Source organism: Pecten maximus, chromosome 1 (genome assembly GCF_902652985.1).
Source record: "Pecten maximus chromosome 1, xPecMax1.1, whole genome shotgun sequence".
Taxonomy (NCBI): Eukaryota; Metazoa; Mollusca; class Bivalvia; order Pectinida; family Pectinidae; genus Pecten; species Pecten maximus.
Genome location: NC_047015.1, coordinates 20,996,999 through 21,141,177, shown reverse-complemented (window position 1 = coordinate 21,141,177; position 144,179 = coordinate 20,996,999). Strand labels below are relative to the sequence as shown.

At 39.6% G+C, this 144,179-nt stretch overlaps 1 protein-coding gene across 4 annotated transcripts; it reads left to right on the top strand.

Moving 5' to 3' along the window:
* The first annotated feature begins 40,755 nt into the window (after positions 1-40,755).
* LOC117327488 (netrin-1-like) lies at positions 40,756-103,737 on the top strand. 4 transcript variants are annotated; one of them, XR_004532653.1, is made up of 8 exons: positions 40,757-42,410; positions 81,333-81,521; positions 86,229-86,378; positions 87,065-87,103; positions 92,096-92,131; positions 100,545-100,613; positions 101,005-102,454; positions 102,509-103,737. XR_004532653.1 is itself a non-coding variant. In XM_033884510.1 (7 exons), the coding sequence occupies exons 1-7, from the start codon at positions 41,339-41,341 to the stop codon at positions 101,355-101,357; spliced, it is 1,908 nt and encodes a 635-aa protein (XP_033740401.1). In that variant the 5' UTR covers positions 40,756-41,338; the 3' UTR covers positions 101,358-103,737. The 4 variants fall into 4 exon arrangements, 3 of the variants coding, with proteins under 3 accessions (XP_033740401.1, XP_033740391.1, XP_033740412.1); XM_033884510.1 differs by lacking the exon at positions 81,333-81,521 and adding an exon at positions 81,570-81,758 and having other exon boundaries at positions 40,756-42,410; positions 101,005-103,737; XM_033884500.1 differs by having other exon boundaries at positions 101,005-103,737.
* Positions 103,738-144,179: the final 40,442 nt, after the last annotated feature.

Genomic DNA, 144,179 nt, shown 5'->3' with positions numbered 1-144,179 from the left:
CACAATGAAGGGATATGTAGGGGACAGTGAGGTAACACAATAAAGGGATATGTAGGGGACAGAGAGGTAACACAATGAAGGGATATGTAGGGGACAGAGAGGTAACACAATAAAGGGATACGTAGGGGACAGAGAGGTAACACAATAAAGGGATATGTAGGGAACAGAAAGGTTACACAATAAAGGGATATGTAGGGGACAGAGAGGTTACACAATAAAGGGATATGTAGGGGACAGTGAGGTAACACAATGAGGGGATATGTAGGGGACAGAGAGGTAACACAATAAAGGGATATGTAGGGGACAGAGAGGTAACACAATCAAAGGACAGTAGGGGACAGAGAGGTTACACAATAAAGGGATATGTAGGGGACAGAGAGGTAACACAATGAAGGGATATGTAGGGGACAGAGAGGTTACACAATAAAGGGATATGTAAGGGACAGTGAGGTAACACAATAAAGGGGATATGTAGGGGACAGTGAGGTAACACAATGAAGGGATATGTAGGGGACAGTGAGGTAACACAATGAAGGGATATGTAGGGGACAGTGAGGTAACACAATGAAGGGATATGTAGGGGACAGAGAGGTAACACAATAAAGGGATATGTAGGGGACAGAGAGGTAACACAATGAAGGGATACGTAGGGGACAGAGAGGTAACACAATGTAGGGATATGTAGGGGACAGTGAGGTAAGACAATAAAGGGATATGTAGGGGACAGAGAGGTAACACAATGAAGGGATATGTAGGGGACAGTGAGGTAACACAATAAAGGGATATGTAGGGGACAGAGAGGTAACACAATGAAGGGATATGTAGGGGACAGAGAGGTAACACAATAAAGGGATACGTAGGGGACAGAGAGGTAACACAATAAAGGGATATGTAGGGAACAGAAAGGTTACACAATAAAGGGATATGTAGGGGACAGAGAGGTTACACAATAAAGGGATATGTAGGGGACAGTGAGGTAACACAATGAGGGGATATGTAGGGGACAGAGAGGTAACACAATAAAGGGATATGTAGGGGACAGAGAGGTAACACAATCAAAGGACAGTAGGGGACAGAGAGGTTACACAATAAAGGGATATGTAGGGGACAGAGAGGTTACACAATAAAGGGATATGTAGGGGACAGTGAGGTAACACAATGAGGGGGTATGTAGGGGACAGAGAGGTAACACAGTGAAGGGATATGTAGGGGACAGAGAAGTAACACAATAAAGAAATATGTAGGGGACAGAGAGGTAACACAATCAAAGGACAGTAGGGGACAGAGAGGTTACACAATAAAGGGATATGTAGAGGACAGAGAGGTAACACAATAAAGGGATATGTAGGGGTCAGAGAGGTTACACAATGAAGGGACAGTAGGGGACAGAGAGGTAACACAATGAAGGGATATGTAGGGGACAGTGAGGTAACACAATAAAGGGATATGTAGGGGACAGAGAGGTTACACAATAAAGGGATATGTAGGGGACAGAGAGGTTACACAATATAGGGATATGTAGGGGACAGAGAGGTTACACAATATAGGGATATGTAGGGGACAGAGAGGTTACACAATAAAGGGATATGTAGGGGACAGAGAGGTAACACAATGAAGGGATATGTAGGGGACAGAGAGGTAGCACAATAAAGGGATATGTAGGGGACAGTGAGGTAACACAATAAAGGGATATGTAGGGGACAGTGAGGTTACACAATAAAGGGATATGTAGGGGACAGAGAGGTAACACAATAAAGGGATATGTAGGGGACAGAGAGGTAACACAATAAAGGGATATGTAGGGGACAGAGAGGTAACACAATAAAGGGATATGTAGGGGACAGACATGTAACACAATAAAGGGATATGTAGGGGACAGAAAGGTAACACAATGAAGGGATATGTAGGGGACAGAGAGGTAACACAATAAAGGGATATGTAGGGGACAGAGAGGTTACACAATAAAGGGATATGTAGGGGACAGTGAGGTAACACAATGAAGGGATATGTAGGGGACAGAGAGGTAACACAATAAAGGGATATGTAGGGGACAGAGAGGTAACACAATGAAGGGATACGTAGGGGACAGAGAGGTAACACAATGTAGGGATATGTAGGGGACAGTGAGGTAACACAATAAAGGGATATGTAGGGGACAGAGAATTAACACAATAAAGGGATATGTAGGGGACAGTGAGGTAACACAATGAAGGGATATGTAGGGGACAGAGAGGTAACACAATGAAGGGATATGTAGGGGACAGAGAGGTAACACAATGAAGGGATATGTAGGGGACAGTGAGGTAACACAATGAAGGGATATGTAGGGGACAGAGAGGTTACACAATAAATGGATATGTAGGGGACAGTGAGGTAACACAATGAAGGGATATGTAGGGGACAGTGAGGTAACACAATGAAGGGATATGTAGGGGACAGAGAGGTAACACAATAAAGGGATATGTAGGGGACAGAGAGGTAACACAATGAAGGGATATGTAGGGGACAGAGAGGTAACACAATAAAGGGATATGTAGGGGACAGAGAGGTAACACAATGAAGGGATACGTAGGGGACAGAGAGGTAACACAATGTAGGGATATGTAGGGGACAGTGAGGTAAGACAATAAAGGGATATGTAGGGGACAGAGAGGTAACACAATGAAGGGATATGTAGGGGACAGTGAGGTAACACAATAAAGGGATATGTAGGGGACAGAGAGGTAACACAATGAAGGGATATGTAGGGGACAGAGAGGTAACACAATAAAGGGATACGTAGGGGACAGAGAGGTAACACAATAAAGGGATATGTAGGGAACAGAAAGGTTACACAATAAAGGGATATGTAGGGGGACAGAGAGGTTACACAATAAAGGGATATGTAGGGGACAGTGAGGTAACACAATGAGGGGATATGTAGGGGACAGAGAGGTAACACAATAAAGGGATATGTAGGGGACAGAGAGGTAACACAATCAAAGGACAGTAGGGGACAGAGAGGTTACACAATAAAGGGATATGTAGGGGACAGAGAGGTAACACAATGAAGGGATATGTAGGGGACAGAGAGGTTACACAATAAAGGGATATGTAAGGGACAGTGAGGTAACACAATAAAGGGATATGTAGGGGACAGTGAGGTAACACAATGAAGGGATATGTAGGGGACAGAGAGGTTACACAATAAATGGATATGTAGGGGACAGTGAGGTAACACAATGAAGGGATATGTAGGGGACAGTGAGGTAACACAATGAAGGGATATGTAGGGGACAGAGAGGTAACACAATAAAGGGATATGTAGGGGACAGAGAGGTAACACAATGAAGGGATACGTAGGGGACAGAGATGTAACACAATGTAGGGATATGTAGGGGACAGTGAGGTAAGACAATAAAGGGATATGTAGGGGACAGAGAGGTAACACAATGAAGGGATATGTAGGGGACAGTGAGGTAACACAATAAAGGGATATGTAGGGGACAGAGAGGTAACACAATGAAGGGATATGTAGGGGACAGAGAGGTAACACAATAAAGGGATACGTAGGGGACAGAGAGGTAACACAATAAAGGGATATGTAGGGAACAGAAAGGTTACACAATAAAGGGATATGTAGGGGACAGAGAGGTTACACAATAAAGGGATATGTAGGGGACAGTGAGGTAACACAATGAGGGGATATGTAGGGGACAGAGAGGTAACACAATAAAGGGATATGTAGGGGACAGAGAGGTAACACAATCAAAGGACAGTAGGGGACAGAGAGGTTACACAATAAAGGGATATGTAGGGGACAGAGAGGTTACACAATAAAGGGATATGTAGGGGACAGTGAGGTAACACAATGAGGGGGTATGTAGGGGACAGAGAGGTAACACAATGAAGGGATATGTAGGGGACAGAGAAGTAACACAATAAAGAAATATGTAGGGGACAGAGAGGTAACACAATCAAAAGACAGTAGGGGACAGAGAGGTTACACAATAAAGGGATATGTAGAGGACAGAGAGGTAACACAATAAAGGGATATGTAGGGGTCAGAGAGGTTACACAATGAAGGGACAGTAGGGGACAGAGAGGTAACACAATGAAGGGATATGTAGGGGACAGTGAGGTAACACAATAAAGGGATATGTAGGGGACAGAGAGGTAACACAATAAACGGATATGTAGGGGACAGTGAGGTTACACAATAAAGGGATATGTAGGGGACAGTGAGGTAACACAATAAAGGGATATGTAGGGGACAGAGAGGTAACACAATAAAGGGATACGTAGGGGACAGAGAGGTAACACAATAAAGGGATATGTAGGGGACAGAGAGGTAACACAATGAAGGGATATGTAGGGGACAGAGAGGTAACACAATAAAGGGATACGTAGGGGACAGAGAGGTAACACAATAAAGGGATATGTAGGGAACAGAAAGGTTACACAATAAAGGGATATGTAGGGGACAGAGAGGTTACACAATAAAGGGATATGTAGGGGACAGTGAGGTAACACAATGAGGGGATATGTAGGGGACAGAGAGGTAACACAATAAAGGGATATGTAGGGGACAGAGAGGTAACACAATCAAAGGACAGTAGGGGACAGAGAGGTTACACAATAAAGGGATATGTAGGGGACAGAGAGGTTACACAATAAAGGGATATGTAGGGGACAGTGAGGTAACACAATGAGGGGGTATGTAGGGGACAGAGAGGTAACACAATGAAGGGATATGTAGGGGACAGAGAAGTAACACAATAAAGGGATATGTAGAGGACAGAGAGGTAACACAATCAAAGGACAGTAGGGGACAGAGAGGTTACACAATAAAGGGATATGTAGAGGACAGAGAGGTAACACAATAAAGGGATATGTAGGGGTCAGAGAGGTTACACAATGAAGGGACAGTAGGGGACAGAGAGGTAACACAATGAAGGGATATGTAGGGGACAGTGAGGTAACACAATAAAGGGATATGTAGGGGACAGAGAGGTAACACAATAAACGGATATGTAGGGGACAGTGAGGTTACACAATAAAGGGATATGTAGGGGACAGTGAGGTAACACAATAAAGGGATATGTAGGGGACAGAGAGGTAACACAATAAAGGGATACGTAGGGGACAGAGAGGTAACACAATAAAGGGATATGTAGGGGACAGAGAGGTAACACAATGAAGGGATATGTAGGGGACAGAGAGGTTACACAATAAAGGGATATGTAGGGGACAGAGAGGTTACACAATGAAGGGATATGTAGGGGACAGAGAGGTAACAATAAAGGGATATGTAGTGGACAGAGAGGTAACACAATAAAGAGATATGTAGGGGACAGAGAGGTAACACAATAAAGGGACATGTAGGGGACAGAGAGGTAACACAATAAAGGGATATGTAGGGGACAGAGAGGTAACACAATAAAGGGATATGTAGGGGACAGAGTGGTAACACAATAAAGGGACATGTAGGGGACAGAGAGGTAACACAATGAAGGGACAGTAGGGGAAGAGAGGTAACACAATAAAGGGATATGTAGGGGATAGAGAGGTAACACAATGAAGGGATATGTAGGGGACAGAGAGGTAACACAATGAAGGGACAGTAGGGGACAGTGAGGTAACACAATGAAGGGATATGTAGGGGACAGAGAGGTAACACAATGAAGGGATATGTAGGGGACAGAGAGGTAAAACAATAAAGGGATATGTAGGGGACAGAGAGGTAACACAATGAAGGGATATGTAGGGGACAGAGAGGTAACACAATGAAGGGATATGTAGGGGACAGAGAGGTGACACAATGAAGGGATATGTAGGGGACAGAGAGGTAACACAATAAAGGTATATGTAGGGGACAGAGAGGTAGCACAATAAAGGGATATGTAGGGGATAGAGAGGTTACACAATGAAGGGATATGTAGGGGACAGAGAGGTAACACAATAAAGGGATATGTAGGGGACAGAGAGGTTACACAATGAAGGGATATGTAGGGGACAGTGAGGTAGCACAATAAAGGGATATGTAGGGGACAGAGAGGTTACACAATAAAGGGATATGTAGGGGACAGAGAGGTTACACAATATAGGGATATGTAGGGGACAGAGAGGTTACACAATATAGGTATATGTAGGGGACAGAGAGGTTACACAATAAAGGGATATGTAGGGGACAGAGAGGTAACACAATGAAGGGATATGTAGGGGACAGAGAGGTAGCACAATAAAGGGATATGTAGGGGATAGAGAGGTAACACAATAAAGGGATATGTAGGGGACAGTGAGGTAACACAATGAAAGGATATGTAGGGGTCAAAGAGAGGTCACAGAAAGCCATACGGAATGCTGGTTCCTTGAGAAGAGATTGGAATTGTTACTAAACTGGACTAGGTCTTCGGACTTGTCAGCTTTGTATTACTACTTTGTATCTGGTTTCATTTCTTTCATTTTACTTTGCATTTTCTATAGTTCCATGAGTTTATCGACTAGTCTATGAATTTGGTTCTTGATACATTATATCGGTTTGCATGTCGAGGGCGACATTTCTTGTACGGGGGCTGTATGTGGCACCCTATCATAAGATATATATGCGTTGTTTTTTTGTTTGTTTGTTTGTTGTTGTTTTTTTGTGTGTCGTTTATATTCGTTTTCTGTAACTGAGTAATCGCGCGTTTCCTTTCGTTTCTTTTTGATGCACCGTTGTAATAGTAGGCCCCGAATAGGTATACTATTGTTATGTTTACGTTTCGTGTATTATGGACAATGACTTACCGCTGGACCCTTGACATACGCTGTCTAATTCTTCCTTTTCCAGCCTAATCTTCATTTCCTTTCTTACTTCTTTTTTTGGATATGAACCAGGAAGACGCCATATCGACTATACCGGGGTTTTTTGGTTTGTTTTTGTTTTCAGGTTTTTTTTCTGTGAGTTAAAGTCCTCCATGTCATACACGGGGGATTTCACTTCGGCTGATTCCCTGAACGCCTATATTTTGAAATAACACCCTACTGACTATGTTTGTATAGTGATTATAGTTTGTTCTGGTGAAGTCACTTAAGTTTCCTGTGTATGCTACCTGTAAATTTCATGGTATTTCTCATCAAAATCAAAGGTCAACATTCAATGAATAAATACTGGACAAAAATACAATATATATTAGAATTAACTATGCACACGATAATTGTCAATACTTATTCAAACAATTTAATAATGATCAAATTAATAAATATCAATAATTATCAAATTAGTATTTATTAATAATTCGTTGAAATTGATATTAATTTATAATTCATTGAAATGAATATTTACTAATAATTCAATGAAATCAATATCTTAAAATATTTTTTAATAATTCTATCAATTTCATCAAACTAAAAAAAAAATATATCAAATACTTTGCTTTGTTCCTTATTACAATTTATAATCAAAAGGTTCTTTTTTCTCATTTGAACACTTCTGTGATACCAATTAATAAGACTGAAGATAATGATGTTTATAAGTAAAAAACCGCTCATTTACTGATTGAGATCAGTAAAAATGATGAGCTGTGTTAATGTAACCCAGGTTACGGATGACATGACACTTGGATATTAAAACCTAAGCTACATGTATGTATGTATCTATATAAACTTCAAAATTAGCATCAGGACTATCATTCGACTGTTTGCACTCATACTGTTTTGTTTTGTTTTTTTGTTTACTGTTATTACCAACTTTGGCTAATGCTCAGTTAGACTTTAACTTTATTAGTAATAGGTTATGAGGCAATAACTTGGTATATAATGGCGACACTGCCCACACTATTCCATCAGATATACACCATCAACATCGAGACAGACGGACTCCTCACCGTCTTCCCGGGAACCAACATCAATGGATGCTTTGCAACAATGATACTAGGAGTCTGGTTCGCCGCACAGCTGTATTGCCACTTGTACCACTACACCAAGTAGAAGACGTAAGAAGACATCCAGGATGTTGACCTACTTTTGACGTTACGCCATTCACAGACTACGTTGCTGACCAGTAGATAGAGGGAGACAACCGTTTAGAACCCCTACGACAACGACCAAGGATGACCAATCACTTAGAAGCCTGGCACTGGAAACTCAAAAAGATTGTACATCATACACATCCCACCCACAGGCGCTTGCATAGAAAATGTTATTTTCATTTTTTTTTTTTTTTTGACAGTGGTATGTGTAATCTGTTAAGCTGCTTAACAGATTACACATACCACTGTCATATCAAAAAAATTGAAAGACATATTTTCTATGCAAGCGCCTGTGATCCCACCATCTTCACCATTATACGGACATTCTAGGACATACAGGCTACTGGTGAGATAAGTAGACTTCAACATCGCGCTACTCGCCTTGTCCTTCAGAAACAGAGGCTGGAGAACCAAACTATTGATAAAATATCCTACACCGACGTAGCCTCCGAATTTATTCACTTATGTTGATTGTGTGTACTGATGTAACATATTGACAGTGCTTTATCGTGTAGGTATCAAAGACGTTGTCAACAATATGCGATTTTCGTAAACATCTCCTCTTGACAAGGAAAATTTGTCATTGGTACAATGAGTTTTGCATTTATATCTTAACGTGTAACATTATATTATATAAACATAATGTAGGATTCTAATAGTGTTATTCCAATCAAAATATGTGATATTATATTAACATGTAATATTCTATGATTAGAATAGTGATATTCCAAACTGTGTAACTTTAAATTAGCATACATGTACATGTCTATTGCTCTATATATAATTAAGATTCTAATGGTGTTATTCCTATCAATATGTGTAAAACATTAACGTATATAATTGTAGTTCTCAATTTATAATAAAGATTCTGATAGTGTTCTTTTCAAATTATGAAAACATATATTAACTTGCAGAATTCTAATGGTCTTACTTTTCGTATAACTTATTCATATCAATGTGATTAATACTATACTATAGAATTGTTAAAATTTATATGCTAGCGTCTTGGTTTTCTTTAGTTGTCAAATGATTTCTACAGGTAAAACACAGGTAAAATATCTTGGGTAAATACAAAACATGTATGAAACAGTCTATAATGTCCCTCCCTTTGATATCTCTGCCTATTGTTCTAAATATGCAGGCGTTCTGGGAACACAATGGTTCAAAGAATAAAGCCGATCTGGAATGGCTTCACCTAGTTGTTTATTTGTGACGAATCGACGAAAGTGTTCACGACTTACGGGGTTAATTAGAAACTGTTGTTGACTTCCGGGGTAAATTATAGAAAGTGTTCACGACTTACGGGGTAAATAATAGAAAGTGTTCACGACTTACGGGGTAAATAATAGAAAATGTTCACGACTTACGGGGTAAATAATAGAAAGTGTTCATGACTTACGGGGTAAATAATAGAAAGTGTTCACGACTTACGGGATAAATTATAGAAAGTGTTCACGACTTACGGGGTAAATAATAGAAAGTGTTCACGACTTACGGGGTAAATTATAGAAAGTGTTCATGACTTACGGGGTAAATTATAGAAAGTGTTCACGACTTACGGGGTAAATAATAGAAAGTGTTCACGACTTCGGGGTAAATTATAGAAAGTGTTCATGACTTACGGGGTAAATAATAGAAAGTGTTCACGACTTACGGGGTAAATAATAGAAAGTGTTGTTGACTTCCGGGGTAAATTATAGAAAGTGTTGTTGACTTACGGGGTAAATAATAGAAAGTGTTCACGACTTACGGGGTAAATAATAGAGAGTGTTGTTGACTTCCGGGGTAAATAGTAGAAAGTGTTGTTGACTTCCCGGGTAAATTATTTAAAGTGTTAAAGACTTACGGGGTTAATTGGAAGGTGCTGTTGACTTACGGGATAAATTATAGAAAGTGTTAACGACTTACGGGGTTAATGATAGAAAGTGTTGTTGACTTACGGGATAAATAATAGAAAGCGTCAACGACTTAAGGGATAAACAATAGAAAGTGTTCACGACTTACGGGGTTAATAATAGAAAGTGTTGTTGACTTCCGGGATAAATAATAGAAAGTGTTAACTGCTTACGGAGTAAATTATAAAAAGTGTTAACGACTTACGGAATAAATTATAGAAAGTGTTAACGACTTACGGGGTAAATAATAGAAACTGTTGTCGTCTTAAGGAGGAAAATTTGAGGTAATGCTTTTTAATTGTATATGAAAGTTGTCTCTCAAATTCAACATGAACTACTTTGCCGTTTATTTATTTATTTTTCTGAAGATCAACTTAGTTCATTACCCACTTGATATCAATAAAATCAAGATCGGGGACTTAATTTTAGAAACGGACAACTACATGTACATTATAATCTTGGGCCATTGTAGTTTAGCAGCTCTTTTGACGTAAAGCGAGACAACTCTTCCAAGTCTCTGTGGGTTACAGAGCAGACAAGCGAGACAACTCCTCCAAGTCTCGGTGGGTTACATATATATGTGCCCCATAGCCGACAAGCGAGATAACTCCTCCAAGTCTCGGTGGGTTACATATGCGAGATAACTCCTCCATATCTACTGGAGCACAGATTTCAAAGCCAGGCCACATTTCCGTGACAAGCCATCAGTGCAATTCTTGTTTCTTAATTGAAAACAACTCTCCAGATCCTGTACTCTTTGGTGTCTAGAAAATTCCCTCCATAGCTATCACGTTTTAATCACATGTAATTTGCTGATTGTGTAAGGATTATTTGTTGTTGGGTTTTTTTCTTCATTTTATTAATGCATGATTTACTTGATATAACTCAAAACTTCAATAGCAATGTTATTGAAATAGTTCTGACGTATTGATCACGGCTGGCCATCTTACATGTAATTCCCTTTCCTCTTCACTACTTCCGGACTATCAGAATGAAGATAGGGGCGTTCTGCCAATCCTTTGATGCTCGATATTTCACAAACAAGCATATTGGAAAACACGCACACGAAATAAAATAATTCATTATAAATAAAGAGATCACTACCTCGTGGTTACGATGCAAAAAATAATATTTCTTTTGGGGCTGGGAAAATGAGATATATTAAAAGCATAAAGTTCGTAATTAACACACTGGGAAATATTAACAGGAGACGAGTAACGTCATCGCCACACTGGGTAGTATCGTGGGGACCTGTAACGTCCTCACCACACTGGTTAGTACCGTGGGGACCAGTAACGTCCCTCACCACACTGGGTAGTACCGTGGGGACCAGTAACGTCCTCACCACACTGGGTAGTACCGTGGGGACCTGTAACGTCCTCACCACACTGGTTAGTACCGTGGGGACCAGTAACGCCCTCACCACACTGGGTAGTACCGTGGGGACCATTAACGTCCTCACCACACTGGGTAGTACCGTGGGGACCAGTAACGTCCTCACCACACTGGGTAGTACCGTGGGGACCATTAACGTCATCACCACACTGGGTAGTACCGTGGGGACCAGTAACGTCATCACCACACTGGGTAGTACCGTGGGGACCAGTAACGTCCTCACCACACTGGGTAGTACCGTGGGGACCAGTAACGTCATCACCACACTGGGTAGTACCGTGGGGACCAGTAACGTCCTCACCACACTGGGTAGTACCGTGGGGACCATTAACGTCATCACCACACTGGGTAGTACCGTGGGGACCAGTAACGTCATCACCACACTGGGTAGTACCGTGGGGACCAGTAACGCCCTCACCACACTGTGTAGTACCGTGGGGACCAGTAACGTCCTCACCACACTGGGTAGTACCGTGGGGACCAGTAACGTCATCACCACACTGGTTAGTACCGTGGGGACCATTAACGTCATCACCACACTGGGTAGTACCGTGGGGACCAGTAACGTCATCACCACACTGGGTAGTACCGTGGGGACCATTAACGTCCTCACCACACTGGGTAGTACCGTGGGGACCAGTAACGTCATCACCACACTGGGTAGTACCGTGGGGACCAGTAACGTCATCACCACACTGGGTAGTACCGTGGGGACCAGTAACGTCATCACCACACTGGGTAGTACCGTGGGGACCAGTAACGTCATCACCACACTGGGTAGTACCGTGGGGACCAGTAACGTCCTCACCACACTGGGTAGTACCGTGGGGACCATTAACGTCATCACCACACTGGGTAGTACCGTGGGGACCATTAACGTCATCACCACACTGGGTAGTACCGTGGGGACCATTAACGTCCTCACCACACTGGGTAGTACCGTGGGGACCATTAACGTCATCACCACACTGGGTAGTACCGTGGGGACCAGTAACGTCCTCACCACACTGTGTAGTACCGTGGGGACCAGTAACGTCATCACCACACTGGGTAGTACCGTGGGGACCAGTAACGTCATCACCACACTGGGTAGTACCGTGGGGACCAGTAACGTCATCACCACACTGGGTAGTACCGTGGGGACCAGTAACGTCATCACCACACTGGGTAGTACCGTGGGGACCAGTAACGTCATCACCACACTGGGTAGTACCGTGGGGACCAGTAACGTCATCACCACACTGGGTAGTACCGTGGGGACCAGTAACGTCCTCACCACACTGGGTAGTACCGTGGGGACCAGTAACGTCCTCACCACACTGTGTAGTACCGTGGGGACCAGTAACGTCCTCACCACACTGGGTAGTACCGTGGGGACCAGTAACGTCATCACCACACTGGGTAGTACCGTGGGGACCAGTAACGTCCTCACCACACTGGGTAGTACCGTGGGGACCAGTAACGTCCTCACCACACTGGGTAGTACCGTGGGGACCAGTAACGTCCTCACCACACTGGGTAGTACCGTGGGGACCAGTAACGTCATCACCACACTGGGTAGTACCGTGGGGACCAGTAACGTCCTCACCACACTGGGTAGTACCGTGGGGACCAGTAACGTCCTCACCACACTGGGTAGTACCGTGGGGACCAGTAACGTCATCACCACACTGGGTAGTACCGTGGGGACCAGTAACGTCATCACCACACTGGGTAGTACCGTGGGGACCAGTAACGTCATCACCACACTGGGTAGTACCGTGGGGACCAGTAACGTCATCACCACACTGGGTAGTACCGTGGGGACCAGTAACGTCATCACCACACTGGGTAGTACCGTGGGGACCAGTAACGTCATCACCACACTGGGTAGTACCGTGGGGACCAGTAACGTCCTCACCACACTGTGTAGTACCGTGGGGACCAGTAACGTCATCACCACACTGGGTAGTACCGTGGGGACCAGTAACGTCCTCACCACACTGGGTAGTACCGTGGGGACCAGTAACGTCATCACCACACTGGGTAGTACCGTGGGGACCAGTAACGCCCTCACCACACTGGGTAGTACCGTGGGGACCATTAACGTCATCACCACACTTGGCAGTACCTTGGGGTCAAGTTACTTCCTCACCACACTGGGTAGTACCGTGGGGACCATTAACGTCATCACCACACTGAGTAGTACCGTGGGGACCAGTAACGTCCTAACCACACTGGGTAGTACCGTGGGGACCATTAACGTCATCACCACACTGGGTAGTACCTTGGGGTCAAGTTACTTCCTCGCCACACTGGGTAGTACCGTGGGGTCAAGTTACGTCATCGCCACACTCGGTAGTACCGTGAGACCCGTTAACGTCCTAAACACACTGGATAGTACCATGAGGCCCAGGTACGTCCTCACCACACTGGGTAATACCATAAGGCCCATTACGTCCTAAACACATTGGATAGTACCATGAGGCTCTGTAATGTCCTCACCACACTGTGTAGTACCGTGGGGACCAGTAACGTCATCACCACACTGGGTAGTACCGTGGGGACCAGTAACGTCATCACCACACTGTGTAGTACCGTGGGGACCAGTAACGTCCTCACCACACTGGGTAGTACCGTGGGGACCAGTAACGTCATCACCACACTGGGTAGTACCGTGGGGACCAGTAACGTCCTCACCACACTGGGTAGTACCGTGGGGACCAGTAACGTCATCACCACACTGGGTAGTACCGTGGGGACCAGTAACGTCATCACCACACTGGGTAGTACCGTGGGGACCAGTAACGTCATCACCACACTGGGTAGTACCGTGGGGACCAGTAACGTCATCACCACACTGGGTAGTACCGTGGGGACCAGTAACGTCCTCACCACACTGGGTAGTACCGTGGGGACCTGTAACGTCCTCACCACACTGGGTAGTACCGTGGGGACCAGTAACGTCCTCACCACACTGGGTAGTACCGTGGGGACCAGTAACGTCCTCACCACACTGGGTAGTACCGTGGGGACCAGTAACGTCATCACCACACTGGGTAGTACCGTGGGGGCCATTAACGTCCTCACCACACTGGGTAGTACCGTGGGGACCATTAACGTCATAACCACACTGGGTAGTATCGTGGGGACCAGTAACGTCCTCACCACACTGGTTAGTACCGTGGGGACCAGTAACGTCCTCACCACACTGGGTAGTACCGTGGGGACCAGTAACGTCCCCACCACACTGGGTAGTACCGTGGGGACCAGTAACGTCCTCACCACACTGGGTAGTACCGTGGGATCCAGGTACGTCCTCACCACACTGGGTAGTACCTTGGGGTCAAGTTACGTCCTCGCCACACTGGGTAGTACCGTGGGGACCTGTAACGTCCTCACTACACTGGTTAGTACCGTGGGGCCCAGGTACGTCCTAACCACACTGGATAGTACCGTGGGGTCCAGTTACGTCCTCACCACACTGGGTAGTACCGTGGGATCCAGGTACGTCCTCACCACACTGTGTAGTACCGTGGGGCCCAGGTACGACCTCACCACATTGGGTAGTACCGTGGGGTCCAGTTGAGTCCTCACCACACTGGGTAGTACCGTGGGGCCCAGGTACGTCCACACCACACTGGGTAGTACCGTGGGATCCAGGTACGTCCACACCACACTGGGTAGTACCGTGGGGTCCAGGTACGTCCACACCACACTGGGTAGTACCGTGGGGTCCAGGTACGTCCACACCACACTGGGTGATACCATGCTTGTTTCAAGCATCCTTCAAACCATAATATATATTATAATGAGGCTTGACGACGGCAATGTCCTTATGTTAGTCTTTAACATCTACAAGGTAATGTTACATATATACATGAAGTGGACGCTATGACTGGTCAGTCTACATGTCCACATGTCCATTTCTGTTGTTCCACTTTATACTCTGTTGAATATGCATTTCCAATTCTCGATATACATAATTGAAAAGATCTGTGTCGACCGTCTTACAAATGTATTCAGAAAAAATCTTTTTTAAGTAACGTGTTTAATAAATTGCACGTGCGCTATTTACAAACACCAGACACACGCATGTGTGAAATACAGCAATTAGCGTTTAACTTTTGTCGGGTTCAGCAACAAAGGCAAATTCCTATGAAACACATGTTCTTTGCTTGAAAATATACAGTCCTCTAAATTGTTAGTAGAGCAATCGAGGGCGCGATGATGATGTCACGAACTTCACAGCTGTGTCGCTATCATATACAAATATTTAATAGTTTCACAAATCTTCATTTCATTTGAAATTGTTTCCCGATTTAACACCAGTGATTCATTTGTCGACGAGATACTTTAAGATGACTTTATTGTATGGAAATTCATCTGCGATGAACCATCTGTATGTCTAAGTTAACGCCCAGTCAAGTGAGGATCAGTCAGAAAACTGTATAAAATCCCTGGTATCGCTGCAACATATTGCCATCGCAAAATCTTCTGTTTAAAATTAGCGTTATATGATTTTGTGGAATGTAATCATGTATGTACACTTCGTACCTAAGTTCGAGATTAATGTTCCTACCAAGGATAGTAGAACGGCATTATTAGGGAGGCAATAGTAGGGAGGCAATAGTAGTAGGGAGGCAATAGTAGGGAGAGGGGACAATATGGTGCCAACAGTAGGGAGGGGACAATAGCGTGGCAATAGAATGGAGGAAATAGTAGAACGGCAATAGTAGGGTGGCAATAGTAGGGAGACAATAGTAGGGTGACAATATCAGGGAGACAATAGTAAGGAGGCAATAGTAGGGAGGGAATAGTAATGAGGCAATAGCAGAACGGCAATAGTAGGGAGGCAATAGTAGGGAGGCAATAGTAAGGAGGCAATAGCAATAGTAGGGAGGCAATAGTAGGGAGGCAATAGTAAGGAGGCAATAGCAGAACGGCAATAGTAGGGAGGCAATAGTAGGCTGACAATAGTAGAACGGCAATAGTAGGGAGGCAATAGTAGGGAGGCAATAGTAGGGAGGCAATAGTAAGGAGGCAATATTATGGAGGCAATAGCAGAACGGCAATAGTAGGGAGGCAATAGTAGGTTGGCAATAGTAGAACGGCAATATTATTGTGGCAATAGTAGGGAGGCAATATAGTAGGAAGGTAATAGTAAGGAGGCAATATCAGAACGGCAATAGTAGGGAGGCAATAGTAGAACAGCAAAAGTAGGGTGGCAATAGTAGGGAGGCAATATAGTAGGAAGGTAATAGTAAGGAGGCAATATCAGAACGGCAATAGTAGGGAGGCAATAGTAGGGAGGCAATATAGTAGGTTGGCAAAAGTAGAACGGCAATATTATTGTGGCAATAGTAGGGAGGCAATATAGTAGGAAGGTAATAGTAAGGAGGCAATATCAGAACGGCAATAGTAGGGAGGCAATAGTAGAACGGCAATAGTAGGGTGGCAATAGTAGGGAGGCAATAGTAAGGAGGCAACAGTAGGGTGGGAATAAAATGGTAACAATGTAGTAGGGAGACAATAGAAGAACGGCAATAGTAGGGAGGGAATAATAGGGTGGTAATAGTAGGGAGACAATAGTAAGGAGGCAATAGTAGGGCGGCAATAGTAGAACGGCAATGAATAAGGTGGAGATTTGAAAATGTTCCGAACATTGACTACCTCATCCATTTGAAGAGATGGATATACGCGTTGAAACAAAGAAAAACACGTGTTTTATTCATCTTGATCACCTTTTCGGTGGCGTGTATATAGGCTTTAGAAAACGAATATCACGGTTATATTCTGTACCCAAATGAGGACGGGTTTTATTCTGTCACACGTGGGGACAACAGCGTTACATCAGAAATACAATGAGAGTGGTGTATAAAAGTTGACCCCGCTGTTCGCGACTATCAATGAAAAATAAAATTATTGTAAAAGAGATAATAAATTTACCATAAAAATGAAGTTTCATGTCGGTGCTTTTCTAGCGAGACGAGCGTCTCGGTCTACGGGCTTCAAGAAAAGGACCGTCAATGTGACAGCCTACAACTGGACAGGTGCGATGAGGGGATTGATAGACGTACGCACATAAGTATGTATTTTACGTATTAATTGTCAGCAACGCTTTATCAATATATACAATGAGGCCTACCGCAGAGTAACTGTTATCTGATGTGACTGAGACACCTCACAGACATATGAGTGTGGAGTGATTTGTAAGTTTACAAACAAAACATATTTACAAAGTCCTATAATACCTGTGTGGCATTTCTTACAGCAATTCTTCTCCCTTCTATGAACATTATACAATGTATTAACCGAAAGTACTAGCATTGAAATAATCATGTATCAAAGAACCAAACAGCAATGTGTACACGGTGACATCCTCGACGGAATAATGACGTCACATTATCGCAGCGTATTCTTTCCGTGACGAAATAATGACGTCACATTATCGCAGCGTATACTTTCCGTGACGAAATAATGACGTCACATTATCGCAGCGTATTCTTTCTGTGACGAAATTAATGACATCACATTACAGTTACATACTGTTTAAACGAAATAATGATGATGCATTACAGTTGTACTGGTTTCTTGGCGTATTAATGATGACGTCACGTTACTGTACCGTATACATCGCTTCAGATGAAATCCGAAGAACACTTCCAGTGTGATCAATTCTATTTCTCAACGTGATATGTTTGTATACTTGTAACATAATTTATGTGTATTGTTCCTGGTGGTTGCCCTGTCACTTTGATACATGGCATTACTCCGATTTATTTAATATGGTAACTCATAATTAAAACCGAAGACGTTTGTCCTTGCAGAATAATGGGCTGCTTTCTCATAAATATTACCGTTGTTTTGTAGAGTTTGAGTTCGAATTATGATTTTGTGCACATGTGGCTTCATTCCAACCACAAATCCATTACAGGTACTTTACGAATTTCAGAGAAGACATCTTTGTTATTTCATATAACTGCATGTGTAAGGTTCAATGTATCTTTATTTTCTATTAACAAATTAAAGCCGATAATATCATTAGAACAGTGGTATGTCATATTACTTCATACATGGATATGTTACCTTCGCAACACGTGTACAGCAGACAACGTGATCAGGTCGATGTCACAGTAACTGGCATCACGCGCAATGGTATCCGTGTTGAATGTGTATCACGCTGATACGTGTGTTAGTTACACCAAACCGCAACTCCCTATTGGCTCATCCGCTTTCTTGTCACTAAATTAACCAATATTACCAAACTAAAGTTTGTGCAGTGATATTAAGTTTAACAAATACCGACGTCAATATTAATATCACACTGTCGGGTTATAACACTGCGATTCAGTATGGGATACGTGATTAATACAACCAAGCCATGCACAGGTCTAGACTGGATTAGGAGTCCATCTTGAAAATAGAAACGTTATATATATACCAAAATGGCTGCCTCCATGTGTCGGCATGGTTTGTTATCTGGCATCTTGCCAAACAAATCACGTCTAAAACGTCGTTTTCTGATTGGTCAGCTTTTCCGTAGCCATTTTCTATGGAATCAATCAGATTACTGAATTGTTTCATGAATAATTCATGAATGCGAGACTTTCTGTTTGGGATATATTGGAGCTATTTCGTGGCAAATCACGTGGGTACCGACAATGCCCGCCTCACTACTAATATCTTCTCTCCGTTAGACTGCGCTCTTTGGCATTTTCGAAGTGAAAATGAAAGGAAATTAGAAAACCGCTTGGACAGCAATCCAATCTAGCAGGAAATTAGAAAACCGCTAGGACAGCAATCCAATCTAGCAGAAGTTACGTTTGACTTTCTTTGAGAGAATTATCAAAATACGGTAACTGCATTTTAGACGGAATCAAAATATTCTAATATATTTAGATTTTGAACAGCCACTCAGTGTCCACCATATGAAACTCTTATTGCGGGAATATCATCTCGATTCAACGGAGTATTGTTTGAAATGACAATGTCGGATTGACTGAAATGTCCTAACTGGGAAATGGTTAATGTTTGCAGTCTATGTGAGCATAATTGACACCCAAAACATGATATCGATCCATGCTGCGCATGAATATATTCACCCACCGGAACTACTTGTAACTAACGTAAACAATCATATGGCTTTATGAAAAAAAGCCTAGGACTACGTTCTTTTTTATTTTAATTAAAAAGTATCAAATTTTTTTTATACAATATTGCTAAATAAATAATAAAAATTTCAATGCACTTTTTTGTTTGCCAATCTGCACGTGGCAAATGAATTTTGAAAAAAATAGGCTGTTCCATTTGTCGAACCCCATTGACGAAGTCGCTGAATATTGGCATTTTTTATGCTAGCTGACTTTTAATTTTCAAAAATAACAAAAAATATGACAAGAATGTAAATATAAGCATTAAACTGTCTTTTTTGGTGTCTATGGTCGATATAGATGTCAAAGCTCTGGCATCTATATCGACCATAGACACAAAAAAAGACAGTTTAATCCTTAAATAGAAGTTCAAAACTTGGTTATTCTTTCTATAATTTCAATATATAACGGGAAAGAGACATTATTTCTAAGCCAACCTTGATACATTCTTCATATACCAGACAAGTAATACTTTTAGTTTTCAGATTATTAATGCAATTATTGGCATTCAGCTATAAAGGAGTCTATCCTAAATAAATATAATCGTTGAAAGTTATAGTTAATGCTTGTATTTAGTAGTTTTCCAAATACTACATTTGTTTTATTTATTTATTTATGTATTTATTTATTTATTTATGTATTTATTTATTCATTCATTTATTCACTCATTCATTTATTCATTTAATTATCTCTCTATTTTGTGCTTTATATAGAATATGAATGCACGCCCAAAAACAGGAAAACAAAACATATTCTTGAGACCTATGTATTTCATCTATATACCTATATATTTCACCTGTAGATCTATGTATTTCATCTATATACCTATATATTTCACCTGTAGACCTATGTATTTCAGTTGTAGACCTATGTATTTCACCTATAGACCTATGTATTTCAGTTGCCAACCTATGTATTTAACCTGTAGACCCATGTATTTCACCCGAAGACCTATGCATTTCACCTATAGACCTATGTATTTCACCTGTAGATCTATGTATTTCACCTAAAGATCTATGTATTTCACCTGAAGATCTATGTATTTCACCTGTAGATCTATGTATTTCACCTGTAGATCTATGTATTTCACCTATAGATCTATGTATTTCACCTGTAGAACTATGTATTTCAGTTGTAGATCTATGTATTTCACCTGTAGACCTATGTATTTCACCTGTAGACCTATGTATTTCACCTGTAGATCTATGTATTTCACCTGAAGATCTATGTATTTCACCTAAAGATATATGTATTTCAACTGTAGACCTATGTATTTCACCTGTAGATCTATGTATTTCACCTGAAGATCTATGTATTTCACCTATTGATCTATGTATTTCACCTGTAGATCTATGTATTTCACCTATAGACCTATGTATTTCACCTGTAGAACTATGTATTTCAGTTGAAGATCTATGTTTTTCACCTGTAGACCTATGTATTTCACCTGTAGACCTATGTATTTCACCTGTAGATCTATGTATTTCACCTGAAGATCTATGTATTTCACCTAAAGATCTATGTATTTCACCTGTAGATCTATGTATTTCACCTGTAGACCTATGTATTTCTCAGCTGTAGACCTATGTATTTCAGTTGTAGACCTTATTCAATGTTTACCAATTTAAGATTCCCGCCGTCTGATTGTAAAATTCCGTCCCAACAGTATGACGAATGTGCATTGTTATAGTTAGTACATGTGTGCTCAGTAGTAGAACAGCAAGGATGCCCAATCAGCTACTCTCGTCAACACAAAATATAGTTCCAGACACGTTTTGCTTATTACGATGTTGATGTATAAAACTACGATATTTTGAAGATATATTCATTTCCAGCAAATGTTTACGTTATTTTTATAAGAAAAACGCCACCATATACCTAGAAATGCGAGTTTAATTCGCAGTGTTTACAGTATAGTACATGTATGTGTGTGATTTGGTCGCTGGAGACACAGGTGCTCGGTTTCAAGATATTGATCACAAGGCCTACGAGGTGGCAATACATGTAGTAAAATACAACAAGACTAAACAAATCCAGTATTTATATACAGGTACACTTTGAAACCTTTAAAAATGATTTTATAAGGTTTAACAATGTAAATGAATGTTGGATTTTAATTCTTTTCATTTATTCAAAGATGTCATATGTTACATTACTGAAATCTAAAACCAAACTTCTGAGACTGAATATGCAATGCAGTCTAATAAACGGGATGTTGGTTGCAGATTAGTGGAGGATTTGATATGTGATGTTCTTGAAATATAAGATTTCATTGTCGCACTGGCGTTTTGGGGTGTAAATTCTGATAAAAGTAGATTTGAAAATTGGCGGTATTCAACGGCCTGAAACTTGTGTCCTCCATATAGTAATAGATTAAAGTCGAATGGACGCTTTACGACAGTAATGTGTCCACGCGCTCGATATAGAATTGTGGTGATACCAGTCTGTTTTGTGTTGCCTAACAATGTTCAACTGAAGCTTCGTTTTCTGCGATCCCTAACGTGATATCAGGTATCGCATTCGAGATAAAGCGACTGGCTACGTAGGTCATGACTTCGATCATATCGGTAGTGTTCTGTCTGTTTCTTAAATGTTTGCATAATACTGGCATTTTTTTTCAAACATAAATCTACTGTTCAACTTGTGTTTAATACGTATGTAACGATGTTACACATTTCACAAAAGGAAAGTGCATCCAAATCTTATGCGGTACTATATCGCGGATGTATTAACACACAGAAAAGAGATTCTCCTCACTACACAGAAACAAACGACCCAAAATCGGTATAGGGAAAATTGATCTTACTTCACTAGTTCCATTGAGGCGGAGCGAAGTGAAAATGTAAAACGAATTAATATGTATTTCACCGTGTCACATCACAGCTATATATTTATACATTTTACCATCACTCCGCCTTAATATGATCTGTCTTATGATGGTATGGTGTGTAGGGGTCGCATTATCCTAACAAAGAACGGTCTGGCACTGTCTTATGGCAGTATATGGAGGAGCCGCATTATTCAAGCTGAGAATGGTCTGGCGTTGTCTGATGACGATATATAGGGTCAGCATAATTCAAACAATGAGCAGTCTGGCGTTGTCTGATGACGATATATAGGACCAGCATAATTAAAACAAAGAGCAGTCTGGCGTTGTCTGATGACGATATATAGGACCAGCATAATTAAAACAAAAAGCAGTCTGGCGTTGTCTTATGACGATATATAGGGCCAGCATAATTCATACTAAGAACGGTCTGGCGTTGTCTGATGACGATATATAGGACCAGCATAATTCATACAAAGAGCAGTCTGGCGTTGTCTGATGACGATATATAGGACAAGCATAATTAAAACAAAGAGCAGTCTGGCGTTGTCTGGTGACGATATATAGGGCCAGCATAATTCATACTAAGAACGGTCTGGCGTTGTCTGATGACGATATATAGGGTCAGCATAATGCATACTAAGAACGGTCTGGCGTTGTCTTATGGCGGTATATAGGGCCAGAATTGTCCAAACCAAGAACGGTCTGACGCCGTCTTGTGACAGTATGGAGAAGCCAAATTATCCAAACAAATAACAGTCTGACACTGTCAAATGATGGTATGTAAGGTCTGGCGCTGTCTGATGATGGTATATAAGGTCTGGCGCTGTCTGATGATGGTATATAAGGTCTGGCGCTGTCTGATGATGGTATATAAGGTCTGGCGCTGTCTGATGATGGTATATAAGGTCTGGCGCTGTCTGATGATGGTATATAAGGTCTGGCGCTGTCTGATGATGGTATATAAGGTCTGGCGCTGTCTGATGATGGTATGTAAGGTCTGGCGCTGTCTGATGATGGTATGTAAGGTCTGGCGCTGTCTGATGATGGTATGTAAGGTCTGGCGCTGTCTGATGATGGTATATAAGGTCTGGCGCTGTCTGATGATGGTATATAAGGTCTGGCGCTGTCTGATGATGGTATATAAGGTCTGGCGCTGTCTGATGATGGTGTGTAAGGTCTGGTGCTGTCTGATGATGGTATATAAGGTCTGACGCTGTCTGATGATGGTATATAAGGTCTGACGCTGTCTAATGATGGTATATAAGGTCTGGCGCTGTCTGATGATGGTATATAAGGTCTGGTGCTGTCTGATGATGGTATATCAGGTCTGGTGCTGTCTGATGATGGTATGTAAGGTCTGGCGCTGTCTGATGATGGTATATAAGGTCTGACGCTGTCTGATGATGGTATATAAGGTCTGGCGCTGTCTGATGCTGGTATATAATGTCTGGCGCTGTCTGATGATGGTATATAAGGTCTGACGCTGTCTGGTGATGGTATATAAGGTCTGACGCTGTCTAATGATGGTATATAAGGTCTGGCGCTGTCTGATGATGGTATATAAGGTCTGGTGCTGTCTGATGATGGTATATCAGGTCTGGTGCTGTCTGATGATGGTATGTAAGGTCTGGCGCTGTCTGATGATGGTATGTAAGGTCTGGTGCTGTCTGATGATGGTATGTAAGGTCTGGCGCTGTCTGATGATGGTATATAAGGTCTGGCGCTGTCTGATGATGGTATATAAGGTCTGGTGCTGTCTGATGATGGTATATCAGGTCTGACGCTGTCTGATGATGGTATGTAAGGTCTGGCGCTGTCTGATGATGGTATGTAAGGTCTGGCGCTGTCTGATGATGGTATATAAGGTCTGACGCTGTCTGATGATGGTATATAAGGTCTGACGCTGTCTGATGATGGTATATAAGGTCTGGTGCTGTCTGATGATGGTATGTAATGTCTGACGCTGTCTGATGATAGTATATAAGGTCTGGCGCTGTCTGATGATGGTATATAAGGTATGGCGCTGTCTGATGATGGTATATAAGGTCTGACGCTGTCTGATGATGGTATATCAGGTCTGACGCTGTCTGATGATGGTATGTAAGGTCTGGCGCTGTCTGATGATGGTATATAAGGTATGGCGCTGTCTGATGATGGTGTGTAAGGTCTGGTGCTGTCTGATGATGGTATGTAAGGTCTGGTGCTGTCTGACGATGGTATATAAGGCCTGGCGCTGTCTGACGATGGTATCTACGGTCTTGACGCTGTCTGATGATCGGTACATTAAGGTCTGGTGCTGTTGATGATGGTTATGTAAGGTGGTGCTGTTCTGGGGTATAAAGGTCTGACTCTGTATGATGATGGTATATAAGGTCTGACCGCTGTTTCTGATGATGGTATATAAGGTCTGACGATGTCTGATGATGGTTATATAAGGTCTGGCGCGTCTGATGATGGTATATCAGGTTCCTGGCTGCTGTCTGCTTATGGTAGTAAGGTCTGGTGCTGGTCTGATTTATGGTATATAAGGTCTGGCACTATCTGATGATGGTATATAAGGTCTGGTGCTGTCTGATGATGGTATATAAGGTCTGGCACTATCTGATGATGGTATATAAGGTCTGACGCTGTCTGATGATGGTATATAAGGTCTGGCGCTGTCTGATGATGATATATAAGGTCTGGTGCTGTCTGATGATGGTATATAAGGTCTGGCGCTGTCTGATGATGATATATAAGGTCTGGCACTGTCTGATGATGGTATATAAGGTCTGGCGCTGTCTGATGATGGTATATAAGGTCTGGCGCTGTCTGATGATGGTATATAAGGTCTGGCACTGGTATACAATATCTTACCCGGACGACGATAGTACTTGTTCTCAGTTTGAGAATCATGTTTTAGGCTCTCTTTAGAATATACATTTTAAATATTGTTAAATATTAAACTCGTCTCATTAACAATTTTTAAATACTGAGTAACTAGATTGTTTTAGACATTTCAAGGTTACCAGATAGGAAGTGTGCTGCTGTTTCCAGGGTTGCAATAAGTTGCCTGATATAATGTAGGCCATCAGGTTTACATAAGTCAATGGGATATTTGGACGTGAAGCGCCTATACCTCCACTGGACGGTGTGTTTTGTATGTACGTCACTCGCCGTTAATTAAAGTATAGACATTGAAAAGGAAAACACAGCTTCTCATCCGACGTATTGGCTTTCTCAGAACTCAACCGGAATACGTTCAGTTGTACATAATTATGTTTGCGCCATATGTAGAAATCCAAGGTTCCGTCTGAACCGGAGTAGAACTGCTTGGCCCGGATGTATCTGACTGATGAACAACATGAACACATTTTTTATTTCTTGTTAATGTCTGGGGATTATCTGTGCGACATTTCATTGTAATTACATAAGAAAAGGTTTATGGGGAGGTATAATTCCGAGGGGATACGACTAGAGATCCGGCGACCTGCGGCCGACCTCCGTACCGAGTTTTATATCCACCCATTTCAAGTTTTGTTCTCGGAGGAATGTAAATGCCGATCAAATGAAAAAGTCAGGTTTACTTTCAATGCAAACACCGAAAATACTATCTAATTTTATTAATCGAAAGAGGACATAAAAATGGGAAGTTTTTGATATCGTGGCGGTGGTATACATTTAGTGTCATGACAAGGGAAACCGTAGCCGCTAATTAAGGGTTTGTGATACACTGTATAAAATATGGGGTTTCTGTGAGGTTTTGTCGGGGTGAAGTCGTGGGCCAGGCTGGACCTGTCACAATATAATGTGTAATTTGCTATAGATTAGGCTCCAACTATCGTCCCTGATCTGATATCATCCGTCCACCACGGCAGATCACAACTTCACAGCAAAATGGTGACGGTTCGTTTACACTTGGACGTTCGCCAAGTGTCTTCACCACCACTGTCAGTGGGAAATTAAACCACCATTCACGATACTGTTAAACAACGAAATCTTAGCAATAATGTCACAAGGGAAAAGTTTAAATAGTAACAAAATAAAAATACTAATAAAAGCACGATTTGTTTTTTATTTATTTTATTATATTTTATGCCGGTGTATGTTTTAAATTTTTAAGTCATCGTTCCTCATATGACTGCTCGCTGACATATGTCTACCATTCGATATGTACCAGCGAATTGTAACTGATCCAACCCTTTGTTACTTGCGCAGTTTCGTGATAGAAAGTGAAATGCTAGACAATACTACTGTGCTACCCCGTGCTCTCATCAACACCAACATACCGGGTCGGCGCATTCACAGATGTCAAATCACATGCAAACGTTCATACCAGGCTAAGTTTGTACATTTCTCTTTCATGAAAACTCCTTATACGACATCCACCCTGCGGAGGAATACATCAGTTGTAAACAGGACAAAGAGGTTTAAGAGCACTTCACGACCTTCAGGGGGGAAGGGCAATAAGCGCATCTTGTATTGTTCCCACGCTTTTCATAGATTTTGAAATACTGACAAACATATTCTGCTGGTCTCGGTATGTAATACTTCTGTTAGTGCAGTCTGCACACAAAGCTGTCATTATACATCCACAATGTGTCAAATACTCGGCAGTTAGTACATCATATGAGGTACACTCTATGTCGAACATCATACCTCAGGATAATATAGGTCGTACATCGTACCTCAGGATAATATAGGTCGTACATCGTACCTCTGGATAATATAGGTCGTACATCGTACCTCAGGTCGTACATCGTACCTCAGGATAATATAGGTCGTACATCGTACCTCAGGATAATATAGGTCGTACATCGTACCTCAGGATAATATAGGTGGTACATCGTACCTCAGGATAATATAGGTCGTACATCGTACCTCAGGATAATATAGGTCGTACATCGTACCTCAGGATAATATAGGTCGTACATCGTACCCCAGGATAATATAGGTCGTACATCGTACCTCAGGATAATATAGGTCGTACATCGTACCTCAGGATAATATAGGTCGTACATCGTACCTCAGGATAATATAGGTCGTACATCGTACCTCAGGTCGTACATCGTACCTCAGGATAATATAGGTCGTACATCGTACCTCAGGATAATATAGGTGGTACATCGTACCTCAGGATAATATAGGTGGTACATCGTACCTCAGGATAATATAGGTCGTACATCGTACCTCAGGATAATATAGGTCGTACATCGTACCTCAGGATAATATAGGTCGTACATCGTACCTAGGGATAATATAGGTCGTACATCGTACCTCAGGATAATATAGTTTTAGTAAGTTGACGTCTTATTTTAGTAGACGAGCCTTGTGTTTTTGTAGATGGACATGTTATTTTAGTAGACGAGCCTTGTGTTTTAGTAAGTGGACGTCTTATTTTAGCAGACGAGCCTTGTATTTTAGTAAGTGGACGTCTTATTTTAGTAGACGAGCCTTGTATTTTAGTAAGTTGACGTCTTATTTTAGTAGGCGAGCCTTGTGTTTTAGTAAGTGGACGTCTTATTTTAGTAGGCGAGCCTTGTGTTTTAGTAAGTGGACGTCTTATTTTAGTAGGCGAGCCTTGTATTTTAGTAAGTGGACGTCTTATTTTAGTAGGCGAGCCTGCCTTGTGTTTTAGTAAGTTGACGTCTTATTTTAGCTTAAGTAAGACCACACTTGACTAGGGCTATAGACCACGGTTTTCTTTAACTAGTTATCAAAATGACTTGTCAATTAGATTTGGTGTAGGTCCTTGGTAATGTAACTAGTTTAATGCAATTGAAATCGTGTGTCTTATGATTGAAATGATATTTATTGCGGTATTAAACAGTTAAGCAAACCATTAAGAGTTCACTTCTATATTACATGTGTTTTCAATTATAAGTTCAAGGACCTTTAACGACACGAGTTGATAGCCTTGTCTCTCTCTATATATATATATTAAAATTCGATGGTGAATTTCGATAATTTGTTTTATATATTTTGTCTCATACATAAGCCCACATTGGCTGGATGTCAAAATATCTTAACTGTTTTAATCAGTTTATCATGTATATGTGATAATTTTATGAATATGCATACTGACATATGACACTTTAATAAAAATAAATCTTGAACTTTAATAGGTGAGCATCTGGCTGTAATGTAGTGGTTAGATGAGATGTGTGCTGTTGAGTATTTGATCAAATGAGTATTTTGTTGCAGATTCGTATTTTGGTAAGATGAGGTTGTTTGTTGTAGTATTAACATGAAGAGTATTTTGATGAGATGGATATTATAGTTGTGTTTAAACTATATGAGATCCCCGATGTGGAACGGTTATACCAATCTGTATGTTTATTTATCTATTTTAAAATTTCTGCAAGAGTCACATCAAATTTCATAATATCAGGTGATTGTGTTCCATTTGGTACTTAGAATATAGTCGCATCAGCGAGCATTCTGTAAGGTCGAGGTAAGGATACACAAAGTGGGGATATTGACGGACAACGTGATACCCATAAACCGTGTGGTGAGCGTCACTGAATAGGGACTACCGCGTACGGCAAGGAGGGCAAAACAGCGCAGATGGCAACCACTTATGACAATAACGACAATATCAGAATCGGTGAATGGTGTATGTGCCCCTCCCCCAGGTAACACCACACTATTGCCACCAAAATCAAGACTTCTCTTTTATCTATGCCTCGATGATGTTGTATGGTAAATTATATGGTTATGAATTCCCCTATCAACATACCCCACAACGCGCCGTGAAGGTGGACCTTGTGGAACTACTGAACCGGAAACGGGACCCCTCGTAAACGGATCCTTTACGGCATCGGTATATCATTAATTCTCAATCTTAATCGAAACGAACAAATTAAATCTCTATCATGCACCAGATATTTTAACAGGACAATCCCATCTCGTCATTTCAGAAGAAAGATAAATGTACACGATGTATACGCCACTAGCCTTTTATAGCTTTCCTCAAGAAATAAAACTTTCAAAACGACACAAAAGCTTTGTGACAAATCGGAAGGACGGAAAGATGGGCTAAAAAGTTCACTTGACCCCGAGAAACGCGACTTACTGTACAGGCCACCTTTCTGCTATAAACAGCTAAATAAAAGTGAAATATACCGTTTTTTCATGTCTTGCCATTGAAACGATTTGTATATACGTACAATAATCTAATATCTGTAAAAACACCTAGGTGAAACCGAAGTGGTGTCCTGTATGAGCATTCCTTATCTTTATTCTGCTCTTGAGGTACATGTGAACTACTTTAACATTATCTAATATACTGTGGCCTGCCGCGACCCAATTTTACTAATCTAACCTGCAGAAGTACCCCAAACACCCGTGTTCTGACTGTCAAGACCTCCGGCGCAGACAGCGGGTGGGAGGAGGAGGAGGGAGTGGGAGGGGGAGGGGGAGGAGGAAGACCGGGGGGGGGGGGGGGGGGGGGGGTATGGTCTATTTTTATCGGTAGCTATGAACAATATTATATTTTGTAAATTTTTAAATACACACTCAAAGTTTATCGTCAAAATTTAGCATTAGGATAGTTCGCTTAGATACTTAAAGTATATCTTATAGATCATTTATATCTCCTGTAAAATTTCCCAAACCCGTCCTTATTTCAGGGGATCTTTTACGACTTTTCGCCTGACCTTGAACGGTTCCAGAGCAGACACCCAGGGCTTAACCTATCAACTAGTCGACCAAAATAGCTGATATCATCCATTGCATTGTGTTTCTTAATTATTTAATCTGCTATCATCGCTTTATCATAATAATTTTGGCAGTGAAATAATTCGCAATATATTTCGATATCAATTATCACTCAATGAATCTGAATTTGTATATCAAAACAGTTGGTTTTTTTTACAAAAAAAAATAATAATGTACATTTGCAAAGATGTGAAAATATAGCAAAATAAGCGAGTCAAGGACGATGTCAATCAATGGAATGGTCGGAGAACAAATGCTTCAAGATAATGTTACGAGCCAGGATAGCGAATATGTCGTCAGGAATAAAAGTTGTTATCGTTCATGATAACCAAGGCATACAGTAGCTTTGATCTGATAATGTATACATCTCAACCTTCTCAAATGTGATATGTGAATGTTTTAATGTTAACAATGATCATGTCAGGGTATCGGGCCGACCATCACTGCGCCATTGAAACGTTCTTTTTAAGAACGCAGATGTGGCGCAGCGGTATAAGCTGCGGGTATTTCTGGCTAGGCGATTGGGTGCCGTAGATCGTGAGTTCGAGGCCCGGTCAAGGCACGAGTCAAAAAGTTGTCTTCCTCCGTCATTTGTGTTGCTAAGTTATATATGTATAATAATATTAATTAATTAATATAGTTATTTAATAGATTTAATAATAATATAAACAGTATGGAATATGGAATATGGTGCGCCAAAGCACGAGAGTCCAGTGTTTGCGTAAACAACGTAAATAATTCAAATGTTCAAATCCGGAAGTATCATAAATAGGGTCAAGTATTGTTTATGGAAATGAACAGTTGTAGGTCATGAAACATCACATTTTAGCTAAAGGTTCGTGGTAAAGCAGACAATCCACGGTCTGACATTGTCCATTTCCGTGACTAACCGCACGCGGTTTGTAACGAATTATAGGCCTGATTTTTCATACTCAAACATGTTATGGTTTAAAACACTTTTACGGCTAAGCGTTTTTTCACGACCTGGTTTTAATCACTCGGTTAAATGTTTAAAGAGTTCCTCAAACGTGCTATGATTGGCTGAGACTTGCTTGTCCCTCTGGTTACCAACAACGCCAGCTATATAAACGGGTCAAGCCAGCTGTCAAAACACATCTCATTCGAACGCCAACGTGACCAGTTGTCCGGAATGACGGACACAAAGATGGTAAACGCACGGAGTTGACAACCCAAATAACTTATCAGTGGTTCAGTGGTTCCAATATTGGTATTCGGTGGACTAAGGGAAATAAGTCGTATAGAAAAAGTTGTCGTGTTACTTTCCTTTGAACGTTGTCCAGTGGTGGCTAGGAAAACCGTCTCCGGGTGTGGACAGGTCAAATTATACATCGTAGATCAAACAATTTATTTCTTTAGATGAATATTTATCAATGTCTATTTGGCCATTAGTTATAAAGTTTTGTGTAGCTTGTTATCTTTGAATGGATTACAAACCTTAACGGTCTTAAACAAACCGGAGTCTCTGTACCTAGACCCTGATGTGATAGTATATTTTGATTGTAAATTTTGATATGCAATAAATCATCAATCATTTTATATCCTGACTTAAATTCTTTATGGAGAATTGCTAGACTGGACCCGGACCCAAAGTAAGCAACTCAAATACAAGTAACTCAAAAAGTTACAATAACTCAAAAAATTACAATAATCATGGCTTATGATTATGTTAAAAACTGTGATATAATGGAGGGTAGTTTACAGCCGTCCTCTTTTATTTTTAAAAGTGGCATGTCTTTTTAGACAGAATTCGAAGCGAGGCCGGGGGGGGGGGGGGGGGGGGGGGGGGGGGGCTGTCCCTCTTCCTGAAACGGCAAAGATTACATTTAAACGGATTTTCCGAGGTAAATTCGACTTGATGCTTCTACATAATTAAACAGAAGAAATATAATCTATCAATATATTTTGACTCCTAAGTAACCTTTTTCTATTTGCATTACTGCATTGAAGAAACTTAAACATTAGCATTTTGAATTCACTAAAGATAGCAGTCCAACTCAATAATGATATGGTAAGATGTTTTGTACATTGAGCTTATGATTGATGTTGCTTTTTACACTACTTTGTTTTTTTTTTATTAATATTGAAAATGATGTTTACATCAATAATACCGGAAGGTCATGGTCAATTATGAAACGGAAAACAACGTAAACATTGAAATCAGTGTGAAGGTATATCAGGTCCTCAATATAGCATTTGATTTTCATTTGTATATTTTGTTCAACCTTCTTATTAACATCTATTATCATTTCAGGACCTTTAGGATTGTAATAAAATCGATTTCTTCTTGGACCTCGATGCAGAATTAATACTGAAAACGATCCGGATTACAATTACAAGACAGAGATGATTTCCGTTCTTTTAAAATTCAACAATAAATCAATGCACTGCGTTCTTTAAGGAAAACTTGTTTATATGTAACAATACAAAGAAAATTATATCTACAGATACCCGTTATAATGGGCCTTGTTATATCTACATGTACCCGTTATTATACACCACACTATATCTACAGGTACCCGTTATTATACACCACACTATATCTACAGGTACCCGTTATTATACACCACATTATATCTACAGGTACCCGTTATTATACACCACACTATATCTACAGGTACCCGTTATTATACACCACACTATATCTACAGGTACCCGTTATTATACACCACATTATATCTACAGGTACCCGTTATAATACACCACACTATATCTACAGGTACCCGTTATTGTACACCACACTATATCTACAGGTACCCGTTATTATACAATACACTATATCTACAGGTACCCGTTATTATACACCACACTATAACTACAGGTACCCGTTATTATACAACACATTATCCCTACAGGTACCCGTTATAATACGGCACACTATATCAACAGGTACCCATTATAATACGGCACACTATATCTACAGGTACCCGTTATTGTACACCACACTATATATACATGTACCCGTTATTATACACCGCACTATATCTATAGGTACCCGTTATTATACACTACACTATATCTACAGGTACCCGTTATTATACACCGCACTATATCAATAGGTACCCGTTATTATACACTACATTATATCTACAGGTACCAGTTATTGTACACCACATTAAACCTACAGGTACCCGTTATTATACACCACACTATATCTATATACAGGTACCCGTTATTACACACCACTATATGTCCCCATTACTATACACAATACTCTATATACAGGTACCCGTTATTACACACCACTATATGTCCCCATTACTATACACAATACTCTATATACAGGTACCCGTTATTACACACCACTATATGTCCCCATTACTATACACAATACTCTATATACAGGTACCCGTTATTACACACCACTATATGTCCCCATTACTATACACAATACTCTATATACAGGTACCCGTTATTATACACCACACTATATCTACAGGTACCCGTTATTATACACCACACTATATCTACAGGTACCCGTTATTACACACCACATGTACCCATTACTATACACAATACTCTATATACAGGTACCCGTTATTACACACCACATGTACCCATTACTATACACAATACTCTATATACAGGTACCCGTTATTACACACCACATGTACCCATTACTATACACAATACTCTATATACAGGTACCCGTTATTACACACCACTATATGTCCCCATTACTATACACAATACTCTATATACAGCTACCCGTTAATTTTCGTCTGATATATACATCAACTTGTTACACGACAGTGAACATTTGATGATAGCAAGTTATAGGTAACCTCTACAGTATAAGGGAAGGATGTCGAAAATACTGTTTAAATTATTCATAACATATTGCATTATTAGACCTTGACCGCAAACGACGTATATTATCATTAATTTATGCGAACATATGCAGTAGTGTTGTCCACGTTTTGGCAATGGGACGAAAAGTGAAAAGCAGATTTTTTACGGACACAGGTGAAGAATCATATCATACAATGTTTATAAAATATTTGACATTAGAGGCACCAATGGTAGGCCTGGAGTCATGTTGTCATCGGGTGTAATATATACTACATCAAATACAACGATCTGATCATGGTGACGAAGTCTACCACAACAGACGGTCTGAGTCACTGAACATTGTTTCCATATTGTACATTACTGTACGACAATGCTGATATATTGTGTCACAGATATACATGTACGTTGTGCGACAGTGTTTATATATTGTATGGCAGTGATATCACACATTGTACGATAGTATTTATACATTGTGTGACAGTGATATCACACATTGTACATCAGTATTTATACATTGTGTGACAGTGATATTATACATTGTACGACAGTATTTATACATTGTATGACAGTGATATTATACATTGTACGACAGTATTTATACATTGTATGACAGTGATATCACACATTGTACGACAGTATTTATACATTGTGTGACAGTGATATCACACATTGTACATCAGTATTTATACATTGTGTGACAGTGATATTATACATTGTACGACAGTATTTATACATTGTATGACAGCGACATTATACATTGCACGACAGTATTGATACATTGTGTCAGTGATATTATACATTGTACGACAGTATTTATACATTGTATGGTAATGATATACATTGTACGACAGTATTTATACATTGTATGGCAGTGCTATTATACATTGTACGACAGTATTTATACATTGTGTGACAGTGATATTATACATTGTACGACAGTATTTATACATTATGTGACAATGTTATTATACTTTTTTTTAAGAATGTGAGTAAAAAATGTCTAATGTCAATATCAGAGTAGTGTTTTAGACTGCACCTAAACTGCATGGTCACAAAGCGTGTGTGGGCACATTTCCATAATGCTATGGTGATATGTTATGTATTTATGTTTGTAAATAGTAACTTAAGAAACAGTATTCAACAACCTGTCACCAAACACATATCGTGTTCGCAATGTTCTACATAAATAAAGATAATTACTCCCCATATATACAATATAATTGTATGTAAACACTAAACAATACCTGTTTAAGTTGATGTTTTGATCCCCAAACCGTACATATTTCATTGAGGCGGTTCATTGTTTAGTTCAAACCATGCCCGGCATCTCTGTTCCCGTCATCTGCAATTGAGTCACGTACCGAGTAGGTAGGGGACACACAACAGAACTGGTACAGTTGTAGGATCGCCCAATTTCACACGGTATATGCCAAATTGCTACGATGGAAAATGGAGGTAAAATCTGCCCTCATGTCTTGCATGTTTGACTAACAATAGGAACGATATAGTCAATAGGTATCACCTGAGGTTTACAACGCACCGTGAAGATTGTAATTGGACACATTATCATTTGGGCATTTTGATTTTAAAAAATGTTTTCACGAGTGTGGGGTTCGCTACAATTTGTTGATTAACCCTGACAAATTACTAATGAGACACCCTAGATTTTCTCATGTTGATCGGTGATTGGACGCATGCTGCTCACACACGAGGGGGGAGGGGGGGGGGGGGGGGGGGGGAGGGGGGGGGGGGAGGGGGGGGGAGGGGGGCCTTTAAAAGTTAAACATTACTAAACCAATATCATGTTTTGATATACTGAATTTGTCTGTACTGAAACTACATGTAGTTTTACAGATTCCTTTTGGTTTATACAGAGAACCACTGTCATATGTCACTTTTGTAAGGGACCCCGATTGCCAGCTACGCTCTTAATGAAAAGTTAATTGCGTGCTGTAAGTTTCTCATTCACATTTAATTTCGTTGGATAACACGTTAGTTTTTTGTTGTGTTCCCCAAAGCAGAGGACACGTCCAGGTGAACGCACTGGAGAGTACTAGATATCTATGACACAAAGTCTTGACATGACGGGTGACGAAGCGCCTGGTGACACGTCCTTCCTCTGTGGTGAGGAGACTGAGAACAAAGAGTTAAGTTCGACATACTGTGTTTGTCAACAATGAGTATGGTTCTGTTGTTTTCCTTCCTACGTAACCCGTGTTGAGGCAGTGATCCTGTCCATCCGATACGGCCCGGGCCCCAGGGCGACGAGTCACTTCACACACATAATAACGGACCAGTGTCATTAAATTTGAATTTATATGATTGCATATATATTGTTACACTCGTCTCAGTTTCAACTTACTTGATCATAGAAATGATATTGTGGAATCCCTCCATTCGTTAGTTGTAACGTTACTAGGTAGGTGTTTGTTGTCTACATGGCAGGATCCACCAGTCTGTAACGTTACTGGGTAGTTGTTGTTTGTTTCCGGTGCCCACTTCCGGAGGCAGGATCCACCAGTCTGTAACGTTACTGGGTAGTTGTTGATTGTTTCCGGTATCCACTTCCGGAGGCAGGGTCCACCAATCTGTAACGTTACTAGGTAGGTGTTGATTGTGTCCGGTACCCACTTCCGGAGGCAGGATCCACCAGTCTGTAACGTTACTAGGTAGGTGTTGTTTGTTTCCGGTACCCACTTCCGGAGGCAGGATTCACCGGTATGTAACGTAGGTAGGTGTACATTAGTATTGATGGTAAGATTGTCCTCCGCCATCTTATGCTTGTCTATGTCATGATAATTACGAAAATGTTTGTACTGTTCCCTATATGCTTGTTTTGCATTTGGATGAAATAAAACCTAAACTAAACATGTTGATCGTTTCCGGTACCCACTTATACAACAAATATGACACCAATCAACTATTACATTGTAATGTTTTCATCAAATTCCACCATCACATACATGATGATAATTAATGCTTGGTTTCAACAATATAATGGAAACCAAGTAATTCATTCGACATCCACAACGTCCAACTACACAACGGAAATGCACCTAAACTTTGTATTCCAATCCGCCAACGAAACATGGTAGAACATTCAACCGCATCACTACCAGGAAGTGTGTCAGTACGCGACATAACAAACCCTAAAAAGCTGCCAGTATGGCGATATTTCAAATGAACCAAATAAAAAATGAAAGTAAAAAATAGGCATAAGTAGTATATATACTAAATATAGAAGTGAATTCATCGCGAAGGGAACCAAACCTCCCGAACACAGCTATCATTGCACCAAACTTTGAATTTTTCTGCGCCATCTGGTCACCAACAAGGTGGTCGGGTGGCCCAATGGGAAAACTATCGCCTTTCACCTAGGCCGATCGGCCAAAATTTAAATAACTTACATGTTTATGATAACTAATTGCGGGATGTAAATATAGGGTTGAACGCCATATTTATGCAGTATACGGTAGTATGAACGCAGTTTGCAAAGAACATACTACCTTGTTGGCGTCATAAAGTATGTCTCTTGTCACTGGTTTCATGTTAATTTTACATTCTCATAACAATGTCAAAACAAAAACTTGTAGAAATTGATTTTCCTATTCAATATGTGTCTGATATAACGTCATAATTGTAGTCATGAAGACAACAATAATTCGTCGTCAATATGGGTCACGTTATCAACATATTACAGTTTAAATGTAATAATATTCTATATAAGACAGCAAAATGTGTATGAAGTATTTAATATGTACAGTCGCAGCGCGCAATATGACTTTTGGATGTAAAGCTCTAGCACGCCGTCCAATACTGAGTACGCCCTAACACCCTACCTTCACAGTGACGTTTCATCTTGACGATGTTGTATTATTGTGATATTTCTCTTATCTGGGCACGGTGCGATGGCGACATGCATCAGGCCAATACTTAACGTCATGTTGTATGTAAAATCGTGACTTGCAATGACACTAGTCAGATATATTATGCATTAAGTGTGTAATACCCGTATACGTCCCTGACAGTGGGGTACTCCAAGTTGTGTTGTAGTTGACCCAGAATCGCCGGAAAGTTATTACCCAGCACGCGTTACATGTGCTCTTTCACCCCATCAAAGCCTCGACTGGACCTGGTGGAGACACAGGCGTGTCTCCGTATAATCGTCACACCTACTGGGCGTAAACATGGACATCTCTAACCAGGGACAAAAATAACATAGTATCTGCTGTAATTAATATTCTGTATCTATCTGTCATAAACTGTTTCAATTAATTTTTTAACTTTATTTTTTCTTTTTCGTTCACTTTTGATCCATTTTTATTAACTGCATCAAGGACATATAATAAGAATATATGTCCCTGAATGCATTAACTTAAAATTTTCCATCGAAAGGTACTGCTGGATTGAGGGAAAATCCTAGTTGATGAACTCCCCTTAGATTCTGTAATGCTATGTATTTTCTCAAGATTAGGAATTTCTTTAAGTTATATACGCAAAATTGATTAAACTGAGACCAGATAGTTTTAAATAATGTATTTTGTTGTATTCACATCAATTCACACATCTCGGCTTGCCAATCTCTGACTATGTTAGTTTTATGATAATCGATGACTGTCAACGAAAATAACATTTGATCCGCATCAGCACTGATGACGCATATCCGGAAGTATTTTTCACGCCTCTATTTCAAAAGAGTTATAATCCTGTTCAGAAATTGTCTTCTAATGCTAATTAGGATAAATCGTTGTTTACACAAACCTAACCGAATTAGCTAACGATCCGTCGTGATACATCCGGGCGTTTCTAAGTCATTCTAATTATGTTTTCATTGCCTGTTACTATTACTATTGTTATATTGGCAGTTAATCTAATGGAATGTGTTTAGTATAAGTGGTCGGGTTTATGAGTACCACTGGATTATGTCCATTAATCGCCCAAGGAAAGTTGTTTTCTTCCCTCTCACATTCACTTTACTGGGCTCCTGTTTAATCTTCGGCCAGAAGTGGGCACAGGTGTGAGATCTGGATACACACCTGTCCTGGCTGAGACATGTTTGATCTAGATTACAGGTATGAATGGGTCTATATTCCGCGTCGTAATCACTGCTACTGTTCGGCGGGAATTAGCCTGCTAGCTAATTATGTCCGTGAATGGAAAAGTAAATGAATTCAACACCTATAAGTGTAACGGAATCCGACCGGTAAGTTCATTACGCAACATAAACCCCTTTGGTGATACATAGGACGGGTATAGAGGAACACCCCAGGCTTAACCTTACTAATGATCAATATATCGATTTCACATCGTTATCGACAGCTATCTGTGGAACGAGATCCGCTGGAGTGGCATTATCGATGTCGACGGCAGTTTAAACATGTATCCACTCAAGGAGGTGCTAATATTTGTTTACCTCGACAAAATTTATCACCCAAATACTTATCTTGGTGTGGAAACTATTGAAATAAACCTAACTTTATCATTACAGTCAAACACTGGTGTTCTTCGGAGAATGTGTAAAAACAATTCACCACAACGTCCGTACTCGCTTTCCGTTCCATTAACTTTGTATATTTCGTTTCTTGTAGAATATCGTTATCACTGTAAAGGACTTGCTTTGTCATCATACACCCCACATATGAATATAAATTTACAATTTTCTGAATATAAGATGAATATGTGATATACATTCCTCGTCACTAAATTGAAATTCCCTAGCGCGTCCATGTGCTGCCATGACACTTACAAAAGCCGAAACCCTGTCTTGTGTTCTCCCTGCCTGCCCCCAACTCTTTATTCTCAATACAGACCAAATTTTCCCCGTCACTGCCCCCTTTATAGGGGTACTGATGTATCTGTCAACAAAGGCTAACCTTTGTGGCCACACACTAGTCCTGCTCCCATCACCTCCCCAACTCCCCCCTTAATACAAACGACTCTTTTGAATAGGTCTACTCCTGATATTGAGATCTCTGATTAAAGATAGCCCAGATTGATAAACTTAAAAGCAACTTTGACTAGTAAAGTAGAAATTTTATTCAGCATACCGCAGTATAACAGGAACAGGAAATTAACATTTGAATTAAAATCAATTTAAGTCAATTAGATTTCGTTTAAATTTTAAAATTTACTTTGTGAACGATTTTCCTTGAAATGTTTATTTTACATATTGCATCTACTTTGTATATCTGTTTAAGTAATCCGTTTAGTTTGTAAACACCTCATAAAGAGTATTTGATTACGTAATTTGAATTAAATCTGTTCATTTCATTAAAAAATTCACTGGGATACATTTCAACATTAAATAAATGTTTAAAAAAAACTTCCATTGTGGTTGCACCAAGCATGTAATACGGATATTTCGTCACCGGTGATGTAAACCGGGTATTCTGACGAGGGAGTGGGGGAGGAGTGGGGGACGGGGGGGGGGGGGGGGGGGGGGGGCAGAAAACTTGAGGCGGAGGAAATTAGCAGACCGATGGGAGAGGGGGGGGAGAGGAGATTTAGTAGATGGGAGCGGGCGAGGTGGGGAGGGGATCATTGATACACATTACCTGTAGGGTAGGGTAAATGACCGTACATTTTTACCGATATTCGATATGGTGGTATTGATTCAGGTGTCTGACTGGTCTGTACTTCGTCACACGTGAGGGATACATATCACATTCTACAGGTGATATGGAATATTATTTTTAGAATGTACAGAAATAAACACGTTATATATTCCGGTATTTGGCCCTATGTAAACACTATGCTGTTATTGCTATTGTTGACGGGTAGTATTATGACGTAAATGTACACAGTCTGTCTCGGTACATTGTTCTATAAAGGAATAACTGTATATAATGATTTTAATTGTAACAATGGTGATACTACCGCGAGTCTGTTGAATGTGGGCTGGGCCTAGCGGGTACATCGCCTGTGAGCACAGCTTTGAGGTTGCGAACCCCTTTGATTGGCAGGGCTGGGCGGGGCCAGATAACAAGAAAGGGTTTACGTTCACAGGTCTAGAAAGCCACCAAAGCTATATGCCGTATAATCCTATTCGTGGTCTAATTGCCCTGCACAGTGCCGCTTGATAGAGTGTTTCATGACTTTCACATCCACGGTGTTGGGAATCTGACATGGAATCGTATGTAGCAGTTGAGGCCTAGACCGTTATAGGCCCTCCCAGTCATCGTAGCTACGGAATATACCACTGTCACGGAGTGCACTTATCTCCTCAAACTAACGTGCTATTTTACTAATTACAGCACTGTGAGTTATCAAACAAACTCGTGGAACCAACAGATATAGTCCTGATAAACGTGGATACTATAATTGTGGAATTCTCGGACTCGGAAACATGACTATCGCGGGATCTCCTCCGCACGTGGCGGGAGCATGAGAAGGTGGCGAGTGGTCACTAGTGTCGTATTGGGATGTAACAGGGTAATCCCTGTCCGACTGAGAGTACTGCGGACGGCCATCTCTCATCATGTGTAACTGGGGGTAGCTACAGAGATCAAATCTATGTTATCGCCAATTCTTTATAAAATTGATTTAATCAAAAGAGTTATGAATGATTGTGAATAGTAGCGTAAATATATGTACGTAGTTGCTATTGTACATGGAGCCAAGTTTGGAATGAGAACCGAAAAATCTAAACTGTCGTTAAAAATGTATAGAATAACATTACTACTGAGTTTTCTAAGTACCCATTTCATAATGGCCTCCCCTTCCTACCTGAACATGTTCCAACAACCCACCAACCCGGACCCCTGCTACGACGATCGCGGAGAACCCACCCGGTGCGTACCCGATTTCGTCAATGCAGCGTTCGCAAAGGAGGTTTACGCGTCAAGCACGTGCGGGGCACCTGCAAGTCAGTACTGTAAGTCAACTCTGGGAAAGGACAGTGGGATCATTCGGAACTGTTTTATCTGTGATGCCAACCACCCAAAGAGGCAGCATCCTGCGTCTTATCTAACTGACTTGAATAATCCAAACAATGTCACGTGCTGGATGTCCGACACGTACGTTCAGTATCCTCAAAATGTCACCCTCAAATTATCTTTAAACAAAAAATATGAGATGACGTATATAAGTTTACAGTTTTGTTCCGCCAGGCCTGCATCAATGGCCATTTATAAAAGTGTGGATTACGGAAATACGTGGGTACCATTCCAATATTATTCAAACGCATGTAAAAAGATGTATTCCAAATCTCCCCGAGCTGTCATAACTAAGGCGAACGAACAGGATGCCCTATGTACGGAAGCGTACAGTGATATCGAACCCCTGTCCGGGGCTCGTGTAGCCTTCAGCACTTTGGAGGGGCGACCCTCCGCCTACGATTTCGACAACAGTCCTATCCTACAAGACTGGGTGACGGCAACAGACATCATGGTTATTTTCAGTAAACTGAACACGTTCGGGGACGAGAGTTCGAATGACGAGGCTGCGAGGAAAAGCTACTACTACGCGCTATCGGACTTTGCGGTCGGGGGAAGGTGCAAGTGCAACGGACATGCTTCCAAATGCATCGAAAACCGAGAGGGGCGTCTGGAGTGTGACTGTAAACATAACACGGCGGGCTACGACTGCGAGAAATGTAAGGCCTTCCATTCTGACCGCCCGTGGGCCCGGGCAAACAATAAGGATGCTAACGAGTGTGTAGGTAAGTGCATAAAGAAAACGTTTTTTTCTTTGTATTTTTTTTTTTTAATTTGTAGCGCAACTATGTATTTAGGAATAACTGTCCAGAGGAGAACGAATACATATTGACAATAAATTACATAACGAGTTTTCTGCTCATGTGCTACATTAAAATTAGTGTATAAGTTACAAATATACAGAAGTAGGGCTTACTCTGATGACAGTATTTTTCATTGTATAATACAAAAAGAGAAATATGTAATATGAAATTATGTATCAATTAATTTATGTGTAATGTTTCAAAGTCTTGGCATATTGTATGTTTTTACAGAAAAAAAGAGACTGAAATTCTTGACAAATTATAAATTAGTTTGTTAATCAATTTACAATGAATTATAAGTTAGAATAAAGCACCATAGATAAGACGTGATGCAATAATTATTTCTAAAAAAAAAAAAGATAAAAATCATAATCCTTCGGAGTTCATTTTAATTCGACTGTCATTTTATGTGACAGAGGTATGACAGTTTTCGTCTGGACGTTCTCGTCCCGTGCGGTTACGAATAACGGCCCGCGCTTCAAAGTAAATCCAGCACAGAACTGATTTATATTTTAATGAATATAGATAAATTCTTTTTCTAAGTTGTAAAATTTTGAGTTGGTTTAAATAGTGTAGCCCCATCTCCCGTCGTAATCTTTACCAAGATACAGGTGCTCTGGCTACAGGAAGGACAAAAACAACGAAATAAGTGTTTGATAAATAGCATGTTGAGATTAGATTTGAACAATAGTCTTATCGACATAAGCCAAGTGTCATGAAGGCCACATGCAGAATATAGTTGTTTATAATGCCCCAGTAAAAATATACACAAAATCTTTAAAGGAAAATGTTTTTTCATACTTCCACATATTTTCAATGGACATTATCGTATTTTCGTTGGGCTGTGTCGCCCATAACACTACCATACACCAGTCTGTTTTTACTGGCTATGATATATAAATAAATGTTGATTTCAGTTCTACGATATGTAATTTATATGTTTTTACCTCCGAACTTGAGACTCGCCTGATGGTATCACCGAGCCAAGAGTTCCCATACGTCAGGATTTTACATCTACTATCATATATTTCTTTATCCAATTTACATTTATTTATTACAGTAAAAAATATACATGATAGAGGAGTCTTTAAAGATGTCCATAAAAAGCGGCGTTTTGGTTTTTAATCATATACAATAGACAATTGCTTGAGCTGTTTGCGGAATGACAAATGTTAGTGTACTGTTAGCCAATGTATTGAGAAGTAGTTGACTTGAGTGTGCACTGTAAGCCTGATAGATGTTCTACCAGTGTTACCGTCGGTCACTGATGAAGGCTTCCAATTAACGGTAAGAATTTTCGTTGCCTGACTTACAGCCATTTGAGCGTTTCGCTGACTCACAGAGCCCGATACCTGACCGTGTCTCCGATAGTTAACAATACATAGTACACTGCCATTACACCATCACGCCAATTACTCCAAAACACTAAACATGTATTGTTTTCAAAAGCTAAACATTACTATGAAAATAAAATAGATCATAATTAAAATATATATGTAATTTGTTTGAATTTTGATATTGTACATCAGAACAAATATACGTGATTAAGCATTTATTTTTAATTGTCGCAAATCCCGTCTGATAACTACGTCGTGTGATTTTGTTTACATAGCACTGTTAATGCAAATGCCGTACGATAGAAATAAACACGACTTAGATGTAGTAATCCACCATTGTTGGCTGTCTTAAAGCAGTGTCCCCTAACAGGTTTTCACACCAAATGTGTTTCCGGTAATAGTGTTAGCTCCCAGGTGTCAGCGCGTTCTGTAATCCCCGATTACGGCCTACGACATTAGGAGGTACGCCGTGTAATGACGTGCCAAGACTAAGTCCGTCACAGCATTCCGTACACCTCTAAAACACCTCCCATTCAATTGTCAGCACACGTTTTCTTCCACAGTTCAAATAAAAAACTAATTTTTTTTTAAAAAGATTTATCTCACAAAAAAAAGGTATGGACTATTTCTCGGGAAACCAACCGTTATTTACTTGTAAATGAACTTACTGACAAATTCTCACTTCTATATATACTGTTTTTATTGTATGACGATATATTGTGACGTCTTATCAGAATTAAAAATCAGAGATGACACGATTTGAACCTCGTCCTACACACTTGAGGTGCTGGCAGATAGAAACACAGATACGTAATGAATGGATGACAAGAAAGCACTTCCTTTGAAGATAATTGTATCACTATGATAGTCATATTTCAGCCACCAATAAATCTTTTAAATTTCCATTTTAATATATTAAATATAAACTGCGAATAAAATTTGAATATAATTTCCCGTGATTAGGGTTTGGTGGAAGAGTGAATTGAGCTCGACGATAGAAAGCCAGTTCTGTGACTCTTGCGATAACAATGATCACGTTTAAGTAATTTTCGTAGGCCTATGGGTGTATTTTATTTTAAGAACTTGATGCGATGATTTTCTCTAAATAAATTATAGTAATTTCATAGCATTTAGAGAATCCAGAAAGATTTGTTCCATGCTTTCTAAAATATTGTAAAGTTGCCATAATGTGAAGATGGGTTTAAAATATCGGCCAATTCCGTAATGTCAAACAGGCAAGAGAAGCTTACTGCTATCTGCTAGTGTAGGCGTCCTCAATAGTCTTCGTATATTTTGAAGAGGCTATCGACACGGAAACTGAGTATCCGTCTGTGATAACCCGGAGTAACACAACATCGCCCCATCCGTGTATCTTCACGTCTCTCCATCTTGTACTAGGGAACACTTCTTCTCGATTTATTCTCACCCTGATATCAGATACGAATGTTTGTATTTCCAGTTACAATCTGTTATTTCTTACTGAGGAACATGCTTTGATGCCAAACAAACGAAACGCTGTTTTCAATGTGAAGCTAGTTTATAATAATACTGTACAGATTTTCTCGCCACCTGTAAAAATTCTATTAGAACATAATTGCATTGAAGATTTGGACGCCTCTGTTTGATCGTGCCTTAAATTAATTGTCACAAGATGAAATATATATATTAAACCCAGCTCCTTATTGACTGATAAGGGATCAAGTGATGTGTATAGCGAGGTACTTTTTAGAATATAGTCAACGTATTAAATATTCTACATTGTATAGAATAGTCAATGTATTAAACATTGTATGACAATGTAACTATTGTAAATTATATTTACACTGTAATGAAAATTTATTCTAAATTGTATATAGTGTATTAGATATTCAACATTGTATATAATACAATGTATTAGATATTCAACATTGTATAGAATGCAATGAATTAAATATTTAACATTGTATAGAATGCAATTAATTAAATATTCAACATTGTATAGAATAAAGACAATGCATAAATATTCATTGCACTGTACCTATTATACATATTATAATGTAATGTATCAAATATTTTACTTTGTATAGAACACAATCAATGTATTGAATAGCCGACATTGCATAGTATAAATCAATGCATTGAATATAATTTGTTGTATATGATACAGCGGATCACAATGTAACAGGTAGTATGGTTATAATGATCAGTTAAAATATTACACAGTAAAGGGTAAAATATTACACAGTAAAGGGTAAAATATTACACAGTAAAGGGTAAAATATTACACAGTGAAGGGTAAAATATTACACAGTAAAGGGTAAAATATTACACAGTAAAGCGTAAAATATTACACAGTAAAGGGTAAAATATTACACAGTGAAGGGTAAAATATTACACAGTAAAGGGTAAATTGTAAGTGAAAAAATAACAGAAGTAAGGGGTCATAACGATCAATTAAAATGTCGGACGATAAAGGGTTAATTACAATGAAAATAGTGTACCCTGTATAGTTATATTTTATCCGATAAATATAAAAGTGTTTGGAGTAAAATAATAACAACCACATAACGAGTATTCAGTTATCAACTGATAAAAATGTTGTAGTGTATGCAACCTATTTATCAAAATATTAGATGATGTGCATCAACCATCTTTAAAACACTTTCTGGACAGCATTCTGGAGTTGGTATTCACAAATATTAGAATAGCGTCATGTAGGGAGTACAACTCTGTTTACCAATATCGGACATTAGATTTTGTGGAGGATACGGCTATTTGAATATATTACGATGCAACATGCTACATGAAAAACTGTTCGTAAATATTAAGATACAACATTTTGTAGGAAATGCAATGACTTTTTAAAAGTATATTACCTATCTACAAAAACAGCATGAACTCTTTTCATCCATTGGATGCTGCCTAGAGGTTTGAAAGGATTCTTTGCCGAGAATGCTGTACCATGAGATTATTACAGGGTTGGCATCACAATAATTTGTCAGTACGGGCCAATGTCAGTACCGAACATTGTGATACATTTATATAAATAACAATTTGTCAGTACGGGCCAATGTCAGTACCGAACATTGTGATACATTTACATAAATAACAATTTGTCAGTACGGGCCAATGTCAGTACCGAACATTGTGATATATACATTTATATAAATAACAATTTGTCAGTACGGGCCAATGTCAGTACCGAACATTGTGATATATACATTTATATAAATAACAATTTGTCAGTACGGGCCAATGTCAGTACCGAACATTGTGATATATACATTTATATAAATAACAATTTGTCAGTACGGGCCAATGTCAGTACCGAACATTGTGATATATACATTTATATAAATAACAATTTGTCAGTACGGGCCAATGTCAGTACCGAACATTGTGATATATAAATTTATATAAATAACAATTTGTCAGTACGGGCCAATGTCAGTACCGAACATTGTGATATATACATTTATATAAATAACAATTTGTCAGTACGGGCCAATGTCAGTACCGAACATTGTGATATATACATTACAAAACTATCCGGTCAAGACACGAAATCAAACCAATGCAGTTCACAAAAATATTCGATCCTAACACAAGATGGACAATGTTCAATCATTATGCGACTCTCCTAGCACTTTATCATACATCGAATATCAATTGATAGTTAATATGCTGTAGTTCTGTGGTTCGAAACATAAATATTATAAAAATAGTTTTGTTAAAATAAATCTTTGGATTTTTTGCTGACAACATGTCGATAAGAATGCATTGGTAATTTTAGTATTTCTGACAACGTACGATTCGTTGAGATCTATGGCGGGATCTGTTCAGTACACCAATATACACGGTCCAGTATTAAAAAAACATACAGTTTACACGAATTAAGTGGATGCAAAGGAGTGAAGATACTTCTAACTGTATCCGCTTCAACCGAATACGAGAAGACTTCTGCATTCTCCGTTTTACATTTTCTGATTTTTTTTTTGTAATCTACTACCTCGTAGTTTAAATAGGAAAAAATGCTGTTTCTCTAGTGGTAGATGCCGTTTTGATGCTTAGCACCGCATTATACACTTTATTTCAAAAGCATTTTTTCTGTAAGTGTATGAAATGTTGTTGATATAAATTCGGCAGCGTCAAACTCTGAAAGCTGACAACACATTTTGGTTTTAAGTAATGGATGACCTTGTAACACATGATACAAAGCATATTTAAAACATACTGTGTTGATATCATAAATTAAACACATGCATTATAAAAAACATAAAACAAATAAAGAAAACAACTTGAATAACTCTCTTTCAAGATCGGCGCAAATAACAGAAGAAACACAAGTATAAAATGAGAATCGAGAGGCGATACCAGATACCAACCATTACGTCACATTTAGTTACCTTCTCTTTCTATCCTGTAACACCGTAACGACAATGTAATTATAACGCCATGCTTGGTTTAAAAAACATGTGGAAAAAGGATTTTTTTAAACTTTTTTTTCCGATATCATACACTTTCAGAAACTATATCATTGTGATGAGTGTGTTTCATTGTGATAGGTGTGCTTATCAAAGAAGTTATCAAAATATCTATCATTAAACGAAATGAATTTCTTTTCTTCTGTTTTGAAAGACGAGGTAAGATTACAAAACACACTGTAAATGTAAGATGGATACTACAGATGTCTGTTTGTATTAAGTTGAAGCAGATGCCCATTTTTGTCTTTTGTTTTATCATACTACCATTTGTTACAGCATGCAATCGTTTTGTTTGTTGTGTCCTCAGTTCCAGGTGTTGCCCTCCCTGTTGTTTGTCGTGTCCTCAGTTCCGGGTGTTGCCCTCCCTGTTGTTTGTCGTGTCCTCAGTTCCGTATGTTGCCCTCCCTGTTGTTGGTCGTGTCCTCAGTTCCATGTGTTGCTCTCGTTGTTGAATGATATGTCCGCAGTTTCTTGTGTTGCCCTCCCTGTTGTTTGTCGTGTCCTCAGCTCTGGATGTTGCCCTTCCTGTTGTTTGTCGTATCCTCAGTTCCTGGTGTTTCCCTCCCTGTTGTTTGTCGTGTCCTCAGTTCCGAGTGTTGTCCTCCCTGTTGTTTGTCGTGTCCTCAGTTCCGGGTGTTGCCCTCCCTGTTGTTTGTCGTGTCCTCAGTTCCGTATGTTGCCCTCCCTGTTGTTTGTCGTGTCCTCAGTTCCATGTGTTGCTCTCGTTGTTGAATGATATGTCCGCAGTTTCTTGTGTTGCCCTCCCTGTTGTTTGTCGTGTCCTCAGCTCTGGATGTTGCCCTTCCTGTTGTTTGTCGTATCCTCAGTTCCTGGTGTTTCCCTCCCTGTTGTTTGTCGTGTCCTCAGTTCCGAGTGTTGCCCTCCCTGTTGTTTGTCGTGTCCTCAGTTCCGAGTGTTGTCCTCCCTGTTGTTTGTCGTGTCCTCAGTTTTGGGTGTTGCCCTCCATTTAGTTTTTTTGGTGTCCTCAGTTCCCGTTTTTGACGAGTTTTCATACAGTCTTCTGATCGCCTTGCTAATTATTTCTATATTATGTGATGATTTAAATTGTTTAAATTGGCGATATCTTTTTTTGATTTGAAATATAAATACAATTACTATTTATTTTCTATTTGGAACTTATATTTACTCATATTTACTCTTATTCTAAATATTTATATGATACTCGGTCTCCCTATTTCTTATCTCTACACAAACAACGTGTTGACACATAACGCTGTTCATGATCGAGTGCAAGTATGAATGGATGGAAGATATTTTTGGATTGATTGCATTGCAAGGCGTCCAGTTCTACTTGAATTCATGACTTCATGACAATACTGTGTTATTGGCAGGAGGTGCTGTACCCCTCAAGTGTCTAACAGGGTTATTTCGATGTCTACTTTGACCCCTGTCTGCCATGTTAGCATGTTTACGAAGTAGTACCCTCTCCAATCTGATGGTCCAGTGTGTGAGGACCCCCTCCCGTCTCCCTGTGGTGCTGTCTGTGATAAGGCACTACTGACGAATGAACCACATCCTGTGGTGGTCGAAGTATCCGGGACTCCGGACTTATCCATAAATCATCCTCAAATCCACAAAATGATATAGGGGTACAATATCCTGACAGGAGTTAAACTAGCCCAGTCTGACCGCCAGTGTGTCGGGCTAGGACGCTGTAATGCTGTCTGTACGATCTTACTTTCGCTGTTTGATCAGATCCTATAGGAATATCATACCAGATGACAAGGATTTGCAAAAATAACCTGACCCGCTTGTATAAGCCTCTTCGGCTTAATGTACATTAGGAAGCATTACAACGATAGTCAGTTATTACTTCGCCGACTGCATGTTGGAATCCACAGATCCTGTCAGCCCATGTATAAACGTTGTAATTTATCAAATCTACAATGTAAATAATTCCTATGCAATGAAGGCAACACGTTACAACCAAGCATTGTCATGTCATATTTGAACGTGATCCAAATTGCCAATCAGTTCTTTGCACTCAAAATAACCGAGCGTTTTTAATTAAACAAAATATTTGACATAAATTTTACTATTGAAGTGAGTCATGAGGGAATTCTTTCCGGAATGTATGTGTCAGTATATGTGACCCATGTCATCGTTATATTTTTATGGACTATGCTCACAGAAACATTGGTCTCCGAGGAGCCTGTCAGGGTAGTGAGACTGATAAGCAGGTGCGAGGGGGTGTACCTATGTAGTACTTGTACGTGACATATGTAGAGGGATACCAATACCTTCGGGTGTGAAAAAATACTATTGAAATTACAGCACTTGGTATCTGTCGGAACCAACCAGCCCCGGACTTGCGAAGAACCAAGTGGAGCTTAGGCAAATATTGAACTTGTGCCGATATGTTGATAATAAGCCGACTGTCAGGGCAGATATTCTTTTCATCAAAAGTGATGTTTAAATTAAATTCGAGGATTGACGATTGAATCTTTATTAATTCGCCACTGATTTCCGCCAGCATTCCTACCATTGTGTCACATGTATAAGATAATTGAGGTAGACTAAGAGTATATAAACATATGACTGTCACAGAGAATATTAACCCCTACCATGTCCTCCTCACCTAACTAGCAAGTCACTAACGAGCCTCTCGCCACCCAACCGAGCTCTCTTCACTTACACTATTTACATTTGTATTTAGACATTATAATTTCTTCATGTTAAACGGTCATTAAACCAAATATCATCAATATAGAGAATCCCAACGACACACGGCACATTAGTTCGGACCACCCTTGTGCAGATCCGCCACATACCCAGGGCCAGAGTGGCTATGACGCACGGTATCAACAGCTACAATAGACTTTCATAGTCTGAACCTTCTACAGATCTGAACCATGGCCAAGGTCTTGAAAAGGAACTGAAAAGCCGCCATAGTGTTGTAGACTGTGGCAGTTTGATATTTCTAGTAGACACTAGGGTTTAGGACTAAGGTTATATCTCTAGTAGACACTAGGGTTTAGGACTATGGTTATATCTCTAGTAGACACTAGGGTTTAGGACTATGGTTATTTATATCTCTAGTAGACACTAGGGTTTAGGACTAAGGTTATATCTCTAGTAGACACTAGGGTTTAGGACTAAGGTTGTATCTCTAGTAGACACTAGTGTTTAGGACTATGGTTGTATCTCTAGTAGACACTAGGGTTTAGGACTAAGGTTATATCTCTAGTAGACACTAGGGTTTAGGACTAAGGTTGTATCTCTAGTAGACACTAGTGTTTAGGACTATGGTTATATCTCTAGTGGACACTAGGGTTTAGGACTAAGGTTGTTTATATCTCCACTAGACACTAGGGTTTAGGACTATGGTTATATCTCTTGTAGACACTAGGGTTTAGGACTATGGTTATATCTCTAGTAGACACTAGGGTTTAGGACCAGGTTATTTATATCTCTAGTAGACACTAGGGTTTAGGACTATGGTTATTTATATCCCTAGTAGACACTAGGGTTTAGGACTATGGTTATATCTCTAGTAGACACTAGGGTTTAGGACTATGGCTATTTATATCTCTAGTAGACACTAGGGTTTAGGACTATGGTTATTTATATCTCTAGTAGACACTAGGGTTTAGGACTATGGTTATATCTCTAGAAGACACTAGGGTTTAGGCCTATGGTTATATCTCTAGTAGACACTAGTGTTTAGGACTAGGGTTGTATCTCTAGTAGACACTAGTGTTTAGGACTATGGCTATTTATATCTCTAGTAGACACTAGGGTTTAGGACTATGGTTATATCCCTAGTAGACACTAGGGTTTAGGACCAGGTTATTTATATCTCTAGTAGACACTATGGTTTAGGACTATGGTTATTTATATCTCTAGTAGACACTAGGGTTTAGGACTACGGTTATATCCCTAGTAGACACTAGGGTTTAGGACCAGGTTATTTATATCTCAAGTAGACACTAGGGTTTAGGACTATGGTTATTTATATCTCAAGTAGACACTAGGGTTTAGGACTATGGTTATATCTCTAGTAGACACTAGGGTTTAGGACTATGGTTATTTATATCCCTAGTGGACACTAGGGTTTAGGACTATGGTTGTATCTCTAGTAGACACTAGGGTTTAGGACTATGGTTATATCTCTAGTAGACACTAGTGTTTAGGACTATGGTTATTTATATCTCTAGTAGACACTAGTGTTTAGGACTATGGTTATTTATATCCCTAGTAGGCACTAGGGTTTAGGACTATGATTGTATCTCTAGTGGACACTAGGGTTTAGGACTATGGTTGTTTATATCTCTAGTAGACACTTGTGTAAGGACTATGGTTATATCTCTAGTAGACACTAGGGTTTAGGACCAGGTTATTTATATCTCTAGTGGACACTAGGGTTTAGGACTAAGGTTATTTATATCTTTAGTAGACACTAGGGTTTAGGACTATGGTTATATCCCTAGTAGGCACTAGGGTTTAGGACTATAATTGTATCTCTAGTGGACACTAGGGTTTAGGACTATGGTTATTTATATCTCTAGTAGACACTTGTGTAAGGACTATGGTTATATCTCTAGTAGACACTAGGGTTTAGGACTATGGTTATATCTCTAGTAGACACTAGGGTTTAGGACTAAGGTTATTTATATCTTTAGTAGACACTAGGGTTTAGGACTATGGTTATATCCCTAGTAGACACTAGGGTTTAGGACTATGGTTATATCTCTAGTAGACACTAGTGTTTAGGACTATGGTTATTTATATCCCTGGTAGTCACTAGGGTTAAGGACTATGGTTATATCCCTAGTAGACACTAGGGTTTAGGACTATGGTTATATCTCTAGTAGACACTTGGGTTTAGGACTAAGGTTATTTATATCTTTAGTAGACACTAGGGTTTAGGACTATGGTTATATCCCTAGTAGACACTAGGGTTTAGGACTATGGTTATATCCCTAGTAGACACTAGGGTTTAGGACTATGGTTATTTATATCTCTAGTAGACACTAGGGTTTAGGACTAGGGTTATATCTCTAGTAGACACTAGGGTTTAGGACCAGGTTATTTATATCTCTAGTAGACACTAGGGTTTAGGACTATGGTTATTTATATCTCTAGTAGACACTAGTGTTTAGGACTATGGTTATTTATATCTCTAGTAGACACTAGGGTTTAGGACTATGGTTATATCTCTAGTAGACACTAGGGTTTAGGACTATGGTTATATCTCTAGTAGACACTAGGGTTTAGGACCAGGTTATTTATATCCCTAGTAGACACTAGTGTTTAGGACTATGGTTATATCTCTAGTAGACACTAGGGTTTAGGACTATGGTTATTTATATCTCTAGTAGACACTAGGGTTTAGGACTATGGTTATATCTCTAGTAGACACTAGGGTTTAGGACTATGGTTATATCTCTAGTAGACACTAGTGTTTAGGACTATGGTTATTTATATCTCTAGTAGACACTAGTGTTTAGGACTATGGTTATATCCCTGGTAGACACTAGGGTTTAGGACTATGGTTATATCTCTAGTAGACACTAGGGTTTAGGACTATGGTTATATCTCTAGTAGACACTAGGGTTTAGGACTATGGTTATATCTCTAGTAGACACTAGGGTTTAGGACTATGGTTATATCTCTAGTAGACACTAGGGTTTAGGACTATGGTTATTTATATCTCTAGTAGACACTAGGGTTGAGGACTATGGTTATTTATATCTCTAGTAGACACTAGGGTTTAGGACTATGGTTATTTATATCTCTAGTAGACACTAGGGTTGAGGACTATGGTTATTTATATATCTAGTAGACACTAGGGTTGAGGACTATGGTTATTTATATCTCTAGTAGACACTAGGGTTTAGGACTATGGTTATTTATATCTCTAGTAGACACTAGGGTTTAGGACTATGGTTATATCTCTAGTAGACACTAGGGTTTAGGACTATGGTTATATCTCTAGTAGACACTAGGGTTTAGGACTATGGTTATTTATATCTCTAGTAGACACTAGGGTTTAGGACTATGGTTATATCTCTAGTAGACACTAGGGTTTAGGACTATGGTTATATCTCTAGTAGACACTAGGGTTTAGGACTATGGTTATATCTCTAGTAGACACTAGGGTTTAGGACTATGGTTATTTATATCCCTAGTAGACACTAGTGTTTAGGACTATGGTTATTTATATCCCTAGTAGACACTAGGGTTTAGGACTATGGTTATTTATATCTCTAGTAGACACTAGGGTTTAGGACTATGGTTATTTATATCTCTAGTAGACACTAGGGTTTAGGACTATGGTTATTTATATCTCTAGTAGACACTAGGGTTTAGGACTATGGTTATTTATATCCCTCGTAGACACTAGGGTTTAGGACTATGGTTATATCTCTAGTAGACACTAGGGTTTAGGACTAAGGTTATATCTCTAGTAGACACTAGGGTTTAGGACTATGGTTATTTATATCTCTAGTAGACACTAGGGTTTAGGACTATGGTTATTTATATCTCTAGTAGACACTAGGGTTTAGGACTATGGTTATATCTCTAGTAGACACTAGGGTTTAGGACTATGGTTATATCTCTAGTAGACACTAGGGTTTAGGACTATGGTTATTTATATCCCTCGTAGACACTAGGGTTTAGGACTATGGTTATATCTCTAGTAGACACTAGGGTTTAGGACTATGGTTATTTATATCTCTAGTAGACACTAGGGTTTAGGACTAGGGTTATATCTCTAGTAGACACTAGTGTTTAGGACTATGGTTATTTATATCTCTAGTAGACACTAGGGTTTAGGACTAGGGTTATATCTCTAGTAGACACTAGGGTTTAGGACTATGGTTATTTATATCCCTGGTAGACACTAGGGTTTAGGACTATGGTTATATCTCTAGTAGACACTAGGGTTTAGGACTATGGTTATTTATATCTCTAGTAGACACTAGGGTTTAGGACTAGGGTTATATCTCTAGTAGACACTAGTGTTTAGGACTATGGTTATTTATATCTCTAGTAGACACTAGGGTTTAGGACTAGGGTTATATCTCTAGTAGACACTAGTGTTTAGGACTATGGTTATTTATATCTCTAGTAGACACTAGGGTTTAGGACTATGGTTATATCCCTAGTAGACACTAGGGTTTAGGACTATGGTTATATCTCTAGTAGACACTAGGGTTTAGGACTATGGTTATATCTCTAGTAGACACTAGGGTTTAGGACTATGGTTATATCTCTAGTAGACACTAGGGTTTAGGACTAGGTTATATCTCTAGTAGACACTAGGGTTTAGGACTATGGTTATATCTCTAGTAGACACTAGGGTTTAGGACTATGGTTATATCTCTAGTAGACACTAGGGTTTAGGACTATGGTTATATCTCTAGTAGACACTAGGGTTTAGGACTAGTATTACAGGTCACACAATGACTAGTTATTAAACTATAAAGTATCAGACTTTAACTGCTTTTGGTTTACAAGTTTTATAATGTTACAAGGTAAGATTAGCTGATGAGAAATAAACCTAATAACCAATATTACGACGACCCAGTGAATCTCTTCCTATTACAGTGTCGATATGTTCGCCAGAAAGGCAAAAACAATGGCTGATTACAGTTTTATTTCATTTTAACTTTGACGTAAAACGCATTGAAACTTAATTTTCAACCGATGAGAATGCTTCCGGCCTCTATAACAAATATTATATAAAACAGCCATGTTTATCATACCCACTGCTGGTTATTATACAATCAGGCAGTGGCAACATACATGTTAAGGGAGAAAGTATATCTTATGAACTTTTTGTTTAGTATTCTAATATAAATTGTCGTTTTTTTTTAAATATATTTTAGTGTTTTCGATAACGTAGTTCAAGATATAATGGGGGTAAAACTAGTGAATGTTAAGATTGATGTTGAAATCTTGCTTCACAATGTTATATTTCAAACAAAATTTGAAATTGTTATCAATTTTGTTTTTATGTCTATCACCTATCACCATCTGTAAACATAACCACTCTAACATAACTTTTAATACAAATGGTCATGTTTATATTTTGTTGCTATTTATAAAGTTGTTTAAGACGTTATAGGGTTAACGCGAATGACGGTCGATGTTGACGATGCTTCATAACGTTAAATATTTGAAGTTGTTATCAAGCCTGTTTTTATGTCTATAGCCCTGTAAGCTTCCGTTAATATAGCTGATCTGACAACACTCTTGGCAAGGTTACTTGTAGTTGTTTGACGAAAATCACTAACACAAATGCTAGTTATACGAATGACTATATAGTTAAAGTATTTTAATTATCTAATTATCCCATTCCCATGGTATTCTCCATCGGGATATCATAAATTAGAAAAGGAGTTCGATATTGCAGCTACATGTTAGTAAACGTAAAGTACAATAATACATGTTGTGAGCCGTTTCAAACCATGCTGGTATTCTATCAGGACTGTATTAGATATAAGAGCAGTTTTTAATATCCAAAGCTTATATTTCACGGAAGCGATATATTAAATTTATTATCAAATAGGATTGGCTGTTGAATTTTAAATATTCGTAGAGACATTCCTCGGAAACTATGAGCAATAGGGGTAGGCTTTGGTTTTTATTTATATTTACACCTGTACATTGTACGGGGATGATTATATTCTACGGAAAATATCAACACATTGTCAAAATTATAACATGTTTAATATATCCCACAGGAACTATGGGGCAAGGCTTTGATCTTTTATATATAATATTTAAAGGCATTCCTGAGAAACTGCACAATCTGGTTAGACACTAAATTATGTATTCCCTTGGAGACTATAAAAACTGTAGGATATGTCCTTGTATTTTAACACGTTTGATACATTCTTACTGACCTTTACTTTTACACGTTAATACATAAAATGTACATTGTTTTGACAGGCCTGTATTTTGTGTCCTAATGTGTTGACGTTGTGTTAGATTATTAAGCTGCTTTGCCTACATGTCGTGGACGCTATATATCGAGTAAAGCAGAGCTAGACGACCATTATACGTATACAATTCGGTATCTACAGTAACTATATTTTTTCCTATCGGGAATTTTACTTTTTAAGATAAGTACATATACAATTTTTTTCACAACGTAATTAATGAAATGATACTTTATTGATTCAGTTGTAATTTTCACGAAGTTTGGAAGGAAATACTATCTGTTTGCCAACCTTTAAAAATGGCCGTAACAGCTAGAACTATCACCAACGTTTGTCTTAGCATCAGTTAATATGGTATCATTTCTACATAATAGATTTTTGATTCTGAAGTGATAAAAATAAAACAAACAAAAAATACCAACAAAAAAAAACAAAAAAAGAAAAGAAAAGAAAACAAAAAATAACAAAACAAAAAACAACAAAGAACAAAAAACAACAACATGTAAGCTGATCGTAATCTGTATGATGATTGCCATATTTAGTTCGATAGCTGGCGTTTACAATCTCTATATACAGTATATAGCATTGCTTAGTATTTGTCTTAAACATTAAAATTTGTCAAAAGCAACAATTGCTATGTATGATGTTTTAAAGAAAGGAAGGTTATATAACCTATCTGTTCAGTGTATATATGATCTGTATGATAAAATTGTAAAACCTATATTGTTATACGGATGTGAGATTTGGGGTTTTACAAATCTACAAGTCATTGAGAGAGCGCACTTAAAGTTTTGTAAGTTATTATTAGGGGTCAAACGAAGTACACCAACGTCTATGGTTTATGGTGAACTTGGAGCTTATCCTTTGAATATCTCAGTTAAGACGAGAATGTTGACCTATTGGTCTCAATTGATTAATTCAAAAGAAAACAAACTAAATGTAATAACTTATAAACTGTTATGTCTAAACCAATACCGTAATAATAATGTTCCCTATATACGTTATATACAACAATTATTAGATGAATGTGGTATTAGCTATGTGTGGAATATCCAGTATATCCAGGAATTAGATACTTCTTGGATAAAGTCATATGTAAAACAAACACTCCATGATCAGTTTATACAGCAGTGGGATAATGATGTATTTAATTCTTCTAAGTCTGGTTGTTACAGAATTTTTAAAAACAAATTTGGTTTTGAATGCTATCTAGACGTTCTTACAGATAAAGAAAGAAATACTTTTTGTAAGTTCAGAACTACAAATCATAGACTGATTATTGAAACTGGAAGGTGGAATAATATTGAACGCCACGAAAGAATATGTACTTTTTGTAATAGTCAACAAATAGGAGATGAATTCCATTATCTGCTAGAATGCCAGTCATTAGCTGCGCATAGAAAATTATATCTAAATAAATATTATTATACAAGGCCGAACATATTAAAATTTAGAGATCTTATGAACTCAAACCACGTAAATACATTGAAAAAACTCTGTAAATTCATTAGTATTATCTTTAGCAATGTGTCCTCCATAGCATGATGTTACACATCATGTTCATCTTGACTTGATCTTTTTCGTTTTGTTGATTTGAAATTATATAAAATGGTATCATGCGTAACGATATGGTTAAATATCAGATGTTTTGATAAACTAATTGATACAGTCTGCGTGTGCATACTTTATACACTGGCTGAACAACTGTATATAACTTTTGTATTGTGTAAATATGTTTTCTCTGTACTGTTATGTATGGTTAAAGAGAAATAAATTGAATTGAATTGAATTGAATAAACACTCGGACAAGAAACAGATTATCTCTACAGAAAGCGTATCGTGTTTATTCATTTTTTTTCATTCGATTATAGATACTGACAGTTCTGATATACAATGTTCAGTTGTTCATTCTGAAATAACTCCTTCCGGAAGAGATAAAACAAAAATTGATGTTGTGAGCCGTTTCAAACCATGCTGGTATTCTATCAGGACTGTATTAGATATAAGAGCAGTTTTTAATATCCAAAGCTTATATTTCACGGAAACGATATATTAAATTTATTATCAAATAGGATTGGCTGTTGAATTTTAAATATTCGTAGAGACATTCCTCGGAAACTATGAGCCATAGGGGTAGGCTTTGGTTTTTATTTATATTTACACCTGTACATTGTACTGGGATGATTATGTTCTACGGAAAATATCAACACATTGTCAAAATTATAACATGTTTAGATATATCCCACCGGAACTATGGGGCAAGGCTTTGATCTTTTATATATAATATTTAAAGGCATTCCTGAGAAACTGCACAATCTGGTTAGACACTAAATTATGTATTCCCTTGGAGACTATAAAAACTGTAGGATATGTCCTTGTATTTTAACACGTTTGATACATTCTTACTGACATGTACTTTTACACGTTAATACATAAAATGTACATTGTTTTGACAGGCCTGTATTTTGTGTCCTAATGTGTTGACGTTGTGTTAGATTATTAAGCTGCTTTGCCTACATGTCGTGGACGCTATGTATCGAGTAATGCGAAGCTAGACGACCATTATACGTATACAATTCGGTATCTACAATAACTCTCTATTTTTTCCTATCGGGAATTTTACTTTTTAAGATAAGTACATATACAATTTTTTTCACAACGTAATAAATGAAATGATCTTTATTGATTCAGTTGTATTTTTCACGAAGTTTGGAAGGAAATACTATCTGTTTGCCAACCTTTAAAAATGACTTTAACAGCTAGAACTATCACCAACGTTTGTCTTAGCATCAGTTAATATGGTATCATTTCTACATAATTGATTTTTGATTCTGAAGTGATAAAAATAAAACAAACAAAAAATAACAAAAAAAACAAGAAAATAAAACAACAAAACAAAAAAACAACTAAGAACAAAAAACAACAACATGTAAGCTGATCTTACTCTGTATTATGATCTCCATATTTAGTTCGATAGCTGGCGTTTACAGTCTCTATATATCGTATGTAGCATTTATTAGTATTTGTCTTAAACACTCGGACAAGAAAAAGATTATCTCTTCAGAAAGCGTATCGTGTTTATTCATTTTTTTTCATTCGATTATAGATACTGACAGTTCTGATAAACAATATTCAGTTGTTCATTCTGAAATAACTCCTTCCGGAAGAGATAAAACAAAAATTGTAACATTTCCTACATCAATATAGAAACTGGACGATAGGATAGTATACCACATCATGGAAGGTAAGTATTGGCGACGAACACAATTGTTTTTTATCTGTATGAATCAGTATGTCGAATTCAACAATTATACTGTCCAAATTATTACTGTTCAGATCCTAGTCTGACAAAAGTGAAATATCAATTTTATCTGTGTAAAGTTCTCTCTCATGTTGTTCGGCTTGCTGAAAAAATATAAATGTTCAGATCAGATTTGAATGCATTTATGTTGCTGCTATTGTGTTCCGTTCTATGTAAACTTTACTGCATATATGTGACCTGTTGTTACATGTGTGTCTGAGTGACCAATAAAATCTGAAAACAAGAATAATATCAGCTTGTTGATGACACATTGATGGGTACACACATAACATACTCTGTGATAAGTGTTAACAGTTTTACAGGTCTATTTTGGACGCGGACTTCGATAAATAACAAAATTCATCGATATATTTGTGTTATCAAAACATAGATATCATTATATGAAATTATTTAGTTTAATAAAATATTTGAGGAAAACGTTTATGTGTGAACAATAATAGAAATCAATATCAATAAGGCTTTAAGTATGTTTAAAGTGGAGATTGAAATTTATTTTGGAAAACACGCGATTCTATTTTCAAGTGTATACAATATGTTATGATCGTTTTCGTTTTACTAAATTCCGTGAATGCAAATCAGGATGTGATATAAACAGTAGAAGAACATTGTCTGGAAAACAATCTCAGAAATACGGTACACTACCCCTAGTATCAGACATACGGTACACTACCCCTAGTGTCAGACATACGGTACACTACCCCTAGTATCAGACATACGGTACACTACCCCTAGTGTCAGACATACGGTACACTACCCCTAGTGTCAGACATACGGTACACTACCCCTAGTGTCAGACATACGGTACACTACCCCTAGTATCAGACATACGGTACACTACCCCTAGTGTCAGACATACGGTACACTATCCCTAGTGTCAGACATACGGTACACTACCCCTAGTGTCAGACATACGGTACACTACCCCTAGTGTCAGACATACGGTACACTACCCCTAGTGTCAGACATACGGTACACTACCCCTAGTGTCAGACATACGGCACACTACCCCTAGTGTCAGACATACGGTACACTACCCCTAGTGTCAGACATACGGTACACTACCCCTAGTGTCAGACATACGGTACACTACCCCTAGTGTCAGACATACGGTACACTACCCCTAGTGTCAGACATACGGTACACTACCCCTAGTGTCAGACATACGGTACACTACCCCTAGTGTCAGACATACGGTACACTACCCCTAGTGTCAGACATACGGTACACTACCCCTAGTGTCAGACATACCGTACACTATCCCTAGTGTCAGACATACGGTACACTACCCCTAGTGTCAGACATACGGTACACTACCCCTAGTGTCAGACATACGGTACACTACCCCTAGTGTCAGACATACGGTACACTACCCCTAGTGTCAGACATACGGTACACTACCCCTAGTGTCAGACATACGGTACACTACCCCTAGTGTCAGACATACGGTACACTACCCCTAGTGTCAGACATACGGTACACTACCCCTAGTGTCAGACATACGGTACACTACCCCTAGTATCAGACATACGGTACACTACCCCTAGTATCAGACATACGGTACACTACCCCTAGTATCAGACATACGGTACACTACCCCTAGTATCAGACATACGGTACACTACCCCTAGTGTCAGACATACGGTACACTACCCCTAGTATCAGACATACGATACACTACCCCTAGTGTCAGACATACGATACACTACCCCTAGTGTCAGACATACGGTACACTACCCCTAGTGTCAGACATACGGTACACTACCCCTAGTGTCAGACATACGGTACACTACCCCTAGTGTCAGACATACGGTACACTACCCCTAGTATCAGACATACGGTACACTACCCCTAGTATCAGACATACGGTACACTACCCCTAGTATCAGACATACGGTACACTACCCCTAGTATCAGACATACGGTACACTATCCCTAGTGTCAGACATACGGTACACTACCCCTAGTGTCAGACATACGGTACACTACCCCTAGTATCAGACATACGGTACACTACCCCTAGTATCAGACATACGGTACACTACCCCTAGTATCAGACATACGGTACACTACCCCTAGTATCAGACATACGATACACTACCCCTAGTGTCAGACATACGATACACTACCCCTAGTGTCAGACATACGGTACACTACCCCTAGTATCAGACATACGGTACACTATCCCTAGTATCAGACATACGGTACACTACCCCTAGTGTCAGACATACGGTACACTACCCCTAGTGTCAGACATACGGTACACTACCCCTAGTATCAGGAAGAACATTGTCTGGATAACAATCTACGATACACTCTCCCTAAGTATCAGGCATGGTAATACGTGGATATTGTTGATAAAATATTAATGTAATGAATTAAGTAATTTAAAATCCCAAATAATAATTTAGAATATATTGAATTTATTTGAATTGTATATCCCTAATTTAGAATAGATTTAAATTATGTTTATTTTGTTGCCATGATCTATGAAGTTTGGACTTGATTTTATTGTCCGTTCAAGAACACATTTTTCTTATAACAGAATGTGGGCTTGTTAAATAAATTGTCAGTGTAGCATTACATATAGACATACATGTACGTATCTATACGGTCTGCATTTATGGAACATTGTAGATTTATCGGACAATATACTCGTCCTCATAGCCATCTCATAATGGTATACCAGGTATCCTATTATCATATAGCAAAGTCTATAATCGGTATTGTTTTATTTGTTAATTTGGATTGAGCAATGAAATAAAAAATAGACGTTTTGAATTTTAGTGAATGAAATTTTCTTGCATGGCAGAATTCCAATATACAGGTCAATTCCTTTATGCAAACTTCAGTTAATAATAACGTCTCTACAATATATTGCACTATTTAATAATGTACGTGTATAGTTATAATATATTACGTAAAACTTATTAACGACAAATTTGTATGTTACTTTAAGCTGGGAAATATATTACAGGACACGTTTGTGCGTTAAATTTATATGATTACGTGTTTTAGTAGGACAAGTGATGTCTTTTAGAACCACTTCATAATACAACCACAGTTTATTACATCTGTATGATGTTTGTTACGAATATTTGAAGTAATGCTGTAGTATTGACCTATTCTGTTACTTGGTTGTATCTTTTACATAATAAAGTAAGTTATCAGTAAAATTGAATGATTTTGTATAGTTACTGTACAAAGGGGTTTAGTACTCCTATCCTACAATGGATTAAAATTCACATTGATAGGTTAGCCAATTACGATATTACAAAAATTCTACATCTATGGCCGGTTTTTCTTTGCTACGATATTTATACCATGGATACATACACCGATCTATCGTTATCTGTGAACACGACTACATGATATGGACACATCGTGTTTTATCGGATACCATACAGACACCACCAGAGTGGGCCATTCACCAAAGTTGTTTGTTGGATACGCAATAAAGTTTTAATTCATCTTTACATTGGGTACATCACCATTGAAATGCTATATGAACAAGGAACGTCGGTGTCTCTGAGCCAAATCCCGAAGCCAAGGCACCACGAAGACGTTTTGGCATCCTATCATAGTGTTCTGTACTTTAACTTCGAATCATCTAGGGAATGTAAAGTCTTAGGAATAACAATTGGACACCATTTTCAACACTCCAAAACAGCTGTTGAATGCTCATAAATTCTACTGGCACCGATCTTTTTGTTCTACCAGAAGTTATCTTATACAACATGGAATCAACGTAAATCATACATGCCTTTGGGTCACAATGCTACATAACAATTAACAATGCAAGAATGTTAAAACGATTCAATTACAAGCTGCACCACTATATGCCATCACCAACCATATGATATCGAGTTCATCGACCAAGAAATGTTACATTCGTAAAATCCACATAACCAGTTTGATTTTATTAAACTGTCTTCTTTGGAAAGTTATTTCTTATATTTCCATTTGATCTACATCGGCAATATATAATTTTATCAAAGAGAAGAGAAGGTCATTAGATCAAATTTCTCACATAGCTCCCATTGGTGTAGTGATGAGAAGAGTAATGTTCGTGACGTAATCACTTAATGGCATCGTTTTGTTTGCCGTCACTAAAATAAGTGTATTTATGACGTCATGAAAATTCGTGCTGCCAGATTAAAAAACAAAACGATTGATCAAAGTAACTTACAACAATTTATGCAGTTATGATGTTTTAAAGGTCGATATCCTGATGGTGAAACATATTGTTTAAAATGTTGAAATTAAAGTGATGATTCTGTAGTCGTGACGTCCCAGAACATGTCCCATTGTCAGCGCGAAATTTGTTGTTATCAAATGCATTCACAAGAAATCAGTTAATAATAATGATTAATGTACTAATGGCAAATATAGGTATATCATTGGCGATATTATTGTAAATTACATTGTTATACATGTACAATGTACCGATAGTAAGATGTGTTCTTATACATTACATTCATCGTAGTTTTAGGTGTCGTACAATATATATTAATACTTAATCTGGGTATCTGAATGTGCTGATAGTAATGTTAGGTAATATATCACAATGTGATGTATTCCTGGGTAATTTAGTAAATCGTGAACCAAAAGAAAGCATATACGTTCTGGTATATTGATAATAATGATAGGACCCATGGTTTTATTACATACAGTGCTAGTAACACTGAGTACGTATACATAGCTAGTAACATATGTAACAAACTGTCCTGTCCACTGAGTACGACATAGCTAGTAACACATGTAACAAACTGCCCTGTCCACTGAGTACGACATAGCTAGTAACACATGTAACAAACTGCCCTGTCCACTGAGTACGTATACATAGCTAGTAACATATGTAACAAACTGACCTGTCCACTGAGTACGACATAGCTAGTAACACATGTAACAAACTGCCCTGTCCACTGAGTACGTATACATAGCTAGTAACATATGTAACAAACTGTCCTGTCCACTGAGTACGACATAGCTAGTAACACATGTAACAAACTGACCTGTCCACTGAGTATGTATACATAGCTAGTAACACATGTAACAAAATGTCCTGTCCACTGAGTATGTATACAGCGTATTCAATGAAGACAGGAATCGTAACAGTACCTGGTAATGAAGTCAGTCATATATTCTCTCGCGTTCCTAACGGTTGTATTGGCGTCTTTTTTTCATAGATTAAAAAATCGCAGAAGAATTTAATCTGGTTTCCTTATCCATCTCAAACTGTATGGAATACCTTTACGATAACCTCAAACCTTCCTGGCAAAATATTCTTTGCTGCGCGAGATATACTTTCTTAAATTTCCTAATCAGCCCTCACATCTCGTGCCGACACTGCAGTGCGTGAGATGGAGCAGGCCAGTCGTGGGGGTAATTAACTTTGTGTGACACAAACTGTCGGAAATAGCATTGACGAAGTCTGCTAGTTGGCTACTTTAGGACTTATTGCAAATTGTACGCTCTTCTAATGTTGTTGATAATAATGTTTCAGAAATTAAAATGTATTTATTTAAAACAGAAATTACGCTGAGGAGTAGTTCATCTTCCGCCGTCATCGACAGTCGAGATATTTACAATGTGTTGTTGCCAGTGTCCAGATTTTTGAGAGATTATGATTCGTTGTACATTCATCTAATGATTTGAGTTGACTTGGCCTTTAATACGTCGATGTTATTTATGGGTGAACCAGTATGTTTATTACACTGGCTGTTCAAAATGTGCACAGATATCTAACTTCCTTTTATGCAGTATCCAAAACTTTATCTTACTAAATAGTGTGCTAAGTGCATCTCCCCTCAACATATGTTAGGATCCAGTACCTATATTGGACCATACCGTCGTTATTACTTACTTGACTATATACATATATATTCTAGATTTTTGTTATTTTAAGTAAAACTAGCATAAGAAAGGATAGTCTGATCCGTCGACCAGGAAAGTAATCTTGACGGTAGCAAACCCGTCACATCAACAGCGCGATATCAATCGTTTATTACACGAGGGCCAATATAGACTATAATCCGAGTGGTTTGACTACACTTGCTATGATAACAACACTACAGAGGTGTGGAGTAGTGTTTGATTTAGACAGGTTACTGAGCGTGCCTTATCTCTACACGATAAGCTGGTCAGCAATGTAACTGCCGCCGTAATCAGGTGTTCTCGCGCGCGCTATATACCCGGCCTGTCAATCATATCCGTCACCAAATCTCCATAAAACGCCAAATTTATCTCAGAATTAAAGCGGAAAACTTTAAGCTTGTCATTTTCTTCTCATATTTTTTGTGCCTGATCCATTAAACTCCAAAGACAGCTTCAGAAACGATGGCTCTTTTAGGGGTTGATTTCGGCTTAAGAAGACGTGTTTTTTTAACCAGTGTATTTAACTTCATTGGAAACCGTGTATTGTAGCTGAAGCAATTTCATTTTATCAAATTTATTTGCAGAAGGACTTTTCGCTAAGAAATAAGGGTTTAATTGCAAGTGAGCTTTACCATGAAAAACCAAAGTCACACTTTGATTTGGTCTTCGGGAAAAGGTTTTACTTACAGATTGTTTAGGCTACAGAGTTATGATGTAGGAACACGGTTTAGTTACAGCTTGCTTTTGGCTACAAATATAGGTTATGGGAACGTGTTTAGTTACAGCTTGATTTTGGCTACAAATATAGGTTATGGACACGTGTTTAGTTACAGCTTGCTTTTGGCTACAAATATAGGTTATGGGAACGTGGTTTTAGATATATCTTGCTTTTAGCTACAAATACAGATGGTGGGAACGTGGTTAAGTTTAGTGTCAGTGACATGGTATAAAATCGTTTATCTCCTGATGTGTGGAGGGAATTCTGGGAGAATATAGGTGTGACAATGCTTCATGCTGTGCCCATCTGTCATGTGGTTTTGGGAGAGGAAGGTAATAGATAATCAAACATGAATCACCCTTATTGGTATACTCGTGTGTCGTTTTCGCACTTACACCTCTCATACTGGTGAAAAGAGTGGTCATTATTTAAAGTGTATTTTCCCCTTTTTTCCTCCCCCTCAGCTGTTATGATCTGAGTAACACTTACAATGAAGGTAAGGTAGGTATAAGGCGACAGAGCTTTGTTTGTTGTCATTTATACTAAAACCTTCACAACTAGTACGCTATTTTTCCTGGGACGATGTCTTATGCGAGAACACGCGTGCGATGACTGGCAATCTACACAAAAGCTGTTTCTACATTTACAAAGGTCGGCATGCGGACGGGCGATACCGCCTCCTGGTCGACTGACTTAATTACAAATAGAGAGTATGGAGTATCATATCTCGGATTCACTGGGTGTATGGACGTAATTCTGTATTGACCTACAATACAGTGCTGTTTGAAGATTTTATTACAGTTGGTATCAAACAAAATCAAGTCAAGCAAATAGATACGGGTCCTCATAGACACGGCTAGGTTGTAATTAACATGACAAGTCGCATGGCGGCCATATGGTAGGGCACGGGGTCCCAGACCTACCCGGCCGAACACCCAAAGGGGTTCCAGACCAACCCGGTCGATCATCCAAAGGGATCCCAGGCCTACCCGGTCGATCATCCAAAGGGATCCCAGGCCTGCCCGGCCGAACACCCAAAGGGATCCCAGGCCTACCCGGTCGATCACCCAAAGGGATCCCAGGCCTGCCCGGCCGAACACCCAAAGGGATCCCAGGCCTACCCGGTCGATCACCCAAAGGGATCCCAGGCCTACGTACACGGCCGAACACCCAAAGGGATCCCAGGCCTACCCGGTCGATCACCCAAAGGGGTTCCAGGCCTGCCCGGCCGAACACCCAAAGGGATCCCAGGCCTACCCGTCTGTACAACCAACGGTGTCCTAGGCCTACCCGGCCGAACACCCAACGGTGTCCCAGGCCTACCCGACCGGACAACTAACGTATTCCCTCTCTCTGGGCAGTTTTATTTTCTATACACTTGAAATACATAGAACATCCATCCTCTGTAAGCCGATCAGTTCTGTGTAGGTTTTATCACACGATTCCCTACAATGTTTACAAGTTTTTCTTCCGGAATTACAATCCGCTATCTTCACTGGGTTCCTTTATTAGACATGTCCTCACTATATCATTATCTCCTTCTTTCATTTCCCTCTCATCAATTCTCCTTTTCAACTAGTGTTTTTATGGTAACTATTTTTAGTCTGAAGGAATCCGTTGAAGAATTCAGAGCCTATTTGAGTGTTCTCACTACAGTGCGTGGAGTCGACATTCTTCATTAAATTGAAAATTAATGTGTGTGTTAAATCAGTGCTTGAAGCAACTACAAATCTATTTAATTGTTGGCTGATTACTTTTGTCTGTTAATACGAATCTAAAGGTATCATTCTCGGTATTAAAATGATACTGTTAAGATAACCTGTATACCAATTATCTCTATACATGATGGTAATGCAATTTTCTATGCTTGGTGGTGTATTTTAATTCTAAACTTTCGAAAACTTCTATCAAGGTGTAAAATTCGTGTGTAATATATTGATGATTTGGTACATGTGTATTGGTATGTTTGTCTCGCCCAGCGGTATACGAAGATTAACCGTGTTTCATACCACAAATCATGTCACGGAGAAAGTGGGCTTTCTCGCCCCTTTTTGTCAGTTTCCTTACTGCCTTAGACTTATTTCTGATCCTTAGCACTGCATCACCTCTCGTCTGTAATAAAACAACTTATTGAATAAATCAACCCGTTTCTTGTTCACCGTACAACAGTCTGGGTCCTGGCTTTGTGGTATCCTCTGATGTTGTGTAACCGTTATTAGTAGCAAGGGGGCGTGGTCACTTCGCCAACCCGCTGTGATGATTGGCATTTCAGGATAAAGTTATTCCCTGTATGTTGTACTTTTATAAAGTAGCGACTGTACTGAAATGATAGTGAACATCAATTACGACGAAATATTAATATCGTGGAACGTTTTCAATCATTACAAAATATATAAGGAAATTCGAAATATAGTTAATCAAAGTATGCTACTGTATACTTCACAATATATATGATATATATACATGTATACTAGTAATTAGGGACTTAACAGTTTTAAAGGATGTGATTCGGTGTGTATTTTGCATCGCATTGTGCAAATAATCCATGATCAGGTGTGATTTGTAGTACATGCTAATAGTGTCTTGTATGGGCTCTCTCGAAATTTGTGCCCTTTTCAGCCATGTTTTAGTTATTGAAATGAACTATACTACATTTATTGAACAACGTTACATTGCTTGATGCGTTGCTGGTCAATACAGTTTACCATGTACCTGTGGGCAGTTTTCTATTACCTTCTGGTGTTAGATGGTTGCTGTATATAAACACATAGTTTCTACCGTATTACGACGGTGGCTATGTACTACATGTAGATGTCAGTCGGTCTTACAGAGTACACACACTGTCGTCCCACCGCAGTGTTAATTAGATCATAACATGGCTAATTAAGTCATAGATGTCTTTTAATCATCTAAATGTTGCTACTAAATTCCCCGTCACTTAACAAAAGTCCTGAGGCTGTGAAAGATCGTTCGGCTCCTATCTAGGATAGGTCGGCAATCGGAAGCAATTTCAACCACGCCATACACGTGCATTTAACATTCTCTTGAACATGATGTGTGATACACACACCTCATTAGCAATGAAACACGGCGAGATCGTACGAGATTACATCTAGCCAGGAGCTCCAGACGAGATTTAAGGGATTCTGTCGCGATTCATAACGTTATTTGATATATAGCTGGCTTCAGATGGTAAATGGTGCGTTCTGTTTTAAAGGTTCCCTGGCTATTTATCCGTAGTAGAATACCAATGACCAGAGAGGGCATTTAGCTAAGATGACTGTTTGGCGACCATTAGGTCGGCACAGCGTTACATATGATGTGAGCTCACTTTAATTTCGTTCACGGATGTTTCTTGTGTGGTCTGATACCCAACTAAAACAGGAGCACGTGTCCAACCTTACGCTATAATGCAACTCCTCCGACCTTCTGGGACTGAGGCGCTTTATGTCTACCACATCTCTCACGGATTATGTTTTATGAGATATGCTTGGTCTAATTGTCTATAAGTCTGAGAGACGGTGTACCTAGCGTCGCCCAGAATGCGTCCACATATATTCTGTATATAAGACGCAGCTAGGCTGTTCATCCTGCTGTCCTTCTGCTGTCTATAACTCATTATCGCCTTGTCCGATCGTATCCTGGGCTGATTTACACGACAGCCCGACGGTCAGACCGCCTATCTGCCCATTATATATGTAGCTTTATATCGCATAAATCCTTTGAGCCTGTAATTTTATCAATAAAGTATATTTCACACTTATGATAACAATCAAATTATTTACATGCCTCTTGCAAGATCGGTGGAGGGGATCCAACAAATCTATATTGTGAATTCATACCTAGCTACGTCAGACCTCGCTCCCGTCATGCGCTATCTACAGTCGCCTTCAGTATCATCTCCTAAAGTTCAAGATAAAGCACTAGTTCTCTGCCAGGAATTTCGGCATCAGACTTGAGTTTTCGCGTGTACACCGTACTTATTGGCATCAAAACTTATAGGAGAAGTGATAGCAATGGAGTGGACTAAGATATAATAATACTGCATCCGTAATGAAAAGTCCGTCGGAGATTTACCACGCGTGTGTCCTACTGTTTCCACAGCGGGACTCGCTGTAGGGAAACCTCTACATTTGTGTGGTATTGCATGGGATTGTTCTTTACGCTTCGTACTCAATATGTCTCTTACCCAATAAAGACAAGATTTACAACTGTTGTTAGGAAAAACCCGAAGGCGTAACGTCTAGCTAGAGATAGCTTTTTATCATTACAGACACTCACTAACTAGCATGAATGGATGTTTGAGCGATAGGAAGACTGGAGAAGAATCAGGTTTTCTGATCAACAACAACACCCAGTATTAAGGATGTGTTGTATGGCATGGTATGCGTCCTAAGTAGACTGATGCGGCCGTGTTGTTCTATTTGACTACGAAATCTTTCTGGCTTCGTCCTTCGAGGTTTATCAAGATGAATTTTGTTTTCCTGTCAGATGACCAGGATAAGTCTCCGACAGTGTCCCACCCTGTAATCCTCACTAGCATCAGGACGTTTCCCGAATTTCAAGTGGGACTACCATTTCAGGTTACGATTGCATCTCTTCCTGTTTGCGGATATATCAATACACACAAGATCCCCGTGGTTAAATTTGGTTCAAAACAATTTTTCGATACATCTCTAGGAAGTAGCATATATCTCGATATACAGATGCTATTGGACTTCCGATTGTGTAAGTGGATGGGGGCTATTCTATTGGTTTAGCCGTATCCATTGCAATCATGCAGTTTATCTTTTGCAAAAAGACTAGGACACCTGCAGATCTCCAGCTAAACACTGGCGTTAACATCCGTGTTTTGCCCGGTCCGATACGGGTATTTCTGTTTCCCCACAGTTGTAAATCTGATTTTAGAAGATGTGTTTGCACTGCCAATCTAGATAGGTCTATCGGTACGTAGGTGGGGTCATCTGTTATATATGGTATACCCAGACCGAGACCCACTGATCTTTGGTCCTTTCAGGAAGGCATGCGGCTTGTTTGTTCTCAGAATAGCTTATCTACTGTTGTTGTCGGAGTTACTCTCCGTGTTATCTCCAGTTCGTTTGTATCCTCAATACTTTTTGTCCCTTCTGGTTTCTACTGCTATCAATCGCATGATATATAGCTGTAACAAATATTTTTTAGGTTCTAAACATGTCAATATATCAATAAATATGTAGTTTAAAAATATTTGCAGGCCAGTGTTGGCGGTAAGGTATGTGATTGTGTAGCGTCAGCCTCTCCTGTGCGAGCTGTACTTCAAAACACGTGGTTCGCGTTATATTGTTTTCCGTTTTGAAATGTCGTGCTGTGAAACACCAGCTGAAGTGCTAAGCTCTCGTATAAAAACTAGCGTAGATATGTTGTCTGTTCTCCAAAACGTATTTAGCACCCACCAGTATAACATTTCATGCTCAATTGTCGCCAATTTTCCATTCAATTTTTATCAAATCATCTCTGAAAATCAGAAGCAGCAGGTAGGTTGATAGAGGCATCCGAGCTTTAAATTGACTAGTTATCCGCACGGCGAGTCAGCAGCGGGACCCTCCCGGTCCCACAAAGCTCTGTAATGGATTCATCAACAAGTCAGTAATCAGTTGATAGAGGTTCCATGAGTATACATACAATGTGTGGATCGCCTCTGCCTCGCGTGTAAACGGAATGTTTGACCAGGTAATGTCCAACAGTGGATGACATGGTAAACGTTTAACACGTGATAGGCCTGATTTACATTTTCTCTTTTTGAAAATTGACTCGATTTTGTTTAATATTCCGTTGAAAATACCAATACAGTAACAACATGGTGGCATTCATTATCGCATGTCTCCTGTAAATACCGTCTGTAGTGGTAGATAGGAGTATGCCCAGTCTCCTGTAAATACCATCTGTAGTGGTAAATAGGAGTATACCCAGTCCCCTGTGAATACCATCTGTAGTGGTAGATAGTATACCCTGTCTCCTGTGAATACCGTCTGTAGTGGTATATAGGAGTATACCCAGTCTCCTGTGAATACCATCTGTATTGGTATATAGGAGTATACCCAGTCTCCTGTGAATACCGTCTGTAGTGGTAGATAGGAGTATACCCAGTCTCCTGTGAATACCATCTGTAGTGGTAGATAGTATACCCAGTCTCCTGTGAATACCGTCTGTAGTGGTATATAGGAGTATACCCTGTCTCCTGTGAATACCATCTGTAGTGGTAGATATTATACCCTGTCTCCTGTGAATACCGTCTGTAGTGGTAGATAGGAGTATACCCAGTCCCCTGTGAATACCATCTGTAGTGGTAGATAGGAGTATACCCAGTCTCCTGTGAATACCATCTGTAGTGGTATATAGGAGTTATCCAGTCTCCTGTGAATACCGTCTGTAGTGATAGGGGTATACCCAGTCTCCTGTGAATACCATCTGTAGTGGTAGATAGAAGTATACCCTGTCTCCTGTGAATACCATCTGTAGTGGTATATAGGAGTATACCCAGTCCCCTGTGAATGCCATATATAGTGATAGATAGAAGTATACCCAGTCCCCTGTGAATACCGTCTGTAGTGGTATATAGAAGTATATCCAGTCTCCTGTGAATACCGTCTGTAGTGGTATATAGGAGTATACCCAGTCCCCTGTGAATACCGTCTGTAGTGATAGGGGTATACCCAGTCCCCTGTGAATACCATCTGTAGTGGTAGATAGAAGTATACCCTGTCTCCTGTGAATACCGTCTGTAGTGGTATATAGGAGTATACCCAGTCCCCTGTGAATACCGTCTGTAGTGATAGGGGTATACCCAGTCCCCTGTGAATACCGTCTGTAGTGGTAGATAGGAGTATACCCAGTCCCCTGTGAATACCATCTATAGTGGTATATAGGAGTATACCCAGACTCCTGTGAATACCGTCTGTAGTGGTAGATAGAAGTATACCCAGTCCCCTGTGAATACCCTCTATAGTGGTATATAGGAGTATACCCTGTCTCCTGTGAATACCATCTGTAGTGGTATATAGGAGTATACCCAGTCCCCTGTGAATACCATCTGTAGTGGTAGATAGGAGTATACCCTGTCTCCTGTGAATACCATCTGTAGTGGTATATAGGAGTATACCCAGTCTCCTGAGAATACCATCTGTAGTGGTAAATAGAAGTATACCCTGTCTCCTGTGAATACCATCTGTAGTGGTATATAGGAGTATACCCAGTCCCCTGTGAATACCATCTGTATTTGAAGGTAGGAGTACATGTATACCCAGTTTCTAGTGAAGGGTTTAGATATTAAAATATTTTGATTATTTAATAATAAATCATTTTTATCCAGGAAATCAGCTTTCCCCATTATGGAAAACGCTCACCACAGTTCTTTCAGCAAACTGAAGGACATGCAATTTTCTTTGATTTTCTTTTCAACACTTCTTTCATCAACCTGATTATATTTTTGCCTGTGTGATTAAGTTAGTGGGAGTTAAAAAGTCTTCATATATCTGTTCTGTTCAGTTATTGAAGTCGTTATACCTGGTGAGAATATGACGGACCACGGGAGCGTTAGTAAAGAATTACTCAACATCTCAACGTTAAATGTGTTTGTGAAATACCTTCTCAACGACACAAGCATATTACCTGTCGATTACACAGGGTTGGTACATACATTGTTGTTGAAAAACACACGTGGACGGATCATTGTGTGATTTTAACTCGACCTAATTCTATATGTTTAACTTTGAATTGATAGAATAAAGCTTTTTGATTGTTTGTTGACTTTAATTAATTCGATATACGAATGATATATTATTGAATAGAAGATTGCCTGGCCTCAGGTATTCCCACAAACTTTGGTTGGTTTAGAACGTTTTAAACTTTGGTAAGTATTTAACACATTGGTGTCCACAAAGGATTACGTTTTGTTACAAGCACTTTATATAAGACACATTTGCACCTAATAGAACACATATTAATTACAACTACGATTGGGGGGGACTCCGGACGTTACAAAACGGTATACTCACTTTCTTGTCAAGCAGAATAACTTGAGGGTTGGTAACGAGTTTTGAAGGTTATGTGCATTATAAGGAATCACGTTCCATAATAATGATATATTGTGTTTCAATGTTGCGGGGTTTGTATTGTTTGTATTTTGTATTGTTCTTCGGCCCTGCTTTTATCAATGTTCCTTACATTGATTAATCCTTTAACTAATGTTTTTATAAGAATGTATTACTTGATTTAAGGAAACAATAATTGTTAAGAAGTTTCCCTAAATCCTGAAATAAAAACTTTCCTACGAAATATTTGAAGTTAAGAAATTTCCTTAAGGCTACTTATTGATGAAGCTAGGCTTTGGTTGTTATTTTGAAAGTGTTATTTATTCCTTTAGCGTCCTGTGTCGTTTTAATACGTTATATAATATACTGTAATATGTAATATATTTTCTGTGTCACATATTTATACATGATGTACTGATATGACAGGCCATCAGAGGTTGATAATATGTAATACAGCGTACTGGTACATCATTTCCTATCAGAGGTTGATAATGTTTATATATTATACAACATTCTGGTACAACATTTCCTATGAGTGGTTGATAATGTTATATATTAAACAACGTACTGGTACAACATTTCCTATGAGAGTTTGATATTATATATAATATACAGCGTATTGGTACATCATTTCCTATCAGAGGTTGATAGTGTTTATATATTATACAACATACTGGTGCGTCATTACACATGAGAGGTTGATATTATATATATTATAAAACGTCTGTTTTAACTGTAACGGTACAGGCGGATATCTAATTTAACAAACTGTTTTATTTCAATTCGATATTTTTTGTTAATAAAAATGGTTTGCATGTAAATTCAAATTGCTTGCATGTTACATGAATGTAGGGTATAGCATTAGTAATATTTATTATTAATAGGTCATTTTAATATATGTTAATTACATGTTGTTTATCAATGTCTAATATTTCATTAAATTCAGATCTGTAAGATGTAAGTGTCTAGTAAATATGAAATCAGCAGTGTTGTCGGAGGACATTTTTTATTAGTGACTGATCACATTAACATCTGTTGAAAATACCTTATCTTGTCTGTAGTAGTTGTATTGTACGTGTAGTGTTAGGGAGGATGTTATGTACGGGTTTGTGTGTGGTAGTTATGTTGTAGTGTTGATGTTATGTACGGGTTTGTGTGGTAGTTATGTTGTAGTGAGGATGTTATGTACGGGTTTGTGTGGTAGTTATGTTATAGTGAGGATGTTATGTACGGGTTTGTGTGTGGTAGTTATGTTGTAGTGTTGAGGAGGATGTTATGTACGAGTTTGTGTGTGGTAGTTACAAATGTATGGTGTAGTGTTGATGAGGATGTTATGTACGGGTTTGTGTGTGGTAGTTATGTTGTAGTGAGGATGTTATGTACGGGTTTTTGTGTGGTAGTTATGTTGTAGTGAGGATGTTATGTACGGGTTTGTGTGGTAGTTATGTTGTAGTGAGGATGTTATGTACGGGTTTGTGTGTGGTAGTTATGTTGTAGTGTTGCTGAGGAAGTTATGTACGGGTTTGTGTGGTAGTTATGTTGTAGTGAGGATGTTATGTACGGGTTTGTGTGTGGTAGTTATGTTGTAGTGTTGATGAGGATGTTATGTACGGGTTTGTGTGTGGTAGTTATGTTATAGTGAGGATGTTATGTACGAGTTTGTGTGTGGTAGTTATGTTGTAGTGAGGATGTTATGTACGGGTTTTTGTGTGGTAGTTATGTTGTAGTGAGGATGTTATGTACGGGTTTGTGTGGTAGTTATGTTGTAGTGAGGATGTTCTGTACGGGTTTGTGTGTGGTAGTTATGTTGTAGTGTTGATGAGGATGTTATGTACGGGTTTGTGTGGTAGTTATGTTGTAGTGAGGATGTTATGTACGGGTTTTTGTGTGGTAGTTATGTTGTAGTGAGGATGTTATGTACGGGTTTGTGTGTGGTAGTTATGTTGTAGTGTTGATGTTATGCACGGGTTTGTGTGGTAGTTATGTTGTAGTGAGGATGTTATGTACGGGTTTGTGTGGTAGTTATGTTGTAGTGAGGATGTTATGTACGGGGTTTGTGTGTGGTAGTTATGTTGTAGTGTTGAGGAAGTTATGTACGAGTTTGTGTGTGGTAGTTATGTTGTAGTGAGGATGTTATGTACGGGTTTATGTGTGGTAGTTATGTTGTAGTGAGGATGTTATGTACGGGTTTGTGTGTGGTAGTTATGTTGTAGTGAGGATGTTATGTACGGGTTTGTGTGGTAGTTATGTTGTAGTGAGGATGTTATGTACGGGTTTGTGTGTGGTAGTTATGTTGTAGTGTAGTGGTATGTTATGTACGGGTTTGTGTGTGGTAGTTATGTTGTAGTGTGAGGATGTTATGTACGGGTTTGTGTGTGGTAGTTATGTTGTAGTGAGGATGTTATGTACGGGTTTGTTGTGTGGTATGTTATGGTTGTAGTGATGATGTGATGTACGGGTTTGGTGTGTGGTAGTTATTGTTGTAGGGAGGATGTTAGTACGGGTTGTTGTGAGGTAGAGTGTGAGGGTGATGTTAGTACGGGTTGTGTGTGGTAGTTATGTTGTAGTGGGGATGTTATGTACGGGTTTGTGTGGTGGTTATGTTGTAGTGAGGATGTTATGTACGGGTTTGTGTGTGGTAGTTATGTTGTAGTGAGGATGTTATGTACGGGTTTGTGTGTGGGTAGTTATGTTGTAGTGTTGATGAGGATGTTATGTACGGGTTTGTGTGGTAGTTATGTTGTAGTGAGGATGTTATGTACGGGTTTGTGTGTGGTAGTTATGTTGTAGTGAGGATGTTATGTACGGGTTTGTGTGTGGTAGTTATGTTGTAGTGAGGATGTTATGTACGGGTTTGTGTGTGGTAGTTATGTTGTAGTGAGGATGTTATGTACGGGTTTGTGTGTGGTAGTTATGTTGTAGTGTTGATGAGGATGTTATGTACGGGTTTGTGTGTGGTAGTTATGTTGTAGTGAGGATGTTATGTACGGGTTTGTGTGTGGTAGTTATGTTGTAGTGAGGATGTTATGTACGGGTTTGTGTGTGGTAGTTATGTTGTAGTGATGATGAGGATGTTATGTACGGGTTTGTGTGTGGTAGTTATGTTGTAGTGAGGATGTTATGTACGGGTTTGTGTGTGGTAGTTATGTTGTAGTGAGGATGTTATGTACGGGTTTGTGTGTGGTAGTTATGTTTGTAGTGTTGATGTTATGTACGGGTTTGTGTGTGGTAGTTATGTTGTAGTGAGGATGTTATGTACGGGTTTGTGTGTGGTAGTTATGTTGTAGTGTTGATGTTATGTACGGGTTTGTGTGTGGTAGTTATGTTGTAGTGAGGATGTTATGTACGGGTTTGTGTGTGGTAGTTATGTTGTAGTGAGGATGTTATGTACGGGTTTGTGTGGTAGTTATGTTGTAGTGAGGATGTTATGTACGGGTTTGTGTGTGGTAGTTATGTTGTAGTGTTGAGGAGGATGTTATGTACGGGTTTGTGTGGTAGTTATGTTGTAGTGAGGATGTTATGTACGGGTTTGTGTGTGGTAGTTATGTTGTAGTGTTGATGAGGATGTTATGTACGGGTTTATGTGTGGTAGTTATGTTGTAGTGAGGATGTTATGTACGGGTTTGTGTGGTAGTTATGTTGTAGTGAGGATGTTATGTACGAGTTTGTGTGTGGTAGTTATGTTATAGTGTTGATGAGGATGTTATGTACGGGTTTGTGTGGTAGTTATGTTGTAGTGAGGATGTTATGTACGGGTTTGTGTGGTAGTTATGTTGTAGTGAGGATGTTATGTACGGGTTTGTGTGTGGTAGTTATGTTGTAGTGTTGATGAGGATGTTATGTACGAGTTTGTGTGTGGTAGTGTCGGCATCTAGGTTTGATTTGAAAGCCTGTTTGAGTTACTTGCGTTGTACTCTAGTTTTAGTTACTCGGCTTCGTTGCTAGTTATGGGTACTGGGGTTAAAGGCTGGTTTTGGTTTTATTGGTTATTTTGTGTTGATATGTTTTTCTGTAATCTGGTGTGTATCGTATTACTGTTAATAAGCGGTTATTCTAAACTAAAGATGAATCGTTGTATCAACATTATGTATTTTTCCAGTACATTTTGAATAAAATATTATTTACATCAATGTTGATGAGAACAAAATATGTTGTGAGAGCTGGAATGCCGAGTATATGGACGATACGGTGTCATTGGTAAAGAGAATGCGATGTGCGTGGTGTCCCGAGGTAACCTACCTGGTATCACATAACAGGTGCGATTCTGTACCGGATCACCAGGTGGACTTTCAAACATTCTCATGCCTCCACTAGGTCCGTATCGAATGATAGCGGTTTAACTTTAGCTGCTATTTATGTATTCTTACCATCCCTGTTGCATGTCAGAGGATGTGATTTAATTGCCTCGACAGGATCAAATAAGACCCTTATTCTCCTTCAGCACGCGACGTTTACCTCAAATGTTCGGATAGTTCACATCGAGGCTAATCGACGGTGAAGGAAAGAATAAGTGACGCAGTACCTTGATGATACATGGGAATGAGTTACTAACTAAACCCGTCCAATGTTCAGGATGTATCTATATACAAACCAGAGAAAGGCAGTTACACCCCTCCAAAATACTTTATACGTTTGAATCCATTAACTTCTGGGGTCTAAATCATCAAATCTTCCCCAGTACAATAACCGGCCGACATCAGATATACAATGATATACATTTAGCCAACTTCTTAAATGTACATTACAGAATACCGTCATATTATGTGAATATTATAAATAGTTTGACATTAATGTCTTCCAAATTGTTTTTACAATTTCAAAATGTATTAATTCTACTCTGGTCGTCGTAAAAAACAGATGTTATAAAACAAAATGATTAAATTGGATGATAAATATTTAATCGTTTTCAAAACAGTGCTACTTACAATGTTTCTGTGCGGAGATGATTCCCGCTGTTAGCGGAAGTCAGCCCCGAAAATATGTCCTCAACGTTAGGGTGATCGACAAAATGATGAACTTTTTGAAATAAAGTTTCGTTCTACGATCACACAAGGAGTAATTAAAGGACGGTATATGTATGAGAGGTTAGCTCCCAGTATAGATAGTGATATGGTTTAATAGAATACCCTGGAACACTTCTAAGTGTTAAATACTAAACAGTTCAAAAGCTTCATAGTCGGATAATGGAAAAGATAGTGTATGACGCCGTGGGATGTTCTCATTGACTGTAATAGGGTGATCAGCAGGGGGCAATGACTGGCCAATCAAATCTCAAATTGTGGGCATCACTTTACCTACAACGGATACCTGCTCAGGAGGATCTTCAGGGACACGTTTTGAAAGATTGTCTAGACAACTCCAGAATAAGATATTTGTCTAGACAACTCCAGAATAAGATATGTTCATACATATGACCACTGATAGATTTTTTCTTGTTCAATTCACTACAAAACGTACAGAACAAATTGTTAAATTCATAATTCGTCTCAAAGATGAAATTGTAGATAATATGATGACGAGGACCATGACATTATCAGAACATATGGGTTATCTCCCCTACTGCGTGACTTCATCCTGGTTATCTGATCGACGGCAATGAACACGTAATATCAAAAGAGAACAAAAACAAGAGTAATTTAGGGAAACTGTGTTTATTTAATACGTGACAGATTATAAAAAAACAGCACATCTTTGCTGATTACCTATAGTTAATGGCTTTTAATCCCAAGATGAATTCCCCTAAATGATTACGGAACATCATTCAAACATCACCACACATTATACCATGTTATCTATCGCTACAACTCCCTGTGATCTGCCTATATAGTATACCCACCACTAATCACCGGTTAACACGGCGAGCGAGGGAATTGGTGTTTCTAATTATTATTTACAATCTTTTATAATTGGATCGAATTAGTATCCGGGCTAATCTCCACAACGCGGTTTATTCAGCATTATTCTTACAAAATAACAGCTTTGTATCTTATGATAATATATACATGTATCATGTTGATGTTTATACGTATACTGTGGGAAAAAATAATTTAGTTACTGTTCTTTTTCAGCCAGACATGCTATTCATTAATTGGAGAAATTGTCAGTTATTTCCTGATGGGTATCTTGATGATGTACTTTGTCCATTTCAGCTTGCAACTGCAACCTTCACGCCAGACAATGTCGGTTCAATAAGGAACTGTACATCTTATCGGGTCAAAAGAGCGGAGGGGTTTGCATCAAGTGTCGCCATAACACAGCTGGCAGAAATTGTCATTATTGCAAGGAGGGCTTCTATAGAGATTCCAGCAAGCTTATAACACACCGAAAGGCTTGCAAAGGTAGGACACTTAGACTAACGATTTAACGCCATACTTTCTTTTTTACAGCCTGCAATTGCAATTTGCATGCTCGGCGCTGCCGCTTTAACCGAGAGCTGTTTGAGCTTTCCGGCCAAAAGAGCGGCGGAGTTTGCCTGCGCTGCAAGCACAACACTGCGGGACGGTTTTGCCACTATTGTAAGCAGGGTTATTACAGAGACCCTTCCAAGCACGTGACCCATCGCAGGGCATGTAAAGGTAGGCAGCCATTGGCTCTCCTCATCACCTGCTGCACATTCCTGTATATACTGTAGAGCTACGGAATCACTGGCTTACCTCTAACGGTCCCTTTGTCTTACGCTGACCTTACTAAAATACCATGTCTACTACTCAACAGTAAATCTCAATCGTGATGACTTTTGTCTCACTACAGCATCAATAACCTCATACGTCATCAGTAATAAAGTATATGATTACATTAACCGGAAATATTCGCCATCTCTATTTCATCATCTCTACATCATTTGCTGCTTTCAAAACATTATTTCAAGCATTTTATGTAAACTGTTTAAGATATGATTTCTCTCCAAAAGAACGGTATATATGTTTGATAGAATGCGAATCGACTACCACATAAACATTCATTGCAGATTAATAATCGTGAAAAGTAAAACTCGTTTCAAATTGTTCAAAATACTGTAACATGCCAAAAAAGATTTGAATTACTTGAGGAATAGAAGTATCGTGTGTTACGATGCACAGATGTACAGATGGGTAATATCCGTTAGAGGCCAGAGCGGATAGGGGAGGGGCGAAATCCAATGTGGGATCCTCCTTGTCGAGGCATGGGGGAGGTGGATATTATTATATGGGCCTTCCTCCGGATATGTATGTAAAAGGTGACTATGGTTATATTCGTTTGCGAACCTTCCTGGATCGGTAAGAATTAGGAGGATGGGAGGGGGTTCGCAGGACTACGGTTAACATGGACACGTGTGAGCGATGATGTGGTCCTTGAAATGAAGTTGTTGTAGCTTACCTTCCACAGGTGTGGACCAGACTGGCCGAGCCAAAGGATGGTTAATAGCCAAGCCACACATTAACTGAACGGTGCTTGTCTAACTCGTACCAGCTGGCTACAACGTGAATCTTAGCATTACCTAACAATCATAACCACATTGGCATGTTTTTGAAAACTAAATTAATTCACTTTATTGGTGTGTTTCCACTTAGTTGTATGTAATCTTTGTGTTAGCCGCCATGTAAATCGGTTGCGAGAGGTGTGAAAATAGCATGTTAGCTCAACATTTTTATCCCGCCCTACATCTTGGAAACGATCGTGAAGTGGAATTCTTCAATTATCTGCACTTTTTGCAGATCTTTTTTCATGGCGGAGTTGATCTTCCTGTGGTGTATTATAACTATTTGTGAAAATAATCATAAAATCTACAATGTGTTATGTAGTGCCCACACAAAGTCATATATTAGATGTTGGATTTAATTTAAATAGGAAAAACAATCCTAATTTAATCAGTCTTTTTAATTTCGTATCGCTTTATTTCTTTTTGAACATATTCCCTAATTGAGATATTCCAACAGACATGTACCTTGTTGATTTTAATCAAATCAGTCTATGTGGTAATGGTATTTTATTTATATATCAAATTGAAATATTGTCTACACATAATTGTTTAATAAAGCAAATCACGTTTGGTCTCCAGGGATTTTAATAAGATATTTTTGCTTACATAAGGTAATCAGATTGATTGAGTCATACATTTTAAAAATTGCTTGTTAGAATTAAGTTAAGTTATTCATAAGGAACTCAGCGAAAAGTTCAAACGTGTCGAAATATACGTTAATGTAACGCGTCATTGATATAATAGATCTTTGTACTGTAGAAGGTATGATATAAAACAAATATTTAGTACTCGTTGGTAATTAATCCAATACCTACATTATTATATGATTGTGACGTGATTTGACACTATGACACTAATCATTCAATGTAGTAGGCCCATCGCTAATCTCGTTATTACTAAGTCTTTCTTAGCAATCGTCTCGCCCCGAACCTTGAACCTCTTCTTTTGTGTCACCTGTTTTAATTATCCGTTTTGCTTTCAATGACATCGGTGTTTATATGTGACACTCGTAAGATAAAAGGATTTCGCCGGCAGTGGTCTATGTTTTGGTCCGTATTTAGTCGTGTAAATGTCTGTTGGAATTCGATACAAGCTTCAGATTAACACTTGAGTTATTAAGAGGCTGTGACAAAACGTTCATTGAAATCTACCCAAGGACTGTCAAAAGAAGCTCATGCCATTGTTAGTAACACCTATTTCATTAGTACTAATAGCCGCACTCCTCAGCCCCAGATAAGCTCTCAAGTAGACCTCCACGAAGCAGTATAGTATTCAGGGGGTGGGACGCACCAACGCCCCAGGCAATTAACACCTTAGCTTCTGGTGCGTCTTCCTTCGGTCACGGGTGTACGTCACCAATGTTCTATCAAGTAGAAAGCACCAGAGTCATACGGCCCCTTGTATGATAACTCCTATTATCTATAAACAATTTATCTGTTAAATATAAAGGCTAAATCAAACGAATTATAATACAATCTGGGAAATTTTAGTTTAGATTTTATTTTTAGTGTAATTACACAAATTCCTATACTTTTATAGCCTACCGAAGTCATTTCCCCCCACTTTATATATTTTGTTCAGATGTTTAGGAGTATCAGTATTTTTATATAAAGTAGACATGCCCTGTTTTCTACCGTACTGCTTACATCAGCTATCACGTGTCTTGTCTAATTATACGTTGTTTTGCTGAATAGTATTGGCACAGGGCAGTCTGGTGTATATAAGACCGGGGAAGATTTACCGTTTTCTCGCTTGGGTGATGCTTCAAACTTCCATACCGTTAGTATTGATAAGATAGAGAACTGAGAGAGGAAGTATGTCACGGAGAAATAGCTCTGGTCTAAGACCGTAAATACGTCATTGAAATTACGGCGATGGCTTTCTGTAAACGATTACGAAACATTTACGAACGAAAATAATATTCCTTTTTGAAAAGCGATAATTTAAAGTAAAATCTACCAATAGAAAATCGTACGATTGTATAAGTTTGTGTTTAATGGCCATGATGTGCTGTGCTATTAATGAGGACATACCCTTCACAATCAGACTCGCTAGTTCGTCCGATAATATAACACTTCGAAGGTTCATATTGTGACTTTTTTTAAATTAGAGGTTCGAGGTTCGACAAATAACAGAAATGTAAATATCCGATAATAAATGTAAAAAAAAAAAAAAATCACGATATGAACCTTATATTATAAGACTAACTCGCTGGTCTGACAATTCTGGTGTCAGCTCTACTTCAATAAGAACACCAATTAGCGTGTACCGTAGGGCAGCTGTTTTGAACGACATCGCCTGTCAGCGTTATTTATAACTAAATATAATTGGTATCCATGTAAATATAACCTACCTTTATGTGAATATAACATGTCTGTTTAAATAAAACATGCTCCAGGTTCTTGTTTTATATTCAAAATTATATTTACGGTATGTGCTACATGCGTGTGATATGCATTACGTCAGTATTTGATTAACCTGTATATATATATATATATGTACATTACGTAAGTATGTCTATAGTAGTATGGTTTGTGTAAATATAAATTCTTTTCTACAATTGTATATATCGCAACGAGGTCAACAGAGTGTTTAATTTAGTTTACGTTTTAACTGTATTGATGTTTTGTCATACTGTATTTGGATTGTTTTAATATCAAAAACTGATGATAGGATTATTAAGAAATATTTGATATTATCTTGTCAAAACTGTGTGATACATGTTTTAGCAAATGATGACTGAAATAAGAAATGCTGGTTAAGATGGTATATTTTTATTCGTCAGTTTTATGGTAGGCAGAGTAATCATTTTTATAAAGGCAGTATGGACACATTTACGATATATGTGTTGTATTTATCATTTATTATAATACACTTAAAATTCATATTTATGTTATAATCTCTTCACATGTATCTGAAAATGCCTTAAAACAATCCGTACTTTCTATATAAATAATTTCCATTCTAGGAATGTAGTATTACTGTTCTAGTACTGTCACTTTTATAGCACGTTTTATTGCGTGGTATGTATTAAGATATACAACAGTGTTGGACAGATCGATTGTAATATCTACTGGAAGAAAACCCTGTTTAGCATTAAACCTTCCAGTGTTGTAGTACAAATGATACGACAGAGAATATGTTACGTATGCTGTAGTACACTAATAGATATATAATATGATGGAAAGATAAGCGTTTTAGAGTTGTACATATGTGGTCATTCTGTTAGTATGTTGTAATGTGAAAGACATGCTTTAATGATAGATATCATGACATTCGTAACACATTGTGTAGAAATCTAAAAAAAAAAATCACTCCTTTCGAATAACTTATTTCGCCTTCGCTTTTTGATCTTTCGTTGTTCTGATATCTATTCCGATGTCTGTTCTGATGTCTCCTCTGATGTCTGTTCTGATGTCTGTTCACATGCTTTTGTGTTGATGATTCTGTGCTTTATCTATATCACAAGAAAGCTAAAAGCATATTTATGTTTGTAACTCTTCTGAAATCTGCTATAGACAGGCAGAATGTATAAAAATGAAATGGCATCTTTTTGTATCATGATATCTTGGCTTTGTCTCCCCAGGCTGTGACTGTCATCCCGTCGGCGCCCTCGGCCGGACCTGTAACCAATCTACTGGACAGTGTCCATGCAAGGATGGGGTAACTGGTCTCACGTGCAACAGATGTGCTAAGGGATATCAGCAGAGCAACTCGCCCATCGCCCCATGCATAAGTAAGTTTTATAATTTAATACTACACCCTGTCGATCTTTGTGCTGAATTAGTATTGAACCCAAACAACAAACTTTTGGTGTTGTTAGAAAGGATAAAATGTTTATATCATGTAGAAATTCAAGTAAGTCTTTTAACGTTGTTGACTTTATATAACCTTTAAGTAATTCTGTAATTCACAAATCACCGATTGCTCTCACACTTTAGGGTCACACATCAGCATCGTCAGTGGTCAATGATTGTACAAATAACTAGTATTTTGTTTAATTATGTATTTGTCTTACCGCGGCGATGTCCTAATCGTTAGACAATAACTAAGGTAAAATGGCGATAAAACACCTTCTATAAGAGATGTATTCTGCATGTTCTTACACACCAGTTTTATTTTAAACTATTACCTTGTGATCCATATGCATGGTTAGATGTCCAACTTTGGTTCCGTACACTATCTGACTACATACATAATATATATAGTGAGATAATGATATACAATATCTGCGCGTAAATGTTTCCCGTCGTGTCCTGTTTTGTTCTGTTTTACAAAGGTAATACAGCGCTGATGCAATAAGTCAGGTCGTCGCGTTATTGTTACCGGGCAGTACGTCGCTAGTCGTCACTTAACACTACAAACATTTTTGCGAGACAAAATATTATACTGTTTTTGGAAAATGCCATTCCTCTATTTCAGGAACTGCCAACTCGACATCGAACGATTACAACAAAAATAGTTTGTGTTATTATTTCGTCTAGCGCATGCGTAGATCAGATATATTTGATAGCTTATAGAAGGGGATTGAAAGATGTTATGTTTTACATGACGTTTCTGTTTGGTTTTGTTGTTGTAGTTATTGTTGAAAAACAAAATAAATGGCATGATTAGATTTTATATTTATACAGGCGATGTGCAATGGTAATTAACAGACTACCGTTATCAACACATCTTTCACTTTACATACTAACTTTTGTCTGGCTACCAGTGTGGTACCGCTAGCAATGAGAACCACCCGCGTAAGAATTGTACCTGCTGTCCCCATTGCATGATCGTAAGAGGCGACTAAATTTGGGATCTTATCTTTTCCCTTCTTTCTTAACAACTTTCTTCTTCCTAATGTCTCCCTTGACAATGCCTCACTTTTGGCCTTTAGTTGAGCGTTCGCCCCGGTGAGGAAGGCTGTGGGTTCTGTCCCCTGGCCGAGACATACCAGAGTCTTTAAAAATGGTAGTTTCTACTCCTGCTTAGCGCTCAGCATATTAGGAGTGGGACGACTGGTTCGCCCGTTGTCAGTATAATGTGACCGGGTGGGGTGTGCTGCTGGGTGTCTTCGGCAGTATGCTTCAGTGAGGTAGCACTATAAATCGGCAAAAGTTACGGCCTATCACAAGGAGACTTAACACGAACATACCGCAGCCTCCCGAAACACACATACACAATCACCACATGCATGCATGTGCACGCACGGGAGGCCGTCCTTAAATGACATTAGCTGTTAATAGGACGTTAAACAAAATAAACCAAACCAAACCAAACCCGATAGGTTATAAGGAATGTGTACATGTAAATAAATCGTTCATGTTTTAACAAGATTCTACCCGATGGCATATCAGGTTTATATATTTTGCTTTTTAACCAACACAACGTAAAATTGCTAGAAGGAATTGTTACGTGACTTGCTACCATGAAAATTATCACATAGATTTGTTTATATCAAAACAGACAAAAAGCAGGTCGATTTCCAAAATAACTCTATATTAAAAGCTTCCGCATTTATCCTGGGTGAACATCAAAAATGCATTCAAGAAAAAATTCTTACTGTCCCTTAAACAATTTGGGAGACTGCCTTCACAATTAATACGAAATAGAGCTGTCAATTAAGATGAGAATTGCGGTAAAAAATAAAATAAAATTTATCAAATATTTCCTTGTAGAGATATCGTTATTCTTAATCTACCTCTAAATCATTCCAACTGCTCTACAACCTAGTTATCAAACTACTCGTATCCTAAACCACAAAACTCCTCCTTACCTAGTTATCAAACTACTCGTATCCTAAACCACAAAACTCCTCCTTACCTAGTTATAAAACTACTCCTCCTTACCTAGTTATAAAACTACTCGTATCCTAAACCACAAAACTCCTCCTTACCTAGTTATAAATAACCTAGTTATAAAACTACTCGTATCCTAAACCACAAAACTCATCCTTACCTAGTTTTAAAACTACTCGTATCCTGAACCACAAAACCGCCCCTAACCTAGTTATAAAACTACTGGTATCCTAAACCACAAAACCTCTCCTTACCTAGTTATAAAACTACTCGTATCCTAAACCACAAAACTACCACTAACCTTACTTCATAACTTCAGCCAGGAACAGCGTTTTCGACCAACAGTAAATGTATAGCATACTGTATTGTCATCAGAACTCTAAAAGAAGAATATTATGTTTTTGGCGAATTGAATATATAAACTAATACGTGGATTGAGTTCCTAACAAATAAGCTATGACGACAGTGAAGGGAGCTTGACATTTCAGCTGTTTATTATTGTACTCTGTACAGCTACCGTGAGCCGAGTACGAGAACATCTGTTCACCCTCCTACTCCCTCTAGGCTATACGGGCTATAGATAACTAAACTATTCTAGTATTTCATAACCTAAATTATCTTTACTTAATACTTCAACAAACTTCCCAACTCATAATGAAAAACAGGATATACATACTCTCGTAGGTAAAATAGTTTAGTATTGCACGACATATCTTTTTTTTTTGCGTGGCTGACTCATTTGTTGTAGCCTGCACATTTTCAATTAAAAGAAAGAAAACATTTAAATACATCTCTAGTGTATATTATTTCACCTTCTCGCCATGCATCTTAATTTACACTGAGCGCGGTCAGTGCAGAGAAGGAGGACACTTAATTCCTGTACAACAGCTGCTTGTAACACGACTCTCCTAATGGCATCAAAAATGTGGCTTTTTAATGCGTGAAAATATGTCGAGTTTTGCCTGTAATGAATCCTGCCGAGTTGTCTGACTATATATGATGGATATGTTCGTGTTAAAGCCACCAAAGGGGTTATCCACCACTAAACTTTACATGTATATGTATAGTATATTATTTTGTACTAGGATAGCAAAAAATCTACACAAATGTAGCTAAGTGCGTATCTTCTTTCCTCTACTTTCCTTTCTTCCTGTTAACAACGTGTGTTTGTAATGAAAAGCGGTAAAACGCAAATGAAATACCACATATACTAGAGAAAAAACGTATTTTTGACACATAAAATGGTCTTAAAATGAACTACCTATGTTCTTGTGCATGATACAGATATTTTTGTGATTAAAGGGTTATCTGAAATGAATTTCTCAATGAGGAACGGTGATGGGGGGGTGCCACGTGCTTAACACTTTGTCCTACAAATTGCCTTGTTGCGAACACAGGAAGATTTCGAATACCGAAACAGCTGAAACACTGCAAGTGACTTTTGGTGTGAAGTGTTTCTAAACTAGAAAACGTCTTATCTGTTTGCATTTTCGGCTTGTGCCGGTACTTTGTACGAATGGTAAGATTTGCTCGTAAAAGTATCATTACGTCAGCTAATCGCGACATACATCTTTAACAACGATTAAAGAGGGTGGTAGAGGACCAGTAAGTTGTAAAATTATGGAAGAGATTTACATCATAACACAGAAAATTCAAATTTAAGTCGTAACATTGGAAACCCTAAAATACTCATTAATGTAAAACTCAATCATTATACAGAAAAAACTCAATCATCACCCAGACAAAACTCAATCATAACACAGACAAAACTCAATCGTAACACAGACAAAACTCAATCGTAACACAGACAAAACTCAATCATAACACAGACAAAACTCGAATCATTACAGACAAACCTCAATCGTAACACAGACAAAACTCAATCATTACACAGACAAAACTCAAATCATAACACAGACAAACCTCAATCATAACACAGACAAACCTCAATCATTACACAGACAAACCTCAATCATTACACAGACAAAACTCAATCATTACACAGACAAAACTGAATCATAACACAGACAAACCTCAATCATTACACAGACAAACCTCAATCATTACACAGACAAAACTCAATCATTACACAGACAAAACTCAATCACAACACAGACAAACCTCAATCATTACACAGAAAAAAACTCAATCAGAGCAAGCAATAGACAATTCATTTAAAACATAAACATATCAAAAATAAATTAAGATATAGGAAAAAATAAAATCTGAACAATTCAAACTCTTTACGTGGATGGGATCGTTTATGTTTGGAAGTTTTCATTTTAAATCAATTGATATCTGTAACTGTGCGGTTCATATTGTACGTATGATACTGCACAGGCAAATTTGTTTGAACAGAAGTTGTTCTTAGCATTCATTCCAGTTTTAATGTATATTGATTTTATCCGATATATATATAGTATATAAGTCTTATTAAAATAGGTGTGTAAATACCACTGATGCCAATGTACTCATAATACTGTGGGAGTTACGCAACCGAACCAAATGTTTGTTACTTACGGTAGTGTCAAGGTAACTCGAAGCGAGTCAGAAGCGTGAAAAATACACCAATCCGTTTCCGTTTTTTCCTTCTAGTTGTTTTATAAACATATAGTATAAATAAGAACAAGACAAAACCAAGTTGACTTAAACACCTCGCACAGATCAATAGTTGTTGTATAATAATTGTTTTGACCCGTCCCCTCAACCCCAACCCCCACCCCACCTCTTCCTTCATCAACATAAATCATAACTAGAGTGACACTGTTGATGTATTTAATCAGGCACGCTTGAATCGCTCTAACTGCGCGATTGGCATGTTTACAACCAGTCAAGGCCGATTTTATCTCGGTGCATGCGTGTGTAGGAAACAGTCTGAACCAATTACTGTTAACCATTTTCTAATGCCCATATCTAGGGCGTAAACATTATATCCAACAGGATGACATAGTTTTATTATAAACACATATTAATTAGGACGTGTTGCAACTAATATTTTCTTTATGTCATGTGGTATGGCAGAAGGCCGTTTATAGAATGTACGCGTCCATTTGATATTATTTTTCTTAGTTTGAATAAAAACTATCGGAAGAGAGGCGAGACGTGGTTTGTGTTGAATGCTTTCGCTACATGCTGTTTTGTGCTTGGTTTATACAGACAGATGGCAGGTCTAGTTATTTCTGTGTGACACGAAGGGCTTGTAAGGACCTATAGAATTTAGCACTGGAGGTTTGCTGGCACGTGCATGTCGGGGAACGCTCGTGTGTCTAACACCGGAATGTACCTATTTTGTTTGTTCAGGAAGCGATGCCATACCAACTTCTCACAAGTTGGACATATAATTCCAAAGAAAATTCTAGATGTTATCATTTTTCAATTTTGCCAAACTCATAAGAATTAATGCATTAAATGTTCGAAATTGCTTCAAAGTTCCAGTAAATCAGACAAGATTGAATATGATTTAGCATATGAAAGAGCGATTAAGCCGATAGATGTCGCAGCAGAGCAGGCGCGGCGCTTAGCGGTAGCCGTGATAGAGCTATGTAGTATATATATCCGTCTGTTACCTTTGTATGTACGTTTTAGTTCCTATATATAAAGTCTAGCTTTGGTATGTTAGTGATACCTCAGTTATTGTATATTTGTACTGATAATACTGCTTTGATATTTTCAGAGATACCTGTTGCCCCTACATCAAGGCCTCGACCAGGTAGGTCAATAATTCAACAACAATATGTCAAATTTTCCGTTTTATCTAAAAGTGATTATGAAATACTGATAGAAATATAATGTTATTTTGGAAATAAAACTGCACAGGTTTTGTACCAAATCAATATAAATATCACTATCACTATACCACAATAATTACCGGCATTAGGGTTACACCGACCGTCACACCAGGTGGACGGCGGTTACATGTACCTCAGTGGTATGCGGCTAATTCCGCATCAAATGTGCAAATACATAACTTATGAGACGTTACTAAAATTTAAATCAATCCTATAATGCTTTATTCATTTCTTTTGGGGAGAAATGTTTCCTCTGGGAGAAAATCATCGAACTTAATCCTCCGCAAACCTGAATCTAACCAAATCACAGTATAACATAATACCACATACAGGCACACAGTAACCCCTATTCAATATCTTTGACATAAGTTTCTGAATCAAACATTTGATTTGTTACTAATACAACGCCTACTGTTACGATTGATCCTAAATATCAAACTCTCTTACGGTTGAAAACGTCCCAAGAGTTATCCCAGACCGTACTTCAGTAAAAAAAAATGCAATATCCGACGAAAAGCCTGTCGCCTGGTTTACTCGCGTGAAAGCCATAGCCAATGCTATGATTGATTGTAGACTTGGGGAAGGCTTTTCGTTTAATGGGTCGGATTGAGCGCTAACACTCTATTACAAGACGGAAGAAGAGCCGTGGATTGACGAGGGACCAAGGCACCTAACAAACCCTCTGTGTCTCCGCTACATATACCCGCCTTCCTATTTGAAATCAAAAATTATTTTGGTTGGTGCGCGTCCAGTTTGATACCTTTCCAATTCCAGGATTTGTTATGACTTCGACGGCAAGTCCTGAAAGAAAACAACCATGCCTAGTCTCAGTGTATACAGTTCGCACTATTTCTTCTTGTGGAATGTTTTTCATACGAAATCAAGAGTTTCATTGAAATCATTCCGCCTGTATACGCGATGCGCATGTGTATGTATTGTGTGTGGCCCGTACACCTGGACGCACCAGCTAGGGTCCATTAGGTACGGGCAAAACACGCGCGTAAAAAGTACTCTCTGTTTCATCGAGCAAATGAATCCTACAACAGGGTAAATAGTAGGCATTAATGGGAGGCGTAATGAAATTGTAAAACGAACGCTGAGTATATAACTATACCCAGGATAGTTATTATACATAATTAGTCGGGTTTACATTACGTCCGTACAGCAATTCACATTCCTAATACATTTACAGAAGGTGCACTTAGCCTTGTTTTATCAAATTTCAAATTGAATGCTGTTTTATTGCATTCTGAATTACCGTCTTGATATATGATTTTAATATTCAGTCTACTACTGTCAGTAGTAAGTACAATTTTCTATCATCCTTGTTAATTCCATGTTAATGAGGATTTATTTTAAACAACACTCATTGAATGGATTTTACATTATTTAAGTATAATGCATTTCTGTACTCTTAGAGGATGACGTAACCATGAAAACGCAGTAGATGTAGTAATCAGGCATACATAGAAGTATAGTCCACATAGTGAGTGGAGGTACTGAATATAGTCACAGAGAGTGGAGGTACTAAATATAGTCTCAGAGAGTGGAGGTACTAAATATAGTCACAGAGAGTGGAGGTACTAAATATAGTCACAGAGAGTGGAGGTACTAAATATAGTCACAGTGGAGGTACTAAATATAGTCACAGAGAATGGAGGTACTAAATATAGTCACAGAGAATGGAGGTACTAAATATAGTCACAGAGAGTGGAGGTACTAAATATAGTCACAGAGAGTGGAGGTACTAAATATAGTCACAGAGAGTGGAGGTACTAAATATAGTCACAGAGAATGGAGGTACTAAATAGTCACAGAGAATGGAGGTACTAAATATAGTCACAGAGAATGGAGGTACTAAATATAGTCACAGAGAGTGGAGGTACTAAATATAGTCACAGAGAATGGAGGTACTAAATATAGTCACAGAGAGTGGAGGTACTAAATATAGTCACAGAGTGGAGGTACTAAATATAGTCACAGAGAGTGGAGGTACTAAATATAGTCACAGAGAGTGGAGGTACTAAATATAGTCACAGAGAATGGAGGTACTAAATATAGTCACAGAGAGTGGAGGTACTAAATATAGTCACAGAGTGGAGGTACTAAATATAGTCACAGAGAGTGGAGGTACTAAATATAGTCACAGAGAGTGGAGGTACTAAATATAGTCACAGAGAGTGGAGGTACTAAATATAGTCACAGAGAGTGGAGGTACTAAATATAGTCACAGAGAGTGGAGGTACTAAATATAGTCAGAGAGTGGAGGTACTAAATATAGTCACAGAGAGTGGAGGTACTAAATATAGTCAGAGAGTGGAGGTACTAAATATAGTCACAGAGAGTGGAGGTACTAAATATAGTCACAGTGAGTGGAGGTACTAAATATAGTCACAGAGAGTGGAGGTACTAAATATAGTCAGAGAGTGGAGGTACTAAATATAGTCACAGAGAGTGGAGGTACTAAATATAGTCAGAGAGTGGAGGTACTAAATATAGTCACAGAGAGTGGAGGTACTAAATATAGTCACAGAGAGTGGAGGTACTAAATATAGTCACAGAGAATGGAGGTACTAAATATAGTCACAGAGTGGAGGTACTAAATATAGTCACAGTGAGTGGAGGTACTAAATATAGTCACAGTGAGTGGAGGTACTAAATATAGTCACAGAGAGTGGAGGTTCTAAATATAGTCACAGAGAGTGGAGGTACTAAATATAGTCACAGAGAATGGAGGTACTAAATATAGTCACAGAGTTGAGGTACTAAATATAGTCACAGTGAGTGGAGGTACTAAATATAGTCACAGTGAGTGGAGGTACTAAATATAGTCACAGAGAGTGGAGGTTCTAAATATAGTCACAGAGAGTGGAGGTACTAAATATAGTCACAGAGAGTGGATGTACTAAATATAGTCACAGAGAGTGGAGGTACTAAATATAGTCACAGAGAGTGGAGGTACTAAATATAGTCACAGAGAATGGAGGTACTAAATATAGTCACAGAGAATGGAGGTACTAAATATAGTCACAGAGAGTGGAGGTACTAAATATAGTCACAGAGAGTGGAGGTACTAAATATAGTCACAGAGTGGAGGTACTAAATATAGTCACAGAGAGTGGAGGTACTAAATATAGTCACAGAGAGTGGAGGTACTAAATATAGTCACAGAGTGGAGGTACTAAATATAGTCACAGAGAGTGGAGGTACTAAATATAGTCACAGAGTGGAGGTACTAAATATAGTCACAGAGAGTGGAGGTACTAAATATAGTCACAGAGAGTGGAGGTACTAAATATAGTCACAGAGAATGGAGGTACTAAATATAGTCACAGAGAGTGGAGGTACTAAATATAGTCACAGAGTGGAGGTACTAAATATAGTCACAGAGAGTGGAGGTACTAAATATAGTCACAGAGAGTGGAGGTACTAAATATAGTCACAGAGAGTGGAGGTACTAAATATAGTCACAGAGAGTGGAGGTACTAAATATAGTCACAGAGAGTGGAGGTACTAAATATAGTCAGAGAGTGGAGGTACTAAATATAGTCACAGAGAGTGGAGGTACTAAATATAGTCAGAGAGTGGAGGTACTAAATATAGTCACAGAGAGTGGAGGTACTAAATATAGTCACAGTGAGTGGAGGTACTAAATATAGTCACAGAGTGGAGGTACTAAATATAGTCAGAGAGTGGAGGTACTAAATATAGTCACAGAGAGTGGAGGTACTAAATATAGTCACAGAGAGTGGAGGTACTAAATATAGTCACAGAGTGGAGGTACTAAATATAGTCACAGAGTGGAGGTACTAAATATAGTCAGAGAGTGGAGGTACTAAATATAGTCACAGAGAGTGGAGGTACTAAATATAGTCACAGAGAGTGGAGGTACTAAATATAGTCACAGAGAATGGAGGTACTAAATATAGTCACAGAGTGGAGGTACTAAATATAGTCACAGTGAGTGGAGGTACTAAATATAGTCACAGTGAGTGGAGGTACTAAATATAGTCACAGAGAGTGGAGGTTCTAAATATAGTCACAGAGAGTGGAGGTACTAAATATAGTCACAGAGAATGGAGGTACTAAATATAGTCACAGAGTGGAGGTACTTAATATAGTCACAGTGAGTGGAGGTACTAAATATAGTCACAGTGAGTGGAGGTACTAAATATAGTCACAGAGAGTGGAGGTTCTAAATATAGTCACAGAGAGTGGAGGTACTAAATATAGTCACAGAGAGTGGATGTACTAAATATAGTCACAGAGAGTGGAGGTACTAAATATAGTCACAGAGAGTGGAGGTACTAAATATAGTCACAGAGAATGGAGGTACTAAATATAGTCACAGAGAATGGAGGTACTAAATATAGTCACAGAGAGTGGAGGTACTAAATATAGTCACAGAGAGTGGAGGTACTAAATATAGTCACAGAGTGGAGGTACTAAATATAGTCACAGAGAGTGGAGGTACTAAATATAGTCACAGAGAGTGGAGGTACTAAATATAGTCACAGAGTGGAGGTACTAAATATAGTCACAGAGAGTGGAGGTACTAAATATAGTCACAGAGTGGAGGTACTAAATATAGTCACAGAGAGTGGAGGTACTAAATATAGTCACAGAGAATGGAGGTACTAAATATAGTCACAGAGAGTGGAGGTACTAAATATAGTCACAGAGAGTGGAGGTACTAAATATAGTCACAGAGTGGAGGTACTAAATATAGTCACAGAGAGTGGAGGTACTAAATATAGTCACAGAGAGTGGAGGTACTAAATATAGTCCCAGTGGAGGTACTAAATATAGTCACAGAGAGTGGAGATACTAAATATAGTCACAGAGAGTGGAGGTACTAAATATAGTCACAGAGAATGGAGGTACTAAATATAGTCACAGAGAGTGAAGGTACTAAATATAGTCACAGAGAGTGGAGGTACTAAATATAGTCACAGAGAGTGGAGGTACTAAATATAGTCACAGAGTGGAGGTACTAAATATAGTCACAGAGAGTGGAGGTACTAAATATAGTCACAGAGTGGAGGTACTAAATATAGTCACAGAGAGTGGAGGTACTAAATATAGTCACAGAGAGTGGAGGTACTAAATATAGTCACAGAGAGTGGAGGTACTAAATATAGTCACAGAGTGGAGGAACTAAATATAGTCACAGAGAATGGAGGTACTAAATATAGTCACAGAGAGTGGAGGTACTAAATATAGTCACAGAGAGTAGAGGTACTAAATATAGTCACAGAGAGTGGAGGTACCAAACTTTTAACAAAAGTTGACATTACGTTTATCCCGTGTCAAATACCAAGCATCAGGATCACAACAGAGAATACATAGAAGGCATTGTTAATGTAACACTTCCAAAATTGCTTATTTTTATATTGTATTACACTGTCAATACATTGTAGACGAAACATGGATTACAAAACACGATGATAAAATGCACTACAATATTGTTTACATAATGTTAAAAGCATACACATCGCATTTTGGGTAATTATGATTGGAGATTGATTTAGACGTGGAGACAGGCTACAATTTAACTGTCTAGACAAACTGTAAAACACTGCTAATGTCTTAACGCCCTGTTCTAATATTTTATCACTCATCACTATTAGTCGTAATAAATATGCTTGATTTTGATAAGTTACTCACAGTTTGAAACAGTTCGTGGTTATACCAATTATCGACAGAGGTGCGGTTGGGATCGAAATATCAAAGTTATATTTATACAGTTACTGATGATGTCGATAAAGGTTTACTACCTCCCCATTCTCATAGCTGGCTGATTCTCTCCATCACTAAGGTCTGACGAGCCAGGACATTACTCTTTAGTCACAGGGGACTATAGTATGTACAATAGTACTGACTGGAGACTAGACGCTACTGACTGGGGACTGAATATTATACTGACTGGGTTCCATAGTTTATACTGACTGGGTACCACAGTTTATACTGACTGGGTACCATAGTTTATACTGACTAGGTACCACAGTTAATACTGACTGGGTACCATAGTTTATACTGACTGGGTACCACAGTTTATACTGACTGGGTACCACAGTTTATACTGACTAGGTACCACAGTTTATACTGACTGGGAACCACAGTTTATACTGACTGGGTACCACAGTTTATACTGATTGGGTACTATAGTTTATACTGACTGGGTACCACAGTTTATACTGACTAGGTACCATAGTTTATACTGACTAGGTACCATAGTTTATACTGACTGGGTACCACAGTTTATACTGACTGGGTACCATAGTTATACTGACTGGGTACCACAGTTTATACTGATTGGGTACTATAGTTTATACTGACTGGGTACCACAGTTTATACTGACTAGGTACCATAGTTTATACTGACTAGGTACCATAGTTTATACTGACTGGGTACCACAGTTTATACTGACTGGGTACCATAGTTTATACTGAATGGGTACCATAGTTTATACTGACTGGGTACCACAGTTTATACTGACTGGGTACCACAGTTTATACTGACTGGGTACCACAGTTTATACTGACTAGGTACCATAGTTTATACTGACTGGGTACCACAGTTTATACTGACTAGGTACCATAGTTTATACTGACTGGGTACCACAGTTTATACTGAATGGGTACCATAGTTTATACTGACTGGGTACCACAGTTTATACTGACTGGGTACCACAGTTTATACTGATTGGGTACTATAGTTTATACTGACTGGGTACCATAGTTTATACAGACTGGGTACCATATTTATACTGACTGGGTACGATAGTTTATACTGACTGGGTACCACAGTTTATACTGACTAGGTACCATAGTTTATACTGACTGGGTACCACAGTTTATACTGACTAGGTACCATAGTTTATACTGACTGGGTACCACAGTTTATACTGACTGGGTACCACAGTTTATACTGACTAGGTACCACAGTTTATACTGACTGGGTACCACAGTTTATACTGACTCGGTACCATAGTTTATACTGACTGGGTACCATAGTTTATACAGACTGGGTACCATAGTTATACTGACTGGGTACCACAGTTTATACTGACTGGGTACCACAGTTTATACTGACTGGGTACCACAGTTTATACTGACTGGGTACCACAGTTTATACTGACTGGGTACCACAGTTTATACTGACTGGGTACCACAGTTTATACTGACTGGGTACCACAGTTTATACTGACTGGGTACCATAGTTTATACTGACTGGGTACCACAGTTTATACTGACTGGGTACCATAGTTTATACTGACTGGGTACCACAGTTAATACTGACTAGGTACCATAGTTTATACTGACTGGGTACCATAGTTTATACTGACTGGGTACCACAGTTTATACTGACTGGGTACCACAGTTTATACTGACTGGGTACCATAGATTGTACTGACTGGGTACCACAGTTAATACTGACTGGGTACCATAGTTTATACTGACTGGGTACCATAGTTTATACTGACTGGGTACCACAGTTTATACTGACTGGGTACCACAGTTTATACTGACTGGGTACCACAGTTTATACTGACTGGGTACCACAGTTAATACTGACTGGGTACCATAGATTGTACTGACTGGGTACCACAGTTAATACTGACTGGGTACCATAGTTTATACTGACTGGGTACCACAGTTTATACTGACTGGGTACCACAGTTTATACTGACTGGGTACCACAGTTTATACTGACTGGGTACCATAGTTTATACTGACTGGGTACTATAGTTTATACTGACTGGGTACCACAGTTTATACTGATTGGGTACCACAGTTTATACTGACTGGGTACCACAGTTTATACTGACTGGGTACCACAGTTAATACTGACTGGGTACCATAGATTGTACTGACTGGGTACCACAGTTAATACTGACTGGGTACCATAGTTTATACTGACTGGGTACCACAGTTAATACTGACTGGGTACCACAGTTTATACTGACTGGGTACCACAGTTTATACTGACTGGGTACCACAGTTTATACTGACTGGGTACCATAGTTTATACTGACTGGGTACTATAGTTTATACTGACTGGGTACCACAGTTAATACTGACTGGGTACTATAGTTTATACTGACTGGGTACCACAGTTTATACTGACTGGGTACCACAGTTTATACTGACTGGGTACTATAGTTTATACTGACTGGGTACCACAGTTTATACTGATTGGGTTCCACAGTTTATAATGACTTTTTATTTATTTTCTAGGTATATACATGTACGTGTAACTTTGTTGATTGATTTTGCGTATTTGTGGTTTTATAGGTTTTCATATTTGATTTTGTCTTTACATCATTTCAGCTGTTTGTGGGAAGTGCAAATCGAAGAGTAAGAGGGTGAACGTACGGAAATACTGTCGCAGGGATTTCGGTGAGTTGATGATTATCCCTTTTCCAATCATATAACGATTTTTGGAAAAGAATAGCTGTGAACTTGGTTGTGTGAATGTCTGTCTATGTTATGATTATCACACATCTCACGTGAATAGATTTACACAAAGTCAATGTTAACAAGTGGAATCATGAAACCACTATATTCAGGTTGAAAATTTCTTTCTAGAGAATAATGGTGATGCAAAACTGAAATACGACTTATAAATTCAACATTTCTTGTAAATAAGAAACAGTAAATTTGATCTATTAGTCAGAGGATACGTGTAACCCACCATGAAGTTGAAGACAGAGAGTTTGTCAAATAGAAATAGTCAAATGTGACATTCCTTTATTTTGCAATTTAAAATTCTAATGTTATTGTTCTTCAGCTATCCATGCCAATATCCTATCCAGACAGACCGTCGGAGATATGGTTAGATTTACAGTTCATGTCATCAGCATTTACAAACCAGACCCCAACCAGAACAGGAGAGGTGAAACTTATCTATGGATTCCTAAAAAGGACGTCCAATGCAAATGTCCAAAACTGCGTCTCAATCGTCAGTATCTTCTTATTGGTAAACACCGCAGGCGAAATAATCGTACCGGATATGACGTCGACCGGAAGACTATTGTCATCCGCTGGAAGGACAGGTGGCAGCGTCGTCTCCGAAGATTCGTGAAACATCAAAGGAAAGGAAAGTGTAGGTCGAACAGTTCTCTGAGGAACAAGAGAAATTAAAGCTGATGGAATGACATGTAAATTTATGAAATGAATTTCAATATTATTGAAAATCAGAATCGGATAAAGAGATAATACACACGCATGGCGATAAATGAGTAAGCGTTAGATTGAATCAGACTATTCCATGTGATTGGATGGGACTGTAACCAATCAGGTGTAACGGGTAACTATTACACAAACTCCAATGGTGTTCTAATACCATTTATATAATTATGGATACTCACCTTGATATAGAGCCAAATTGTGTTGGTATATACTTAACCTGCTTCTGTGAGGAAAGTCGTTCATGTGTATCTGAGAAACTCAAGAGTTCCTTTTCTACACACAGCGCAAAGGCCAAGCAAACGTTAAGGGATTCATGAAGGCATATCTGGCAGCATGCCTGTAGTGCGAAACAACGCTGTAAGTTTCATAAGTCGACATTGGAAACTAATTCTATGTGCGAATTATATAACAGTTTGAAAAAAAGTATATTTTCATACATGTGTTTAAAAGCACAGTAGTTCCTACGATATAAGGTCGATCCCATTTGTGGTGATAAAATGGAGAAGTGTTGAATATATTGTGAATTATTTCCTGTTTATGTATAAAACAGCCGACACTAGTTCGGACATATTGTTGTGTTGCCTTGATACCTGTTCTTCGTTCCTGTGTACACGTTACATATTTGTATAGTATTTGTATAGTATTTGTATAGTGTATTTGAGATATGTATATAGTTAATTTAAGCGTTATATTTTATTGTTCATAAAATCTGTTTAAATGTTTGTGTTATATTAACGATATACGACTTGAACGCCGTGCCAGGACTAGATACCTACATTTGTGTATATGGAATCACCACAACAATCTGTCATGTCACTGGGGCATGTCTTTGATATTATTTATATAGTATATAAGCCAGTAAATCATGAATCTGTTATTGGAAATATTCTCCAAGGCAGACGTTCTTTAAATTACTGAGATCCTACTGGGGTTCTCAAAATTACGTCCGTCTTCATAAATCATCCAGGAACATCATTCAGCTCGATAGATTACAAAGTACTTGGAATATCATAATGAAACATGGACGTTCCTATTAGGTAGTAATTTAGGTGGTACATAGGACGTCAGTGATTTAGGTGGTACATAGGACGCCTGAGATTTAGGTGGTACATATGACGTCCGTGATTTAGGTGATACATAGGACGTCCGTGATTTAGGTGGTACTTAGGACGCCTGTGATTTAGGTGGAACATAGGACGGCCATGATTTAGGTGGTACATAGGACGTCCGTGATTAAAGTGGTACATAGGACGTCCGTGATTTAGGTGGTACATAGGACGTCCGTGATTTAGGTGGAACTTAGGACGCCGGTACTGTATGTGGTACTTAGGACGTCTGTGATTTAGGTGGTACATAGGACGGCCGTGATTTAGGTGGTACATAGTACGTCCGTGATTTAGGTGGTACATAGGACGGCTGTGATTTAGGTAGTACATAGGACTTCTGTGATTTAGGTGGTACTTAAGACGTCCGTAATTTAAGTGGAACTTAGGACGTCTGTGATTTAGGTGGTACTTAGGATGCCAGTACTTTGGGTGGTACTAAAGACGTCCGTAATCTAGGTGGCACTGAGGGCGTCCGTTATTTAGGTGGTACTGAGGGCGTCCGTTATTTAGGTGGTACTGAAGACATCTATAATTTGGGTGGAACTAACTTGCATATTACTATTTCAACGTTAATTGACTAGGTTGAGATATGTTGATCGTGTGTCAACACCATGCAGTAGAATGTTGAGGTACATATTTTCCGTTGACTCCGTTGTTATTTAGATGTTATGAAGATGTACATAAATATAATGTTATTCCTTTACACCACTACCGTGCTGTTTATCTGACACGACCTTAGAACATCACCATGTAATATATCTCGGACTCTGCAATCAGCCAGGCCCAGGTACCGGCATTCAGCCTGTTTGGAGTATTTGTACTCGACAAGCCCGGAGTACGTATGCTGAGCAGTGGACCCGTCTGGAGAGTACACAGGTCACTCATGACATCCATAGTGTCAAATACTCGGCCCACCCGGAGTATGTGTAGCAAATAAAGGGCATACATCTGTCCTTTAGATCCTCTGGACAGTATTTTTTGAGGGAACTAATCCCGTCCGGACTAATGCTCAGGGCACCACGCTAGTCCGGATTTTTATGTACCGAGGAAGGTATATGTACCGGACTTTCAGCCCGTCCGGATAGTATTTACCATGTTGGGTTTCCACTTTACAGTAAGTGGATGATATACCAGATGGCAGTGTGATAGATGGGCTATGTCCCTTGTCCATCTTAATACAAACTCATGTAAATCTTCATCTAAAATAAAATGAAATAATCTGCTAATTTTGTTGTTTATATATATATTATGCATTATGGTATTTTGTGATGTGAATCATATGCTCCAAATGAAAATGGCCTTCATATTTGACTGAACAGCATTTTTGCGTTAATACCGGTATGGAGTTCGTTATATACACAAATCACTCTCATAATCAATTTGCAGTAACAGCATCATGGACATTGACAAAATGTTACTTGCTTAACATAAATCTAAGCTAAAAATGTAGTATTATAAGTGCTCCATGTGTCAATACGAACGACTTTTCTGTAACGTCGTAGTAGAGTAACTGTTGCGTCGTAGTAGGGTTACTGTTGCGTCGTGGTAGGGTAACTGTTGCGTCGTAGTAGGGTAACTGTTGCGTCGTAGTAGGGTAACTGTTGCGTCGTAGTAGGGTAACTGTTGCGTCGTAGTAGGGTAACTGTTGCGTCGTAGTAGGGTAACTGTTGCGTCGTAGTAGGGTAACTGTTGCGTCGTAGTAGGGTAACTGTTGCGTCGTTGTAGGGTAACTTGCGTCGTAGTAGGGTAACTGTTGCGTCTTAGTAGGGTTACTGTTGCGTCGTAGAATGGTTACTGTTGCGTCGTAGTAGGTTTACTGTTACGTCGTAGTAGGGTTACTGTTGCGTCGTAGAATGGTTACTGGTCCGTCTTAGAATGGTTACTGGAACGTCGTAGTAGAGTTGCTGTTACGTCGTAGTAGGGTTACTGTTGCGTCGTAGAATGGTTACTGGTACGTCTTAGAATGGTTACTGGAACGTCGTAGTAGGGTTACTGTTACGTCGTAGTAGGGTTACTGTTACGTCGTAGTAGGGTTACTGTTACGTCGTAGTAGGGTTACTGTTGCGTCGTAGAATGGTTACTGGTACGTCTTAGAATGGTTACTGGAACGTCGTAGTAGGGTTACTGTTGCGTCGTAGTAGAGTTACTGTTACGTCGTAGTAGGGTAACTGTTGCGTAGTAGTAAGATTACTCTTTCGTCGTAGTAGGTTTACTGTTACGTCGTAGTAGGGTTACTGTTGCGTCGTAGTAGTGTTACAGTTACGTCGTAGTAGGGTAACTGTTGCGTAGTAGTAAGATTACTCTTTCGTCGTAGTAGGGTAACTGTAACGTCGTAGTAGAGTTACTGTTACGTCTTAGAATGGTTACTGGTACGTCGTAGTAGAGTTGCTGTTACGTCGGAGTAGGGTAACTGTTACGTCGTAGTTGAGTTACTGTTACGTTGTAGTAGGGTTACTGTTACGTCGGAGTAGGGTAACTGTTACGTCGTAGAATGGTTACTGTTACGTCAGAGTAGGGTAACTGTTACGTTGTAGAATGGTTACTGTAGCGTCGTAGAATGGTTATTGGTTCGTCGTAGTAGAGTTGCTGTTACGTCGTAGAATGGTTACTGTTGCGTCGTAGTAGGTTTACTGTTACGTCGTAGTATGGTTACTGTAGCGTCGTGGAATGGTTATTGGTACGTCTTAGTAGGGTTACTGTTACGTCGTAGTAGAGTTACTGTTGCGTCGTAGTAGAATTACTGTTACGTCGTAGTAGAGTTACTGTTACGTCGTAGTATGGTTACTGATGCGTCGTAGTAGAGTTACTGTTACGTCGTAGTAGGGTAACTGTTGCGTAGTAGTAAGATTACTCTTACGTCGAAGTAGGGTTACTGTTACGTCTTAGAATGGTTACTGGTACGTCGTAGTAGAGTTGCTGTTACGTCGCAGTAGGGTTACTGTTACGTCGTAGTAAACTTACTGTTTCGTCGTAGTATAGTTACTGTTAAGTCGTAGTTAGGTTACTGGTACGTCGTCGTAGAGTTACTGTTACGTCGTATTAAGGTTACTGTTACGTCGTAGTAGATTACTGTTACGTCGTTGTAGAGTTACTGTTACGTCGTAGAAGAGTTATTGTTAAGTCGTAGTAGAGTTACTGTTACGTCGTAGTAGGGTTACTGTTACATCGTATTAAGGTTACTCTTACGTCGAAGTAGAGTTACTGTTACGTCGTAGAAGAGTTAATGTTAAGTCGTAGTAGAGTTACTGTTACATCGTATTAAGGTTACTGTTACGTCGAAGTACAGTTTCTGTTACGTCGTAGAAGAGTTAATGTTAAGTCGTAGTAGAGTTACTGTTACGTCGTAGTAGAGTTACTCTTACGTCGTAGTATAGTTACTGTTACGTCGTAGAAGAGTTAATGTTAAGTCGTAGTAAAGTTACTGTTACGTCGTAGTAGAGTTACTGTTACGTCGTAGTAGAGTTACTGTTACGTCGTAGTAGAGTTACTGTTGCGTCGTAGAATGGTTACTGGTACGTCGTAGTAGAGTTACTGTTACGTCGTAGAAGAGTTACTGTTACGTCGTAGTAGATTTACTGTTGCGTCGTAGAATGGTTACTGGTACGTCGTAGTAGGGTTACTGTTACGTCGTATTAAGGTTACTGTTACGTCGTAGTAGATTACTGTTACGTCGTTGTAGAGTTACTGTTACGTCGTAGAAGAGTTAATGTTAAGTCGTAGTAGAGTTACTGTTACGTCGTAGTAGGGTTACTGTTACATCGTATTAAGGTTACTCTTACGTCGAAGTAGAGTTACTGTTACGTCGTAGAAGAGTTAATGTTAAGTCGTAGTAGAGTTACTGTTACATCGTATTAAGGTTACTGTTACGTCGAAGTAGAGTTTCTGTTACGTCGTAGAAGAGTTAATGTTAAGTCGTAGTAGAGTTACTGTTACGTCGTAGTAGAGTTACTCTTACGTCGTAGTATAGTTACTGTTACGTCGTAGAAGAGTTAATGTTAAGTCGTAGTAAAGTTACTGTTACGTCGTAGTAGAGTTACTGTTACGTCGTAGTAGAGTTACTGTTACGTCGTAGTAGAGTTACTGTTGCGTCGTAGAATGGTTACTGGTACGTCGTAGTAGAGTTACTGTTACGTCGTAGAAGAGTTACTGTTACGTCGTAGTAGATTTACTGTTGCGTCGTAGAATGGTTACTGGTACGTCGTAGTAGGGTCACTGTTACGTCGTATTAAGGTTACTGTTACGTCGTAGAAGAGTTAATGTTAAGTCGTAGTAGAGTTACTGTTACGTCGTAGTAAAGTTACTGTTACGTCGTAGTAGAGTTACTGTTACGTCGTAGTGGAGTTACTGTTGCGTCGTAGTAGGGTAGCTGTTGCGTCGTAGTAGGGTAACTGTTGCGTCGTAGTAGGGTTACTGTTGCGTCGTAGAATGGTTACTGTTGCGTCGTAGTAGGTTTACTGTTACGTCGTAGTAGGGTTACTGTTGCGTCGTAGAATGGTTACTGGTACGTCGTAGTAAAGTTACTGTTACGTCGTTGTAGATTACTGTTACGTCGTAGTAGAGTTATTGCTACGTCTTAGTAGGGTTACTGTTACGTCGTAGTAAAGTTACTGTTGCATCGTAGTAGAGTTACTGTTACGTCGTAGTAGAGTTACTGTTACGTCATAGTAAAGTTACTGTTACGTCGTAGTAGACTTACTGTTACGTCGTAGTAGAGTTACATCATAAACATACTAGACTTGCTTACTCGCGCACTGAAAGGTCGTGATAGTGGATGTTTAACACATAATAATGATAGAATGGCTAAATACTTGAAGGGAAACCCTTAAATATTTATGTGATACAAGTTATTAGCTAAATTATTACTGTCTTTCAGATGTGAGATAATTATACGAATCTGACTTTTTTAAATTAGATTTTCAAAACCTCGCAAAATTTAATCATGTATCAAGCTTCGAAATGCTATTCCAGAACATAATATGCTGATTGGTTATAAATTGGTTACACTTTGGTTGCACATTGGTTACACATTGGTTACACATTGGTTACACTTTGGTTATACATTGGTTACACATTGGTTATACATTGGTTACACATTGTTATACATTGTTATACATTGTTACACATTGTGACATATTGGTTACACATTGGTTACACTTTGGTTACACATTGTTATACATGGTTATACATTGGTTATACATTGTTATACATTGGTTATACATTGGTTACACATTGGTTATACATTGTTATACATTGGTTACACATTGGTTACACATTGGTTATACATTGGTTACACATTGTTATACATGGTTATACATTGTTATACATTGGTTATACATTGGTTACACATTGGTTATACATTGGTTATACATTGGTTACACATTGGTTACACATTGGTTATACATTGGTTATACATTGGTTACACATTGGTTATACATTGTTATACATAGGTTACACATTGGTTACACGTTGGTTATACATTGGTTACACATTGTTATACATTGGTTACACATTGTTATACATTGTTATACATTGGTTACACATTGTTATACATTGTTATACATTGGTTACACATTGTTATACATTGTTATACATTGGTTACACATTGTTATACATTGGTTACACATTGTTATACATTGGTTATACATTGTTATACATTGTTATACATTGGTTACACATTGGTAACTCATTGGTTATACATTGTTATACATCGGTTATACATTGTTATACATTGGTTACACTTTGTTGATACATTAGTTATACATTGGTTATACATTGTTTATACATTGTTTATACATCGGTTATACATTGTTATACATTGGTTACACATTGTTATACATTGGTTATACATTAGTTATACATTGGTTATACATTAGTTATACATTGGTTATAATACATTGGTTATACATTGTTTATACATTGGTTACACATTGATTACACTTTGGTTACACATTGGTTAAACGTTAGTAACACATTGGTTATAAATGGGTTACACATTGGTTACGCAAGGTACATCAAATCTTTGTCTTGTTCCGGAGAAAGGCCATCGTCAATACAAAAACATGTCGGGAACTTTTCTTTAGAATATTTTACTAAGATCAAGATGAGTATCCTAATGCTGAAATCATAGAGTTGTGGAATCCCAGTATGATAAACTAAGCAGTAAAGACATCGCAAATTATTTCAATTTCACAGTTAGATATAACAATAACGCTTTGTCTTACATAAGGATGAATTTTAACTCAAACACTTCACACTTTTTCATAAGTCATATTCCTCTTTTTGTACTTACGTCGTAGTCATCAGGGACTGCTCACTATTGAGTTTGATGATGATGATGATGATGAGGACGACGACGACGACGACTATTTAGACGACGGCTGTGGATTTTATTTTGAAAGCAGTAGACGTTAGTTTTTTCTGAACACCGACCTTAATTCTCTGCGTTCGAATCTTTCTCTTATCTTAAGTTTGTCATCGTTTCAGTTTGGGTTTGAAGTTTTCAGTTTGGGTATGAAGTTTTCTTGGCTACCTGCATTGATAAGAAATACAGTGTTAATTGGAGGCGACCTCGCTACATACTAAATATTAGATTACTAGCCCTGTTCCAGTAATATTTTACATTTTATAAGACAAAGCAATATTGTTCAAAATCTATGTAAATCAATAGGCCAACTTTTACTAAATGCTGACCCACTAGATTGCCCTACGACAGTACTGACTCGTTTATATCTATAGTGCTGCTACAACTGCCGAAAACACTTTGTGTATAATGAGGCAAATGTATCGATAAACACAATCAGCACTTAAACTGCGTACTTTTAACAGGATTAAGTTATAAAATCAGCATGTCCGTTGTTAACATATATTCTATAGTGTACATATTGTATCGGTACTTCCTTTGTTATATTTCTTACGGGTTGTCTTTAGTCTCTAAATGGAGACTGGCAACTTTGTTGATTAATAAAATGTGTGCCACTTAAATTTGTTGAACGAACATGATGTAGTGATAAAAACATATACTTGGACAGAATTGGTTCATTTTTTTATAATTAAACCTCTTAAACATTTAAGATTAAATACTTTAAATCTGTTGGCTGCCAAAAATCTTGGAGACAATGAATGATAGGTACACTTTAATAGGCATACCTGCCATAGTTTTAAAATAATGTTTTATTTAGATAAAATAATAGCGCAAGTGGAACACTTGTGTCGTAATTTAAACTCGATGTATTTTCGCTTTTATTTCCCTAATCAAAGAGTGACATGATGTTTTAGGAAGGAAGTTAACATACCGCAGTAGTAGTGACTACTATACCTAATTACATGGAGCTGGATCGGTACAATACCTGGTAGTCCGTGCAAAGCCTGGTAGTCCGTACAAAGCCTGGTAGTCCGTACAAAACCTGGTAGTCCGTACAATACCTGGTAGTCCATACAATACCTGGTAGTCCGTGCAAAGCCTGGTAGTCCGTACAATACCTGGTAGTCCGTACAATACCTGGTAGTCCGTACAATACCTGGTAGTCCGTACAAAACCTGGTAGTCCGTACAATACCTGGTAGTCCGTACAATACCTGGTAGTCCGTGCAAAGCCTGGTAGTCCGTACAATACCTGGTAGTCCGTACAATACCTGGTAGTCCGTACAATACCTGGTAGTCCGTACAAAACCTGGTAGTCCGTACAAAGCCTGGTAGTCCGTACAAAGCCTGGTAGTCCGTACAATGCCATGTTAGTCCGTACAATACCTGGTAGTCCGTACAAAGCCTGGTAGTCCGTACAAAACCTGGTAGTCCGTACAATACCTGGTAGTCCGTACAATACCTGGTAGTCCGTACAAAACCTGGTAGTCCGTACAAAACCTGGTAGTCCGTACAAAACCTGGTAGTCCGTACAATACCTGGTAGTCCGTACAATGCCATGTTAGTCCGTACAATACATGTACCTGGTAGAGGAGAAATCAGGACCCTGTCGTTCAAAAGGGGATTCGGCTAATTGAAGTTGAACAAAAATTAAAATTCTGATAAAAAACAACTTCTGGCAATGCAAACGACAAAAAAAAAATATATAAAAAATTGTAGCACTTCCAGTCTCTTCCTACCTGCCTAGGAATATAATACACAAGGTTTTGACGAAAAGGAGAAATAAGATGTCCTCTGATCAAGTGGTTAAGCTGTTTAACAAATGGGCCTAGAAAACTGACATGCGTAGAATAATTGGGGAAAGCAAAAAATAAATAAACAAACAAATAAATGATAACAAAAATTTAAAAAAAAAATAATAGGATGAAAAAATTAACGAATAAATAAACTGTAATAGTTGTGCCCATTGAGCTAGAACAATGAGAGAAATGACTTTGATAGAAGACTTCAGGAAACCAGATTAATTAACATGATATCTTACCTACTGTACGTAACATTGAATGACAGAGACAACGGTTAATGATTAAATAATAGTCTAGTCAATCTACTCTCAAAATACCACAACCTCAAACTAATTGCAACAAAAACAGTTGATGTATCACTGATGTCCTGTATAAGTACCCTAACACATATCAAAAATCGAGAAGGGGGAAAATTCGGGAAAAAAAGATATCGGGGGTCAAAGGTCACATGTTTAATCACATTCTGAATAGTATTCCAATACAATAAACGAATGATAAATTTCATTCAAATTCATTTAATAGCATCTCTAATCAATACATTGATGACAAACAAAGCCATTGAGCATACAAATAAGCATTATATCAAAACTATATGGTGTTTTTGACTATATTTGCTTATAATTATGGTCCGAGTCTTTTTGGACGAGTTGTCCTAAGTGCATCAACCTACCTTGTATTGCTTTAAAAGAGAAAGCATGGGGGGTTTATGGCATGGAGGTTTTTTTTTTACAAAGGGCTTTTATGTCGCATTTGGACGAAACTAACAAATGCTGTTATAATTACATTAACATATTGGCACGTTTCAAGATTTTTACATGTGTATGTATTATAAATCGAGTTTGTATTTTGGGACGAGTTGTCTCGCTAGCTATAAGATTCATAATAACAACAGCAACACGTTGCTGAAATGGTAATCGTTAATAAAATATCTTGGTCAAAAACTTCCCATGAATTTAGATAGTCAAGGTCCGTTTAAACGTATCTTTGGTACATTGCATGTCACTTCAATCCTTTCCAAAGACATCCAACATGTTTGAGTTGGAACAGCTATTTCCCTTGCAATCACTGCATACAGGTGAACATTCAAGACCATGCTTTCGGCAAGTACATTTTCTAGTGTCACAGTTTTTCTTGCATTTGCATCGAATGATTGTCAGAAGTCTTTCAGGAGCTGGGGCTTTGTCAGTTTTCACTGGCAGCAGTTTGTTATTGGAAAGAACCCATCCCCATTCAGTTGGGTTCAGAACATTTCCCTCAATCCATGTTTGCACTTGAAAGTAGGTCCTTTGACTATGGAAGGCAGTGGCACTAGATGTAGGTGGTAGAGTATGTATTTGCAAAAATGTCTTGTTTGTTAGCACGCTATTAGCAAACTTCCGGTATCGCAGGATGTCCAGTCCTTCATATTGTAGTCCACTGTAGAGCTGAGTTATCAGATGCTCTCCCGCAGCAATAATTTCGTTTTTCGTACTTTGCTTGTTGATGAAAACGTGTGCTTGAGACTTCATAAATGTATTATTTGATACCTTCTTGAGTGTTAGTCCTTTTCCAATCCCAAACAATCGCGATGTCGTATCACAACCTGTTATGGCATGTATAACAGGCAAAAGGGTACACAACTCAGATCCTAACAAATCCTTTGTCTTCCGAATATCCCAAATCTTTGCCTTGCTATTCTTTTTCGAGATGTCTGATCGGAAATAAAGAGGAAACGACTGCAACTCGGCGTGATAGAGTAGCAGTACAAGTAGGTCGGTGTCTTCTCCCAGCAAGACAGTAGGGTTGGTTTTACACGCAGCTATAGCGGTTTTTGCGATCAATGTATCAGCGTCTGATTTGTCGTGTTTTGTTTCGATTCCGTTTGCATTTAATGTTGTTCCAAGCATGTGAATGAATGTTTGCTTATTTTCATGATTTGCCAGAAATACATCTTTCTTCGACCTAAATGGTGTTGATTCCTTGAACTTCACCTCGGTACCACATAAACCTTTGGTTCGACGAAGATGAATAGAATCTTTTGTGTCCGGACCCGACTCGTATCCATCAAAAACGACGACGGCTTTCCTGTAGTGATGGCAAACATAATCTTTGTACCGACTGCAAATATCACCAAATGTCTGGCCTGCTATCCATGGAATTCTGTGGAGAAGTGAGCCGCCGTCTATAATGTACATCATATCGTCATCGATAGCTTCCAATTCCGTGGCATTGCAATCTCCCAGATTCCAGATGGCTTCACCAAGCGATGACTTCTGTGCTAATCTCATGAGTCCAGAGGAGTCAAACATTGCGCTTGGTTGACTGCACAGCTCGTGCGCAAATATTTCTGTTTTGTCATCATATGTTCCATTTGCAGCCGCAATAAACCTCTGGAATAGAAGTTGAGGATCTACGGGTATTGTTTCCCCTTCAACTTTGACAGACAATTTTTCGCTTAAAGTGACGACTTGATGTTTCCTTTTGAAAGAGAATTCTTCAACAAGTTTGCCATCCATTGACTTAAGGATTTCGAGCCCTTTTTGTTTTGCGTTATAAGCGTCTACTGAGGAATCTGCGGTGACACCTGTCTCGATGTTCCTAAGATTTTCTTCTGCAATAAACGGATTGCGATCATACAAGAACGTTGTCAATGTCTGTGTGTCCTTTGAGTCTCTTTGTCGTCTAGATTCGCCTTCTTCTTTGTGCTGCCAGCTTGTGCTGAAATTTACTCCTGTGATTTCTTGCATTGCGGCGTTCATCTGCGAGCAGTCCGGCCTAGATAGTAGCCACTGTGCACGCTGGCCTTCCGTCATGCCTCTGCCCCTAGTCAAGCCTCCAGATGTTTTCATGCTCCTCATCAAAACTTGCTCAATTGCTAAATCAGATGATATCCCAGCCCAGTATCTGTCAGTTCGCCTAACAACGTGGTGGCCAGACATAAAAAATGCGTAAACTCCAGGGTGTTTGGACTCAAGCTGATCCATTTGCTGCAGGTACACACGTGCAGATTTGACATACAAGTTATGCCCTGAGGCTGCGAGATATGGAAGCATTGCCCTTATGGTCTGCAGATGGAGATTCCAATTCCCTGTTCGTTCTGTCTTTATGAATTTCTGAAGGATGCTAACCATTTCCATGTATTGAAACCACAATAGCGCTGTGCGATGATTAGCGTGGTTACTTCTGTAGCTATCCATTTCCGATTTCACGTGTTCTAACATCTCATTTTCACACACGTCTGCAACCGTGATACTGCTGTCTAGCAATGAATCCAGGATTTTACCTATATCCATAATGTCATGATTTTGAGCGGAATCTGGGTTAGCTTGATATTCTTCTGCCTCCTGTGTCATGACCGGTGTGGTGTCATTGTCTCCTTGGACACCGGGTAATGGAATGGAGTATATCTGATGCATAATAATGGCCGTTAGTGCTCTTTTCACCATCATGTGTCCACGTACAGCTCGGGCAATTGCTTTCCCAGTAAGCATATGCAACACAGTGTTTGGTGCATACACGGTTTCAAGCAGTTCGGCTAATCCAGATCCAACCATAAAATGTCCTATACTCCCGGCAAAGCTCATTTCAGTATGGAACCCGCCAAGTCGGAGAATTATGGACTTCAGGGGACTACGCATTGGCTCACTTTCAATAATATTGGCCGCCTTCCAATACAGTGGCTGGTCGAAAGTTAGAATCGGCGTAAATCCATTAGCTGCTGCTTCCTTACAAACAAAGTGGAGGGTGGAATAGACGCAAGTTAAATCACTAGGATTCATGTCAATCATTGGCAGAAATTCTATTGAAGACTTCCCGGGAAAGTTTCCAACTGCTGTCTTATGCATGATCGCAGACCAGCTTGGACTCAAATATCGCAGGGACCAACTGACCGCAGAGAGGAGATCCATCTTCCACGTGTCGTCTTGAATGGCCATGTCTTTCAGAACTTCAAATTTCAAACTAGTGAATGAACTAGAGGGTGTCACAATATCGATTTTCGCCAGGTGTATCACCTCTTGCAAAGATGGACTTTGTCGTGATATGATCTTCATATTATGAGCTGCTGGTGTAACGGCTGAAATAATACCCATCCCATGAAATGTGCCGTGTCCGTCTATTGTGCATATATTGTGATCGACATTGTCGGCGACGTATTGAATGAATGAGCCGTCTTGGAGTTTGCTGACTTTATTTCCACGGGTTGCTGCAGCATTAAGCTCATACTTTTGAACCTCCGAATATGATGACGCGAATCCCATTTTGTTTAAAATATCGGACAAAAATCTTGATCCGAATTGATGATGCATTTGAACCGCGAGACCTATTTGAAGAGGAGCTATTAACGTCCTTGGTCTCGTTGACTGCACAATAGCTTGGCCAATTGCTGCAATCCTGACTTCTGGATCCGTTTTGTTAAAAAGTTCAGTCAGAAATAGTCGGAGGATGTCTGGGAGAAAAGCCATGTTCTTTTCGGTAGATGAGATGTCATCAGCAGTTGGATAGGTTGATATCGTCGCTTCCATTGATTTTATATCGGCCTTGATTAATTTCGCAGCTGTTAGAATGATGTTCTTCTTTTCCTCCTCTTGATTTATCGGTTTCGGCATTTCATAGAAATCTTGAAGTATAGTTGATACTGTCTTCTTTAGAGTCACAACATTGCATTTACCATTGATATCCGTGATCATCACAGACAATCCAAAGTGATCAAGGATCCTCTTTTTCATATGTACCACGCTGTATGCTTTATCTTTAGCTGGTAGTAGTTCCTCCATATTCTTAACAAGATCTATGACGGTGATCTGTTCTTCATTACTGTTTTCAAATCTCCTCATAACTTCCAAGAATGCTTCTTCCGATGTTGATTCCTTTGGTCTTCCAACAGTACGGGCCTTCTTTGGTCTCCCAGGGGTAGTCCTACCATTGGAATAAGTTTGATCAATGGACTTTGGTGTTTGTCTTTTCGTGCGGAAATTAACACTACATTTCCTGTGATATACAGCATCAGCTGCAGGAAGGTCTGCAAGTGCTGTAAGCAGTCTTGTTTTGACTTGTTCAGCCCATTCATCATCTCTTGCTTTACACACCGCTTCTATTGTTCTTTGAAAATCTGTTGTACGGACTTGGATGACGTCATAGCCACGTTTCTTATGCGATATTTTTGCGAAATTTCCACAAAATATACAATGCTCATTGAAATTAAAAGTTTGTGTCAGTGAACGACGGACTGGGATGTTGTTATTTTCTTTGTTTGGGGTATCTCGTATTCCTAATGTATTAGCGTTCACATAGTCTCTTCGGCAAAGCTGGTGCACACTTTGTCCTGGATAAGTTGCTACTGGTGCATTTTTCAATGTACTCACGTTGTTTATTGTGTCACTTCCCTTCTGACGGAGCTGAACAACTTCTTTACCATTATCTAGTCCATCTCCACAAATCACGCAGCATTCCATGACAACCTAAACAAATCGACAGAAATTATTAATTAGTTTTTACCAAAGCTGTAGCCTTTAAAAAGTACATTGAAACTCTTTGAATAAAACTGTCTTACAATACAAACTCTAAATTTAGAATCTACTCGCTAGATTTTGTGTATAGCCTAATTTCCGACAGAAAATCATTAGATACCAGTTCCCTTGCAAAATATTAGGTATACAATAGCAAATTAATCAAAATATAAAAGAAAGTTATTAGAGTATACGTAAAATCGCGTTAACAACTGTATTTCAACTTTGCAAATAAGTACGCAAAACGAGTAAAATTACTCGCGCTTGGCTCAATAAGGCTTCCATACTTTTTTCCACCGTACAAAAAGTAGCATTATAATTATGTGTAAAATATTTATTTTTCGTACGCAAGGATAATAAAAATGATGCTTAATATGTTCAAACAACATATGGAATAATCGTGAACAAATACATATTCTAAATGCATAATTATTTTAAAGAAAAGGTCGTGATCGGTTACGTTGACAACAGTAAGCAAGCATGGTAAATAAAGGTCGTCCAGATAATATTATGATCTTTTTGCTTCGGTTGATCTGTTAAAACAATATCTTGAGGCCATATTTTATTGACTTAACCAAATTTTAACATTCAAATGTATAAAATATAGACTTACCCAAATCGAAAAGCATCTCAGAAGCGTCGTCTGCAATGTCATAGTTTTTCATATTACCTCCCTTTGTGAACTCTTCTGTAGTACGGTGGCCCATAGTCGCCATATGACACTGTTCGTAATTTCAAGATTTTATTCGCGAAAATAACTGCTTTCCCGATTTTTTCTGTATTTCGATTTTTTGTAGTGTGTTCATATATGGATATAGATATAGAATCAATAAAAATAGTTTTTGTTGCAATTAGTTTGAGGTAAAATCGTAGATTGACTAGACTATAAAAGAGGAGCCCAAGAAGCAGATAAAAGGCCGAGAATAGTTTACAGTAACCGAATGGTCACGTCAATATTGCATAAGAGTAATCAGGACGAGAGAGAAATAATCATAAACTTCAACCATCAAGGGAAAGGACAAAGAATAGTTCAACCCTCAGGAGTAAGATAAGGAGAGTTCAGCCCTCGGGGGGAAAAGTTCAACCGTCATGGGTAAGTTAAAAGGAGAGTTCGACCCTCAAGGGTATTATAAAGGAGTGTTCAACCATCCTCCGGTGTAGGATAAAGGAGAGTTCAATCCTCAGGGGTAGGATAAAGGAAAATTTAACCCTTGGGAATGAGGTAAAGGTGAATTCAACCGTCAGGGATAAGATAAAGGAGAGTTCGACTCTCGGGGTAAGTTAAAGGAGAGTATAACCCTCAGGGGTAAGATAAAGGAGAGTTCGACTCTCAGGGGTAAGATAAAGGAGAGTTCGACTCTCAGGGGTAAGAGAAAGGAGAGTATAACCCTCAGGGGTAAGAGAAAGGAGAGTTCGACTCTCAGCGGTAAGATAAAGGAGAGTTCGACTCTCGGGGTAAGATAAAGTAGAGTTCGACTCTCAGGGGTAAGATAAAGGAGAGTTCGACTCTCAGGGGTAAGATAAAGGAGAGTATAACCCTCAGGGGTAAGATAAAGGAGAGTATAACTCTCAGAGGTAAGATAAAGGAGAGTTCGACTCTCGGGGTAAGATAAAGGAGAGTGTAACCCTCAGGGGTAAGATAAAGGAGAGTTCGACTCTCAGGGGTAAGATAAAGGAGAGTTCGACTCTCAGGGGTAAGAGAAAGGAGAGTATAACCCTCAGGGGTAAGATAAAGGAGAGTATAACTCTCAGAGGTAAGATAAAGGAGAGTTCGACTCTCGGGGTAAGATAAAGGAGAGTTCGACTCTCAGGGGTAAGATAAAGGAGAGTTTGACTCTCGGGGTAAGATAAAGGAGAGTATAACCCTCAGGGGTAAGATAAAGGAGAGTTCGACTCTCAGGGGTAAGATAAAGGAGAGTTCGACTCTCGGGGTAAGATAAAGGAGAGTTCGACCCTCAGGGGTAAGATAAAGGAGAGTTCGACTCTCAGGGGTAAGATAAAGGAGAGTTCGACTCTCGGGGTAAGATAAAGGAGAGTATAACCCTCAGGGGTAAGATAAAGGAGAGTTCGACTCTCAGGGGTAAGATAAAGGAGAGTTTGACTCTCGGGGTAAGATAAAGGAGAGTTCGACTCTCAGGGGTAAGATAAAGGAGAGTTCGACTCTCGGGGTAAGATAAAGGAGAGTATAACCCTCAGGGGTAAGATAAAGGAGAGTTCGACTCTCGGGGGTAAGATAAAGGAGAGTATAACCCTCAGGGGTAAGATAAAGGAGAGTTCGACTCTCAGGGGTAAGATAAAGGAGAGTTCGACTCTCGGGGTAAGATAAAGGAGAGTATAACCCTCAGGGGTAAGATAAAGGAGAGTTCGACTCTCAGGGGTAAGATAAAGGAGAGTTCGACTCTCGGGGTAAGATAAAGGAGAGTTCGACCCTCAGGGGTAAGATAAAGGAGAGTTCGACTCTCAGGGGTAAGATAAAGGAGAGTTCGATTCTCAGGGGTAAGATAAAGGAGAGTTCGATTCTCAGGGGTAAGATAAAGGAGAGTTCGACTCTCAGGGGTAAGATAAAGGAGAGTTCGATTCTCAGGGGTAAGATAAAGGAGAGTTCGACTCTCAGGGGTAAGATAAAGGAGAGTTCGACTCTCAGGGGTAAGATAAAAAAAAGAGTATAACTCTCAGGGGTAAGATAAAGGAGAGTATAACCCTCAGGGGTAAGATAAAGGAGAGTATAACCCTCAGGGGTAATATAAAGGAGAGTATAACCCTCAGGGGAAGGCCTTTTTATCACACCAATGACGGGAAGAGTGATATTCTAACTTTATCTAATTATATACATTTTATGTATAGTAGTCGTTTAACATGAATTCGCGTACCCTTACACTGTTACGGCAAACAGCTCGCGTGGGATTATACCCTGATCCAAACACAAAGATTACACAGCGTTCTCCCCATCTGTTCCACTAATCACCGAGTTATTATGATTTAGTGTATGATTGATGAGCGAGACATGATGAAGAAATTATAGAAATGCTAAGTAAATGGTTCAATACAAATTAAATCGACAATACCCATTCCAAAAAGTAAACAACATTTTTATTTGTTCCGTCATGATATTAGCCACAATAACAATAGCTATTCCACGTGTACTCTAACACACTACTGCTATAGACATTACGATGAATGTTAAACGACTTGGTGTGGCTATGGACAGACGAAGGATTGGCATAGTCATCAGTGTTTTGAGGAGATTTGAAAGCCGAGGAGGTAGATGAGGTGTGCAGACCCGAGATGTGTTCTTCAAACACACACCCTACTGTTCTGAGAGGTACTATCAGTACAGGGTGACAAATAGCTAGCCTTAAGGCTAACGACTGACAATACCAGGCTCATTCAGACTCTCACAGTCGGAGGTTAGCAGTAAGCTATCCCATCGGTGTGTCGGATATAGTATACAGTAAAGATGACTGAAGTGTTAATAGTACAAAACAACAAAACAATACTGACATCCTAATCCTAACTCGGGGTCGATAAAAATGGCAAAACATAGAATAAAATGACGATAAGACCCAAGGTGTTCCGGAAGGATTAGCGATTATTTGTATCTTCAAGGTGTCGTGTTCTCAAAATTGACATCGTAGTAGAGGGAGAGCGAAATCACAAGGCTCACTAACACATCACCAGTATACTAATAAAGGTGATTAATGATTTGACTTCACATACAGACAAAACCAAGGGACTAGTACATAGACAAAACCTAGTGACTAGTACATAGACAAAACCTAGTGACTAGTACATAGACAAAACCTAGTGACTAGTACATAGACAAAACCTAGGGACTAGTACATAGACAAAACAAAGGGACTAGTACATACACAAAACCAAGGGACTAGTACATCAGACGTCTACAGGGAAATAGGAGCCTGACTAACATACAGACAAAACCTGGGGACTAGTACATCAGACGTCTACAGGGAAATAGGAGCCTGACTAACATACAGACAAAACCTGGGGATTAGTACATCAGACGTCTACAGGGAAATAGGAGCCTGACTAACATACAGACATAACCTGGGGATTAGTACATCAGACGTCTACAGGGAAATAGGAGCCTGACTAACATACAGACAAAACCTGGGGACTAGTACATCAGACGTCTACAGGGAAATAGGAGCCTGACTAACATACAGACAAAACCTGGGGACTAGTACATCAGACGTCTACAGGGAAATAGGAGTCTGACTAACATACAGACAAAACCTGGGGACTAGTACATCAGACGTCTACAGGGAAATAGGAGTCTGACTAACATACAGACAAAACCTGGGGATTAGTACATCAGACGTCTACAGGGAAATAGGAGTCTGACTAACATACAGACAAAACCTAGGAACTAGTACATCAGACGTCTACAGGGAAATAGGAGACTGACTAACATACAGACAAAACCTAGGGTCTAGTACATCAGACGTCTACAGGGAAATAGGAGACTGACTTACATACTGAGAATACCTAGGGTCTAGTACATCAGACGTCTACAGGGAAATAGGAGACTGACTAACATACTGAGAATACCTAGGGTCTAGTACATCAGACGTCTACAGGGAAATAGGAGACTGACTTATATACAGACATCATGCTGTGACGACTACGTACATTGACAGCTACGCATTATGCATTGGGAAACTTTACTGATCACTTATCTTATAAGCGACCAATTAAACAAATTCAGTTCAATCAAAACCTTTATTAACACTATTGCAATTACGAGATTAAGTTCTTGAAACAAGGACAACATGCAGATAAATAAATAATATATACAAACTACTAACTCAAACGGGATACAGACCTGTCTTTCACAGATCTAAACAGGCATATCCTCGTCACCTCTAAACAGACAAATCTGCCTCACGTCGAAACAGGTCTGCCTTTCTCAGCTCTAAACAGACCTGTCTTTATCAGCTCTAAACAGACCTGTCTTTATCAGCTCTAAACAGACCTGTCTTTCTCAGCTCTAAACAGATCTGTCTTCGTGAACTCTAAACAGGCCTGTCTTCGTCAACTCTTAACAAAAACAAATGCAATTCATAAAAACAGCCAACACGAGAAACTATTCCCATATCGTTACTCATATACTGCAAAATTTTGAAAATTGGCCTTTGAAATCTTAGTAAAATAAATATAAACAGTGGTTTGTTTTGAGGTTTCGAGTTATATATGTGCGATAGCAGTAACAATTCTTGATCGATTTAATTTTCTTATATCAATAAAGGACCACTGGGACTCATCATGTGACTTGACATAGCGCCGTGAGCCACCTCGTGGTCTAAATATACTCCTATCTAAATAGATCGCGATAGCTAATCTTGCACACCTACAATTTGGACTAAAATGTTTTTTTATACTGGTATCATTTGGAATGGTAACCGGTGCTGGTGAGAAATGCCTCCGCGGTAGTGGGATGGTGTTTGTCAACACTACGAAGTGGCAGTAAAACGCCACCTGTCGCTCCTCCAAGACTTCTGCTTCTGCTTTATCTCCACCGCCGTCCTCTGGACCCACTTTGATGTTAGAGGCACGAGCCGAACGAGCAGACGATTTGTTACATTGTGGCGTTCAAAGTGCCTTAAAATATGTAACTATTACTCCGATTTAGTAGCGTTTTATTACCACCCCAGCAAGGTAGAGCATAAAGTTACACGGGGTGTGTAAATTTACTCTATATATATATAATTCAAGCTTACCAAACGCTAAGCACGTTCATAAAACACACTGGTGTTTGGTGTTGACGGCAAACAGTTCCGTGCTATCCACACCAACTTCTACTACTGGCGAGGATAAGCCTTGGACACATGTATACATATACCTGGTATAATTGTACAATATCTATCAGGGTTTTGTTTTTAACATGTGTTCTACCAATAGCGAGGAATGACACTTCAATACACATACATAATATATAGTATATTGTTTCTTTTTAACATGTGGTACAACAGCTATGTGACTTTAATGTTACGAAGATACATGAGTCACGGTGGAGATTCACTTTGATCTGTGGTGGTAACGAAGTGGCGTGGTGGTGGCATTTGTATAGGATAGTATGATGATATGGAGGTGGCTGGTGTGTTGTGGCAGTGTCGGTAGTAATGGTGGTGAAATGACGTGGTTCCCTTCACATGAAGTACCTACTGTGCTTGTAATTATAACGAAAGTGTCGTTGTTTTAAGGCCATTGTTTGCTATATTAAAATATGGGGTAAACAATAATTTGTTTATCTTTGTACGATCACAAACCTTTTATCTACACAAGTTAGAAAGTATAAAGCTATGAAATTCAAAATATTTATGATGAAATATCAAATTATAAAAACCGCGGCAAATGCACCCGAATTTGTTATATCATAATGCTCGTCATTATTGTAGCCTTATCGTACTCGCCTCCATAACAATCTGAGGTATCAAATGGATATTTAACTACAGAATGCTTAAAAAGCAGCCAGGCGGTAATAACGGCAATATGTGTAATAGATATGTAATGAGTATAACACCTCCATGAAACCAACTTTGATATACACCTGTCATGAGGCAGCAAAAATATGCAAGAAGGCATCAACTGTCCACTTGTGTAAAGAGGAGTGCTTCGTTTGATCAACGAGCGCAAGTGTAGTCGTCACCTCCTTCAGCTCGGGCTATTGTAGCCCACTGGGGCTACACACGAGTCATTAACACTGCAAATACGTCAAGTCGAGATCTTGCAAGCTTCGTCTTCGACTGTCAAGTCTGACTGGGGTGCTGAGTAAATGAATTGGTATCCGCTATTTATAGAGAATTGTTCTTTTGACTAATTTGTTTCTTCGAAAGTAACATAGACAAATTTTGATTAATTAATCAACACCTATAGTGCTGGATAGTAGCCGGTAACTGCCACTTCCTTTCTCGCCTTCAGGGCCGGACACACCATCAGCACCAGAAGCACAGACCAGGCGGTGTCAAACCCCAGTCCAATCTCCTAGCTACTCTGTCTTAATGTCCACACCTCTGTATAGTGCTAAGGACCCCCAACATCTCTCTGGTTTAAAACTAATTGGGGCAGTTGTAAAATGGTAGGCTTGTGTAGGTCCTGTTATTTTCTTTATGTATTCCGAACTAGACACTGTTCCGTGATAGAAGGAAAACGGTCTGACTAGGATAGAAATGTCCCGTCTAGATTACAGCTATATAGGGTTATTCTACATTCTGATCTGATCATTAATTTGACATCTCAAGAATAAAACAAATACGGGGTGTTATTCTAATTATGATCACATGTACCTGTCTCACCCTGTATCTGATCACATGAACCTGTCTTACCCTGTGTCTGATCACGAGTACCTGTCTCACCATGTGTCTTATCACATGTACCTGTCTCACCCTGTGTCTGATCACATGTACCTGTCTCACCATGTATCTGATCACACGTACCTGTCTCACCCTGTATCTGATCACATGAACCTGTCTCACCCTGTATCTGATCACATGAATCTGTCTCACCCTGTGTCTGATCACATGTACCTGTCTCACCCTATATATGATCACGTGTACCTGTCTCACCCTGTGTTTGATCACATGTACCTGTCTCACCCTGTATCAGATCACATGAACCTGTCTCACCCTGTATCAGATCACATGTACCTTTCTCACCCTGTGTCTGATCACATCTACCTGTCTCACCCTGTATTTGATCACATGTACCTGTCTCACCCTGTATCTGATCACGTGTATCTTTCTCATCCTGTGTCTGATCACATGTACCTGTCTCACCCTGTATCTGATCACATGTACCTGTTTCACCCTATATCTGATCACGTGTACCTGTCTCACCCTGTGTCTGATCACATGAACCTGTCTCACCCTGTATCAGATCAGATGTACCTGTCTCACCCTGTATCTGATCACGTGTACCTGTCTCACCCTGTATCTGATCACATGTACCTGTCTCACCCTGTGTCTGATCACATGTACCTGTCTCACCCTGTATCTGATCACATGTACCTGTCTCACCCTATATCTGATCTCGTGTACCTGTTTCACCCTATATCTGATCTCGTGTACCTGTCTCACCCTATATCTGATCACGTGTACCTGTCTCACCCTGTATCTGATCAAGTGTACCTGTCTCACCCTGTATCTGATCACATGTACCTGTTTCACCCTATATCTGATCACGTGTACCTGTCTCACCCTGTATCTGATCACGTGTACCTGTCTCACCCTGTATCTGATCACATGTACCTGTCTCACCCTGTGTCTGATCACATGTACCTGTCTCACCCTATATATGATCACTTGTACCTGTCTCACCCTGTGTCTGATCACATGTACCTGTCTCACCCTGTATCAGATCACATGAACCTGTCTCACCCTGTATCAGATCACATGTACCTTTCTCACCCTGTGTCTGATCACATCTACCTGTCTCACCCTGTATTTGATCACATGTACCTGTCTCACCCTGTATCTGATCACGTGTACCTGTCTCACCCTGTGTCTGATCACATGTATCTGTCTCACCCTGTATCTGATCACATGTACCTGTCTCACCCTGTGTCTGATCACATGTACCTGTCTCACCCTGTATCTGATCACGTGTACCTGTCTCACCCTGTATCTGATCACATGAACCTGTCTCACCCTGTATCTGATCACGTGTACCTGTCTCACCCTGTATTAGATCAAATGAACCTGTAACACGCTGTAACAGATCACATGTACCTGCCTCACTCTGTATCTGATCACATGTACCTGTCTCACCCTGTATCTGATCACATGAACCTGTCTCACCCTGTATCTGATCACATGAGCCTGTCTCACCCTGTATCTGATCACGTGTACCTGTCTCACCCTATATTAGATCAAATGAACCTGTATCACGCTGTATCAGATCACATGTACCTGCCTCACTCTGTATCTGATCACATGTACCTGTCTCACCCTGTATCTGATCACATGTACCTGTCTCACCCTGTATCTGATCACGTGTACCTGTTTCACCCTGTATCTGATCACATGTACCTGCCTCACTCTGTATCTGATCACATGTACCTGTCTCACCCTGTATCTGATCACATGTACCTGTCTCACCGTGTATCTGATCACGTGTACCTGCCCCACCCTGTATCTGATCACGTGTACCTGTCTCACCCTGTATCTGATGACATGAACCTGTCTCACCCTGTGTCTGATCACATGTACCTGTCTCACCCTGTATCAGATCACATGAACCTGTCTCACCCTGTATCTGATCACGTGTACCTGTCTCACCCTGTATTAGATCAAATGAACCTGTATCACGCTGTATCAGATCACATGTACCTGCCTCACCCTGTATCAGATCACATGTACCTGTCTCACTCTGTATCTGATCACATGTACCTGTCTCACCCTGTATCAGATCACATGAACCTGTCTCAACCTGTATCAGATCACATGTACCTTTCTCACCCTGTGTCTGATCACATCTACCTGTCTCACCCTGTATTTGATCACATGTACCTGTCTCACCCTGTATCTGATCACGTGTACCTGTCTCACCCTGTGTCTGATCACATGTACCTGTCTCACCCTGTATCTGATCACATGTACCTGTCTCACCCTGTGTCTGATCACATGTACCTGTCTCACCCTGTATCTGATCACGTGTACCTGTCTCACCCTGTATCTGATCACATGAACCTGTCTCACCCTGTGTCTGATCACATGTACCTGTCTCACCCTGTATCAGATCACATGAACCTGTCTCATCCTGTATCTGATCACGTGTACCTGTCTCATCCTGTATTAGATCAAATGAACCTGTAACACGCTGTAACAGATCACATGTACCTGCCTCACTCTGTATCTGATCACATGTACCTGTCTCACCCTGTATCTGATCACATGAACCTGTCTCACCCTGTATCTGATCACATGAACCTGTCTCACCCTGTATCTGATCACGTGTACCTGTCTCACCCTATATTAGATCAAATGAACCTGTATCACGCTGTATCAGATCACATGTACCTGCCTCACTCTGTATCTGATCACATGTACCTGTCTCACCCTGTATCTGATCACATGTACCTGTCTCACCCTGTATCTGATCACATGTACCTGTCTCACCCTGTATCTGATCACGTGTACTTGCCCCACCCTGTATCTGATCACGTGTACCTGTCTCACCCTGTATCTGATGACATGAACCTGTCTCACCCTGTGTCTGATCACATGTACCTGTCTCACCCTGTATCAGATCACATGAACCTGTCTCACCTTGTATCTGATCACGTGTACCTGTCTCACCCTGTATTAGATCAAATGAACCTGTATCACGCTGTATCAGATCACATGTACCTGCCTCACCCTGTATCAGATCACATGTACCTGTCTCACTCTGTATCTGATCACATGAACCTTTCTCACCCTGTATCTGACCACATGTACCTGTCTCACCCTGTATCAGATCAAATGAACCTGTATCACGCTGTATCTGATCACATGTACCTGTCTCACACTGTATCTGATCACATGAACCTGTCTCACCCTGTATCTAGTCACATGTACCTTTCTTACCCTGTATCTGATCACATGAACCTGTCTCACTCTGTATCAGATCACATGAACCTGTCTCACCCTGTATCTGATCACATGAACCTGTCTCACCCTGTATCTGATCACATGTACCTGTCTCACCCTGTATTTGATCACATGTACCTGTTTCACACTGTATCTGATCACGTGTACCTGTTTCACACTGTATCTGATCACATGAACCTGTCTCACCCTGTATCTGGTCACATGTACCTTTCTCACCCTGTATCTGATGACATGAACCTGTCTCACCCTGTATCAGATCACATGAACCTGTCTCACCCTGTATCTGATCACGTGTACCTGTCTCACCCTGTGTCTGATCACATGAACCTGTCTCACCCTGTATCTGATCACGTGTACCTGTCTCACCCTGTGTCTGATCACATGAACCTGTCTCACCCTGTATCAGATCACATGTACCTGTCTCACGCTGTATCTGATCACATGAACCTGTCTCACCTGTTGATGTCTGTCGGTATTTCTTTAATCCCCGTTTGTTCTTTTGTAGTCTTTGTACCATGTATTGTTGTTCTAGTTTACTAGATTCCATTTTCCATGCAGTAAGACATGTTCATTGTTTGCAGATTATAGCTTTACTAAATTGCTTTTAGTAACGTTTTTAAAGTTTAGTTTTTATTCTGCTCATCAATATTGTCCATACTTCACAGACATACACTGTGCACATTTGCTGGAAGCTCTTTGTAAATTTTGTCAAAATTTTTACAGACCTTGGACAGAAATCTTACATAAATCACCATAACCATTTATTTGACCTCATCTGTCCATAGACAATCCGATGATCTGGATCAACGAACTTTATTTGTTTTTAACCAGAGAGACACAGGAAATTAATAGTTTATGTGTGTATTTGTGGCAACTCGATCTGGCGAATGGGAAATGAACGTCTGACGCGAGCTTAGTGGCATTGTCTTAGGTCATGATAATAAGGAACTAGAGGAAGGATGGAACCAATCCGGGGTCAGCTTACCAGATTCATGCAGGTTGTTAGAGAATAATCTTCCAAGATAATTGAAAATTCTGTCTGAGAGACAGAATCAAATGTCCTTATTACAAATTGTCGACTACAGTGTCACTACCGCTCGAGTCAAATTCACAAATAATAACGATATCAGGTACAAATTTGTTCTTGTCATCAGCCTTACTCATACTGGTACTGAGTAAGGGAGTACGAAGTAGAGTATAAGCGGATAGTCGTCACCTACTTAGTCATTCTTTGGGCAAGTTTTATTAAGTAACGATGATTCATCCTCAACATCGGCATTACAGACCGTGCCATCTGTCACCACAAAAACATGGTGGCATCAGGTAACATCAGATATAAGTTAGGTAACATAAGGTAACATCAGGTAACATCAGGTAACATCAGGTAACATTAGGTAACATTAGGTAACATTAGGTAACATCATGTAACATTAGGTAACATCATGTAACATCAGGTAACATTAGGTAACATCATGTAACATCAGGTAACCATCAGGTAACCATCAGATAACATTAGGTACCCATCAGGTAACATCAGATAACCGTCAGGTAACATCAGGTAACATCAGGTAACCATCAGGTAACATCAGGTAACATCAGGTAACATTAGGTAACATCAGATAACCATCAGGTAACATCAGATAACCGTCAGGTAACATCAGGTAACATCAGGTAACCATCAGGTAACATCAGGTAACATCAGGTAACATCAGGTAACATTAGGTAACCATCAGGTAACATCAGGTAACATCAGTTAACATCAGGTAACATTAGGTAACCATCAGGTAACATCAGATAACCATCAGATAACTACAGGTTACATCAGGTAACCATCAGGTAACATTAGGTAACATCAGGTAACAATCAGGTAACATTAGGTAACATCAGATAACTACAGGTTACATCAGGTAACCATCAGGTAACATTAGGTAACATCAGGTAACAATCAGGTAACATTAGGTAACATCAGATAACCATCAGGTAAGTAACATCAGTTAAGTAACATCAGGTAACATTAGGTAACATCAGGTAACATTAGGTAACATCAGGTAACATTAGGTAACATCAGGTAACAATCAGGTAACATTAGGTAACATTAGGTAACAATCAGGTAACAATCAGATAACCATCAGGTTACCATCAGGTAACAATCAGGTAACAATCAGGTAACCATCAGGTAACCATCCGGTAACCATTAGTTAACCATCAGATAACATCAGGTAACCATCAGATAACCATTTGTTAACCATCAGATAACCATCCGGTAACCATTTGTTAACCATCAGATAACCATTAGTTAACCATCAGGTAACATCAGATAACCATCCGGTAGCATTAGTTAACCATCAGATAACCATCGGATACACCTTAGGTAAGGTCATCATTTACATTAATGACACAATATTGTATTAACTATCGATGTAGTTAGTATATACAAATGATCAACATTAAGAAGATATCAGTCCAAGTATTTGTAAATTTGTAACTTTGTCCGGGTACAGCGAAAGGGTGGAATGCTTCATGGATTTTAAAGATAGAGTTATGGCCCTTTGTTCATCCCATTTTCCTTTTATTTGGAAGTTTGTCCAAAGGAAGGGTGCTTCATCTTGGTCGAAATGTGCTGTGTTTGTTTAAATGCGTTAAGATATTTGTGATATCTGCCTTACTGAATGTCTACACTCCTATGTTCTAACAAAGATATGTTGATGGATTTGACACGTGGCTGCAAGCATATCTGTTCTTCCTCGGGGTGGTGTCTGGAGTGAGGATGGGGACAGTGTTACCATACATACCTTATTGACAGTAGCCTACTCTGTAGACATGGGGAGCTGTGACTCTTAATTGAGTACATAAAATATCCACTGATGTTCTATATATAGTAAAGATACATCCATTGTTAATAAAAATGTCTTCTTTTAACACATGTGCATCTTGTGTTTCTTTTCTCGTTGTTCTTCCTCTCGGCGAAACTTAAACAGTTCTAGTTTGTATCCTCTCAGAAGCATTATAATTAAGTCGGCCTTTTTTAGAGTAATTATATACACGGTAACAGGGGCGCTTGGAAAACAGATAAAGCGTCGTTTTAATTTTGTTACACTTATTTTGAAAAGCATATACTTTTTTTAATGTGAAAACGATGTTCGGGGTTATTTTGTCGGTTATTTGAAATATCTAGAGTCAGTAAGGTCCCTGGGTGCTTGAGTCTTATCTCAGTATAGAAAGTTTCCGGTTACCGGGTGATGGCGCTCCTAATTCGAATTAAAGTGGTCATCAAGAGATACCCGGGAAGCTCAGTGCTAATGAGGCTATTTCTTCACACTTATGCGTTGTAGATGTTTTAGATTCCAGCACAATCTACATGATAAACCATTTAACTAAGTTCAATGACTCCATCAATCCAACACATTCAACTATTTATTAGTTCTGATGAGATCTGACATTTTGTACTTGACCTTCACTAAATGCAGGGGATACGAAGTGTAAGCAGAACAACTTTTTGTTTTAAATATGAATAAATATTTTGGACAAAATATGGACTAAACGAGTAACGTGAGGAATCAATGTATCAAGCAGCAAAAAAACTGAAATGAAATTAGACATTGGACATGACATAATGGATTGGACATGAAATTAGGGATTAGTTATAACATTAGGGATTAGACATGGAATTAGGGATTAGACATGACATTAGGGATCAGACATGGAATTAGGGATTAGTTATAACATTAGGAATTAGACATGGAATTAGGGATTAGACATGACATTAGGGATTGAACATGACATTAGGGGATTAGACATGATATAAGGGATTTGTTATGACATTAGGGATTGGTCATGGCATTAAGGTTTGGTCATGTAATTAGGGATTGGTCATGTAATTAGGGATTGGTCATGTAATAAGGGATCGGACATGTAATTAGTGATCGGACATGTAATTAGGGATTGGTCATGTAATTAGGGATCGGACATGTAATTAGGGATTGGTCATGTCATTAGGGATCGGACATGTAATTAGGGATGGGTCATGTAATTAGGGATCGGACATGTAATTAGGGATTGGTCATGTAATTAGGGATCGGACATGTAATTAGAGATTGGCCATATAATTAGGGATCGGACATGTAATTAGAGATTGGTCATATAATTAGGGATCGGACATGTAATTAGTGATTGGTCATATAATTAGGGATCGGACATGTAATTAGGGATTGGTCATGTAATCATAAATTGGATATTACTTTAGAGATTGAACATGACATTAGGGATTGGATATGACATTAGGGATTGGTCATGGAATCAGGTTTTGATTTATTTCTATTAACGCCCTTTACACAGACAGAGTTATTTAAGGACGTGTCAGGTTTTGGAGGTAGAAGAAAGCCGGAGTACACGGAGAAAAACCACCGGCTTACGGTCAGTACCTTGCAACTGCCCCACGTGGGTTTCAAACTCGCAACCCAGAGGTGGAGGGCTAGTGATAAAGTGTCAGGACACCTTAACCACTCGACAACCGTGGTCTCTCACGGAATCAGGAACAATACCATTCCATATAGCTCTAGCCCTAGGTTTTCAACGTTCCTTCACTTTATTTGATGGGGGGGGGGGGGGGGGGGGGGGGGGATTTTACTCAGGACACGTTCACGAGACAGTGCCTAATTGTAATATATTTATAATCTTGTTTAGAGACATGGGTCCATCATCTACCTCTAGTTAACGTGTGTAGTATAAGGGACATCACCATCTACCTCTATTTAACGTGTGTAGTATAAGGGACATCACCATCTACCTCTAGTTAACGTGTGTAGTATAAGGGACATCACCATCTACCTCTAGTTAACGTGTGTAGTATAAGGGACATCACCATCTACCTCTAGTTAACGTGTGTAGTATAAGGGACATCACCATCTACCTCTTGTTAACGTGTGTAGTATAAGGGACATCACCATCTACCTCTAGTTAACGTGTGTAGTATAAGGGACATCACCATCTACCTCTATTTAACGTGTGTAGTATAAGGGACATCACCATCTACCTCTAGTTAACGTGTGTAGTATAGGGACATCACCATCTACCTCTAGTTAACGTGTGTAGTATAGGGACCTCACCATCTACCTCTAGTTAACGTGTGTAGTATAAGGGACATCACCATCTACCTCTAGTTAACGTGTGTAGTATAAGGGACATCACCATCTACCTCTAGTTAACGTGTGTAGGACATCGTATAAGGGACATCACCATCTACCTCTAGTTAACGTGTGAGGTATAAGGGACATCACCATCTACCTCTAGTTAACGTGTGTAGTATAAGGGACATCACCATCTACCTCTAGTTAACGTGTGTAGTATAAGGGACATCACCATCTACCTCTAGTTAACGTGTGTAGTATAAGGGACATCACCATCTACCTCTAGTTAACGTGTGTAGTATAAGGGACATCACCATCTACCTCTAGTTAACGTGTGTAGTATAAGGGACATCACCATCTACCTCTAGTTAACCTTTGTAGTATAAGGGACATCACCATCTACCTCTAGTTAACGTGTGTAGTATAAGGGACATCACCATCTACCTCTAGTTAACGTGTGTAGTATAAGGGACATCACCATCTACCTCTAGTTAACGTGTGTAGTATAGGGACATCACCATCTACCTCTAGTTAACGTGTGTAGTATAGGGACCTCACCATCTACCTCTAGTTAACGTGTGTAGTATAAGGGACATCACCATCTACCTCTAGTTAACGTGTGTAGTATAAGGGACATCACCATCTACCTCTAGTTAACGTGTGTAGGACATCGTATAAGGGACATCACCATCTACCTCTAGTTAACGTGTGTAGTATAAGGGACATCACCATCTACCTCTAGTTAACGTGTGTAGTATAAGGGACATCACCATCTACCTCTAGTTAACGTGTGAGGTATAAGGGACATCACCATCTACCTCTAGTTAACGTGTGTAGTATAAGGGACATCACCATCTACCTCTAGTTAACGTGTGTAGTATAAGGGACATCACCATCTACCTCTAGTTAACGTGTGTAGTATAAGGGACATCACCATCTACCTCTAGTTAACGTTAACGTGTGTAGTATAAGGGACCTCACCATCTACCTCTAGTTAACGTGTGTAGTATAAGGGACATCACCATCTACCTCTAGTTAACCTTTGTAGTATAAGGGACATCACCATCTACCTCTTGTTAACGTGTGTAGTATAAGGGACATCACCATCTACCTCTAGTTAACGTGTGTAGTATAAGGGACATCACCATCTACCTCTAGTTAACCTTTGTAGTATAAGGGACATCACCATCTACCTCTAGTTAACGTGTGTAGTATAAGGGACATCACATCTACCTCTAGTTAACGTGTGTAGTATAAAGGACATCACCACCTACCTCTAGTTAACGTGTGTAGTATAAGGGACATCACCATCTACCTCTAGTTAACGTGTGTAGTATAGGGACATCACCATCTACCTCTAGTTAACCTTTGTAGTATAAGGGACATCACCATCTACCTCTAGTTAACGTGTGTAGTATAAGGGACATCACCATCTACCTCTAGTTAACGTGTGTAGTATAAGGGACATCACCATCTACCTCTAGTTAACGTGTGTAGTATAAGGGACATCACCATCTACCTCTAGTTAACGTGTGTAGTATAAGGGACATCACCATCTACCTCTAGTTAACGTGTGTAGTATAAGGGACATCACCATCTACCTCTAGTTAACGTGTGTAGTATAAGGGACATCACCATCTACCTCTAGTTAACGTGTGTAGTATAGGGACATCACCATCTACCTCTAGTTAACGTGTGTAGTATAGGGACATCACCATCTACCTCTAGTTAACGTGTGTAGTATAGGGACATCACCATCTACCTCTAGTTAACGTGTGTAGTATAAGGGACATCATCATCTACCTCTAGTTAACGTGTGTAGTATAAGGGACATCATCATCTACCTCTAGTTAACGTGTGTAGTATAAGGGACATCACCATCTTTTATAACATGTGATGTTCTCGGATTTTTTGTGTTATTTTTCAAAACTTTGAAGGGGGACAAACAACAAACTTTCGATTTTGTTTTCTTAGATTAATTAACAATTTAATTCAAGTAAAATGACCGGCTTTCCGTGTATTCAATGGTAGCGTTATCTCGTAACCTAAACGAAATCAAAAGTTAATCTTCAACGTGATCCCTTTTGTAAACGAATATGTCCAGTTGTCTTTTAACGTCATTGCCACGTGGGTAAGGCAACAAATAAACGAAAGAAGTGGGTGAGGCTGGGATGCAAGACACCTGTTTCCTGTTCAGAGAAATAGAGGAAAGCGTTTCTCAAACGTGAACAATGAGTGCATTATATGGCTTTTTTCAGAGTCAGTTCAGACAAGGTTGTGTGTAGAGTTGACAGACTTGTGAGGGAGTTGAGTAAAGGTGAGAGGTATATACTCGACAAGGTAACCAGCAGAGAAAACAACTCTACAACCAGATTACCAGTTCACGGGTTCATGTTGTCTGTAGGACAGAGCAGGCTAGCTACAAAGGCTCCGTGTTGGGAGTGTCGGAGACGTCCTCATGTGAATCATTAAGACGTCCAGGAGTGGAGATTTGTGTGACAGAAAGGTGCGAAGGTGTCGTTCTCCATGTCAGATCGAGTGAGAGGTACAAGGCTCTCACATAGGGATCGATCGGGACACCTCAACAACGCTCTCCATTGTCTGCTGACGAGTGGCGCTTCTCTGCGGGACTCTTCAAAGGCCCTGTAAAGGAATTCCAGATTTGATTAATTCGAACGGGGTCTTTATTTCTAGCAATCAATACCAGGGGTCCCGTTTATTGTAAACACGTTTGTTATCAAAATAATTGACACAATCTTCAATTTTACAGGTAAGTCGAATATTGGCCTCCACCAGGTGACATTCTACAGAGGAACAGTCTTTATCAATCTCTGTGGTGTGTAACAGCGCGGTGAGGATCAAGGGTAAACAATTGTGTTGGGGGAGGTATCACCAACTTGTGACACCAACGATACCAGGCAATAAAGGGGACATTTTAATATTAGTCGAACTCAATACATACGATGTGTTATAACGATGGAGTTTATTATAAATGCATCTTAAATAAGTAAGTAAAAGACTTGTAATAATACTATGTATGTCGAAGAGAGTGATAAATCAGTAAGGAACATGCTCCACTGTGGTAGGTCTGACGGTAGGACAGGTCAAACTGGAGGGGTGTATCTGACGGTAGGACAGGTCTAACTGGAGGGGTGTATCTGACGGTAGGACAGGTCTAACTATAGGGGTGTATCTGACGGTAGGACTGGTCTAACTGGTGGGGTGTATCTGACGGTAGGACTGGTCTAACTGGAGGGGTATATCTGACGGTAGGACAGGTCTAACTGGAGGGGTGTATCTGACGGTAGGACTGGTCTAACTGGAGGGGTGTATCTGACGGTAGGACAGGTCTAACTGGTGGGGTGTATCTGTCGGTAGGACTGGTCTAACTGGAGGGGTATATCTGACGGTAGGACAGGTCTAACTGGTGGGGTGTATCTGACGGTAGGACAGGTCTAACTGGAGGGGTGTATCTGACGGTAGGACAGGTCTAACTATAGGGGTGTATCTGACGGTAGGACTGGTCTAACTGGAGGGGTGTATCTGACGGTAGGACTGGTCTAACTGGTGGGGTGTATCTGACGGTAGGACAGGTCTAACTGGTGGGGTGTATCTGACGGTAGGACAGGTCTAACTGGAGGGGTGTATCTGACGGTAGGACTGGTCTAACTGGTGGGGTGTATCTGACGGTAGGACTGGTCTAACTGGAGGGGTGTATCTGACGGTAGGACTGGTCTAACTGGAGGGGTGTATCTGACGATAGAACTGGTCTAACTGGAGGGGTGTATCTGACGGTAGGACAGGTCTAACTGGAGGGGTGTATCTGACGGTAGAACTGGTCTAACTGGGGGTGTATCTGACGGTAGGACTGGTCTAACTGGAGGGGTATATCTGACGATAGGACAGGTCTAACTGGAGGGGTGTATCTGACGGTAGGACTGGTCTAACTGGAGGGGTGTATCTGACGGTAGGACTGGTCTAAACTGGAGGGGTGTATCTGACGGTAGGACTGGTCTAACTGGAGGGGTGTAATTGACGATAGAACTGGTCTAACTGGAGGGGTGTATCTGACGGTAGGACAGGTCTAACTGGTGGGGTGTATCTGTCGGTAGGACTGGTCTAACTGGAGGGGTATATCTGACGGTAGGACAGGTCTAACTGGTGGGGTGTATCTGACGGTAGGACAGGTCTAACTGGAGGGGTGTATCTGACGGTAGGACAGGTCTAACTATAGGGGTGTATCTGACGGTAGGACTGGTCTAACTGGAGGGGTGTATCTGACGGTAGGACTGGTCTAACTGGTGGGGTGTATCTGACGGTAGGACAGGTCTAACTGGTGGGGTGTATCTGACGGTAGGACAGGTCTAACTGGAGGGGTGTATCTGACGGTAGGACTGGTCTAACTGGTGGGGTGTATCTGACGGTAGGACAGGTCTAACTATAGGGGTGTATCTGACGGTAGGACTGGTCTAACTGGAGGGGTGTATCTGACGGTAGGACTGGTCTAACTGGAGGGGTGTATCTGACGATAGAACTGGTCTAACTGGAGGGGTGTATCTGACGGTAGGACAGGTCTAACTGGAGGGGTGTATCTGACGGTAGAACTGGTCTAACTGGAGGGGTGTATCTGACGGTAGGACTGGTCTAACTGGAGGGGTATATCTGACGATAGGACAGGTCTAACTGGTGGGGTGTATCTGACGGTAGGACTGGTCTAACTGGAGGGGTGTATCTGACGGTAGGACTGGTCTAACTGGAGGGGTGTATCTGACGGTAGGACTGGTCTAACTGGAGGGGTGTAATTGACGATAGAACTGGTCTAACTGGAGGGGTGTATCTGACGGTAGGACAGGTCTAACTGGTGGGGTGTATCTGTCGGTAGGACTGGTCTAACTGGAGGGGTATATCTGACGGTAGGACAGGTCTAACTGGAGGGGTGTATCTGACGGTAGGACTGGTCTAACTGGAGGGGTGTATCTGACGGTAGGACATGTCTAACTGGTGGGGTGTATCTGTCGGTAGGACTGGTCTAACTGGAGGGGTATATCTGACGGTAGGACAGGTCTAACTGGTGGGGTGTATCTGACGGTAGGACTGGTCTAACTGGTGGGGTGTATCTGACGGTAGGACTGGTCTAACTGGAGGGGTGTATCTGACGGTAGAACTGGTCTAACTGGAGGGGTGTATCTGACGGTAGGACAGGTCTAACTGGAGGGGTGTATCTGACGGTAGAACTGGTCTAACTGGAGGGGTGTATCTGACGGTAGAACTGGTCTAACTGGAGGGGTGTATCTGACGGTAGGACTGGTCTAACTGGAGGGGTGTATCTGACGGTAGGACATGTCTAACTGGAGGGGTGTATCCTAGGGTCATAACAGCCGATGATGATGATGATGAACATGTTCCACTCTGGTAGGTCTGACGGTAGGACAGGTCTAATTGGATGGGTGTATCTGACGGTAGGACAGGTCTAACTGGAGGGGTGTATCTGACGGTAGGACATGTCTAACTGGAGGGGTGTATCCTAGGGTCATAACAGCCGATGATGATGATGATGAACATGTTCCACTCTGGTAGGTCTGACGGTAGGACAGGTCTAATTGGATGGGTGTATCTGACGGTAGGACAGGTCTAACTGGAGGGGTGTATCCTAGGGTTCTAACAGCTGAGGATGGTGATGAACATGTTCCACTGTGGCAGGTCTGACGGTAGGACAGGTCTAACTGGAGGGGTGTATTTGACGGTAGGACTGGTCTAACTGGAGGGGTGTATCTGACGGTAGGACAGGTCTAACTGGAGGGGTGAATCTGACGCTAGGACAGGTCTAACTGGAGGGGTGTATCCTTGGGTCCAGACAGCCGACGATGATGATGAACATGTTCCACTGTGGCAGGTCTGACGGTAGGACAGGTCTAACTGGAGGGGTGTATCTGACGGTAGGACATGTCTAACTGGAGGGGTGTATCCTAGGGTCCTAACAGCCGACGATGATGATGAACATCTTTCACTGTGGCAGGTCTGACGGTAGGACAGGTCTTACTGGATGAGTGTATCTGACGGTAGGACTGGTCTAACTGGAGGGGTGTATCTGACGCTAGGACATGTCTAACTGGAGGGGTGTATCTGACGCTAGGACAGGTCTAACTGGAGGGGTGTATCCTTGGGTCCAGACAGCCGAAGATGATGATGAACATGTTCCACTGTGGCAGGTCTGACGGTAGCACAGGTCTAACTGGAGGGGTGTATCCTAGGGTCCTAACAGCCGACGATGATGATGAACATGTTCCACTGTGGTAGGTCTGACGGTAGGACAGGTCTAACTGGAGGGGTGTATCTGATGGTAGGACAGGTCTAACTGGAGGGGTGTATCATAGGGTCCAGACAGCCGATGATGGTGATGAACTTGCCATCCAACTGCCAGGATGATTAACGTGTGTTTTGACTGAAATATGATTGATTGAAAAACTTACAAAAATAAATGTTAGTTTAACATGCCACAGGTGTAATATAGCATACCACTGTAATGTAAGCATTGTACGATAAGCTATTCCTGAATCACGTCGGGACCGACCATCAACTGACCAGTGGGCGGACTATCAACTGACCAGTAGGCGGATTGTAATCTACAGATATATCTATGAGGTCTCTGTCCTATTCTTTAGTAAATCTAAGCCATTTCAAGTATCTGGATTATAACACGTGTTAATACCGATCTCTGACGCCCAAACAAGGACCACACGTCGGTCAGGGAAATGGATTACGGACATTCAGATCCCCTTGACCTCTCTATCGCCGTGTGTAACCAGTTCGAACTGACCACTATTGTATAATATGGACATTGATTGTGGGACAGTTTAGCGGTATCTACAAAGGAGAAAGATCTGGGGGTTTGTCTCTGATATCCAATTTGTTATTTTAGTCTCAATAGCCTAACACATTTCTTCATTTCACGGTTGATAATGATAATAAACATTTGTGAAACACCCACCTTTCCAAAGGTCATCATTTATCACAGGTAGGTAAGTCCCTACCCACGTTCATGTCTAACTACAACATTCTGGTTATATCTATCAAATCAAAAACATTGAGACATTGTAATACCTGTCGCCCCCTACCTGAACCATGACGTCATACACGTTAATGTAATACTTGTCGTCCCCTACATGAACCATGACGTCATACACGTTACTGGTATATCTGCCGTCACATACCAGAACCATGACGTCATACACGTTACTGGAATACCCTCTGTCCCTTACTGGTCTGTGACATCACAAACATGTATCTGTAATACCTGTCGTCACCTACCTGAACCATGACGTCATAGATGTTATTGGAATGTCTTCCGTCCCTAACTGGTCTTTGACATCACAAACATGTAAATTTAACACCTGCCTGAACCATGACGTCATACACGTTAATGTAATACTTGTCGTCCCCTACATGAACCATGACGTCATACACGTTACTGTTATATCTGCCGTCACCTACCAGAACCATGACGTCATACACATTACTGGAATACCTTCTGTCCCTTACTGGTCTGTGACATCACAAACATGTATCTGTAATACCTGTCGTCACCTACCTGAACCATGACGTCATAGATGTTATTGGAATGTCTTCCGTCCCTAACTGGTCTTTGACATCACAAACATGCAAATTTAACACCTGCCTGAACCATGACGTCATACACGTTACTGTATATCTGCCGTCGCCTACCTGAACCATGACGTCATACACGTTACTGTAATATCTGCCGTCACCTACCTGAACCATAACGTCATACACATTATTGGAATGCCTTCCGTCCCTATCTGGTCTGTGACATTACAAACATGTAACTGTAATACCTGAAGTCCCCTACCTGAACCATAAAGTCATTCTCCGCATCCTTGATAGCGCCAACCCCATCCCGCCAGCCTCCCTTCCCCATTCCATTAAACCCCATTAAACAGATTTCATTGCTTTAAGTAACCAAAATTAATCAATGGATTGGGTACAAGTTATAACAATTTAGACACCTTCTCTCTCCTTAAGGATTATTTAACAATTCTAGTGATAGCGGTTCGGATATTTGAATAAAGAAAACAACAACAAAAACCTAGTAAAAATAAGAAAAGCTATTTTTCAAAGACAAAAGAGATGATAGTTGAGTGTAATCGATTGATACAAAGGGTTAATTCCAGTTATTTATAAAGATATGTACTTCTAGGCTACATACTGCATAACGCATGCGACACATTCAATTCAATACACAATCTGGTCACCCTTGTTCCTTCTTGGTAGCAATGCAGAGGAATTTACTTCAATTTGAGAATCTTTTTATGTGCCTTGTCCCCCTTATCGTCACACCTTTCGATGTGCCTCGTCCCCTGCATCGCCACGCCCTTGTGAAGCTTCCCGTCCCGTGTCACCACACTGTTAACGTTCCCGTTTTCCGCCCCTCTTGTCACCACATTTTTGACGTTCCCCGTTCTCCGTCCCGTGTCACCACACTTTTTGACGTTCCCCGTTCCCCGTGCCGTGTCACCACACTGTTAACGTTCCCCGTTCCCCATTCCCCATTCCCCGTCCCTTGTCACCACACTGTTAACGTTCCCCGTTCCCCATTCCCCGTCCCGTGTCACCACACTTCTTGACGTTCCCCGTTCCCCGTCGATTGTCACCACACTGTTAACGTTCCCCGTCCCGTGTCACCACACTGTTAACGTTCCCCATTCCCCGTCCCGTGTCACCACACTGTTAACGTTCCCCGTTCCCCATTCCACATTCCCCGTCCCGTGTCACCACTGCCAACGTTCCCCATTCCCCATTCCCCGTCCCTTGTCATCACACTGTTAACGTTCCCCGTTTCCCGTCCCTCGTATCACCACATTTTTGACGTTCCCAATTCCCCGTCCTCCGCCCCCACACTTTGTTAACGTTTCCCCGTCCCGTGTCACTACACTGTTAACGTTCCCCATTCCCCGTCCTCGATGTGCCTCGTCCCCTGCATCGCCACGCCCTTGTGAAGCTTCCCGTCCCGTGTCACCACACTGTTAACGTTCCCCGTTCTCCGCCCCTCGTGTCACCACATTTTTGACGTTCCCCGTTCTCTGTCCCGTGTCACCACACTTTTTGACGTTCCCCGTTCCCCGTGCCGTGTCACCACACTGTTAACGTTCCCCGTTCCCCATTCCCCGTCCCGTGTCACCACACTTTTTGACGTTCCCCGTTCTCCGTCGCTTGTCACCACACTGTGAACGTTCCCCGTCCCGTGTCACCACACTGTTAACGTTCCCCATTCCCCGTCCTCCGTGTCACCACACTGTTAACGTTCCCATTCCCCATTCATTCCCCGTCCCTTGTCACCACACTTTTTGACGTTCCCCATTCCCCGTCCCGTGTCACTACACTGTTAATGTTCCCCGTCCATTGTCACCATACTGTTAACGTTCCCCATTCCCCGTCCCGTGTCACCACTGCCAACGTTCCCCATTCCCCATTCTCCGTCCCATGTCATCACACTGTTAACGTTCCCCGTTTTCCGTCCCTCGTATCACCACATTTTTGACGTTCCCAATTCCCCGTCCTCCGCCCCCACACTTTGTTAACGTTTCCCCGTCCCGTGTCACTACACTGTTAACGTTCCCTATTCCCGTCCCTTGTCACCACACTGTTAACGTTCCCCATTCCCCGTCCTTCGTGTCACCACACTGTTAACATTCCCCATTCCCCGTCCTCCGTGTCACCACACTGTTAACGTTCCCTATTCCCCGTCCCGTGTCACCACACTGTTAACGTTCCCATTCCCCGTCCCGTGTCACCACACTGTTAACGTTCCCCGTCCTCCGTGTCACCACACTGTTAACGTTCCCCGTTCCCCGTCCCGTGTCACCACATTGTTAACGTTCCCCGTTCCCCGTCCCGTGTCGCCGTGCGTCTGTAAGCCTTTGGCAGTCTGACTAGAAAACTGTTCGCGTGTCAGTTAGAGAGGCGCTGAAAGGCCCGGACCCGACCTGTCAGCGCGAGTTATGTAGAACACATTGACGAGAGGCACGGGGGCCCTGACAGCTAACATAAGGTTTTCCAGTCGGCATCGTGTTCTGTGTCTTCCGTAGGTTCATCGGCATGAAAGACCGGCCAAAAGCGAAATGAGAAAACAACAAGAGACAAGTCTGCTGACGTCAGAGGAAAGGAAATTGAAAAATGTAAGGCATTCCTCCTATGATGTTTCTGAACAATTGGATATGTCAGGAATTGAGATTGGATAAGAAATCAACGATTCTTTCTTAATTAAATGGAATGTGTGTATTCTATGTGGTCAGTAGATAGACATGTCCCATACCAAGCCATTCATGTGTTTTAACAATGACGTAGGGTTTACCGAGAAACGCCAAGGATCATAGCACCATGATATAGAAAAATCTGATGTCATACTCCTCGGTTAGATATGAAGCGAGATCAAATAACAGTATCCCATTTATCAAACTTGATACCGATAAGATATCGATAGTTGTAGACGGCTTGTTTTTTTCTTATTTGTATGGATGCTGACATTTCGTTATTTACTTAGATACCCGGGAGAAGACGCCAAGCGATGAAGCGTAAAACGGGTATACGATACTTCGGCGTCCTTTTTACTTCGTTTTCGGCATCATTGATTAATTAGTATTGTAAGATATGGTCTTTTCGTTAACGAGTTTCCATAGTTTCGTTTTGATGAAAGGATTTCTTTTATTTTTCGTTATTTTACTTTGTGTGCGACGTCTTATCGAGAGCAACAAAGTAGAAAGATGTTCGTATTTTATTGTATGAATTACAGACTGGTATACAGTACTCTTTGATTGTATGAATTACAGACTGGTATACAGTACTCTTTGATTGTATGAATTACAGACTGGTATACAGTACTCTTTGATTGTATGAATTACAGACTGGTATACAGTTATCTAGGATTGTATGAATTACTGACTGGTATACAGTTATCTTTGATTGTATGAATTACAGACTGGTATACAGTTATCTTTGTATGAATTACAGACAGGTATACAGTAATGATTGTATGAATTACAGACTGGTATACAGTTATCTTTGATTGTGTGAATTACAGACAGGTATACAGTTATCTAGGATTGTATGAATTACTGACTGGTATACAGTTATCTAGGATTGTATGAATTACAGACAGGTATACAGTTATCTTTGATTGTATGAATTACAGACTGGTATACAGTTATCTAGGATTGTATGAATTACTGACTGGTATACAGTTATCTTTGATTGTGTGAATTACAGACAGGTATACAGTTATCTAGGATTGTATGAATTACAGACAGGTATACAGTTATCTAGGATTGTATGAATTACAGACTGGTATACAGTTATCTAGGATTGTATGAATTACAGACAGGTATACAGTTATCTAGGATTGTATGAATTACAGACAGGTATACAGTACTCTTTGATTGTATGAATTACAGACTGGTATACAGTTATATAGGATTGTATGAATTACAGACTGGTATACAGTTATATAGGATTGTATGAATTACAGACAGGTATACAGTACTCTTTGATTGTATGAATTACAGACAGGTATACAGTTATCTTTGATTGTGTGAATTACAGACTGGTATCAGTTATCTAGGATTGTATGAATTACTGACTGGTATACAGTTATCTAGGATTGTATGAACTACAGACAGGTATACAGTTATCTCTGATTGTGTGAATACAGACTGGTATACAGTTATCTAGGATTGTATGAATTACTGACTGGTATACAGTTATCTAGGATTGTATGAATTACAGACAGGTATACAGTTATCTAGGATTGTATGAATTACAGACAGGTATACAGTACTCTTTGATTGTATGAATTACAGACTGGTATACAGTTATATAGGATTGTATGAATTACAGACTGGTATACAGTTATATAGGATTGTATGAATTACAGACAGGTATACAGTACTCTTTGATTGTATGAATTACAGACAGGTATACAGTTATCTTTGATTGTGTGAATTACAGACTGGTATCAGTTATCTAGGATTGTATGAATTACTGACTGGTATACAGTTATCTAGTATTGTATGAATTACAGACTGGTATACAGTTATCTAGGATTGTATGAATTACAGACAGGTATACAGTTATCTAGGATTGTATGAATTACAGACAGGTATACAGTACTCTTTGATTGTATGAATTACAGACTGGTATACAGTTATATAGGATTGTATGAATTACAGACAGGTATACAGTACTCTTTGATTGTATGAATTACAGACAGGTATACA

Bases quoted from the DNA above. Each gene is read 5' to 3' on its own strand.
- LOC117327488 (XM_033884510.1), top strand. From the start codon at position 41,339: ATGTACGTAGTTGCTATTGTACATGGAGCCAAGTTTGGAATGAGAACC. The intron at 42,411-81,569 runs GTAAGTGCATAA...TCTTTTTTACAG, and splicing joins GGATGCTAACGAGTGTGTAG to CCTGCAATTGCAATTTGCAT. The intron at 100,614-101,004 runs GTGAGTTGATGA...ATTGTTCTTCAG, and splicing joins ATACTGTCGCAGGGATTTCG to CTATCCATGCCAATATCCTA.